Source organism: Perca fluviatilis, chromosome 12 (assembly GCF_010015445.1).
Source record: "Perca fluviatilis chromosome 12, GENO_Pfluv_1.0, whole genome shotgun sequence".
In the NCBI taxonomy this organism is placed as follows: domain Eukaryota; kingdom Metazoa; phylum Chordata; class Actinopteri; order Perciformes; family Percidae; genus Perca; species Perca fluviatilis.
Genome location: NC_053123.1, coordinates 23,873,088 through 23,979,217, shown reverse-complemented (window position 1 = coordinate 23,979,217; position 106,130 = coordinate 23,873,088). Strand labels below are relative to the sequence as shown.

Here is a 106,130-nt window from a genome sequence, read left to right as displayed (position 1 = left end):
AATGCAGTGGTTTATCCGGGCAGAGGGTAGTGAACGTGCTTGTAAACTGGACAGAGGGCAATGGATCTTGTGTAATTAGGAAAATTATGTAGAGGGGAGAATTTATTTGTTTGTTTTTTCAGGAACAATAATATATAAACTGTGTTAGGGATTCGGGCGTCATCAATGACGTCATTGATCTAAAACGATACAAGCCTCGATATGCGCTTCATGTAAAACTTCCTCTCAAGCTCCGAAGCCACAGCACTTTTATATATGTCAATGGGCACAGCACGTAACATCACTATAAAAATACAGACAAGGGACAAACTTAATAGAACATCATGGCCAACTATTTAAAGTTATGCAACTAATTATGGAAAACAATTTGTACAGCTTTCACTTTCACTTTGGTAAGAGCATTGCCAGAATTAGGACAGGTTCACAATTTTTCAAGTCTGTCTGTCTTGAGTCTCGCATTCCATATCTTCACAGCACGGTGGAGTAGGCCTAAGGTCTTCTGGCTACAATATAGCCTACTGTCTACTAAAACCAGTTTCATAACCATAGTCAACTAAAAACAAAAGAAGAAAATCAGTAATGTGATTTAGCCTAGGCGAACGGAACGACCCTTTAAGTTCTAGTTAAGGAGAGAGCTTGTTAGCTCGAAGTGTGTTGTTCTCTCTCTAAAACTTGTCTGGAGGAGGAATTTAAATACAACTTCTGATGCACATACTTGAACACATCATCACTGTTCTATCCTGGAGTCATTGGGTGTTTTGGGACCTGCAATAGATACCCTGGTCCAGGCGACTCGACTGAGGGTTTTTTAAACCTTGGCCTTTGTCAAAGTAGGATTCTACTGGCCCCACTGGACACTCCTTTTCAGCCAGTGTCATCTAGGGTGAATAGTGGTAAAGTGGGATTCTTTCTGAAAATGTACCTTCTGTGTCAATTTGAATGATGATCCAAATGTCTTAGCCCCTCATATGATACTATTCTAAATAGCCTAAGAGCTCTACTATACTATACAGAAGAAAAAAGAAAGAAACTAAGAAATTAAACACAGTATGGATGACTCTTCCTCAAACTCATACTGATGAAGTATTGTTAACAACAAAAATAATAATAAAGATTTAATTTTTGGAAGTATGGGAGCAGATACAGCAGATTTTTTTCTTGGCCTTCTTGGGATCATTTTCATCGCCCTATCTGTTTTTTGCAAATATTGCAAATGTCACGGCCATCTGAGCTTGTACCCTCCTAAGATAAGCTTAACTGTCCCACTACCTATTGTCCCACTTTACCACTTTTCACCCTACTGTGGATGCTTTCTCTGCCGCTTCCACATTTTTGTTGATTGCTCTTCTCCTGCTTGGTCCCGCAATGCCCAGAGTTCCAGGCCTTGCTGAGGGAAACCCAACTGCCCACCTCCACTGGCATACATCTAATCCGCCACCCGTTCTTGCGTCAATTCTACACCTGGTACTTCATCCTCTTCCTCTCTTCCCCTCATCCATCCTCTCCTTCCAGGGCACAGCTCCAGCAAGATGAGCTGGGTTGTGGCCTTCAGAGACCAAGATGATGTCTGATCTTAACTAAGACTGGGTGATATTTGGTGTAATTTTTAGCTGCCTCTCCAGGTCAACTGTTATCACCCAGTCTTGTGCCTTGAACAACAGACCAACAGAGCAGTTCATGGATTGTTTCTTAGGCCGCTCTCCCTCCTTGACAAAAACAATCGTCTTAGCTGTATAGTGCTGTATACCCTTGCTCATTGCCTCAGCATGGATTTAAGGAGCGGATCGTGTCTCCAGCGATAGTGACTCTCCGATGCTAGTAATTTTCTGGGGAGCCTAGACTTGTCCACAGTTCTCAACCAGCCCTCCATGTAGGAATTGGTAACCTTGATGGAGTTTGTGTCCTTCAGGCAACAGCTGAAGACCTTCCTGAGTCTCTTCACTGGTTTTTCCCTGAAGGATAGGATATCGTCTTCTACCACCCTGAAGTGGAACTTGTTAAGAATTCTCCCACTATTCAGAACCAAGGACTGGCATTTTGCGTGTTTGAAACTCATGCATGTGTGTCTCTTATCTCTCTCTCCTCGATCAGCTTGTGGGGTATTGTGCCATAGGCGTTGATAAGATCTAGTACAGCCAAGTCCCCTTTGCCTTCTCTTGCCTCTCTCAAGGCACCCGGGAGTTTTAATGGGTAATATTACATTGTGTTGTTTATTATAGCATTTTCCATCCATCCTCTCCGAGCTCCTCACAGATGACTGAGCTTCTCACCCTATCTCTAAGGGAGACGCCAGCCACCCTGGATATCGTTTTTTCGGTCATGAAGGCTGGGTCATGACTGAAAGAACGATATCCAGGGTACAAGCGGCCAAAAGGGGATAGGTGAGAGTAGGAACGAAAACTGACAGATCTCTGACAGAGCTTTCTGGCTCAGCTCTCTTTTCGTCACAACGGTGTGATAAATTGAATGTAATACCGCCCCCGCTGCGCTGATTCTCTGACCAATCTCCCGCTCCATTGTCCCCTCACTCACGAACAAGACCCCAAGGTATTTGAACTCGTTCACTTGTGGTAGGACCCATTCCCTACCCAGAGCAATCCATCAGTTTCCTGCTGAGAACCATGGCCTCAGATTTAGAGGTGCTGATCCTCATCCCAGCTGCTTCACACTTGGCTGCTAACCGATCCAGTGAGTGCTGAAGGTCACAGGCCGATGATGCCATCAGGACCACATCATCTGCAAAGAGCAGCGATGAGATCCTCAGCCCACCGAAACACAACCCCTCTCCACCCCGACTACGCCTCGATATCCTGTCCATAAATGTTACAAACAGGATTGGTGACAAAGCGCAGCCCTGGCAGAGGCCAACCCTCACCTGAAACAAGTCTGACTTACTACAGAGAAGGGACCCCATACTCCCACAGCACCTCCCACAGTATCTCCCGGGGGACCCGGTCATATGCCTTCTCCAGATCCGCAAAACAAATGTAGACCAGATGGGCATACTCCCAGGCTCCCTCCAGGATCCTTGCGAGAGTGAAGATCTGGTCCGTTGTTCCACGACCAGGACGGAATCTGCATTTTTCCTCTTCAACCCGAGGTTTGACTATCGGCCGAACCCTCCTTTCCAGCACCTTGTAGTAGACTTTACCAGGGAGGCTGAAAAGTGTGATACCCCTATAATTGGCACACACCCTCTGGTCCCCCTTTTTGAACAGGGGAACCACCACCCTGGTCCGCCACTCCTTTGGCACTGTCCCAGACCTCCACGCAATGTTGAAGAGGCGTGTCATCCAAGACAGCCCCTCCACACCGGATCTCATCAATCCCAGGGGCTTTGCCACTGTGGAGTTGTTTGACTTCCTCAGTGACTTCCACCTGGGAAATTGACGACAATCCCCCATCATCCTCCAGCTCTGCCTCTAACATAGAGGGCGTATTAGTTGGATTTAGGAGTTCCTTAAAGAGATCCTTCCATCGCCCTATTACCTCCTCAGTTGAGATCAACAGTGTCCCATCCTTACTGTACACAGCTTGGGTGGTTCCCCGCTTCTCCCTCCTGAGGTGGCGAACGGTTTTCCAGAAGCACCTTGGTGCCAACCGAAAGTCCTTCTCCAAACTCCCACACCCACTGCTTTGCCTCTTTCACGGCAGAGGCTGCAGCCCTTCGGGCCCTATGGTACCCTGCAACTGCCTCCGGAGTCCTCTGGGATAACATATACCGGAAAGACTCCTTCTTCTTCTTCTTGAACATTGTCCACTCGGGTTCAATGCCCCCAGCCTCCACAGGGATGCACGAAAAGCTCTGCCGGAGGTGTGAGTTAAAAGTCCATCAGACAGGTACCTCCTCCAGACGTTCCCAATTTACCCGCACTACCTGTTTGGGCTTACCAGGTCTGTCCAGAGTGTTCCCCTACCCCCTGACCCAACTCACCACCAGATGGTGATCGGTTGACAGCTCCGCCCCTCTCTTCACCTGAGTGTCCAAAACATACGGCCTCAGATCAGATGAAACGATTATAAAAATCGATCATTGACCTTCGGCCTAGGGTGCTCTGGTACCAAGTACACTTATGAGCATCCCTATGTTCGAACATGGTGTTTGTTATAGACAATCCATGACTAGCACAGAAGTCCAACAATGAACAACCACTCGGGTTCAGATCAGGGAGGCCGTTCCTCCCAATCACGCCTCTGCATTTGTCTCCATCATTGCCCACGTTGAAGTCCCCCAGCAGAACTATGGAGTCCCCCACTGGAGCCCCATGCAGGACTCCATTCAAGGTCTCCAAGAAGGCAGAGCCCTTGTTTGGTGCATATGCACAAACAACAGTCAGAGTTTCCCCCCCCCACAACCCGTAGGTGTAGGGAGGCGACCCTCTTGTCCACTGGGGTAAACTCCAACTTAACGGTGCTCAGCCGGGGGCTTATGAGTATCCGCACACCCGCCTGGCGCCTCACACCCTGGGCAACTCTGGAGAAGAAAAGAGTCCGACCCCTATCCAGGAGTATGGTTCCAGAACCGAGACTGTGCGTAGAGGTAAGCCCCACCAGATCTAATTGGTAGCGCTCCAACTCCCACACAAGTTACGGCTCCTTCCCCCACAGAGAGGTGACATTCCATGTCCCCAGAGCCATTCTCTGCCACCCGGGTATAGTCCGTCGAGGCCCCTGACCCTCACTGCCACCTGTGTGGCAGTGCACCCGCCTCCAGCGGTTCCTCCCATAGGTGGTGGGACATGGGCTTCATATATTATAGCATTTTGTGATTAATTTTGTTATGGACCGTTTATTCGTTACATACTCATACTTAGTCATCTGCAGTTGTGGAAACTGACTAAGTACATTTACTGAAGTACTGTACAAGTTAGAGGGACTTTACTTGCGTAGTTCCATTTACACTACTTCTACTCCACTTCATTTCAGAGGGAAATGTTGTACATGTATTTGATACAGTTAGTTAGTTTACAGATTCAGATTTTGAATACAAAATATAACCAACAAATATATTTTTTTATTATAGATTAAGCTACACAGCAATATATATAGGTTAAAGTAATTAAAAATAGCCCCACCTTTACCAGCTGCAACATGAAAGTGATAGAATTGGCTACATCATCTATCAATGATTATAATCCCAAAATATAATAGCCCCTATTCTGAAATAGGTTCTTTTATTTTTGGTACTTTAATTATATTTTGATGCTAATACTTTTGTACTTTCATTCGAGCCGAGGCTACACTTAATTTGAGTATTCTTCCACCACTGGCCATCTGTTACCAGGGAAACAGATTAGAGAATGGGTTGATGAATAAATGATGGACTGATTGAAGCTATCAAGCTTAGCTAGCTAACTCTGTAAACACACAAGCACATCTCTGGCATTGTAAACCTGACATATAACAAATTATTTGGTAACTTAGCCCAGTCTGGAAACCAGTTACCTGGTGTAGAACACAATAATGAAGAGACATCACACTCATGACTCTCATTCCTCAGGGCTCTTGTCTGGGTTTTCTTTCCCACCGGACCTATTCCCGACAGCAAAGATGGCGGCTGAGCGGCGTTGAGCCTTCTCCGTAATGTGTTACCAAATTTGGTGCATTTATTGAGTTTTCTGCCGAACAAGAAAACCAAGTCCATGTCGAAAAACTCGTCCCGTGAAAGAAATGTTGTGAGACTGCGAAGAAAATCTTTCATAAGGAATTCGCTAATACAACTTGATAGTTTCCCGTTGTAGCGCTGGGTGTTCATCGCCGTAACGTTAGCTAACTAGCCCGTATCGTCATTGTAAAATGGCTCCGGTGCAGATTGGGTCAGATGGGCAGCTCGTCCCACTTGGGGGTCCGGTAGTTTCGGGTCCACAGCCACCACCACCCGGGGCACCGGCCACACAGGGGGTCCGACTGAGTCTGCTAATTGAATTTCTTCTCCAGAGGACCTACCATGAAATTACCCTGCTGGCAGAACTGTAAGTAGCGTTGTAGGCCTTAAAGCTAACTAACCGGCGGGCTAATCAGCTAACATAAGTAAACTCAGAGGATGCACTTCTTCCAGCCACAATAATAAAAAACAACGGGCTCATCAAATTGGTACCAATCGAGAAGTTAGGATAAGCTTTTCATGTTTTGAGCCCTAACAAAGTGGATAGCACAGATATGTGAGGGGGCGTAACGTTACCCGGTAAACATCACATCAGCATATGTCTGAAGATCCTTAAGTTATAGCCATTGTTTTGTTATTCAAGATAAGTGTTTGTGTGGGGCGGTACATATGTGGGTTTATGATTGATGACTTTAATCAGTCTGCTGTCCAAAAGCCAGTTTCTCCTTGTCTTGGTGCCCAACTGCTAACTGAAAAGACTAACATTTCGATGTGTTATCAAAGCAGACTCATACCAGGGATGCACAGAGTTTAGGCAGGTGATATTTTGAGCTGTTGCTCTACTTTCAGGATAAGGACAATAGCAATAATTAAAGTTTTAATGTTTTTTTTCCCTAGACTTCCCAGAAAAACGGACATGGAGAGGTATGTTTATTTGAATTTTATTCGCAACTTATTTATCTCTTCACTCCTTTAGTCATTCATTCTGTTAAGCTATTGTATTTAAAATTTTGTTTAAAAGTATATCCCCTGTTTGTTTGTTTTCAGGAAAATTGAGATTGTCCAGTTTGCCAGTCGTACCAGACAGCTATTTGTGCGTTTGCTAGCCCTGGTGAAGTGGGCAAGCAATGCAGGGAAAGTTGAGAAGTGTGCGGTATGTTGTGTGGAATTTGTGTTGTGGATTTTGATAATACACTGCAAATGTGTGCGTCTGCAAACTTGTGTCCATCGGAATACAAATCAACTTACTCTTACCTCTCTTTATGATATCAATGGTCACAGATGATTTCCAGCTTCTTGGATCAGCAGACCATCCTATTTGTGGATACAGCTGATAGGCTTGCATCGCTGGCCAGAGATGCCCTGGTACATGCTCGTTTGCCCAGCTTTGCCATCCCCTTTGCCATTGATGTTCTCACAACAGGGTCATACCCACGCTTGCCCACATGTATACGAGTAAGTCTTCTCTTCCTGCGTAATGAGTAACTTCCTTCTCTGCGTGCTAAAACTGCTAATCTATATGAAAAGATGTAAGGAGATCAAACTCGTGGTTTGGCATGTCATCATCACCAAATGTTTCTGTGTCCATTTCTGTAGGATAAGATCATTCCTCCAGACCCCATCACTAAGGTTGAGAAGCAGACCACCCTGAGCCAACTTAATCAGATTCTACGACACCGCCTTGTCACCACAGACTTGCCACCCCAGCTAGCAAACCTCACAGTCGGTAAGCAGCTTGTGTAAACCCACTATGGTATACTTTTAACTGATAGCCATTCCAACATATTTAGCCATTTGTTTTCAGCCATATTGGTTAAGAAAAAAAAATATATATTTGTGTGTGTGTGTATATTTGTGTAGCTAATGGGCGTGTAAAGTTTCGTGTGGAAGGAGAGTTTGAGGCCACTTTGACGGTGATGGGAGATGACCCTGATATTCCCTGGAGGCTGCTGAAGTTGGAGATTCTGGTAGAGGACAAAGAAACTGGAGGTAAGGCATACACTCCTCCAGCTATGCTGTGACACTTCATTGACATGCTGATTGACAATGTACATCATTGCTAATGTTTTTCATTTTCCCATTCACTCTCAACTGGTTTGTCTGTCCCCCCTTTTCCACGCTCCTCACCGTCCACATTGACAGATGGCCGAACCCTAGTCCACAGTTTGCAGGTGAACTTCATCCACGAGTTGGTCCAGGCACGCCTGTGTGCAGATGAAAAACCCCTACAGGACATGTACAACTGCTTGCGTATCCTTTCTTGGCCTTTGCGTTTTGTGTGTGGCCTGCACAAAACCACTTGGCTTAAGTCCCAGTCTGATGTGAACTACTGCAGTAGGGAGGGAGGGAGGGTGTGTCAGAGCATATAGAGTATTGACTGGTCAAGCAGACACTTGCAGCATTCCAATGAGAAGCACAACTGCAGAATTGCACCCTTTTTAACCCCTCTTTTTTTCATGAATTCTCTAACAACACAACCACCTTTATTACTGACAGGAAGAGGCAGCACTGTTCTCACTAAATGCTGTCACCCATTCAGGTCATGTGAGGTGTAATTAATTTCTTACTAACACCTGTTCATACTGTACTAAGAAACTGACACTTTTTATTTTTACACGCTTTTGTGAATTAAAGCTAAATTAGATTTTCTTCAAAAATGCATTTTTGTGTTGTATAGACAGGCAGTGATAAGTGTGCCATTCATAATGTAACCCATACATATAGGAAGGAGAGGATTTGTTCTGATCACACAGTCACAGGCCTAGTACACTTTAGTCTGTGGTAAAATATAGAGAGAAACAGTCATTTGTTAGCGTTCATGCTAATATCAAAGACCCTAATCAAGCATGCAAGATAAGCATGACTGTGCTAATCACAATGCTAATCAGTACAGCGCTGCCTTTCCCCCACCATCACCACCAAGTGCAGCTCACCGTGTCAAAGAGCAGTCTGTGTTGGGTACAAATACCCCTTTTACCAACAAAGTGTGTGTCTTGAGGATATCTTTGAGTGCGTTTTGAATGTTAATGGAGAAATGTGTAGTACGTTTTTTTTCACCTGGATTTGGTATTTTCCCACACTGTGTTCTCTTTAACTGCATTGTTTCCAGACTCCTTCTGTCTGTCACTGCAGCTAGAGGTGCTCCACTCTCAGACTCTGATGCTGATTAGAGAGCGATGGGGAGACCTGGTGCAGGAGGAGAGATATGTGCCTGCAAAATACCTCACACTCACTGTCTGGAAGTAAGACTCTTTTAAATTGCCCTCACATACTGTATTGTGATAATTTGTCTCTTTTGAAGCACTTTGTGACTTTGCCTGCAAAAGGTGCTATATTAAATAAACATTATTATTATTATTATTATTATTATTATTATTATTATTATTGACGATTATTTTTATTATTATTTTCATTCCTACTCTCTGTCTTCCCTTTTCTTTGTTTCTCCAGCCAACAGGTTTTGGGTAGGAAAACAGGTACAGCCTCAGTTCACAAAGTCACTATCAAGATTGACGAATCAGATGGATCTAAGCCATTGCAAATATCTCATGAGCCTCCTCTCCCTGCCTGTGACTCCAAATTAATGGAGAGAGCTATGAAGGTAAGGTGGACATTTGTTTTCAGTGTAATATAAAGAATGGGGATGTATGGCATACTGTACAAATATCTTGCTCTTCAATTTAATGTTTGTCTCATTCTTTAGATTGACCATCTGTCGGTGGAGAAACTTTTGATCGACAGTGTGCATGCCCGGTCGAATCAAAAGTTACAGGAACTGAAGGCCATTCTAAAGACCAGCAATCCCAGTGACAACTGTATGTATATACTCTATTTTCTTGTCATTTAAATACATTTTGTAAGTGTATATTAAGCAAATTAACAGAAACCAGTGTTTCCTACCCACAGCAGATGCAGTCATGTGCTAATCCTTCACAACACTTGATAAAAGAAGCATGGTTTAGGATGCAGAGTCCATCATTTTAGCCCTGGAAAAAATATTTTCTTCTTTTCTTGGTCTTAATTATGATGAATTGCATTTTCAAAATTGCCATTAGCTCACACATGCCTCATTCCCCTTCTGTCAATTGATGTACTGTAACTATGATTTTGAGTCCTCTGCAATTGAAATACTTAATCATGTTTGTTTATTTCAGCATTCATCGAGACTGCTTTACCTACACTAGTTATTCCGATACTTGAGCCCTGTGGTCGTTCAGAGTGCTTACACATTTTTGTAGACCTGCACTCTGGCATGTTCCAACCCATGCTGTATGGATTAGGTAAGTAATAGGCAAACATTAACTCATGACTATTTTCTGATTTATGTTTGTCCATTGTGTTGGTCCTAGGAAAGTGTTGAGTTTATATAAGGGTTTGGTTTTGTGTAACAATAAAGGAATCCACAATTTGTTTCTCTCTGATTCTACTTTGTTTTGTATGCTCAGCTCTGTGAAAATAAAACCCAGGTGTGTTCTCTCCCTAGATCAGTCCATGCTGGATGACATTGAAAAGACCATTAACGACGATATGAAGCGCATCATATCTTGGCTTCAACAACTGAAGTGAGTCCACCTTCTCAATTTTTAAATGGCTGTGGACATTAAATACTGTGTATTCACAGTTGGCAGTGTAAAGTATATTTTGGCACAGGCGAAAGATAGCAGAGTCAGTTCAGGGTAGGGCTGGGCGATAAATAGATTTTATCGATTAACTCGAATGTGTAGTTAACGTCGATTTGTTTAAATGAAAATCGGTTTTCTCCTTAACATTCGCCGACACTCCCTTCTGGGCTCCCGTAGTTCCAAACGGGCTCAGCCCTCCCCCCGCGTGTTTGCCATAGAGATGCACAAACAACATGGCAGCGACAGGGACTAACATTAGTTATTTTCTTACTAGTCGTTTCATTACTTACTTAAGCGTAAACTCCGAAATGACCAGCAGCTCGTGGTGCTCTGTACCCGGCTGACAGTCACCTATTCTCGGATAACTGAACCACCAATTACAGCTGACCTGACGCAGACACCGGAGCCGGTGTTGAGGAACTCTGTCGCGCCTCAACACATCTACTAAATGCTGTTGATACGACCGAGCTGTGATGGAGGTCTGTAGCGGCTTAAACAACTGGCAATCGCCGCTTTGTAGCACGGAGCTCCTCTTCAACGTTTTTTTACTGCTAGTTACTACAAAGGAGCTTGCTACAGGTATGCTGCATTCGTGAGACCATGGGATGTTAATGTATGTTACTCAGAGCTGTATAGTAACAAAGTAGAACTACTTCACTACTCTACTTAAGTACTAAAAGGCTGTATCTGTACTCTACTGGAGTATTATTTTTTTCTCCTACTTCCACTTTTACTTGAGTACATATTTTCGATGAATGAAATACTTTTACTCCGATAGATTTTTTTATGTGCTGCATCGTTACTGTTGTGAATTCCTCACGCTACGGAGACTGTGTAGGTTAGTTACGTACGCTAATTACGTAATTTAGGTAAGAAATCCCCGAGATCGCGTCATGTTTCTTTTCATTACGGTCGCCCGTTCAGAAGTCAGAGACGATGTGAGTTTGTACTCTTTCTATTTAGCTATTGTTGCAGCAGAGTAATCTATTCCTGAGTTGTTTCAGTCTGCAGTGAGTATTGAATGTTAACCGTTTGTCCCTGTGATGTGAAGCTGCTTGTTTATCTGTATGTTGCTAGCTTGCTAACTTTACTGTAGCTACATCACACATTTTACTAGTGTGTAGAGATGCACCGATGACAACTTTCTAGGCCGATTCCGATTTCCAATTTTCTTTGAGTTAGGCCAGCCGATACCGATTTTAGCTGATTCCGATTTCATTTTTTCGAACCACTTTACAGCACACACAAATATTTATTTTCTATCTTTTCTTTAATAGAACATTTTGCACAGAACATAGAAAAAATTTTAAACAGATAATGGATCACTATAAAATAGAACTATATAAATTACTCCTGGTGTGGGAAATTCACACACATATAAAGTGCAATGTTAGAACCATTTCCTTCTTTTCACATCCAATATCGCACTAAAAAAATGTGATTTTGGTTTTTGGTGTCGTCCCTCCACGCCCTACTTTTTCCTTGCAGGTGTTGCAAACTTGTTATCTTCTGCACACGCGCTGAAGAATTTCCAAACAGCTGACATGTTGCAGGTTAATTCCCGAGGTTCCCTACATGTGCGAGAATAGCGCGGACACGCGCTTCACACCGCGAGCGGATACGCGCGACACATGGCGGAAAAGTTGAGAGAAAGGAAAAAGAGATTGTGCTGTCGCGTCCGTGTGTCCTTGAGAACTGTAACTCGTATAACTTATGTTGTCAGTTAATTGTAGCGTTGACCGGCATGAAATCGGCATATGTCAGACTGACCTGCCAGTCGCCGGTCATGGCCTAGCACGTGAAAACCGGCTAATTCCGGTCACCAGTCGGTCTATCGGTGCATCTCTACTAGTGTGATACGTTTTTTGGGGCTTTAATCATTACTGTGCTGGAAAGGATGTTCATTTTACTTGCACAGTGTGATAATTGTACATTTAATTTCAGTATTTGTTAGTATTTGTGTGTGTATGAGTCAAAAAAATAAAGTTAAAACTTGTTTTGAACAATTACTTTGTCATCTGCAGATTAATTTTAAGTAGGGAGGAATCAATTTAAATCTTAAATTGGATTTTTTGTGAAGAAATCTGGGATTTTTTTTTTAAGCCATATCGCCCAGCCCTAGTTCAGAGTCAACCGTAGACACCAGAGTCTGATGCCTGCTTCTAGCTTGTCAAAATTGGCTAATTGCTGTCAGAAACAACACTTTGCTCAGCAGGTGGTGAGATGGGTGATGAGAAGGATTGCCACGGTTGTGTATTGAGTTGATTTTGAGTCTCCCACTAGTGAACCGTGGCAATGCCGTGAGTGACAGAATGAGCTGTGAATCTTGGACTTTTTGCAACTGAAATTTCATTGAGACACCAAATCTTTCTTTTCTCTGGCAAGGTTCTGGTTGGGGGAGCAGCGCTGTCGACAGTCTGTGAAACACCTTCCCACTGTGTGTACTGATGTCCTTCACCTGTCCAACTCGGCTTCTCACCCTGTTGGCAACCTGTCCAAACACAAGCTCTTCATTAAGCTCACACGTCTTCCGCAGTACTACATTGTAAGTTTCTCCATCAATATGTTGCTGAACAGTGCTAAACCAAAACGACTTAAAGGTGCCCTGCCACACCTATGTCATTACTTTGTGGTAATGTCTGAAGTTCTACCATGGACTCTGTAAAAAGGATTTGTGGAAAAAATGCCTTGGTTACCTTGTTTCAAGCTATTCTAGTGTGGTATAGAAAGCCTGCAGGAAGACTCAGCTCGATTTCTGCCAGTTCTCATTAATATTCAACGAGCTAAGCTGCTTGACTCTGATTAGCTAACAGCTAGCCAATGAGAGCCTGGCTATCAGCATCCTTTACCCAGCGCAAATGAGTGAGCTCATGAATAGTAATGAGCTCAGGCAACACCATGTCAGACTGACCAGCTTTTGTAATTGGCCTGATTTCTCAGCTTATTTCTTTTCAGTGGCTAGAGCTGTAGCAGTTCATTTTCACATTCATGACATAACACAAACACATGTGGACCTAACAACATATTTAAAAAAAATACAAGTAAAAACGGTTTTGTGTGGCAGGGCACCTTTTTTTTAAAGAAAATTCCTCCACAAAGTTAAAGTTATGATCTGCTTTCACTTTCATGTCCACCCTCTTGGTCTCTCTTTTTCCTTCTCCTTTTTGTAGGTGGTGGAAATGCTTGAAGTGCCTAGCAGTCCCACAGCATTGCAGTACAAGTACTCTTTCCTGTCAGTGTCTCAGTTGGAAGGAGATGATGGGCCCATGTGTGCACAGCTCCTGCAGCATTTTAAACCCAACCTAGAACATCTTGTCCAGGACACAACAGGCAGAGGGGCCCGACCTGGGACTAAGAGAAAGGTAGTCAGCGCTAGAGTAGTTATACACCAAATGTTCTTTTGTATATGATGAAACACACTCTTTTTCATCATACACAGATGAAAGTTTCTTTGAGTTTTGACAGATGTGGTGCTGGCCTAGAAGTTAGAACTAGGCAGTAACAGTAAATGCTCTGCCCACCATCAAAAACAGCTGACAAAGACATATCACACATAGATAATGTTCCATATGCATTTTATTTTGTCTCTGTTGCTTTTTAGATATCTGGGGACCAGGGGGACCCAGAGCCAAAGAAGCCTAAGCGGTCTGGAGAAATGTGTGCCTTCAACAAAGAGCTGGCTCACCTAGTAGCTATGTGCGACACCAACATGCCCTTCATTGGCCTCAGAACAGAGGTAAGTGACAGTGCTCAGACAGTTTGAATCTTTCCTGCCAGGCATAGATGTGTCAACATCAAGCATGGCAATCTCAGTGTTGTGTTTGCTGGCTAATGCTGCATGTCTGTCTGTCTGTCTGTCTTCGAGTAGCTGTCCAACATGGAGATTCCAAACCAGGGTGTCCAAGTTGAGGGAGATGGCAGCAGTCACGCGATACGTCTACTAAAGTAATACACACAGTCACAAGCACACATGCATGCATTTATGTACACACCAGGACAAAATGTAATTTTTCTTCAAGTATGATAAAACTTTGCCAAAACCATTGTGACTATACAGTGTAATTGTTTCATTTTGTAGGATTCCTCCTTGTAAAGGTGTAGGAGAGGAGACTAGGAAAGCTTTAGAGCGGTCTCTACTGGACTGCACCTTCCGACTGCAGGGCAGGAACAACCGAACCTGGATGGCTGAACTGATGCTGGCCAACTGCCCTCTCAACAGCACACACAGCAAGGAGCAAGGTGCACATCACATACAGAGTGTTCAAAGTTCATCACTACAAGTTTACAACATGGCCCAGTGTATAAACAAACCCATCTGTCCCCTGTATTAGCCTCCACGCGGCATATATATCTGACCTATGAAAACCCTCTGTCGGAGCCAGTGGGCGGGCGGAAGGTGGTTGAGATGTTCCTTAATGACTGGAACGCCATCAGTCAGCTCTACCAGTGTGTCCTCAACTTCTCTCGAGCACTGCCAGGTACGTGCATGGTCATCTGTAAAGCAAACATTGCACTTACCTGAATGACTGATAAAAGTGAGTTCATCTTAAATCAGTCAGTATTTTACTAGTCATTTTGTTGCTGGTGTATGGATTTGTAATGAAGGTGACCCATTCATTCTCAAAGTAAAACAAACATTGTTTTATTGGCCTGGTTTAACCAGAGTAATCAGATTTACTTTTGTAAGTTTGAGTCGTGTGTGTTGGTGTGTGAAAATCGGCACATAGTTAAAGTTACAGTTAGTTCAGGCTTGCATTCATCAGTGTTACCCACTCTGTTGAAATAATGCTTGGCAAAAGAAACACACAGATCTAATACAGCTGCACACTGTGACTGCTTCCCTCCAGAGATGCCATCTTACCTGAGCCTGTTTTCAGAGGTGCGGCTGTACAACTACCGTAAGCTGGTGCTGTGCTACGGTACCACCAAGGGCAGCTCGGTCACGATCCAGTGGAACTCCAACAGCCAGCGTTTCCACCTCGCCCTTGGCACTGTGGGGCCCAACTCTGGCTGCTCCAACTGCCACAATATCATCCTCCATCAGCTACAAGAGATGTTCAACAAGAGTCCAAACGTGATGCAGCTGCTGCAGGTACACCGAAGCACAGTTATGACAATGCATATGTATGTGTGCACTTGTTATATCTGTATCAAATAATAATTTCAAGGTACCTTTCAATGTCATTTCCTGGGTAACGTTACTATTTATCCTCTTTCTCAGGTGCTCTCTGACACACAGGCCCCTTTGAATGCAATCAACAAGCTACCAACAGTGCCCATGCTGGGCCTGACCCAGCGCACCAACACTGCCTACCAGTGCTTCTCCATCTTACCCCAGTCCCCCACACACATCCGCCTGGCATTTAGAAACATGTACTGCATCGACATCTACTGCCGCAGCCGTGGTGTGGTAGCCATCAGAGATGGAGCCTACAGTCTTTTTGACAACACTAAGATTGTAGAGGGCTTCTACCCTGCTCCTGGACTCAAGGTATACAAGACTTATTGGCATGGTAGTGGTGTCAGTAGACTTTATCTGAGAAAGGGAATACGTTTCTCTTAAAGTTTCTGTCTAAACTACCTAACAAAAAAAAACTGCCACATTAAGTTCTAATGGACATGCAGCCGAAAGTGTAAGTATACTAATCAGTGTCTGCCCAAACCAATAATTGTGACCTGTTATGATTTAAATGAATAATTGAAATTCATATTTTTTGCCAAGGGTTAGATGAGATGTGAAGTCACTGCGCCTGAACAAGAAATAGTCAGGCACATAACCCTCCATAAAATCATGAAGTGTTAATTAGTTAGCTTTAGAGGTGCTTTGGGTGGCAGATTCGGTTATCTTTGAACCACCAGGCCAGCTGTTTCCCCCCCCTGTATCCAGTGCTAAGCTAAGCTAATTGTTTATTTCCCTTGGCATCACTCCAGCTTGAAAAGCTTTTTGTTGAGAACTGGAAGGGTGGTTTTCTAATCGGCACAACCAAAGAATCCTACTTGATTCAAAAAGAAAATGTAATGGAGATATACAGTTTTATGATTAAAAACTTACACTTTTTTGGTCAACCTTTTTACATAAAATTCTGTCTTTCTCTTCTTGCCCCTGTCTAGACATTCCTAAATATGTTTGTAGACAGTAATCAAGATGCTCGCAGACGCTCTGTCAATGAAGATGATAATCCACCCTCGCCGGTGGGTGTAGATGTGATGGACAGTCTGATGAACCACTTGCAAGCTCAACAGCAGCCACAAACGATGAGAGGGGGTGCAGGAGGTGTCTATCCTCCTCTCACTTCACCACCACCAAATTACCACGCTAACGTAACTCCCTCACCATCCATGATGCCCACCCAGTCGCCAGGTAATAGCAAGCTTAGTGTTTGTATGTATGTGTACGTGTATGTAAGTATGTGTAAGTTAATGATATCCTTTATTGTTTGTGTCTGAGCTTTGTGTCAAGCTGCCATACAGGATTATGAGCCAAAATAAAAATCATTGTTTTTGAATATATCACATTGCTGTCATCAACCTGCCTGCTGAGTTATGTGTTTTGTTGCAAGAGCAAATTGTTTGAATGGGACGGAGAACGAGGAAAAGCAACCATGTGTGCCCATTTTGATTTTGTGAAACCATGAGATCAGTTGTTTCTCATGCAACATGCACATACCTCACAGCCGAGAGGGAACAAAGCATGCATTTAGTCCTGCTCCTTCCATTCCTCTCCATCTCAGCCTGCCAGCCAGATACTACAGCCCTTCGCCCTGCTTTAGCATGTGTGTACATGAGCGAGTGTGTGTGTGTGTGTGTGTGTGTGTGTGTGTGTGTGTGTGTGTGTGTGTGTGTGTGTGTGTGTGTGTGTGTGTGTGTGTGTGTGTGTGTGTGTGTGTGTGTGTGTAAGGAGAACTTGTCAACCTCAAAGTCTGACGAGTCCGTGTGTGTGTGTGTGTGTGTGTGTGTGTGTGTGTGTGTGTGTGTGTGTGTGTGTGTGTGTAGGGAACATCCATGCCTCTGGCTCCCCTAGTGGAGCTCTGAGGGCACCTTCTCCTTTCGGGCCCACCCCGTCTCCGTCTTCTCTGGGCATAGCCATGGGTCAGACCAGCTTTGCCAGTCCCCACGGTAAGCAGCAGGGTGGCCATAAATTCTGGTCTGCTGGACAAGGGCTGGAATGGGCTGAACTGAACATCTTAACTTGGCACTTCTAGGCTGCAGATGACAAATGGCCAGTAGTTAGTGGGCACACAGTGGGGTATTCATTTAACTGTTTATTGTTGAACATTAAGTGTTGTTTTGTTGCTGATGGCTGTCTCTCCTTCACCCTAGGTGCTCTGGATCCCAGCTCTCCATATGCCATGGTGTCTCCCAGCCATAGGGGCCAGTGGCCAGGTTCACCCCAGGTCTCAGGGCCTTCTCCTGGGGCACGGATCCATGGCATGTCTCCTGGTAACCCATCTCTGCACTCACCTATCCCCGACCCTCATTCTCCACGGGCCGGGACCAGTAAGTACTGCTTTCTCTGTGTTGTCTCACGTTGTTTTTTTACATAAATGCATAACATTAGCAAACAACCTTGCCACTGATACCTTAGATATGTTTTTTTTTTATATTTCTTTTTATACTAACTGGGACATTTTACAGTTGAAAAAGTTAACCTGTCGGTGCTCTCTGGTGCATAACACAAACTAGGTGACACTGTTTCTAAATAATCTCAAACCTAAGGACTCTGAAGATGTAACCTTACATCGAAATGTTAGTCACTGTTATGCACCTTAAGAAATAAAACCATCAAGTAAGAAGACATCTGTGTTGCACCGGCAATTTTTGCTATTTTATACTGTTGTGTCCTGCCTTGGTTGCAACGGATTGTTGTGGTCTGCAGAAGCGCAGAGAACTTCCCTTTTTTTCCTAGTTAGTTTATCGGCTGCCATACACCGATACCAATATATCTGCAATAAGTTAATGAGTAAGTTAATATATTCGCCGATATAGTAGTTATTAAATTAATTGATTGTTTCACTACAACCTCTCTCCCTCTCTGTCTTTGGTTTAGGTTCACAAGTCATGCCTACCAGTATGCCTCCACCCCGTAAGCTACCTCAACGCCCCTGGGCTGCCTCCATTCCTACCATCCTCACCCACAATGCCTTGCATGTGCTTTTGCTCCCCTCACCCACTCCCTGCCTGGTGCCAGGCCTGGCAGGAAGCTACCTCTGCTCGCCACTTGAGCGTTTTCTGGGTTCAGTTATCATGAGACGGCACCTACAGAGAATCATCCAGCAGGAGGCCAACGTAAGTGTTGCACAAATCATCCTGATTTAGGAGAGATAATTCTGTAAATAATGGAAATAAGTTCTGCTCTCCCCTAACTTCTCTAAATCTGTCAACTCTCCTCCAGTTATCTATTGTGAATTCTAATGAGCCGGGTGTGATCATGTTCAAGACGGAAGTACTCAAGTGCCGCGTGGCTCTCAACCCAAAGAACTACCAGACACTGCAGCTCAAAGTCACTCCAGAAAATACAGGTCCCTGGTCCCAGGAGGAGCTTCAGGTGCTGGAGAAGTTCTTTGAGACAAGGGTAAGTATAAGCAGAAGCCGCTTAAAGCCTAATTCATAAATCATTTAAACATATACATTTGAGGCATATTGTACATGCATCGTTTTTTGACCTATGCATGAAAGAAATGCATTTTGTGTTTGTCTCTACTGATCATAATTTCGAATATTGTATTTAAAACTTGGTTATAGTGTTGTGCTTCATTTAAAAGACTTGTCAATTCATTGAATAGGGATACACTTTAAGGCCACTCATAGGAACACATGAGTGCACTAATGTTATTATTCCATTGATCCATCTTCCATTTTCCTCTTTCTAGGTTGCTGGTCCTCCCTTCAAATACAACACTCTGAATGCCTTCACAAAGCTGCTTGGGGCCCCCACTAACATCCTGAGGGACTGTGTGCGCATCATGAAGCTGGAACTGGTGGGTAGCTGTTTCTTTTTTAAGAGGGTTTGTTTCCTGTATTCAACCATGATTGGGTATGAGCCCCGCTACCCAGAAAATGTAGGAATTTATGAATATGCAAACTGAATAAGACCTTTTGTTATACTAGCTGTCAAATAGTAGAAACATTGCAACAAGATACAGAACAAGTACACCATATGCCCTGATAAACCTGTCTATTTCACTGCAGTGTGACTTGTGTGAAAGTGTGCCCACATTACACACGTTCTAGTTGTGCAAGTGAAAAATGTATTGTTGTGTACTTAATGGCAGTTTAGACATCCTTCTAATATCTTGATGCATGTCTTTACCTTATATAAAGCACTTGGTATTGCCTCCGTGTTTTAAAGATATTATATATTGCCTTTCTCTAAAGTTCCCTGACCAGGCTGCACAGCTGAAGTGGAATGTCCAGTTCTGTCTCACCATCCCTCCCAGTGCTCCCCCCATAGCCCCTCCTGGAACCATCGCTGTGGTGCTCAAGTCCAAGATGCTCTTCTTTGTAAGTCTTAGCAGAGCCTCACCATTAGCTCTCGACAACCAGGACACAAGTCGTATACCTGTGTAGCATAATTTGAAGCAACCTGACCCTGTGTGTTTTGCCTCACAGTTGCAACTGACCCAGCGTATCCCGGTGCCCCAGGAGCCAGTGAGCATTATAGTGCCCATTGTGTACGACATGGCCACAGGCCTCACTCAGCAGGCCGACATCCCCAGACAGCACAGCTCCTCTGGGGCCGCAGCGCTCATGGTCTCTAATATCCTTAAGAGGTTCAATGAACTGCACCCCGCCAGACCGGGTAAGACTCACACACTGATGACCACTGAATAATTTACTAAACAGAAAAAGTGATATCAAATTTGCTAAACTGAAACGGGTATCAACTGAATGTGATATACTATACTATATAGTGTTGTTATCTATACTTGACGCAAAATGCCTTTGCTAACACTGGGTATATGCCATCTGTCTTTCAGGTGAGTGTACAATATTTGCTTCTGTTCACGAGCTGATGGCCAACCTCACTCTACCCCCCGGCACTCGTCAGTAGAAACAACAAATTCAGTCTGGAACTCAACCGGAATCCCTTTGAGACCGAGGATGGGTCTATCTCTGAGCTAAGAAGAAAAACGAGTGTAACAACTGTGGTCCCAAGATGTCAAGATGTCTTTTTTTGCGTCAGCCACTGGACAATTGACGTGATGTATAATTGCTGTTATGGAAGGGAGTTAAATATGTACAGTTGTGGACCACAGTCTTTATTCTTGATAGAAGCTCAGAAACTAGATTTGCTGTTGAGGTAGATCATGGGCGAGGGGGGCGTTTGATGCAAAAAGATATAAATGTTATTTTTTCCTCCAGGTGCACTTGTAAACAAGATTATCTATTGAAATTAAGGTTGTTTACGAAAATATGTATATTGTTGTATATTTGAGTATTGAAAAGAATCAGGTGAGTTAGAGTTTTGCTAGAGAATTGTATTCAGTTTCATTTTTTTTTTATAACGCCAGACTGATATTATAGTATCAGGAGATATATTCCTTAGCACACTATTTAAACGTTTTCTTGCCTTTACTTTGTCAAGACCTCTGCATTTTTATTTCAAACTTTCACTTTGGATACTGTAAAACTGTGACAAACTTTATAAGCCAGTTGTATTTTATTAAGATCCATTTGAGTCCTGATTGAAGGATTTGAGAATTCCTGTCTGAATTTGTTATTTAATAAACCAAGCCCAAAGTTGGTTTGTGTTCTGAGAATCTTCCACTGGCAGCACTAAAATAATCAGATCATTTACTAAAGTTAAAAATAGCAATAAAACAAAAGTCAATGTACTGCTTAAACATTTTTACTCAAGTAAACCTACAGTGTAGTGGCAAAAAATGTACATAAAGAATCAAAAGAAAACGGCCCTTTCCAGAGTGTTACACTACCGGTCAAGTCTGTCTACAATTTCCATTATAGACAGAACACCAGCTGAGATCAGTTGCATTTTTTTTTAACCAGGGCAGCAGTTTTCAGATTACATTATGTGTTTACATAGTTGCAGAAGGGTTCTCCAATGTTTTCTCAGTTAGCCTTTTCAAATGCTATCAGATTAGTAAACAGAATGTGAGTTTGGAACATTGGATGAATTGTTGCTGATAATGGGCAATGTAGATATTGCATTAAAGATCAGCCACTTCTTTCTACAATAGTCGAGAACCCTTTTGCAATTATGTAAGCACATAATGTAATCTGAAAACTGCTGCCCTGATTACAATGCAACTGATCTCAGCTGGTATTCTGTTTGTAATGGAGTGGAATGGAAATTTCTAAGTGACTCCAAACTTTTGACCGGTAGTGTATATATCATTATTTTTATACAGTGACATGCTGCTTTTTATATCCACTCCTTTCAGCTCTTTTACTTCAACTGATAAATCCAACTTCACTAATTGCACACAGCTATGGGATTTTAAACTCCATAACTTTGGGTTTTGCACTGTTGGTAAGACGTCACCTTGGGCTTAAGAAAACTGGGAAGGTTATTTTTGTTTTTATATAGACCAAACGATTAATCGAGCAAATCTATGGATCAATTAATAAGAAAACCATGTAAAACAAACTTACTTAAAAGAAAAGTACAAAATGTCCCTTTTAAATGCAGTGGGATAGCCTATTATAGAAGTATAAAGTAGAACAAAATGAAGATACAAGTACCGGAGTGAATGCACTTTGGTTCATTTTTACCACTTCAATCCGGTGTGTCTTTGTTAGTCCTGTATTAAACCTGCAGAAAACAGCTTTGCATCCTCATCAAGTGATGCTGTGATCCTCATCCCCTGAAACATGACATCATTCAGAAAGGCTGTATGTGGAGGGTTGAGGAGGCGTTCAAAACTGCAAATCCCAGACTGTGACTGCACGGCTGTTGTTGCAAAGGGCGTGGGCATTGTCTTTTGTATTATTACATAGCTACATGGCTCCTCCGGGTGTGAAGGATGTATTTGTCACCTCGCAGCTGCTTTTGAGCATCGACACCTGCAAGAAAACGACCAATTACGGATGAAGAAACACTGTCGGCTTCCATTCAACCTGACTGAACGTTTGACATTCGAACGCACCCTTTTGCGATACTTCCGACAAAATGCCAAAGGATAAATAAATAGACTGAACCTTGTCTAGTTTTCTCTATAGCCTCAACTAAGCTGCTGCCTCTGCTTCCATCAGTCTCTTATGGCTTTTATCAGTGCTGCCAATTTAGGAGAATAGTGCGATAATCACAGCCGGTTCAAGTCCGATATGGCAGTGAGCACATCTGAGCCGCTCTGTCAGCCGTGCGTTTACCATGAAGCGTTTAAAGGTAAGTCCCAGAATTACACACTCTGTTTTTATTTCGATACGTTGATATCATTATGGTGTTTGAATTGGATATCGGAGGAGTGCGTCCCGCAGAAACGGTCTCCATCTCATTTCAACACACTGACCACTCCCCTTCAGTCCTTTCATATCTCCATCCTTCCTGGGACTTGTAGGATAGATGACACATGCACGTTGTTTCATAGGCAGTGATGGTGCCCGCCTGTGAGTTTGTGTTTGTTATTAAGGGGGTGAAGAAGAAGAAAAAAGGGGGGAGATGTCAGACAGGCCTACTGATTTGGTTGCTGTGTGGTCAGTGGAGCTACAGGTGAAGAGACCTCTGATGCCTGTCCAGCTGAGTCCAGAGCAGGTGGGCCTGGAGATGTTGTGTCTTTGTGGGCAGCTGGACCTCCTCATCAGGGCGCAGATGCAGCAGGTAGGGTGACCTGAGCGCTAAGTGCATTACTTCCACCATTGCTGAGTCTGACAAAGAAAATATTTATCTCCTCCGCTTTCTCCATAGTTTTCGTCAGTTTGCCGAGAAACTGTCAAGTGAAATTTAAGCATTTCCATCAGCTGAACCAAAGCAATTAAACAATTTGGCCCAAGTAGGTGTTCAGTGTGTTAATCATACAGCTAATGTTGCATACATCAAGCATTTGACAAAGGGCTGATGTACAGATTATTTTCTATCGTCTTTATTTTTTTTCTTTAGTTTTAAACAAAATAAAGCTTATCTTCACATTTGTTACATGATTACATTAGTTTACATCATACATCTTGAATGGAAACCCATCAATAGAAAAGGCGCACTTCAACAAAACAAATAAAGGAATTGTCTCTACATTTAGGGTGCTAATAGCCAGGAGAAAAAATCCAGAAAATTCACATTAAGGCCAGGCCCTCACAAATTTTCTTATTACATTTTTCTTTTTATTAAAGCGTGAGCAACAGTCCTCTGCGCGTACACACACACACACACACACACACACACACACACACACACACACACACACACACACACACACACACACACACACTCTTTTGGGCTCTGTCAAATTCACATTTTTATGGATCTATTTACATCGTATGATCCTGTCCCATATTGTAATTTGGATTTTTTTTTTTTCTTTGATTTATACTACAACAGCACTCAAACGCATAGACTTGAGGAAGTTTAAACATGACTATGTTCCAATAGGGCTACATCCATGGTCCAAACCTGCCAACTGGTTTCAGGTCTATTGTTCAGTCTATACTGTTCACAAGCATTTCACATCATTCTGTATAGACGCTCCTCTTTATATCCAGTGACATTATTATTATTCATATTTTCTATGTTCCAGTTCCAGGAGCAGTTAGGACAAGGCTGTAGCCCAGAGGAGTCAGACACTTTCCAGGCTCAAGGATCAGAGATTCTTGACCAGATGCTGCAGTGCCTTGAACATCTACCAAAGCCTATGCCACAGCTGGAGGTATCACATCTTCTAATAATGTCCAAATAAAAAAAAGGACTTTTATGGCATACAGTGGAATACAAGAGAATTCACTTTGCATACTTCTCTTACATGCTGTACCAGAAATCAGTGGGTTAACGTGTTTCCTCAGGACTACCTGGACATGGTGGGTCTGTCAGTAATGTTTCCTCGTGTAGAGGTGTTCCTCATTCAAGGAAGCCCAGTGGACATGCTGGAGAGGCCGCCAATGGACGGTAAGACAATACACATTCATCCCCAGCCAGGAGGAAGAACCATATTTCAATCTGTTATTGTTTTTGAAGACAGATTATGCATGTTTTTATAGATTTAGAAAGACTTTTGAAAGATTTTTATTCCATCTGGAATTCATTTTAAGTAATGTTAAAAAAAAACAATTACAAAGTTGGCAAAAAGCAGCTTGTTTCTAATTAAAAATTAGCATATTGTACCAACCTGTTCGGTATTAATTTAAGCTTGGACATCCAGCACAGATACTTGTTATAGCCAGTGGTGTGAAGTACATTTACTCAAGTAGAAATGGTACTTTTCATTTTACTTCAAAAGCAAATATTTTAGAGTTTTCAGAGAAAATTTTACATACAAAACACAAGATTGGTTTATAGAATATGGTGCCTTGTTATAGATGAAACTACCCAATAGTTTTTAAAATATTTAACATTGGCTCCACCTTTCGAAATAATATGTATGTATGTAATAAAACACTCAGAGGGGCCATTATTCTGCATATATGTTTTGCTGATGATACTTTCTGTACTTGAACTTAATTAAGATTTTGAATTACTTTGACTTGTAATGGAGTATTTTTACACTGTGGTATTGCTATCTTTTACTCAAGTTAAGGAGCTAAATGTTCTTTCACCACTGGTTATAGCAAGGTGAAAACACATGTTCTCTCCACTCTTTTATATTCCCATAGATGCCTTGTAGTTCCAACAACACCGATGATTCATTCTAATCACACCACTCCATCTATACTGGATGTTCACACACGATTAAAACATCATCTCTAAATATCAAATACCACCATGCCTATCAGGTTATTTATGTATGGAGAATAAATCACAACTCATTTTTTAAGAGTTTTTTTTGTCTGATATGCATTCCACTTTAAGTTGTGTGCTTTTTAACATTGCTTTTTTTCAGCAAGTCATCAGCTCTTTCAGAGGAATTCAGGCTTTCTCTGAAGTGAAGAAAGACATTGAGGCCAACTTCAAACAGATGAAACAGTCTCTGGTGGTAGAGGAAGGCTCCAGGCATGAACCTCAGCTGGCTGCCCACTACATCAACTGGTTAGTTAAAATCCAAATGGGAATTTGATGATAATTAATATAGCAACAATCTGATTACAACCATATGCTGTTCTCTGTGTAGGATATTAGAAGTAACTCAAAGCTTAACTTCAGTGGTGTTGATGCTACCGGAGGAGCTGACAGAAGACCTTCACCCGGCCGTTACCTTCGTGTCACAGTTCCTGTCCTGACTCACCCACCCCAACCAACGCCTCTGTATCTATGAATCGTGACGCTCTGATGCATCAGATGTCTCCAGGAGCTTCTAAATGAACTGATGTTGTTATGACTGTGAAAAGGTGCTACACAATTTGATTCAACGGATTAATGGTGGGATTGGATAGCCTACTTTATTTACAAATCATGTAGGTTTTTATATTGTCCTCCATTGTGGCCCATACTAGTCCCTATGATGAGTCAGCTGTTTGGAAATGAATGTAAGCCTGTTGAATCCCGCCTTGCACTACTGTTAACATTTTTTCCTTCTTTTTTTTTTTTAAATTAAAGTGGAATAATAAAATTGAATGCAATAGGGAAATGTGTTTGCTTTCTCCCTGTCATGTGATCATAGGTGTAACTTCTAGCAAAGGCTCCTCTTCCCTTACTACTTGTGTGGGTGCACAGCCATGCAGTGAGACAAACACACTTCCAATAAAGGTTGATGGTATTGTAAAAGTGAATTGTTGAAGTAACAAGAAAACTGGATTTACAGATTAGCTGTTGGATCAGTTAATGCTACATTGTCCCTCATAAAAACATAGTATAATTAGTGAAAGATCACCAGCAACAGATGGAAACCTATTTTCTAATTCAGTTATGAGCGATGGGTTCCATACACAAGATTTTTGGCAACAATTTTGATCATTTGACATGAGAGATTTTCTGTATTTGTGTTTTTGTCTGAGCTCTTCTCACTGGTTTGAAGTGGGCGGGACTCTGTTGGAAAAAGGTGATGTCATGATGTCAGGGCTTCTGGGGTCCCTGGAGGAAGAAGATAATTGCTTGGTTGGTGATCAAACACAGCTAGTGGTGGAAAGAAGTACATCTACCAAAGGACTGAACTTAAGTACAAAAATACTGTACTTTTAACTTCACTACATTTATCTGACAGGTGGAGTTACTATAAGTATAAGTTTCTTTTAGATGAAGATTTTACAAAACATATAATCAGTTGAAAAAATATATGATGCCTTGTCATAGTTTAAACAACCCACAAGTATATGAAGCAGTTAAAAGTTATACCTCAACCAACAGCATTTATGTACTGCTTATGCATCAATAATAATGATCCAATATTATAATAATATAAATACTTTTTTTGAGGGGGAGGGGGGCATTTCTGCCTTTTTTGCATAGGAAAGCTGAGATTTAAAAGGGAAGACATGCAGGAAAACCATCACGGGTCAGACTCGACCCCTTAACCTTCTGCATCGAGGAATAAACCTCTGTATACGTGCGCCCACTCTACCAACTTGGCTAACCGGCCACGATAATAGTAATAAATAAATAAATAAATAAATAAATAGTTTTACCTTAAATACTTTAAGTATATTTTGTTGCTTTCATATGTGCACTTAATTACATTTTTGAATGCTGAACTTTTGAAATTTGAGCATATTTTTAGTGTAATATTTCTATGTATACTAATTTTTAAACAGTTGTATCCTACTATTTTGAGGGATTTGTACTTTGTATTTGTATTTTTTTTAGTATTAACCATCGCATATGATTAGTGCCCTATATAGGGCACTACTATGATGAGTAAATGGCGCCTCCTGCTGTTTAATAGGCTACCTGCAAAAGGTTAAATGATAAAATGCCACGACAGCTCCCTTCTGAATTAACAACTACTGGTGTGGTTAATTAAAATGAACGACACAGACGGGGCAACGTTAAGACATTGTGACACAATACGGTGTGCTGTAATGTTTTTATTAAAGCAATATATGACTCATGTCTGCAGAGTGCAGACTACCTCACGTCTCATGCGCCCTACAGAGGTTTACAGTGTTGAGGTATGCAGAAAGCAGAGACGGTTTGCAGAAAACCAAAACTAGACAGTCTGGCTGTCACAGCCGCCGGGGGAGGGACTAAAGTGTGAGTGACGGTTTAGAAAAACCAATCACGTATATTCGATTTGGTTCGCCAGCCAATCAGCAATGCCGTTAGGCTGTCCGTCAACTTGACTATGAGAGTTAGGTGAAAACAGGGACGATATTCGTGTCGGAAATGTTTTGTATTAATCCGACAGCCTTCGGATTTAAAATAGCACATCAACGGGCATCAAGGAAGGATGAATCAGTGTGACGAGAGTAAGTTTGAAAAGTTTAGGATAGGCGACCGACCTTTACCTGTCAGTCATCTTACAACGTTGCACACAACAGGGATAGCTAGCTACTTCAGGAAATTATAACTGACGTTTTAGTTTTTAGGAAGTGTAACTAGTGTTAACTAGCAGTGTCGCAGGATAGCAGAGTGCTGTCGCAATAATTTAAATCCCAGCCAGCTCCTCCCTGTGCAGTGGAGTGTGTGTGTGTGTGTGTGTGTGTGTGTGTGTGTGTGTGTGTGTGTGTGTGTGTGTGTGTGTGGGAAGGGGGGGTTTTCATGTATACGGAGTAGCCACCCTAGGTGCAACCCCCTTTCACTGGGGATAGGGTAATTATCGGCCAGATATTCATAAATATAGCAACCTCCTCTCTAGATGTTTAATATTGATCAAGTATCCATAGGTGTTGCTGCACAAACTGTCTGCAATATCTCTGTTTGTACCCTACTTTATCATACTGCATTTCCAGATGCACAGACACACACCTGAGCCCTGTGTAAAGATCTGAGGAGGAGATGATACCAGAGCCCACAGCTACAGCTGCATCCAGAGCCTCAGCGCAGACGTAAGTGTGTGTGTGTGTGTGTGTGTGTGTGTGTGTGTGTGTGTGTGTTTGACAGTGGTGAAAGAAGTACTGAGTTACTTTACTTAAGTAAAAATAACAATATCCTGCATTCAACATTCTACTTGAGTAGAAGTGCATGAGTATTACCTGCAGTGCCCTTGAGCAAGGCACCATTCCCTTAACTGCTCAGGGAGCCTGACCATGGGCATCACCCTAACATCTCTTCACAACAACTGCATGTCTATGGGTCCTGGAAATACACAGCACTTACTAATAATTAGGCAAGGGGGATTCATTCAATACATTTTTCTTCAAAATGTAAAAGTACTCACTGTGTACAATTCTCTTTTATAGTATTAAATCATGGAGCCTTCAAGGTCCCGAAAGATGTTAATGTTTTTTTAAATCTTTTTTCTGGGAGTAGGTGTAATAAGCAACATAACTAAAAAACACCTGAGGGTATGTGGGGCCCTTAAACTATAACAACGCATCATTATTGAAAGATAAATGGCTTAATAAAAATAGGGTGTACATAATAGTAATACGTACGTACTGGTCATTCTAATACATAAATTTGAAAATTTCTTTTTTCTATTCTTCTTTTTTGTAATTGTAAATTCCTTTTTTTTTTGACTTCCTAGTAGGAACTCTCATGATGAGGCAAACTCCTCCGGGGCTGTCAATCACTCAGAGGATGAGTCGGGGAATGAGAACAGACAAAAGAGTGTGGTAGGTGTTGTGTTATTCATCATTTAGCATGCATGGTCCAAGGCCTAGTAGTAGTAGTAGTAGTAGTAGTAGTAGAACAGCAGTATGATGATACGAGGAAAGTACACAATATTCGAAGCATACATGCACAACCATATGATTCCTTCTTGGTAATTTAAAAGCACAATAATGTAAATAATAAAATGAATGATGCCTGAATTCCATTTAGGCTGCTTCAGTTTCAGGGTCTTGATATTGTGCATGTTGGCTCACTGTGACCATGTTCATTTGTCAAAACGGGGCTAGCTGTCACACTGTCATGACTTACTGGGACACTTGGATAGAACAGAGCCATCCTTAATGTTATTAGTAACACCTGTGCTTTTCCAACTATTTTAAATCACTTTTTTTTTTCAAGCAAAAATGCCAAATGTGAGGATTTGTTGCTTTTCTTTGTCATACATGATAGTCTTTGGGTATTGGACATTTGGTCATTTGAAGATGTCATGTTGGACTCTGTGAAATTATAATGAGCTTTTTTTCACATTATTTGTGACATTTTTAATTAGTTGAAAAAATAATTGCTAGATTGATTTAATCATGAAAATAATCGTTTTTGGCCGCCCTTGATATTTTCATATTTATCAATACTGTTATTTTCTTAATTATAAAGCTAACACTTCCCTTTTAATCATTAATAATAGATACAAATAGATAAACCATGTGTTGAAAGTTATTCATTAGTAGTGTTACTGAAGTGTGATGAGGCTTGTTAGTGCCCAGCTGGAGGAGTGAAGCATCTGACTGACTCTTGAATTTGCACCTTGAATCATCAAGGTACTGTAATGGTAACACAGAGGAGTTTATCTGCTTATATAACAGAACACTGGTTATATAAACTCATATATTTTCTGTCTTATCTGCCACTTTTATAAAACCCACAGAGACGAAGAAAAAGATCGCACGAGGGCTCAGAGAATGTCAAGCGCAAAAGTGCCAAAGCCAGTCGCAGCAGTGTTAGCAGAGCAGGAGGCAGCCGCGGTAAACAGCGGCATGTGGAGGCCGTCACCCTGTTCGAAGTGGTCACCATGGGCAGGAGTGCCATGCAGGTAAGATTAGCTAAACCTCACCTGTGATATATTTGCTTCTGCTCTTGATTGTCTTATATTCTGTAATTTGAAGATCAAAACCTTGTTTTTCTCAGAAGTAGTGCGAGAGACGTGCACACATTAGGTCACCTTTTGATTTATAATAAAAGAATGATCATTCTGTTGGTAGGTTTACATACACATTAATATTCCAGGTATACTCAGGATATATTCAGCCAATGAGCAGCAACAGTCTTCATATCCTGATTATGAAAACACCTGAATATAATAACTGGGATGATGTCATTATCAAAACATTAATATACAGTAAACACTCAGGGGGTCTTCAGTGTTTTTTAGGCCAAGCACCCCTTGCACCTCTGTCTCTCTGAAAGAGCAGGACCCCCCCCCCCCCACACACACTACATATTTTATGAAATTAAGTTGCATATTAAACTGGGCATACAATATTGTGTAGGGTAGCCTTTCCGTGGTGCATAAACATAAACAACAAAGTGAATCCTTAAGCTTAACTGTATCTGTGGATGGCTACTTTAGTGGCTACCTTACATTACAGGGTGATAAGCCGGTCATCAATGTTGTGTATATGAAAAAAAAACACAAATAGGCCGATTTATCTTTGCTAATAATATGTTGGACTCATGTTTATGTATATTCTTAGACATATTCACTTTTGAACTGTTTTTAAATGATTAAATAATAACTTGGGCCCCCCCTGCAGTAACTCTGAGGACCCCCTGTTGAAGATCTCTGCTCTAATTGACTCTTGTGTGATGTCTGAGCAGGCGGTGATTGATGACTGGATCGAGGCTTATGTGACGGACAGAGACTCTTCTCTCCTCGATCTCATCAGCTTCTTCATCCAATGCTCTGGGTGTAAAGGCAAGCAGACACACACACACACACACACACACACACACACACACACACACACACACACACACACACACACACACACAGAATACACACAATCAGGTGTACGTGTCCCTCCTGTCTCTCCCAGGTGTGGTCACAGCAGAGATGTGTCAGAGTAAAGAGGACAGTGAAGTCATGAGTAAGATGGTGGAGGAGCTGGATGAGGTAAGACGTCGTTAATCTGTGTTTCTTTTTGTTTCATTATCGGTTTTTAACACTTACAAGTGAAACTCTTTGGCTGTGTGTGTTCCAGGTCTCTGGTCTGCAGTATAAGAAGTTTCTGGCCTTTCCGTGGATCCTCACCGTCACGTGGCCCATGGACACAGTCAGTAGTACCTCCCTGCTTCATTGATTTTGTCCTGACATTTACATCGTTCACCTTCCTGTATTAGAGGGTCTCTATTAAAGGTGCTGTAGGTAGGATCGTGAAGATCCAGGACTTAGCCAAAAAATGTGAACATCGACAACTTCTCAGTCCCTCCCCCCCTTTCTGCTAAAGCCTAAACGGTCTCCTAAGCCCCTCCCCCCTTCAAGGTTGAGCTGTGCACGACAGAGCGCGTGTGAAGAGGGGGGAAGGGGAGGAAACCTATCTGCAGCTCGTGCGCGGGGAAGGGGGAGGGAAGGACACAATGAAATGCGTGTGCCTGGGCAGTTATTGACACGCAGTTAGACACCCGGCCCTGATTGGTACATCTGAACAGGGAGCGGTGGATTTTTGCAAATCGCACTACAGGTGCCAGAGGAGCCGGATTATTTTTTTAAATGACCTGCTTCATGTAGTTCTACTGGAACATAGGGTCAGTTTCAGCAAATATGACAGAAAGTTAGTTTTATAAGACTTACCTACTGCACCTTTAAATCACCTTCCTTATCAACATGTCCGTTAAGTGCATTATTATATTCAACGAAAATTATTATGATATAATGATTATATTTGCACCACATTTACCTGTCTTAAATGACTCACAAACCACTACCTCATTAAAATATTTACTATTCCCTTTCCAATAAAGACTCAATAGGGAGCCTGATATGGAGTAGTAATTTGAGATATTAGACACCTTTTATTCCTAATTATTTTGGGTTGGTGTAATGTAGTGTGTAGTGGCTCATAACTGTAATTCATACACCTCTAGAGCAAAAAGATAGTATTTCACGGTGGGAGCAAAAAGTTGTGTCCATGCTTGGGATGCTAGATGTCTCATTCCATTGTAAATTTAGTTTGGAGTGCCATAAAGTGCATACATTTTATGCTTTGAATCCAAACCCTCTGTGACAGTAAAATGGCGGAAAGTAAACATAGGCAGCAACTTGGGAGTGACTTTTGGATTTGTTCCAATACCTTTTATTTGTCCAGCGTGACTCCTGTTTTGCAGGAACACCCTGTTAGATGTGTTCTCATTCACACCTGGAAGCTGTACATAGTCTGAATTAGTAATCAGAGTTGGGGGTTACCGTCATGAAATAAGGGCCCTTGACAATCTTAGCATGAGTCTACTGTGTTAATACTACTTAATACTGCTGTATTTTACTGTTCTCCGTACCTGTTTGTTTCTTTATTGTGTACGCCAGTTTCTCTCCCCTGTTCAGTACTTGACCTCACTTCACTGACCTTTGAGGGTGACCAACTTCTTTCTTTTTTTCCTTCTAACTGAACTGATATCCAATTGGTTTAAGCTCCAGAGTGATCCCTCACCCATCCAAACATACTCCTTCACATCAGGAAAGTAAAGATGCCAAATATTTGAACCTGTAAGTGACTTTCTTCTCTAACCTCCAAGTAATTGCTGCACCCTCAAAGTGTGTTCTCCCCCTTTCTTCTCCTCCCTCCTCTTCACTGTAGGATAGTGTGGAGTATCCTCTGATACAGTCTGGACCGTACGGACGCTGGTTCCACTCTGAGTTCTGCGACTTTGTGTCTGTGCTGGTGGCTCAGTGTCAGCACAGTGTCATATTTGACAGTTATCTGATGAACACCCTCATCTCACTGCTCACCGAGCTGTCGGACTCTTACGTACGGGCTTTCAGACACACCTGCACGCTAGCAGGTAAGGAATAGAAAACACACACACACACACACACACACACACACACACACACACACACAGATACAGATACATAAATACATTCAATAAACTAATCTGTGCTATTTGGTTTTGATCTGGACGTTTCTGTTAAGCGGTGAAGCTGCTGAGCTCTCTGGTGGCCGTGGCTCTGAGCCTGAGCGTCGGAATTGAAAACAGTCAGAAACTGCACGAGGTGCAGAAGACGAAGACGAGACAGAAAAGCACGCTGCAACAGGAGAGAATACAGAAGAAGATCACAGAGGTAAGACCAGTGTCACTTGGTATCTGGCTGAGGATTTTATCTTTGCGGAATAATGTCTGACTCACTGTCTGGCTACTGTATGCCTTTCCTCATGCTCTTCAAGCTGCAAGAGAAGAGGGCGGAGCTAGAGAGCATGATGGACATCATCTTCAAAGGAATTTTTTTAAAAAGATATCGGTAAGTGTTTCTCTGGCACTGTTGTGCATTAGACATTATCTCATTGAGTGTGGAGCTAATTTTGTGTGCGTGCTTGTGCAGCGATGTGCTTCCAGAAATCCGCTCTATCTGTATGGAGGAGTTGGGTTTGTGGATGAAGCTCTACAGTTCTGCATTTCTCACTGACAGCTACCTCAAATACATGGGCTGGATGATGCATGACAAGGTAAACAACAGCAAACATATCATTTAAGATAATGTGATGTAACGGAAAGATGGCACAAAAATAGTGTTGATATTTCTGTTCATAATAAATCTTTTAGGATGAAGACAGACTGCCATCTATTGTTATGAAACTGACATGCATTCCATGTTTCAGATGCCAGATGTGCGTCTGAAGTGTGTGTTAGGTCTGCAGGGTTTGTATGGAGATCCTCCACTCCTCCCTAAACTGGACCTGTTCACCAGCCGCTTCAAGGTAAACTGTTCTGCTCAAAGCTGCATCAATGGATGATAACCACTACGGGTCAGAACAATATAAAAACAAGCTGACAAGTCATTAAATGTCAGCGGTTTATAAAGTTGTATGGTGAATGTTAGCAAAAATGTGTATTTATTTACACATTCAGAAGACACAGTTGCTCATTTGAAGTTGTTTTTCTGGCCATGTGGCAAATGGAAGTCCGTGATTTACTCTCCAATAATTCCTGATAAAAAAATATCTGTCTCTTTAGCTGCTGGATTTTTGACTTTCTAAAAGTGTTTTAAGGCGGCTATAATCAATATATTTATAATAACAATAATGTATCAAATGACAATGTAAAAACACTGTGATGATGTGAAAAGGATCGGCTTTACGGAGCTTCATAGTGAGTTTCAGCTCATTGTTTAGCTGTCCGTCCTTAAAAGTTACTGTTTTGGTTCCCTCTCACCGCTTTGATTTTGTTTCTACCTGCTCAGCACCAAACCACAGTCAGACACAGTTATCGCCTAGCTGGATGAACATAGTGGAGCATTTAGCAGTAAAAGAGATATAAGAAGAACCTTTAGAAGTTGGTAGAGACCTAAAACAGAGCCAAAAGAGTAATATTGGACTTAACATTCATATCATCAGGGTTGAGCACTCATTTAAAGTTATTACAGTTAATGTCATTGGCATTGTACATGCAAATTTGCCCAGCTATACATCATGTGGCCTGATTTTTCAGGTAGACACAAACGACTTTAAATCAATGATAATGTTTTTCTGTGACTTCTGGATGTGTAAATATAACTGTTTGGTAACAGGATTGCCATATCAAAGTAAATGGTGATATGTCAACATTCACAACTTGTTTCCACGTTTGCTGCTTGAAATGAGGTTGATGAGAGCGGTGAGACTGAACCAAACAGTACATCCGCGGGTTATTTAACGTGAACAATGAGTTAAAAGAGGCTAAGAAGTTCTGTAGCGATGCAGAGTTTGGTGATGAATCTGTGTTCGGCCTCACAAATGATGCTACAACCAGCCTTTTCACATTCCGCAGTTTGGTTATCCAAAATATGAGTAATGCACATTTTGCTGTAGACCGACATGTTTGTATAAGCGTGTGCGCTAGTGCATGATGTCTACTGTTTGTGTTCCAGGACCGGATGATCTCCATGACTCTGGATAAGGACAATGAAGTGGCAGTGCAGACCATGAAACTGCTGCTTCTTATCTCCAAGTGAGTTTGTTGTTCTCATCATTTCCCTCAATGTTTTTCTACTATTTTTCTTTGTATCAAACTACTTCTGACTCCTCAGAACATCTGATGACGTGCTCAGTCCAAAGGACTACAAGCAGCTGCTCCAGTTTGTTTACTCTTCGCAGCGCCCTTTAGCGGCCACTGCAGGGGAGCTACTCTTCTCACGGTACGTTCACCGCCATCACTGGAAAAACAAAACAAAGCAACAATAAAACAAACAAAGAAACGTTCATTAACGTTTGCCTGGATGTTGTTGGTCTCCGTTAGGCTTCTCAACACTGTAGCCCCTGCATCTGACACTCAGGATGAAATAAATGAGGAGGAGGCACATAAACAACAAACATCTGCCAGACTGAAGGCTCTGCTGCAGTTCTACCAGGAGTCTGAGGTGAAAACACCCGGGCTGTTTCAAATCAAGGCTTGTGTTTTAGCTCAGGAAAATGACCAGGGATGGACTAACATGTCTGTCTGCGTACGCTTTCAGCTGCACAAGCATGTGGCGTACCTAGTGGACAGTCTGTGGGACTGTGGTGGAGCCCTGCTGAAGGACTGGCACACACTCACATCTATACTGCTGCAGGACTCTTCCTCACACGGTCCAGGTAACTGTGATGTGTGTGTGTGTGTGTTTGTGTATTTGCAGGCAGGAGTGTAGTGTAGTTGGAATTCTTAGACCACCAGAACATTAGTTTGACTAATAATTTTGTTGATGGGATTCAAAATAGTTTTCTTTTGTATTACTTATGAATATGGTCATAATAAGGACGAAAGCATACTTGTGAATATAATCGTGCTGCTCCAGATGTGTTTTACACCGTAGCAAGCCACCATTTTATGGAAAATGTCTTCGGCAGCCAACACCCTATATACTGATACTGATAATGTTGTATTTGTGTCTATTGGATGCTTAAATACATCAGTGTTTCAGTGAATTTGCAATTGACTGAAGTAATAAATACTTTTTTTGTATTACAAGTATTGTAGTTGTGTAATTTAATGTAATTGTAATCTTTTAAAGGGATGAAAACATCTACATTCATAAATTAGTTTTTTTATTTTATTTGATTGTTTATTAAAAGACATTTTGTAATACAGTATCTGCTTATTGTTAAGTTGGTTGGTCTCAGCCTCTTACAGCCAAATATGCTTCGTTTGCAGTAAAGTAGAGTGTGTGTGTGTGTGTGTGTGTGTGTGTGTGTGTGTGTGTGTGTGTGTGTGTGTGTGTGTGTGTGTGTGTGTGTGTGTGTGTGTGTGTGTGTGTGTGTGTGTGTGTGTGTGTGTGTGTGTGTGTGTGTGTGTGTGTGTGTAGGTCTTACTCAGGCAGAACAAGCAGTGCTTGTAGAGATCCTGGTAGCGTCGGTGCGTCAGGCTGCAGAGGGCCCGGCGCTGGCAGGAAGGAGTGGAGCCAAGAAGGTCAGTGCATGATTAATCCCCATTTTGGTTTGGGCTAGTCCCAGTATTGTAGTGGTGTCTGGAGAAGTGGATTGGCTATAATCTAACAGGTAACCCTCTAATTCTGGAGCAACAAAGTTAAAGCACCTTATATAAATCCCTGACATGACAAAGTGGATAACAGGTCATTCTTTCCTTGAGCAAGGAAGTTAACTAAGTTACCTAAATCCACCAGGTGTACTCATTATGGCAGCACCATGCACCTTCAAAGGGTTTGATCAAATACAAATGGCATTTCTCATCCCTTATGTTAATGGAATTTGTAAAACAACTAGCCGCTGGATTGAATAATAATGATGTCTATAAAGACTGTACCTACATTAGATGGTTTACTTTGTTTTAAAGTAGTCAATCTATAACCTGAACTAAAATCTTTAGGGACACGTTTAAAAAAAAAAAAAAAAAAAGTAAGATATTCTAACATGACTGAAAGCCATTAAAATGACAATAATCCAATAGTAACCACATTATTCAAAATCACTGACTGGACAATTAGGTTGTTATGCTAGCTTTGAATAACTAGTCTAACTGCTATATGTCTGCTGTTAGCTGGCAGATTATTTGGCTTCATACCTATGCTTCATACACATACAGCTAGCAAGAAATGTTGACAAACGCACTCTTCTAATCATTACGTTACACTGGGTATCTAAGTTAGTTAATGCAACTTTTGATATAGGAACACCAACTCCAAATATTTTACTATAATAAGTAATTATTATGGAGATATAAACATAATCGAAGCACTTACAGGATTTTCATTAGGGATTTCAGTCTTTGTGAGGCTTCGTTTTTGCCGCATTCAACAATAAACATACGTGTCTGCGCCATACACTGTACTGTATGCGCCGGAGGACCACAACAACAATCTGTGATGCTATTAGCGCTAGGAAATAAATTAATTATTGTTATAAATATAAAACGTCACTAAAGACCTATAATTTTCACAATCATTTTTAATGTTAAAAATATTTGTCAGGGACCCCCCAAAATCTAAAAATAAATTCTTATAGGGGGTCCCTAATGACTTATGGGGGGTCCGGGACCCCCCCAGACCCCCCTCATTTCGAACCCTGCCTTCTGCTTCACAAATTTTGTATTCTTCTTTTAGAATTTTCTCCAATCTTTGCTTTTTTTGTGAAATATTGGATGAAATACAAACCATAAAGTTTAGAAAACACTGGTTTAATCTCAATTGTATTGCATTTTCTAATCTTTTATGGTTTTTAATGTAAAATCTTAATCTGAAAAGTATTAACTAGTAACTAAAGCTGTTAAAAATGTAGTGGAATCAAAGTACTACATTTGTTTTGACATGTAGTGGAGTAGAAGCATAAAATGGAAAAACTACAAGTACCCCAAAATTGAACTTAAGTACAGTTCTTTAGTGAATTTACTTAGTTTTGTTCCACCGGTGTTTGTGAGACGGTTGGCATTGATAAATATAGCAATATACTATATATAAGTATATAAATGACTATATAATAACTATATAAATCTGATGTTATAGAATAACTGAAACATGTTGAACATATTTAAATATATTTTAATAAACAGGTCTGTTTGTTTTAATGTGTCAGGTAATGAATGCCAGAGAAAAGAAAATTCAGCTTGATGACTGTACTAAGCTCACTGATCATCTCCTCGTGGTGCTTCCTAAGTTACTGTCCAAGGTATTTATTCCTTTTATGTAACCGTCAATATATTAGTCAACATTCAGATCTCCGTGCTGCACAATTAGATTATGGGCTTTATGTTATGATAAGGTGTTGATGATGTTGTTGTTTCTGCAGTTTTCAGGTAGTTGTGACATTGTTGCCTCCCTGATGAAGATTCCTCAGTACTTCCTCTCGGAGTGTCCTGAGGCTGACAACACACAGGTCTGCATCCCAGCCTTTCAACCAACACAAACAGTGTCATGAATAATGAAATCTAACATGAATGGGGTGACAGTTTCTTCACCTTTTGATTGGATTGTTTTTGTTACTATTAAAGTGCTCATATTATGCTCATTTTCAGGTTCATAATTGTATTTAGAGGTTCTACCAGATTAGGTTTACATGGTGTCATTTTCAAAAAACACCATATTTTTGTTGTACTGCACATTGTTGCAGCTCCTCTTTTCACCCTGTGTGTTGAGCTCTCTGTTTTAGCTACAGAGTGAGGCATCTCACTTCTGTTCCATCTTTGTTGGGAGTCGCACATGCACAGTACCTAGGTAAGCACTGCTAGCTAATCAGAAGCAGAGTATGAGGGAGTGCCACGCTAGCAGCTAGGCGAGCATTATAACGTGTGTTACAAAGTGACGCACGGTCATCATGGAAGTAAAGGCTGGACTACAATAGAGCTGTTTTGGAGCAGTTTGTGAACAGTGTTTTCTGTTGGAGATGGTAAGTCTCTTTAGGGTGGACTTTGGGCTTTTTCACTTTGGAAGCCTATTACATGGACAAAAAAGATATATAACCTAATAAAGGAAAGGGAAAAGGCCAAAAAGCATAATATGAGCACTTTAACACAGTCGTGTTAACCAAAGTATTGGAGTTAGTCTGCGTTTTTCTTGTCCTCTTCCTCAGGCTGTATCCGGCCTGACGGCAGAGATGGGGGCTGTTTTGGACCGCCACTCGGGCCCCCCTGTTCTGGAGGCTGCAGCCCGTACGTTCCTCAGTCTGTGTGGGGAGGAGACGGCCTGGTGCTCCGTGGCCCGGGCCGCCAGAGACTCTCTGGTCCAGCGCTGGGTGGATCGACTGACCGCACTGCTGGGGGACACAGTATCACTTCAGGTGATAAAAGCATTAGTGCGTAACTATTTTATATTAATGAACATCCGTTACATCCAAGCCAATGCCAAATGAGTTGACACAAAGCTAATTAAGACTATCGGCTTCACAAAACTCTCTCTGTATTTCTCAGCATGGCTGTGTTTAGAAATTGGTGTCGTCCGGCGACTTTTGCGCGCAGAAACTCGAGTAAAGATAATTAATTACTCGAAGAAGTGCTTTTGGTCAGTCAGCGTTCTCTGTCACAGCATCTAAAGACTGGAATATGTTGCCAATGCAGATAAGAGAAGTAAATACTTATAGTTTTTTTTTTTGCTGGTCAGCTTGAAGAACTGGCTTATTGATAATCAGATATGTGCACATTAGACTGCTGACTGCCTTTTGACTTTTGCTGCCTGCCTGCAGATTTGTGTTGTTTTGCTGCTTGCTGTCTGATGTGTTGTGTCCGTTACTTGTTGTTGTGCATTGTGCCTGCTTGAATATTGGTCTGTGTATGTTACTTTTACGTGCTGACTGTATTAAGTCATTTTATGGTATTTTATTTTTTTAAGGATGCTATTTTAAAACTAGCCAGGGACAACAGATGAAAACTAGCCTGCTGAGCTAACTCTGGCTCATTTACAGTTAGTTTGCTGTTTTATTAATGAGCACTGTCCCTGTCAAATAAACAAAGAAATGAAATGTAGTTAGTTTATTTGTAAACCCTATTTTTCTATATGAAGTCCTGCATTCTTTCGCCTCTTCAGGCCTCTAAAAACCTTAAATCAAACAAAGAATAAAAGTCACTCATTGGTTGAACTGATGTCCACACTAAGGCCATAACCTGTAATAAGTGGTCACGAGTACTTCATTCTAAGGGGTGCCAAACACCCATGTTTGCAAAGAATAAAGAGCCTTGACAAGATGTCTCATTATTTCCTATTCCTCTGTTGTAGGGTGAGAGTCAAAGTTTCTCTGCTGACGAGGAGAAAACTGGAGAGATTTTAGCTGCGCTGAAGAAACTCAGAGCTTTCCACAAGTAAGATTTGAGAGCCGTTTGGGCCCACAATATTCTGCGAGTGATATGTATTTATTGGCTGTGCATATGTTTTCCTTCATGTTTTGTTAGCTGTCATGACCTCCTCAAGTGGAACGTGTTTGAGCTGTTGTCTCCTCTCCTGTCAGTGGAGAGCAGTGAGGGAGGAGCACCGCCTGAGGTACCCACACTGCTTCTTTCAAATCATTTTTTGTGCAAGGGTTTTGGACTTATTTATTCAGCGCCCTTTCTATTCTAAGTGTCCTCACATTTTCTCCTTCATTTTCGTCTGAAGGTGCTGCTGGAGGTGCTGCAGTGTCTGTGTTACTGCATGCTCTGGTCTCTCAACACAAGTACTGAAACGTTAACCTCCAGAGTGAGTTACATCTGCTTCACTTTTTCGGGTGTTAAGCTGGTGCTTTTAACTGGAATGATTATAAAGATTTAGAACTAAGACAATAAGAAATCTGGATGAACAGCAGAAGTAGTGGAAAGACTAATCAGCAACTATTTCGATAATAGATATATCCTTTAGGTGGTCTTTTAAAGCAAATTTCCACTGGTTTCAGATATTCAAATGTGATTTTTTTTTTTTTTTTTTCTTTCCTGGTCCTCTATGATAGTAAAATAAATATCTTTGGGTTTTAGACTCTTGGTCGGACAAAACAAGACATTTTAAAGGTCCCATGACATGCTGCTCTTTGGATGCCTTTATATAGGCCTTAGTGGTCTCCTAATACTGTATCTGAAGTCTCTTTTATATAGACCTTAGTGGTCCCCTAATACTGTATCTGAAGTCTCTTTTATATAGACCTTAGTGGTCTCCTAATACTGTATCTGAAGTCTCTTTTATATAGACCTTAGTGGTCCCCTAATACTGTATCTGAAGTCTCTTTTATATAGACCTTAGTGGTCCCCTAATACTGTATCTGAAGTCTCTTTTATATAGACCTTAGTGGTCCCCTAATACTGTATCTGAAGTCTCTTTCCCATAATTCAGCCTTGGTGCAGAATTACAGCCACTAGAGCCAGTCCCACAATGAGCTTTCCTTAATATGTGCCATTTCTGTGTCTGTAGCTATTGAGGAGGAGAGGGGGGGGGGGCAAGGTGGAGGGTGGGGGTGTGGCCTTGACCAACTGCCACTTTGCTCGTTTGAAAGTCATGATGCCTCTCTCTCATGGGTGGGCCAAATTCTCTGGGCGGGCAAAGCAGAGAAAGGGGAGGTAACCTCGCTTGTTATGACCTCATAAGGAGAAGATTCAAGAACGGCCCATCTGAGTTTTCATTTTCTCAAAGGCAGAGCAGGATACCCAGGGCTCGGTTTACACCTATCACCATTTCTAGCCACTGGGGGACCATAGGCAGACCATAACAGATGCAGACTTTTTAAATGGGACTGTACTTCTAGAGAGGCCCATATTAAGTGACTTTCTTTTTGAAGAATTCCTGCACAGTTTTAACATCTCTCTTCCAAATGTAAATATTTGCAGGTAAAATATACTGCACTATTTGTCACTTGTCAGTGTGCCTCGTTCTGAAAGTGTGTGTGTGTGTGTGTGTGTTTTAGGAGAAAGCTGTGGCCCAGAGACTCCAGCTGCGTCTCTTCTGTGAGAGGGGTAATCGATGTCTCTCCCACTCTGACCAGACCGTGCGGCAGCAGGTAAACTAATGTTTTATCAATAATGGCACCATTTATTTTTTCTTTTCACCTTTCTAACTTCCTCTCCGTCTTTCCCATATTAGGCTTTTCTGGGTGTCTGTGACGTTCTGACGGCTCATTCCTACCAGCTACAGGTGTGGGATCCCTCCTCCTTTGGTCCGCTGCTCTACACTCCCAGTCCCAAACTGCAGAGGGCGCTGTTGACCTTTGTGTGCATGCACGTCTTTGTTGGACCGGATTGCGACAGCCAGAGCAGCGGTGAGACGTCGGCCTGTTTACATGAAAATATGTTTTGCTTTTTGTTCCTCTACTTGGATGTTTGAGCTTCACTGTGCACAACGATTTAATGTGCAGAGTTTGACACCCACACATTTTTTTTGTCACATTCATCTGCTAACGTTTGTTTTTCTGTGCTCACCTTTAATCTGAGTTTAAATAAACAAGGTTATATGTTTGCATATCCATACATTCTGTACATTTGGTGATGAGGTAAAAAAAGAGTAGATGTAATTCAATAAGATTTCAACAAGCTAATTGAACTTTTTTTGTGGAAAAACCAATGGATAATTTGACCTCTTTTGGTTGTCGAACGGTTATTTAAATGAAACCATGTGAGTAGTTCAGAGGGAAAAGTCTCTTTGGTGGAGCTGCTAACAGGTCATAGACATCAAAAATGTGACGAGGTGCCCCAACTACACACCACTTTTTGTGTGGGCCACAAAGGTCAAAATGTTTGGAAACCACTGGTTTATTTCTTAATACATCGTATTTACATCACATACATCGTATAACCCTCGTACAAAACATGGTAGATTATTCTAATTTTTTTTCCATGCTACATCTCAATCTGAAAAGCAATCATAACTGCAGTTTTTAAACAAATATAGGAGTAAAAAAATATGATATTTCCCTCTGAAATGTAGAAGGGTAAAAGCATAGCAAAGTACAAGCGTAGCTCTGCTATGCAAGTAAGATGGTGAAGTGTTTTGTGACGTTTCTATTCTCACACAGCTGCCTCGCAGTGGTGTGTTTGACAAACATGTACCCAGACAGTGTGCGGGACACCCAGGAGTAAACACAGTGCATACTTTACACAGCAGATGGCACTCTCACCCTATCGGAGCTCAGCGACTTTTCTCGGGGCGTGCGGCGCTCTAAGTGAAGCATTGATTCAGTGAGCTGCTCGACGTGGTAAAAACATGCAGATATTAAATGCATGGCCACACATTTGGCTTAATAACTCACTGCAGAGCTGCCCGCTGACCGTAAATGGGGTCTGATTTCCAACCTGACCTGACAATTGACCCTCAATTACAAAGGAAGCCCTGTTAATATCCTCCGACTGAAAGTGGCTGCACTAATTTGCGTGAAAGGATGTTAGGCTTTGTTATGCAAAGCGATGCAGCCTGTAAATTGATGACGGCATTATGTTCCCGTCTGTTCTAAAATGAGAAAAACAAGATTGACATGATGGAAATACATAGGGTTTTCTTTGTGAAGTCCTGCAGGTAAACTTATGAATCCATTCATGGCGGACTGTAACTAAGACACTTTTATTATATTTACAATAGCTTCTACGTTCAGAAACATATTGCATCCAAATATGGAATAGTCCAGAGAAGTCAATAGCGGTCCTGGTGGGAATCTCTTAAATGTTCAACCAAATACAATACAGGATTATTGGTTTTTGAACATGTAATAAAAAGCTATTGTTTTATTGGATTTGCCTGGTAACAGTTTTTTTTTATAGTATAGACAGTGTTTTCTATTAGCTGCTGGATCACAGATCACTCGGAGGGCAAAGGCACTGAGTTAAATCATAAAATCAGGGCAATCTCTTTCCGTGAGAAAATTCCATTAACTCTGGCTCACCTCTGAGCCTATTTTATTAGCCTTGTGAAAGATTGAAGCCACATGGTGTCACAACCATAACTCTAGTCTTATGTTATCTTTGATTTCCACCTGCTAAAGCCATTGTCCTCAAACTAACTAAACCACTCTGCTTTGTTCTTTTCTTTTCTGTTATATGATTTCTCATGATTAATCACTCTCTTCCCCTTCATTCGCGCTCGACTTCACATCCAACCACACGCTTCAACTCCACCCGGCTCCCTCAGTCAGTGAAAACTCTGAAGTGGAGAAGCTGGAGGACCTTCACAAACGAAGAAATCTGCTGGCGGCCTTCTGCAAACTGATAGTGCATGGAGTGCTGGAGATGAGCATGGCAGCTGAGGTCTTCATGTACTATGTGAAGGTAAAGGTTCATTCCTCAAAGGCCCAGTTTGATCTTATGTTTATCAGCTTCCCTGCCAAAAGTTAGATGAGAAGATAGATACCACTCTTATGTCTGTACAGTAAAAGCAGTATAAAGCTACGAGCCAGAAGCCAGTTAGCTTAGCTCAGAATAAAGCCTGGAAGCAGGAAGAAACAGCTAGCCTGGCTCTGTCTAAAAGTAACAAATTCCCCCCCCCTCAGATATCTCAGTCGGTAGAGCGGGCGCCCATATATAGAGGTTTACTCCTCGACGCAGCGGGCCCGGGTTCGACTCCGACTTCGGCCCTTTGCTGCATGTCATCCCCCCCTCCCCTTTCATGTCTTCATCTGTCCTGTCAAAATAAAGGACAAAAATGCCCCCAAAAACAAAATCTCTCTGCCAGCAAAGAAATATGTCGCCATGAAACCCCAACTTGTCCTTTTTTACACTCTAGTTTTGAAGGGATTAAACAAACTGCCTGTTAATTGGAGAGCTTTAGAGGTGCTGGAAGGCAGATTTTGTTACAGAGCCAGGCTAGCTTGTTTCCAGTCCTTATGCTAAGCTAAGCTAACCGGCTGCTGGCTGTAGGTTCATATTAGACGGACAGACCGAGTGGTATCGATCTAATCCAGCTCTCGCGTATTTTCCTAAATTTCTACTCAACTTTCTTTAGTACATATACTACAGACATCTCACTGGAGCGTCCCATTTTGATTTCCCCATTTGTCCCCAGTACTATAACGACTTCGGAGACATCATCAAGGAGATGATGTACAGGACCAGACAGATGGATAGAATAGAGAGTGCTCGGACACTGGTGCTCTGTTTGCAGCAGGTATAGTTGCTTCATACACATCCTAATAAAAATGTGCCTCAGCTGCACACTGCAAAGCTGCTGATGTGTTTTTCTTCTCTTTCCTCAGCTGTTTGTCCGTCTGAAGCGAGAGCAGGAGAGCGGCGGTAGGGCTCACCCAGGGGTCCAGACCTTCACCTGCATCAAAGAGCTCGCCAGGCGGTTCGCCCTCACCTTCGGGGACCTCGTCAAGTTTCGCGAGTGTGTCGTCATGATCCACAGGTCAGCACGGGCTCTTGTTTCGCAAGACTTTTGCTAGATCAACAACGACAGGAGTTTTTTGGGGTTTTTTTTCGTTTTCTTTTTGGGTTTGAATTGGAAGCGATTGTAAAAACAACAGTCGATTAAACACAACACATTAATGATAGTGACTACAAAACTGGAAAATACGAGATCCCATGAACAGTAATTAGTCCAAAGGTATCATACAAATACAATATGATTTACAGTAACGGAAGTAGCGGTCATGGAAGGCTTGTATCATGTGGACGCGCCGACAGTTTTGTTGTCATTACTTAGAATTCCTCATGGGGGAGGGACAGAAACTACGCACTGTAGCTTTAAGTCTCAATAGTAAGTACAACACAGAATCTTTTTTTGTATTTATTTTTTTAGAATCAGAATCCGTTTTTGTGTGTGTGTGTAAACGTGTGTGTGTGTGTGTGTGTGTGTGTGTGTGTGTGTACCTGCAGGAACGGCATAGAGTTTGTGTTCCAAGAGTTTAGTCAGACCCCAGAAACACCTACGCCGCCGTACCTCTCCTACCTGACCATCCTCAGTGAGTTCTCCGGCAAACTCCTCAAACCGGACAAGAAAACAGTGTAAGTGCTGCATGAAACATACAGGTAGTAGAGATGCACCGATAGACCGGCCGGTGACCGGAATTAGCCGGTTTTCACGTGCTCGGCCACGACCGGCAGGTCAGTCTGACATATGCCGATTTCATGCCGGTCAACGCTACAATTAACTGACAACATAAGTTATACGAGTTACAGTTCTCAAGGACACACGGACGCGACAGCACAATCTCTTTTTCCTTTCTCTCAACTTTTCCGCCGTGGCGTCGCGCGTACCCGCTCGCGGTGTGAAGCGCGTGTCCGCGCTATTCTCGCACATGTAGGGAACCTCGGGAATTAACCTGCAACATGTCAGCTGTTTGGAAATTCTTCAGCGCGTGTGCAGAAGATAACAAGTTTGCCACACCTGCAAGGAAAAAAGTAGGGCGTGGAGGGACGACACCAAAAACCCAAATCACATTTTTTTTTTTTTGTTGGATACTGGATGTGAAAAGAAGGAAATGGTTCTAACATTGCACTTTAGATGTGTGTGAATTTCCCACACCAGGAGTAATTTATATAGTTCTATTTTATAGTGATCCATTGGTTAGAAAAAATGAAATCGGAATCGGCTGGCCTAGAAAGTTGTAATCGGTGCATCTCTAACAGGTTTTCTTTGCGATGCCGTCAGCTTGGCCTTCTGAAGGTCTTGTTCTCGTCTGTGCAGGTTCTCCTACCTGCAGAAGCACACCGCAGAGCACATCATTGACCTCAGGGAGGAGAGCTGGCAGCCACTCCTCTACTACCGGGCTTCCCTGTTGGCTGCGGCTGAAGGAGAAGACGCCGTGTCCTACGTTAGCTCCGACAGAAAGCTGTACCTGCCCAACCGCTCTCCCTTCTCCAAACAAAAACTAGAAGGTGCTACACCTGAACATCGAAATCAAGCACTGAAGTTGTATGTCCTTATTGTCACCAGCTGCATCATGTATTTATCTTTCTGTCATATTATTTTTTTTGTTTTTTTTTTAGGAAGCAAGTCCCCCTGCGCGTTCAGCCCTGTCGACTCCAAAGCTAGTAAAGTTCACAGGTCCAGCTTCAGTCCAAGGTGAACGGTTCTTTTTACATTTCATAAACCAGTTACACAGCAAATCTTCTCCACCTCGGTCATACTAATAACCAGGGCTTTAAACTCACTTTTTTGATCACCAGCCAACATTGCTAGTCGATGTTGTTTTTTTTTTAAAGTTACCAGCCAATCAGACTTTCCACTAGCCACGTGTGTTTTAGTTTTTCTCCTAACTAACTTTACTACCTCATTTCATTTCAGCTCCTCTGGTTTGTAGCGTAGCTCGTAGTCGATACCGCACACACGCTAGGCACGTAGCCAACGGTTCTATGACACGTCTTCCCACGTCACATAGTGTTTGTGGGAAATGTAGGATTAGCACTACAAGCAGTGTTGCCAGATAAAGATTACGGTTCCAAACCAAACACACACAAAACCGCCCTAATCTTTTGGCGGAAAACAGACCAAATCTGTCAACACTGACTTGTTATTTTTACAGCCTACCTATTTAAAGTGCTCGTATTATGCTTTTTGGCTTTTTCCCCTTTCCTTTATTGTGTTCTATATCCTTTTTGTGCATATTATAGGTTTATAAAGTGAAAAAGTCCAAAGTCCACCCCAAAGGGACTTACCATCTCCAACAGAAAACACTGTTCACAAACTGCTCCAAACAGCTCTATTGTAGTCCAGCCTTTACTTCTGTAATGATCGTGCATCACTTTGTGACACACGTTATAATGCTCGCCTAGCTGCTAGCGTGGCACGCCCTCATACTCTGCAACTGACAAGCTAGCAGTGCTTACCTAGCTACTGCGCATGTGCGACTCCCAACAAAGATGGAACAGAAGTGAGATGCCTCACTCTGTAGCTAAAACAGAGAGCTCAACACACAGGGTGAAAAGAGGAGCTGCAGCAATGTGCTGTACAATAAAAATATGGTGTTTTTTGAAAATGACACCATGTAAACCTAATCTGGTAGAACCTCTAAATACAATTTATGAACCTGAAAATGAGCATAATATGAGCACTTTAAACAGACGCAGTGTTGTTTGCTTGATTCATCACTAGCCAAATTGGCTATTAACTTTTACAGTGTTACCAGCCAAAGTGAATTTTTAACCGCATTTGGTGGGTTGGCGGGTGTCAATTTAAAGTCCTGCTAACGACTGTAACCTCGTCTAACTCCTCAGCAATCAGGAAAGGACGGCTGACGTGGATCCCTTTTCTGTCCCGGCTGAACCTCCTGCAAAGAGCCTGAACATCGAGGGATCTGTCCTCAGCGCCGGAAACGAGGCGGATGATGACACCAGTACACTTAACAATTAGGTAAGTTGATATAGTAGATGTACTTCTGACTGGATTATTGACGCTTTTTTTCTCATTGTCAACAAATCCCATGAATTTATCGTACTATTACAGCTAAAGCCTGATACATCTTATTCGTCTGTGCCATAAACTTCAATTGTTGCCCAAAAAGTTAAAAACACATCAAAGATCCACACTGTTGCACTAAATCAGCTGTTCTCAATCTTTTGGTACCCCGTCATGTATGTCCCGTGGAATAATTTGACGTTGCCTATTTTTTTTATACTTCTATGTCTTAGTTATGTGAAAGAACACGAGAAATGTATTAGAAAGATATTAGCCATGTATTAATAATATCATAATAATAACATACAGATTGAGTTATATATTTGTTAGATTAGAATGTAATCTATAAACTATTATAGATTTACAAATCAAAACATTTGTTGACCTATGAAGCTTTTAGTGACAAAAAGTAATACAAATTTATATATCGTGATCATTTCAATGAATGGAATCTGAAAGCTTTTCACAGACCCCTGGGGGTGCCCGTACCTCACGGCACTGAATGATGTTATCCTACGTTACAAAGAACATGGGAACTGTAGTTTACTAGAGCACCAAATTATGTATTAATCCACCGATAAAAAGAGTGCCCAACCTTTTACTCCCAAATAAGACTCCGGAGTAACACAAAACTAAAGTTCCCAGCTGTTTAAGTAAATTACTGAGCCGATTTAAAACAAAACAAACTATTTAGTTGTGATCAGTTTTTAAAGATTGAACATTTTCAGTAGAAACCAATGGAGATTTGGGTCTTTTCATGGGATTTGTTAAAAGGGAGAAATATATAGAATAACACTGGTCTTACTCTTTAAACAATGTCTAAGCTCAAGTATATTTTATTCACAGACCACCAAGTAAATCAGTATGTGTAAAGCTTTTTCCCTCTGTACACTACAATATACTTGAATGTTACAAGTAACACTAAATGATCTCTTTAAATTTCACATTTGGATTACACTCTGGTCCAAGATTTGTATGTACATTGAGAATTTTGCTTAATTGTCCTGCCTGCCACTTTAGTATTGCTCCTTATAGGAAATTGTTAAGTTTAAGTTTGCCAAAAACTACTCATGTATTGCTGTAAATCAATTTAAATTAATAAATAAGCCATCATTTTTCCAAGCTGTAATATATTTTTTTAACATGTTCATTTCTAAAAATGCCTTTGTGTTTCACTTAATACCCATAAAGACATTTTACAAGTAATTCACTGCATTTAATATCTGTATTTATGTTTGTGTGCAGCAGCAGCAGCAGCAGCTGTATGGTAATGGGTAAATATTGTGTTCCTTTGGTATTAAGCTGACAGACATCTATAGGATGCAAAATCTAACGGTGAGCATATCAAAAACAGTTTTGACATGAATCAAATTAAACTGCACAGACGGATTCTTAACTCTTACATTAACCAAGGCTTTATTCATTTAAAGAAAAGCAAAACATTTTAAAATTGGTTCCTTTTGTTCTGTCAAAGTACAATACAATTAAGTACTTGATAACATAGAAAAAAGAATTTGTCTAAAACACTTTCCCCAAATCATTTACAACACAGCAAGCACCAAATAAATATGTACAGTTATATATAAATCCATCTCTAATAATTTAATAACAACCCCATCTCACACACAGTCAATCTACGTCATAATGAGTACAGACCTGTACAATATACAGTGTTTGTGGCAGTGTGAACTGTGTGTACAGCAGGCTCAATGGTGTCTTGTTTGGCATTTACGGTATCTTCTCATTTAACAACCATTAATGAATTTACAGTCCTGTAGAAAACTTTCCGTTATGATCACTGGAATGTAACATTAGCCAATGACTTCAGATGATAATTAGTTCAAACCCTGAATCAAATCAACAGAGTTTTTGTCCAATAATCCAGGGAGCTCCCGTGTGTAAAGAATGATGATTTAGCTCATGTGAATGTGATCACAGTACTGAGATGTACCGTACTTCAGTAGAAATAAATAATACAATGCATTACGCGCACAAACACAACCGCTCCTGTGTAACCATGTGGAAATGGAGCAAAGGCCTGAACGTGCTGCTCGTGACATCATGAAGTCAGCTGTGGTGACTTCTTTAAGCGTGACAGGTGAAAATATTAAAACAGCTGGCATAGTAAAGTATTAAAGAACCACTTTCTGATGCTGTGTCCATTTCTCCAGCACACCTGACCCCACCAGTGCTCGGACAGCGCGTTGTGTTTATTAAAGCGTGTCCTGTTACTGGGAACCGGGCCGGAACCTGGGAATCTCGGGCTTGATGTGATTCATCGACGAACACTGCTGGTTAAGCTCGGTTTGTGGGAGCGCACAGCGCTCAGCAGGCGTGTGAGAAAACGCTACATGATCGAGGGGTCATTCAAAGTCATCTTCATATTCATATTCATCCAGGTCCAGGTTGCAGTGTGGACTGGGGATCTCAAAGAAGTGTCTCTTCGTCAGACCCAGCTCACTGGAGATGTGCTGCCCTAAAGGGCTCAAAGGATTATCATACCTAAACAGACACATGGAGGGAAATATCAGTAATATGGTCATTCAGAACCACGATAAAGAAATAGTTTGACATTCAGAACATATACTTATTCACTTTTTTTCCCCGAGAGTTAGAGAAAACCAGTACAACAATGAAACCTCCAGAAGCCGCTTCGCTTAGCTTAGCTTAGCTTAGCACAAAGACTGGAAACGGGGGTAAACAGCTAGCCTGACTCTGTTCAAAAGGTAACACAATGCACCTACTGTACTAGCACCTTTAAAGCTCGCTGGTTAACACGTAATATATCTTGTTTGTTCAGTTGTAACAAAAACCTAAATGTAAAAACATGCCTCAGCTTGTTGCTTGGCAACCTCCCTGTAAAAACAAGACTCCAAGATGTTACTAGCCGGACGTGGTCCTACTCAGATTCTAGTCAGAATTCCCAACCTCGAATTTTGTGGGCGGGGCTAAGTTCGGCTGGCATCCAGGCTAGGATGTTACTGTACCCGGCCAAGAAATAGTCCACAACTTGTCGTGTTTACACTTTGGTTTTTGTACGGATTAAACAAACAATACATAATGTGTTAATTAGTGAGCTTAAGAGGTGCTGATAGGCAGTTTTTGTTGCCTTCGGACTGAGCCAGGCTAGCTGTTTTCCCATTTCCAGACTTTATGCTAAGCTAACTGGCTGCTGGCGGTAGCTTTGATTTTTATCATACAGGTATGAGAGTGGTGCTGATCTTTTCTTCTGACTCTTGACAAGAAAGTCAATAAGTGTAGTTGCCAAAAAACAGACAGGGGGTTTTCAACTGGAGAGGACAAAGGAGCAACACGTAAAGGCATGGACAGAGATGGTGCAGGTGTAGACCTTTTTTTTTTCTTCTTTTTTCTTAAAAGGAAGAAGGATAAAAACAGAAACTGTCTGGTTCAAAAACAGACTCCCAGCTCTAAGACATGGCCACATACACATGACACTGTGCTGTCTGACAAAACAACTATCTGCTGTCAACAGTATGCTCACATTGGTGGGGTGAGGGTAGATGCTAGGAGTGGGTTTGGAACTAGACTCACCCAGAGAAGGAGAAGGAGAATACTTAAGTCCCTGCTGGTACCCTGAGTGTCTTACCTGCTCTGGTTAGAAGCCTGTCTTTAGAAGTCGGTGGTGTTCCTAAAACCGCCACACAACATACCTGTCAACAGCCTCATCTATCACTGGCTCACTCTCAGAGGGGCTCTGCTGCTGGACAGAATACATAAACTCTACTAAACCATCACTGTCTGACCGCACAATACTCTCCTTAAAAAGGTGATCAATTACAACTGGGCTTTTCCTGCCATGACGTGTCGAAAAGTCCGCCACAAAAATTGTCAATTTATGTTTCCACATTTGATAACCACACAATGTTGGAAACAGCACTCATAAGCATGATACATATTTGTAATTACATTAACTAACAATCAGAGCCCGTATTAATCAAACACCTAAAAATGACTGAGGAATGCTGTTTAGAGCCAATTTAGGGGTAAAAAGTTCTTAGCTGTAACTGAAGTATAGGACACATTAAAGCAAGCAACAATCTCCTTTTAACAACAATAACCTTTTAAAGCGATCACACTGGGGGGCCTCGGTAGCTCACCTGGTTGAGCTTGCGCCCAATGTACAGAGGCTCAGTCCTTGCCGCAAGCGGCCGCAGGTTTGATTCCGACATGCGGCCCTTTGCTGCATGTGTAATTACTGCTGTCATCAAGCTCTCTTTTAAGAAAGTCTTGTAATGGTCTTTAAATTTAAGTGCAATTTTAGGTGGTAAGAAATATAATGAATAGTAAAGTAAGAGTCAAAGTGAAGGATTTTTGCTTAAGGCCAAAATGATAGTTTTAGCAGTTTGATAGATTGTAACTGCAGCTACATCCAACAGACCAAAGATTAAAGTCAGACTTACACGCCATTGCACTGATCGTTGGCGGCCTCCTCAGCCACGAGGATGTCGTATTCCTCTGCAGCATATTTCTCCCAGTCCGAGACCTCCTGACCGTCTGGCTCCATCTCCTTAAAAACACGACAAGTAACGTGATCCGCTTGACCTCGGACAGGAAAACAAATCATGATGCCATCTCACATCTGGTGATATCCTATCGGAGTTTAACCTTACCTTTATCACCGAGAATGGGTCTCGCTGCTCGTGGTCCAGGTACTTCTCGATGTTGAAGAAGGTGTCGAAGAAGATGTGGGACAACTTGCACCTTTTAAGGTCCCTCAGAGTTATTTTACCTGGACAGGATTAAATAGGCACTTTAGAAAGTGATAGATGATTATTAAATTATGATTAAATTATTTAAGGAGGTCTTACTACAAGGTTTTCAACCAGACTTTGCCATCCAATCTAGATTTCAAAATTGGCCTGAGACTTAGCTGACTCAGTAAATGTTGAGTTTTCAGCACAGACAGCCTAGTGTGTCAGGAGTTATGGAGGTAATATTTTGTCTACTAATCAAACTACGGCTATGGCTGGGCCACAATATCTCAAACTAGGTCAATTAACTGACTCATCTAGTAACGCGTTATCCGAGTCCACGGTCAAGTTCTCAAATAGTTTTGGTTAAAAACCAAAGACATTCTATTAATAAAAGATATGAAGAAAGAAAAGCAGCACATTTACAGATTAAAAACAAGCAAATGTTTTGATTTTTTTTTTTTACTGGATCAATGATCTTAAATGATTGACTGCAAATCCCCCAAATTTCTGCATGTCATCTCCCCCCCCCTTCCCCTTTACTGTCTTCAGCTGTCCTATCTAATAAAAAAAAAATATCTTAAAAGTGATCACATTAATATAAATATAAAACAAATACTGAACTGGAACAGGAAAGAAATTCTGTTGCTGTTAGACAGAAAGTGTCATTAAGCAAATCCCCCAAAAATGATCACTATTTCCGAAACTGTGTCAAATGTGGATAAACTGAGCTGATTTTAAACATCTTACAGATTTTGCCAGCCTAAGCTTCTCATACAGCTGTTTTTAAGGCTTAGGGGGTACCGTTAGCAAAAGCCCAATTATCTTCAGTTTAAGCTATTAAATGGAACTAGCTCATACAATGTTTAAGGTGTCTGATTTGCCATACGATAAGACATAAATGTGCTCTTAAAGTGATGCACAAAATTATAAAATCAACATTCAACCCAACAGATAACTTGTTCTATGTGATGCCTGGAATGAAGTGATGTGATTTTTTATATCTTAGTAGCACTCAAGTCATTGTTTCTACTTTTGAAAGAGGAGAAAAGAGACATTTGGTTGATGAGAAAATAAAGTGGCATTTTAGACATTCTCTGGGTTGTTTATGAAAACTTCACTAGACTCATCTGATATACATACTATGTTATCATCAAATGTAACATCTCTATCTACAGCAAGTTCATATGCCTGTACCGCAGACCAGAGATCTCTGAAAGAATATAACATTTAATGGGACATTTTAAATCCCTTAAACCTGTAAAAGTTGGGGCGACCTCTAGCTCACCCAGTAAGAGCGTGCGCCCCATGTAGGCTGAATCCTTTGCAGCGGCCCGGGTTTGAGTCCGACCGGTGGCCCTTTGATGCGTGTCGTCCCCCATCTCTCTCCCACCTTTCCTGTCTATCCAATGTCACTATCAAATAAAAGGGAAAAAGCCCCCAAAAATAATCCCTGTCGGGAGGGATCAGATCAGTCAGTCAGTCTCTAATCTATAACTGTTCCCTCAGCTAACGATCAATGAGCCGGCCTGAAAATGTGTACGTGCGCCTGCGACATTCACTGTTAGAAAAAATGGAAACCTGTTATGCACCTTATTTAATAAAAAAAAAACTAAAGAAGACATCTGTGCTGCACCGGCGATCATTTTTTTCCTCAAAAAAATGGAAACCGTTAGACTTCCTGGTGTGTGTGAACTTCTGAGTGTGTGTAAATGTAAAAGGGCTCTGACCTTCGACCTCAGGCTTCACAAGGTCAAGCATTTGGCAGAGGCAGTCCTCAAAGGGAAGGGGCTCAATAGCCATGGTCTCCAGCTTTTGGCACTGATCCTCGTAGAAGTACTCCAGCTCGTACATGCTGAGCACCCCATCCCCATCCAGGTCCATACAGCGGAACCAGTACTCTATACTGGACACAGGTACAGAGAATGCAGCGAGCAGAGGTGCATGTGAGAAAAGAAAAAGTATTTAAAGAAGCAGAAGATGCAATCAGCGTGGCGGTGAGTCTACATACCTGGTGGCAGGCTTCCCGACTTCTTTCCTCCTCAAAAAAAGAAAAAAAAAAAAATTTTTTTTTTTTGAAAAAAAAAAAAAAAACTTTAAAATTTTTCTCTTTTTTCTCAAAACAATTAATTGCTCGCTACGTATGATAAGCATTCTTAAACTCCATTACATTCTTCACTTACCTTGTTACTGTTCCTGAGAATATTCTCTCAATCATCTTATGGGAGATGGCTGGAAAATACAGCAAAGAGATACCTTATAATTCAGGCTGTTGGAACTAAAAAGTTTTCTCTCATACAACAGCTCTCTCGGTTAATGGACAACTTATTCACAACACATGTAATCCATTCTCACAGACTGTAAATCCAGACTGGCTAGAATAAGCCCTTTTTATCTTAACAGTGCTATAAATCCTCTGGTCATCATTTTGACCATATATTGGAAGAAATTGCCCCAGACATGGCGTCATTCGAGCAGAGTATATATGCTGCTCCCTTATTGATCTTGTGTCTCATTTCCCCTGCCTCACTCACAGACCATCAACCAAGAACATGTGGTGCAAAGTGTGCGGGGAGGAAGCGCCAAAGACAAGTCTTTTTCTGGAGTATGTGTGAGCAGCAGACTTAAGACTTTTTTTTTTTTATTGATATGTAGTTTCAGCCTACTAAGGTTAAAGGAAAGTTGTGTTCTGACAAGGTATCAGCACTTGTCCTTTGTCATTTGAACTGCGTGTGTGATTATAAGATATACAGTTTATCCAAATACAACAAATTCTGAAGCTTCTAGTCTTGCATGTTTTTTGTTGAAGAAAGGTGAGGTGTGCTTGTGCACCTTGGTCATTGTGCTGTGCCAGGTCCTTCTGGTCTATGTAGAGGTCATGGTCAGTGTCCAACTCCCAGAACTTGCAGTAGATTACATAGAAATGTTCATAGGAGAAAAACTCTGTCAGCTGGTTCACGTCCTCCTCCTGCTCCAGCAACGCCAAATTCTGGGACAGAAGAAAAAAAGGTTTAATTAGCCAAACTGTCCATTATAGTTTACAGACTTCCTTGTTCATTTTTGACCTACTATACTCGTTTTATGTACTAAGCAGTTTTCCAGCGCAATAAGGAGTTATACCAACATTATGGGTGCCCTCACTCTTAGTTTTACCTCAAAATTAAGTGGTTTAAATGATACTAATAAAGTAATAAAATAGGAAATAAAATTCTGTTATTACTTTAGGGATAACCAAACTGATAGAAATGATGGCCACAGATATAAAAATGAGACCTATGTTGGTATAAAATTGAATATTTCTTTAGTAAACCTTACACTATTAACACAGGGTTTCTTTCGGGGGAAAAAGGAGTGATTTGTGTAAACATATCAAGTGTAAGTACATTAGGTTCAGCATTTAGCATTAATATTGAGGTTAAACTCTGTGTGTTTGTGCATGTTGCTTTAATGCTTTAATGTGACTTGCACCTACGGTACCACAACACATCCCTTGTGTGTGTAAACATACTTGGCAATAAAGCTTTTCTGATTCTGATTCTGAAAACCTGTGAATGTGCAACTGAAGATAAATGTTTGTATTAAAGACATTTTAGGACAGTTTAATGACTTTAAAAGTCTGCTGTATTTAAAATAGTTAACTAGTTTTAGATGTTTAAAGGACCAACATACAACATTAGAACAGGAAAATAGATTTTGGTACCAGAGCAAAATATTTTGATGTAGTCCTATACCTGTAGAAAGTTACTTTTCCTGAGCTCAGAACACGTTATTTTCCCAGTCCATGAACGGTTCACATTGTAGAATATTCTCTGAATCACCTGAAAAACAGTCAACACTGTTAATATCAAGTAATTAATAAGTGAGCTAAACGTAATCGATGCAGTGCATTTTAATGTGTCTGATTGTGCGGTTACTTGTGTTACGGTAGCATACCGTGGTGATGTATCGTGAGTGAAAGTCCGGTGCCTCCTTTAGGAAGGCCAGGCCTGCGTGTGAGTTCACCACATCCTGAAAAAAAAAATACAGTCACCTCACTATGTCTCTACTGCATGTCTGTCTCATTTCCATAACAAACCCCTCAAAACTAACAAACGCAAAAGAACAACTCAATGACATGCTGTGCCTACAACAATAACAAATAAATATGTTTCGTCAAATTCTGCAGTTACTTTCACAGACGGCAAAGAATGTCTTTTTTTGCGGTAGACCCATGATTCAGAGTAGGCATATAATATAGTATAGTGCATGCTTATTCAACATTAAAAGTTGTCAATGTCTATCTACATCACTCTGTCATGCCATATGCTTTATAAATTGTGCTATGTAAAGAAAGGCTCCAGGCCTTGGTGGGAGAGGCCATGAAATTTAAATGTTTCTTTGAAGTCAGAAAACACTGGGTCAACTGGTTTTGGGATGAGCTTAAGTCTTTCTGATTTGGCAGCAAAGTGGTAAGAGGGCCAGAGAAAGGACGTTTTGCTAGTCTTAACCTTTTCTCCTTCCTCATGCTATAAAGTCACAGGGGGTGTGCTGCATTTCAAATTAACTGTAGCTATATTCTTGCCATGAAACTCCCCCGTATCTTTCCTTTATTCTACCCCCTTCTCTTTCTGCTGGGGGAAAGAATTGTTGACATAAATGCGAAGGCGGCAATTAAATTAAAAGGCCTTATTTCAGGGCAGCCGTCGTGCCTCTTTGACTCTTAGTGTGAGAAATTAAATCATAGAGAAACACATAAATCACAGAGCACAGGAAACAGGCGGGGACAGTCAAATCTACTCCACTGCAATCCACCTTTCATTTATCAAAACAGTCAAAGGCCATTTGCTGAGCAGAACAATACAAATTAAACGGCGTGTGCCACAAGCCATCTCTGTTTGCATGCTAACGGCTGTTCAGTATAGCCCAGCTGCTTCTGCCAGCATGAAAATGAATCAGGTGTAGGGTGGGGCCAGTGTGGAGCACCAACAGCTTGTCAGGGGGAATAAGAACACAAACAGCCAGCACAGCAGGTCCACATGGTAAGGTTGACCAAACAGTCAATTAGACTATTCTTACGAAACAATTTGATAAATCTGTGTTCATACTTTCTAAGATTATTTTAGTGCTATAATGTGTGTATCACATGAACGCAATCTCTCCTTGGTCAATTTCTGCTGAGTTTGAGTCCAGCACCTATGGAACCTCCTTTCAGTATACTCCCCTCCACTATATTACTGGTTTACAGTAACGTCCCTGAATTAGTCCTCCGCCACATGAAAAAGCATGCTTCAGCAGGGAATGCCTAAAATTAAGTCCAGTTCGCACCACCCAAGTCAATGTAAATTTTGCCACCCTGCATTGCCAAGTCCAGCCCTCTCCCTGGGTGTGCTGCAGCCAGTACCTGCAGGAATGGAATAAAGTCGTCTTGTTCCAGGTAATTACAGCCAGGCTTGGCCAAGAGGTGCACAAATTTAGAAGCGTCGTCGTGACAGGTCTGCAGAGTTCTGGAGAAGAAAAGAGAGAACAGATGGTTGCAAAGTTACTCCCTCTTTCGCTCTAATGTTCTCTCCATTCTTTTTTTTTTTTTTTATAATTTTTTCAAAAGCACAAGTTTGAAATTGTTACCCTCAAATGTGCAAGTGCAGGTATAATACATTCTGAAATTAGGATTCTGAATCGCTGCCTGGTGATTATAAGCGTTGAGTGTTATGGTTGCGACAGGGAAATAATGCAAGCCTCTGTTGTGGCCTCTCATCTAAGAATGGCTCAGTCATGAGTTCAAGTCAAAGGCCAGGTCTTTCCAGTTCTCTGGAGGCTCACACATTAATACAAGAGCATGACTATTGCATACAACAGCATTCAGCACACAGCTAAGAGCACAGCCGCCATTACAAAAGCCCTATGGTATTCCTTTCAATTTCATGCAGAAAGACACTGAATAGATGTTTTCATTCAAATACTGTATATGCCCAGCAGCTATTCTCTTGTGAGCATTTGTGATCAATAATATCGGTTTAGAAATGACAAAGAAAATGTCATGATAGCTGAGAGCTGCACGCAGCGTCTGTAATCTCAGCAAGCGGTCATTATTTTTTAAAAGGAGATTGTATGAGCCATTTGGCTGAGAGTATACCAGTGGTTCAGTGAGAATGAGAAGGGCCATTGTCTTACTTTCTCCACATAGCCACAAACTTGTGAACGGACATGAAGCCGGTCCTGTCGCCTCCAGCCAAGCAGAACAATGGCATTTTCCAGTAGAGAGGACACTCACAGGCCTAGGGAGACAAGTAAGCAGAAGAGATAGGGCAGTGTGTGGTGTGGATATAGAGAAGAGAGATTGGGAAAAACTTTAACTCCCTAGAAACACATAAACGTAGATCTTGAATGCAGAAAAGAACAGCACAATGACAACGTTGGGTTGGCGAGCAGTGCTGCATCACCTAGACCCTGAGGAAACCTTGCTGTCATTTCTCTCTTCACTCAGGTTCCCCTTGGGCCATTGCTAACATTCCTCAGGGAGACAGAGATAATATTTTCCGAAGAGGTTTAAAATCAGCAAACATTCGTAAAAGTCAGGAGCTAAATGGCACTAGTGAAAATAATTTGCTTGGTGGCAGCTAAACCTCCATGCTACAAATCACATTCTCACCTTGGCGACCTGCCCCATGTCCTCAATGGTGGCCCTTTCATTTGGGAATTGGGAAAATACTTTCTCAATTTTGGAAATGAGGCTGTCGATGTTGACGTTGGCTTGGGGCTGGCCCTGTGGGAAGTAAAACTTTGGAATGCTTTCACTCAGGGCTGTGGTGACGGGCTCCTCCGTCCTCACCTGGGCCTGAGGTAAACACACAGAAATAAACTGTTAGCCACTGATGCTAGCAAACGCTAACACCTCACAGCTCAAGCATTCCAGAATGTGCTAAGGCTCAACACAAACTCTACATTGCTAGCACTATAGCCACATCTCTCAACAGCCCTCAGGCCCATCAGGGAAGAGTTGTGACTATGCAGCTGGTAGTTAGTTATTTTCCAGTAATTGACTTTCACTTTTAATAGATTGTCACTCTGTAATAGACTTAAATTAAGATGTGTCAAGTGATATCATTATGTGTGGAATGGTTGTATTGACAACCATTTTAATCCGTTGCTGAAAACTATGATTGACCTTGCAATGTTTGCAACTTGCTAATTTAATTTGTTAATCGAATAAAGCCTAAAGTATGAGGGAATTTAAAGGGATATATAGAGCAAGATAATACTAGATAAGGCTAAGGACATCATTTATAAATAAAATCTATATATGGTAATCTACTGACAGATGTACAACTCTATTAATATGTGGCTAACAAGCATTTGAACATACAGTGCCTTGCGAAAGTATTCGGCCCCCTTGAACGTTTCGACCTTTTGCCACATTTCAGGCCTCAAACATAAAGATATAAAACTGTAATTTTTTGTGAAGAATCAACAACAAGTGGGTCCCAATTATGAAGTGGAACGAAATTCATTGGCTATTTCAAACTTTTTAACAAATAAAAAACTGAAAAAGTGGGCGTGCTAAATTATTCAGCCCTTTTACTTTCAGTGCAGCAAACTCTCTCAGAAAGTTCAGTGAGGATCTCTGAATGATCCAATGTTGACCTAAATGACTAATGATGATAAATAGAATCCAGCTGTGTGTAATCAAGTCTCCGTATAAATGCACCTGCTCTGTGATAGTCTCAGAGGTCCGTGTAAAGCGCAGAGAGCATCATGAAGAACAAGGAACACACCAGGCAGGTCCGAGATACTGTTGTTGGAGAAGTTTAAAGCCCGGTTTGGATACAAAAAGATTTCCCAAGCTTTAAACATCCCAAGGAGCACTGTTCCAGCGATAATATTGAAATGGAAGGAGTATCAGACCACTACAAAATCTACGAAGACCCGGCCGTCCCTCTAAACTTTCAGCTCATACAATGAGAAGACTGATCAGAGATGCAGCCAAGAGGCCCATGATCACTCTGGATGAACTGCAGAGATCTACAGCTGAGGTGGGAGACTCTGTCCATAGGACAACAATCAGTCGTATACTGCACAAATCTGGCCTTTATGGAAGAGTGGCAAGAAGAAAGCCATTTCTTAAAGATATCCATAAAAATTGTCCGTTTAAAGTTTGCCAAAAGCCACCTGGGAGACACACCAAACATGTGGAAGAAGGTGCTGTGGTCAGATGAAACCAAAATCGAACTTTTTGGCAACAATGCAAAACGTTATGTTTGCTGGCGCAAAGCAACACAGCCATCACCCTGAACACACCATCCCCACTGTCAAACATGGTGGTGGCAGCATCATGGTTTGGGCCTGCTTTTCTTCAGCAGGGACAGGGAGGATGGTTAAAATTGATGGGAAGATGGATGGAGCCAAATACAGGACCATTCTGGAAGAAAACCTGATGGAGTCTGCAAAAGACCTGAGACTGGGATGGAGATTTGTCTTCCAACAAGACAATGATCCAAAACATAAAGCAAAATCTACAATGGAATGGTTCACAAATAAACATATCCAGGTGTTAGAATGGCCAAGTCAAAGTCCAGACCTGAATCCAATCGAGAATCTGTGGAAAGAACTGAAAACTGCTGTTCACAAACGCTCTCCATCCAACCTCACTGAGCTCGAGCTGTTTTGCAAGGAGGAATGGGCAAAAATGTCAGTCTCTCGATTGTACAAAACTGATAGAGACATACCCCAAGCCACTTACAGCTGTAATCGCAGCAAAAGGTGGCGCTACATAGTATTAATTAAAGGGGGCTGAATAATTTTGCACGCCCAATATTTCAGTTTTTTATTTGTTTAAAAGGTTTGAAATATCAAATAAATTTCGTTCCACTTCATGATTGTGTCCCACTTGTTGTTGATTCTTCACAAAAAATTACAGTTTTATATCTTTATGTTTGAGGCCTGAAATGTGGCAAAAGGTCAAAAAGTTCAAGGGGGCCGAATACTTTCGCAAGGCACTGTACACACATGACAGGGATAACCCATCTTAGTGGAGTCAACTAATTGGTGTAAAGGGTCTTTTATTTTAGTATCTGTGGCAACAATGTTTAAGAAGTTTATTTTGGTCTTTACAAGCATAATCTGATCTAACTTTAAACAACATGATATATGTTACCACAAGACAACCACATTATTTGACTCATGTTTACCGATGCTATTAAAAGTTTTTATAAGTAATGTTTAAAAACAGACCAATATTTGCAATCATCAGTTGAGGAAAACACAGAATGCTTAGATTTAAGTTATAAGTTATACTCTTCATGTTGTGATCCATGTAAAAGGTCCCATATTATGCTAATTTAAGGTTCATACTTGGGTTTCTCCTAGAACATATTTACATGATTTAATGCTAAAAAAAACTAAATTTTTCTCATACTGTCTGTTTAAATATAACCATTTACACCCTCTGTCTAAACGCTCAGTTTTAGCACATGTCTCCTTAAGGCCCCTCAAGAAAAAGCCCAGTCTGCTCTGATTGGTCAGTGTTTCAGGGTCTTTTGCATCCGCGCTTTGGGAGTGTCTGCACCGTCATTGCAGCCGGGGTTTCACTTAAACGGCACTATAGCGGCACTCTACCTATATATAATATAGTTCTGACATCACAACCATACGGAAGTCCTGACAGCTCATTTAAAGGCAACATTTCTGAATACAGGCTGTGTGTGTGTGTATTTCTTGTACTTTCACAGTATTTATATAGCACCTTGACCTGCTTTATAATAAAAAAAAGACATGGAAATTTCACTTTTTACAATATGGGACCTTTTATATATTTGTAAATGTTATGCTCAAAAAAAATTCTGGAGAGGACAACACTATCAAATAAATCAATAAACTGGCCTTTTCACAGCATACATTTTGACAACATAGAAGAAAATGCACATTGCAAATTATAAATAACATAACTGATGACTCATTCAAGTGTTCCAGTGAGCCATGACTGTGAGTCAGCATGCACAATACCATGATCTTAGAAGTGACACACCTGAATTGAACACTGGTCTTATTTATGATATTAATTACATCTCAGTTTTGCTTTTATATGCTATGAAAAGGCCTATTAGTTAAAAAAAACCTAAGATTTTCTTTAATGGACAGCCTCAATAAAAGGACTAGATGGCAATGTCATGATGCATCAATGTGTTCCCTTCAAAAGAAAGATTGAGAGAGCCACCTTTGGCTAGGCAAACAGTGGTTATGAATGACAGCCCTGGAGATAAAAGTAAGGATGTGATACGTGTGTTTGGTTTGAACTGCAGAGGTATAGCATGGGTTTAGGGTCTGTTAGTATTGAATCATTACACAATGTAAATCTGAGCTTGATTTTTTTTTTAATCTTTAAAACTAATATGTCAAAGCTTGGACACATCTCGGTTTGTCATTTTAAAGCGCCCATATTATGCTCATTTTCAGGTTCATAACTGTATTTTAAGGTTGTACCAGAATAGGTTTACATGGTTTAATTTTCAAAAAACACCATATTTTTGTTGTACTGCACAGCTCTCTCTCACTGCTGCAGATCCTCTTTTCACCTGGTTTCTGTTTTAGCTACAGAGTGAGACCTCTTTTCTTCTTCTTCTTCACTACTATCTTTGATGGCACTCGCACATGCTCAGTAGCTCAGATGTAGAGCATGTCAGCTAGCTAACTCTAGAGACAGTAAAAGAAAGCCTGTTTCTCCAACTTTGGTCAGTTACAAGGCAGGATTAGCTGGGAGACTAAATGAGGGCACACATGTAAGTAGTTCTTTTGTAGATTATGGTGAACTTGTGTGTTGTAGCAGTGCTTTGCTATTGAGAACGACGTAGCATGCTACCGTTAGCATGCTAACGCTAACGCTACGAGCTAACGGTTGTGGTTAGCCAGCTCATTTCGGACTGTGACGTCACAGCATGGATGGATTTTTTTTCAAAGTTTGTATGTGTGTGGAAGCACCAGAGACACAAAAGAACACCCCAAATCCCAGAAAAAGTGATTTTTTCATAATATGGGCACTTTAACTACTTCTGCCTAGGACCCAACATAATAGCTTTGTGTGGGAGGGCTTTGCAGCATATGCTATTAAGCTCTACAATCATGATGGAAACCAGTGTATCCTTCTAAGTCTAATGACAATGACATAATGCAACATTGGGCCCATGTCTTTATGTAATGATACATTTGATTTTAAACCATTATGATTTACACAAACTGAGCCCAGCTGATATACTGTGAGGAGATCATATTCATTGATAAAATCTCCAGTTTTGCTAAGAGCAATGCTGTAGAGGACATGAATCAGTGGAGCCATACACATGAAAAGCCAGAATGCATTAGGATCAAAATGTGTTATGTAACACATATTAGCCACTTACTAAAAACATCTAGTTTTTTTTTTTTTTTTTGGGGGGGGGGGTGGATCTAACACATTCTACTCATTGTTCTCACCTCTAATTAGATTTGACATGGCCTATGTTGTCTGCAACAATAACACTTAAGAATATGATCAAAACCATTAAAATTGTGGAAGAGAACCCAAGGGGGCTAAATGTAACCATATCCATTTCTACATGATACATGTAACTAAAATGAAATTGTTTTGCTGTATTCGGTCAGTGGTAATCAGCTCATTTTAACATGATAAATCATAAATGCCGCTGGTCCTTTGCTTTTCTCTGTGCTGTGTGTTGGTGTCAGCCATGGCTATAAAAGGACATAAACATCTCCTGTTGCCATGCCCAGCAAGCACGAGCACACACGCACACGCTCTCACTCTCTCTCTCTCTCTCTCTCTCTCTCTCTCTCTCTCTCTCTCTCTCTCTCTCTCTCTCTCTCTCTCTCTCTCTCTCTCTCTCTCTCTCTCTCTCTCTCTCTCTCTCTCTCTCTCTCTCTCTCTCTCTCTCTCTCTCTCTCTCTCTCTCTCTCTCTCTCTCTCTCTCTCTCTCGCTCTGCCGCACAGCGCGCTCGGCGGCACCCGCTAAGACCCATTATTTTTCACACATTCACAATGATGTGGTCTGAAAAAGGGCAGTAAAGCAGCTGAGCACAACATACCACACAAGATAAAACACCATCCAAAAACCACGGCTCCCATCTCATATTTCTCTGTACTAATAAAGAATACATTGCCCACAAATAAAAACAAACCACAAAAGTGGATATGATTGCACAACAGTCACATTTCATATGAAGTAGTGTGTGTAATCTATTTAATGAAAGTTGCCTAGAGGAAGTGCTGTAACTCATTTGTCCTAACTCGTCCGAGGTGTAGCTGGCTCCAACAACACCTATAGTTCCACTTTGTAAAGAATAATTGGCAACAGTGAGGAATAGACACAATCACTGTAATTTAACAGTGTAATACAGCAGATTCGTACTAACGCAAGCTGAAAACCAAGACATGAAGCCCACAAATACCTGTCCACATCAATAGACATTCTCACTGGCTGACAGGCCGGAAAAGCCTGTGTGGTACAGGGTACACTCATACAAACACCTGCCTGTCCTTGTTGGAAGGCTCTGAGCCTCTTCTTGAACCGAGAGGGTAGAACAAAGTCACAGCCACGTGCCAGCAGAGCCAACTCCTTCCTCAGGTCAGGGTCCTGACGCAGAGACACTTCCCTCATCCTCATCCTTGCTCCGGACAGGACGGGGAAGACATATACACAAACACAACACTCAATCCAGCGTTATCCTCTTGCCTGTACAAATCACTCAGTACCAGTCAGCACTGTGAGCAGAAGGCAGTGGCAGTAGTGGAAGTCCTCTGTGTCTGTGTCCCTGTGATTGTCCTCTGTCAGAGTGAGAGCCTCTTAATGCAAGGGAGCAGCTGCTACCGTGACTCTCTCTCCCATTCCAGATCTGGTCGCACAATCTCAGCTCTGCCTGCTGCTCTGTCCCAGTCTCTACATAACATGCACATACGCACACACATACACTTCACAGGGTCAGAGAGCCCTCGCATCAAAGCTGGTGTGGATATAAGAAGTGGCGGGTTGTTTGTGTGTGGAAGTCACTTAGTGTATGTGTGGGATGGGAGGGGTGTGTGCAATGGATCTGCCCTTTCCAGTTTGCATTCCTCAGTGCTCATGGAAGGTTATGTAAAGAGATAGACCTGTTGTTGCATCGTGCAGCAGCCTCACAGCTAATTGAAGGATGCACCTCAATATCACGATGACACACTGCTTATGTTCACTGGCTTTCCTTATGAAAAGCTCTCACACAAGCCACATTACTCCTGCTATATCTACCTACATCTGATCTACAATATGCCTGAAAGAATAAATCACAGACAAAATAAACTTAATGAGGCATTAGCAAATAAAGAACACAACCATGGTATGACTACTTAATACTAGGTAACAAGAGTGTATGTCCAACCACCAGATGATACATACATAACTATAAGACACAAATATTCAACTATTCTCCATCGTATCTAATTGTGGTCTTTGTTTTGCCTTCCCCTTGCAAGCTTGGGCTGCCAGCCATTCCACGTCTTATTATAGTTGATGGGCTATAGAGGGGGGAGAGACATGTCAAATTCAAAGAATGATGACCGAACCAATTTGCGCCTATTAAAAGCACCAGTAAGCACAGTTTGGCCAATCCAAGAAACTAGATCTGGAAAACAAGGGTGTATCTTTAGTCCTCAAACAAGCATCTGCTTCCGGTTGCCGATGCCGTGGAGTGATGGCAATTACATCAATTCTCCACAAATATGCTGATCTAACAGCTCTGGGATTGCCTTCACTGCACTGACTGTACACAGGGAAAGCCCAACACCTACCTGTATATGCCTGCTGATGTAAATGTTAATTAAACATAAATGTTACAGAGATGTCCACATCCGTAGACTATTTAAATAAACCTATATTTGTTAATGCTATTGTTATTTTACACAGAAAGTGAAAGCACACCCATCTTATTTATAGATGACAGGATCACAAAGTCCACAGTTTTCCATTGGTTTCTGCTCAAACCCAGTTCCTGTTATCGTCCACGCAGGACACTGCACATGCTTGATAAGCTGTTTGTATGATGGCTTTTTCACACTGGCTGCCTTTCGTTCATGCTCATCAATTCAAACCAAATATGGAAAGGAAAGCCCCGAGGCCATAATAAAACCCGGTAGATCACATAAAAACTGTCAACTCACATTTAATACTGTCCATTTTTGTGTTTGCACAAACAAAAAGAAGTGCGTTTCATAAACAGAGGTTTCACAACACAGGAGGGATAATGATGTGTTGGTATACATACGAGGCAACAGCCCTGTTGGTGTTTTAAAATCAAGGCACACATGGTGTGAACCGTGTGGACTGAGGAACCAACAAAGACACAAAAGCAAACACAGGGTCTGAACATAAGCTTCCTACGGATGGTATGAAGCGTGAGCCTTTTAAATAACTAAAATGGACAAGCTCCAGCAAGCATCATCACTAACCAAATCATCTTAGGGCCATTGCAGGCAGGTTGTCCAAACAACATTCCCCTCTGAGGCAACTAACAGTCAGACAGTCTGCAAAAGTACTCTAATGGGTCACTTTGACAAATAGAAAAACACGAGAAATCTGACTGACCCCACAATATGGCTTATCTGTAAACTGTTAAATCTGATTTGTACAGAAACATGTGTTTAGTCATGTTCACTTCATTACATACAGAGAAGATTATAAAACAGTGTCTGGAATTAGTGACTATTGGCAGGTCTAGATGTCAGAACGTCCAGGAGTCAGATGACTATTCACAGGGTGTTGATGTTGTATTTTAGTTGAGCTTCAATCAAAATGGTATGCAACGCGGTTGTTTAAAAACTGTGATATTCAAGAGACAACATGCAGCTCAGACAGGCAACCAGAGTGGAGAGAAATATTACGCAAGGGTGGGGAAAACCGATTAAAACTCCCCAGAGGGCTTTCCCAAACTGTCAATACAAGCATAAACAATGTCCCACAAATACTATGTTCAGCTGGCTTCAGCATCTGCATTACTAACATGATTGAACCAGTGACATGTACCACAGTACATCCACACAGAGCGACTCAAACCATCTCACTGGTTCACAGCGCGAGTACAGAACTGATGCTGCTGTGAAATCCAGAAAGCTCCAGCTCAATCCACCACAATCGGATGTCTGAGACAGGGATTTGGGATACATGTGAATGTGGGCCAAAAATAGGCCTGATTGACTGACAACATGGTGGGCTCAGGGAAGGCCAACAAGTAGAACATGATGAGAGAAGATCAGCTGGCTTGCATAAGAGTAATATTGCAAAAGCACAGTCGACATTATCATGGAGGTTTGTTGGGAAATCTGTGAAGTCTACATGGCACCAGAAGTGGTGCAAAGAGGTCAGAACACTAAATAAAGAAGCTGCAGATAAGGTGTGACAGCACATAGCCAGCCCCCACTACTGTGAGAGTCCAAATGATGTGGCAGTATACTCAAGAAGCCAAGATAAGATATTTGAGTTTACACATATTTACTTAAAGAGATATTTGGCTAATTTCAATCCAGCTCTGTGTCAGGGCAGTGTGGACAGTGTATTTAGATGAATGGTGTGTAATCGGTAAAGTATCCCTTTAACTTAATTATACGTTTATAAACAACAGGTCAATTTAGATTAATGACAAAGGGGTAAGAAAATTATAATCTAAAATATTACATCACTTTTCATAAAGTTAAAATCAGTTAAAAAGCCATGTGCTCAATGAATATTGTATACAAATGCATAGGTTGACAGACACCTCATAGTTCTTTGTGCTAACTCACTCAGGCCTGGACCAGCTAAGTCCTCCTAGCCAAAACCCAAAGTTTGAAATCACAAACACATGGACTCCAAAATAAAAGGACTTGTGGGAAACAGTTTAACACCTGGTTCTCCCTGACAGGTCAGGCAACTGATAACGTGACCCTAGACCCCCTGCTTCAAATAGCTTCAATGTTGCTAAGCCCAACCAAGCATGTTATAAAAATACATCTTACAAATAACCTGTGATCCTAAATGCAGACACTGAGAACAGAAACCCTCAAAGTAAATGTATTTCTACTGTTCTATATTATTAAAGCTACTGAGTGTCTGTGTCATATTGCACTCATAACAGAGAGGAAACTGTAGGTATTAAGCTACACAGCAGAGCAGAAAGCCAAGCCTTCATAGGAAGCTGAAATGTACTGTACATAGTGTAAATAAATAATAAGGACCACATATTTTGACAATGAGCAGCATCTAATAGAAGTTGTTTCGAGGAAATTACAGAGAGGATGAATGTGCTGCCACACCTCATCTCACTGGCAGAGTTCTGAGTATATAACGCCAACACAAGGGAACCAAGGCTATCTATATCAGTGTCTGATGTCAAAGTCAGACCAGCTGTTCCAGGCTGCATCAGTGTGACATAAATTGAATTTTTGAGTAATCCTTTGAAGAATGCATCTGTATGCTGGAATTAATTGTTTTGTCTTAAAATAGAAGTATTACTTTATACAACCTCACAATCCCCTTAATATTGAGAGACAAAGTGTGGCCACTTGCCATGACACATCACAGATAAACTGGCCAGCAGTTGCTTTTTATTAATCTGGGGTGAGAGGGTGGCCTCAGGGGCCAAAGGTCACTGGCAGGAAAGAGACAAAGTTCAGATCTATCTGTCATACCTACATTTACCATTATACGGGCTCATGTTAAACAGTCAAGACAGAAAGAGAGGAAAAAGTAAAAGATTCTTCTTGGTAAAGATTCAAAGTCAATTGATCACTCTTGTGAAAAACAATCAAATCTGAAACCCACAAAAGGAGACCAGCATGCTGCTGCAATGCTTTTTGTCTTTTACATCCTATTCTGCCTGTGTTCTGACCGTTTTATCAATGAATAATTTCTTCACAATTTGGGGTCACAAAAATGCCTTGGTAAGAAAGACTATGTATATTTAGCTAGACCTGAGATATTCCAGGGAACAGAATATAAAAAAACTGTAATGAATGTTTAATTTTGATGCACTTTAGTTAGCTACATATGTCTGAAACTTCCATTTTAGTTTCTTTTCTAGTTGATTAACATAATATACCGTATGCTTTATGAGAATTCTATGAAATTTACTGGAACATGAAGCTCTGAAAATGTGATTACGTGAGTTATGCAAACTGGTATTCTTTATGTTTGGACCCCTGGTAGAAGTAGCGTTTGAAAATGTATTGTGGATTTGTTTTATATGTATTTGTGGTGACGTGTAAACCTATGAGGGCTGGGTGTAGTTATATGCATTACACAATAGAAGAAAATACCTTCATCATCTTCAAGAAATAATGTCATTGCTCCGAGTCTAACAATGGGTCTAGCTCTCCAGCCTTAGTGTTTCAGTCAGAGAGAGAACACATGTCTCACCAGCGACCACTTGAACGCCTCCTTATGCCTGTCTTTAGCATGTCAACAGCATGTAGAAGGCGGAGTTTCTAAAAGCACGTGCCTCCAGCTGTCACCACACTCACCATCACAACTTTTCATTTTGACAGAGTCCTTGAACAGACATACAAAACATTTTAAGCCTTTAAACGGCTTTTTGTGGGTTGATTTCTTTTATAATAGAAACAGCCCAAAGAAAAAAATTCCTGTTTACCTCTAGAGACATAATAAGATCTGCAAAACACAGACTAAAAGGAGTAACCAGAATGCCAGGGATAGGCTAGGTTCAGACACTCCCACCTCTCATACCACACTAATTCGTGGGCGAGGCCAGAACATTTGGAAAGTATTTGACTAATAATCACTACATATGCCTACAGACATCGAGGCTCCAGTATGATAGTGCAGAGTGGACAGCACTTCAATGCCTTTGATCCTTTAGGCTACCCAGCAGCCTCTTGTGGCAAGCCTGGGAAAATAAAGACCCCAGAGGATACATCAAGGCCAAGTTTGAGAAACTAGAAATTGACAAAAAAAAAAAGTCAGGATGGATTAAATAAAATGATAACATCCCTAAATGAAGGATTCGAAAAAGATTACCAACTTTGAGGGGTGTTAGTGTAAGGAAAGACAGTGCAGCAGACAGCATGCTACCAACATGAAAGATGCTATAATCACATGGAAAAAAAGATCAACCATTAACTCAGTAACTCAGACCATAACTGGATAGTTATGCAATGTTTGATGAGGGGCAACTTTTATACTGCAACTGGCTATACTGCACGTGCACTTGTTAGCAAATCCATGAAAGCAAAACGTAAAACAGCGGTTACGTTTTAGGCCTTTCACAGCAGACATTTTGAGTTGTCATAATAGGAAAAGCACAGGACAGGTGTTTTTAATAACATTAATGAAACTTGAAAATAAAATTAATGTTCCATTTTATTTAACTATCCCAGTAAGCCATGACAGTGTGCCAACATGCACAATACCAGGACTAGGGTAGAATAATTTTGAAAAAAATCTCTAATTGCGGTTATTATAACTGATATTGCAATTGCAATACAATAGGGAATGATAATTTTTAGATCATTATTCTCATTTAATTGAGGGGGGTGGGGGGAAGAAAGAAATAATCTGTACCAAACAAAGATGTATTTTTACGCCTGTAGAATATGATGGGTGGGCCATAACATATCTGCAGCATGACACTATTGAATTTAAAAGGGTATTTTGGCACACATTTCAAAGTAAACTAATATTGCTCCTCCTGGGATTTGAAAATTGCAACAGGACATACTGCGATTTCGCTAACATTTCAAATAACTAGGACCCTGAAAGAGCAGTTAAATGGAATTCAGTCATCATTAAATGTATTATTTAGACTGGTGTTTTTTATACTGTAACATGTTAAAATGTCTTCTGTGAGGAAGGCCTATTGGCAAGGTTATAAGGAAAGCCTAGAGCAGAAACGGGCCAGTTTACTTTGCTGTTGTACATTATTAAAAACATTAGTTAGTTTGTATGATTAGCTAGTTGACTTTTGAGTCTGCATCCACTAGACCAGGGGTGTCAAACTCAATTTCGCTAAGGGCCAGACTGGAAAATAAGAATCATATTAAGGGCCAGACATGTACAGTTTATTGACGGCTTTTATTGAAGAGAAAACGTTAAATATTATGACATTATGATATTATTGCATGTCTCATATAGCTTTCTATATATATATATATATTCACTTAGAGTTTGGGCCACATAAAGCCCCCCAAAAGTCAGAAAAAAAGTTTCTTAACCATCATAGAAAAAAGTGCCAATATTGTCTAAAAAAGCGCCACAAATGTCGGAAAAAGGGGCAAAAACATTGAAAAATTGTATTTATTGTGAATCTATATTGAAATGGGGGCCGGATCAAAATCTGCAAGGGGACGGATTTGGCCCTCGGGCCTTGAGTTTGACACGTGCACTAGACTATTGAGTTGAGCATGACTTTAAGGTTCTTTTGTTCAAAGTTTTTGTGCTTCCTTGTGTGTATGTAATGTAGATATAGTTTTTTATGGTTAACAGTTATGGTTAAACCTAACCTTCAGCAAACCTCTAAACAATGACACAACTCCTTTTTGCATGTGTAACAAGTCCTCATCTCCTTAGTCTTAGTGAAGTTAACAACCAAGTTAACATGTTTGTTGTTAAGGCTTACTATTATTATACATATTATTAACTTAGCTTAAGAAACATGGAATTTATTCCAGGTGATTGTATTGGAATGCATCAAATTGTACAAGTGTAACAAATAATTATAATTAATTATAATAATTAAAAACCTAAACCACAATGTAACCGCTTGAATCACAGATGGTATTTTTTTTTAAAGTCCTGTGGCATGATCTCAAAAGTTTGGATAAGAGTTTTAAATTATGATTATGAGCTGCATGCTTACAGAAATCTAATGAAAATAGTTGATTTACTGTTTCAGTCGATAACTTGCCTTTTTTGTGCTGACAGACCTCCGTAGTACTCTGCCATTGGGTCCTGTCACTCTGGTATTGCTGCTGCTGCCGGAGGGTAGTGTACTGGCAGACGGGGGGCTGGAGGGAGTACCGAGGGGAGCGGGCTTCTTCTCGGCCAGGTTCCTTTGGGATGCCACATTGTTGTTCTCATTGAAGGTCAACAACCTTTTATCCTGGGCGTCCCCACTGCTCAAATCAATGGGTTGTCCACTTTTGATTAGGTCAAGATACTCTTTGAGTAGTGACTGGGTTGCAGTATCACTCAACCAGTTGAGAAATAGCTCGTCCACCTTCATCTTAAGAACTGGCTGGAGGACTTGTGGTGACGGCATTTTGCAGGATATTATTTATTTGCTCTGACAAACGTATCTGTGTAGAAATAAAGAGTCCCGTTAACACCACTCTGGTTCTGTATTTCCAGCACAAACTCAATGATTTCACTGTATGACCGTAGAAATTATAAATGCAGTGTTTGATATTTTGCTTTGAGTAACGTTACACACAAAAACACTCACTGACGTTATTGAATTTTAGCGCGAACCGTCAATGGATTTAGCCCACAGGCAAAAGTGAACGTGATCTCATATTGACCCCCGTGTAACATTAGCTATTTTTAATCTCTATTGAAATACAGCTGCTTAAAGCCAGCATATACTTAGCTAACGCGACTTAGAGCTACCACCCTAGGCAAGAGAAGCCAGGGTCGACAGAGTTAGTAAAGTTGGTGTTAGCTAATTCTAGGAGACTCAGACAACAACAATTTATCAACGTTAGCTAAGATAGCTTTAGCAAGCTAACGTTTACCCTGGCTAACTAGCTAGCTAAGGTACCAACCTTGGAGTGAATGCTAGACCGTTGATATGACCCTGCATTACTTCCTTCATAAGTGAAGCTGTTGCACGCGTGTCTGTTTACCTGTGAATTAGAAATGTAACGCTGTATCTCCGGTGTTCATTTCGTTGAGCAAAAGCAAGAGACCTCAAGTCAAGCGCTACTTCTCAGGCTCTCGTTCCCCTGGTAACCACAAAGTGTTAACGCGAGATCTTCCGCAGGGTGAGAGTTCATCCCACCTCAACCATGGATGTATTAAGAGACCTCAACAGTTTCTGATCCTGGAAAACGTACTTTTGCCGCCCACCTGTTAAAATTCTGCTTAATTGCTCGTTATGGTGTACTACTAATATATTTCTCCACTCGATCAGTATTATTAATGCTACATTTTTCCTCGTTATAAGCCCCAGTGCTCAGTGGTGGAAACATTATTCAGAGCGTTTGTAAAAGTAGCAATAATACGGTTTAATAGCCTAACGTTACTCCATTTCAAGTCCTGCATCCGAAATCTTAAGTAAAAGTAGGTAAGTATTATCAGCAAAATGTTATCAAGTACATCAAATAAAGTTCTCATTTTGCTGCAGAATGGCCCCTGACAGTGTTACATTAGGCTACTACTACTACTACTACTACTACTATTACTACTAGCCCACGACTGTTGTTAGTACTTTTAATGTTGTAGCTGGTCGAGGAGAGAAGTGTTACAACTTCAAAGACTTTTTAATCTTTTAATCTGTAACAATCTGTTATATTTTACATGTGTATTTTATGTCAAATCTTAATCTGCAAAGTAGTTAACCATAGTTTTAAATGAATGTAGGGGAATAAAAAGTACCATATTTCAAGAAGTAGTAGGTGACCTCAGAATTGTACTCAAATACTGTACATCACACTAAGTGTACTTGCATTCCACCTCTGCATCATGCATGCACCCTGTCCATAAGGCACCGATATAAAATGTATGCCATTCTTGATTTTTGCAAGTTGAGACCAGTTGAGACATACAGTACTTACCTTGTTTAACACAATTATATTCATGCAGTGTTCATCATATTTATAATTATTATGTACATTATTTTTGTCCATTTATGATTGTTTGTTTTCTGCAATGCACAATCTAAATATAACTCATTTCCAGGAAACTAGTTCTATGTGTTCAATTTAGCCTTTTAAGAACTTGATCCTGACTCTTTTTGCATGAATAACAACTATACATCTGTGCCTGATTCCACTCTCTTTTCTCTCCTCGTACCCTTACCCCTTCGAAGCAGCTGGGCCGAGCACCTGGTGTGTATGGAGCTGGACATCCTCATTGATTACTTTAGGGAGGTGTGGTCCCAGACATTATGGCTCCCTTGCTGCATCCCAGCGTAGAAAGCAAGCAACACAAGGAAAGGTCAGTTTAAATAATGGGCACCATATTTGACACCTGGGGGTGAAAATTGATTAGATTGTTTCTCAGCAGGACGGGACTTTCCAACCCTGTATCTCATACCGAATCCACCACCAACAAATGAATGAATGCATATTTAAAAGATAAAGACACACATTTTGGTTGCACTTGAGTGTCTAACATGTAACATGAAAATACTGAAAAGGATTTCGTGATCACGGGGTCAGGATTAATGGTACAATAGCAATTTCACTTGGAATTATTTTCACTTGCCCAAGCATTGCAACCAAAAACAACAACTTGATTAATCTATGTATTTGGGAATAGTGTTGCTGGGTAATTACTTATCGTGCAGGCAACATAACAAATTTGGTCTAGACTAATCTGTCCCTTTTGGCAATGACAAATTATAGCCCCAAACAAAACATTTCACATATTTCTTTTTCCAATCAAGTTTTTTGTGTGTTATTATGTAATTATTTGCTGCAAATGCTTCTATTTTGTTTTACATGAGCATTATTACGGACATAAAAGAATGAAAATATTAACTATTAATGAAGATGATCACACAGTTGTATGTTGACTTACCAAAAATGACCTGACATGGACTTTAGTGATATGTTATATTTGTCGGTATTTTCAGCATGAAGGGCATTAGGGACATCTTGCATCCAAAACCTCTATCTCGTTAATAACCACATTCAAAGTGCCTGTAGCCTTTTGGTTAAAAGCAAATTAATGGTGGTTGCATGGTTGTAAAAAATATTGACAGAATTCTCCTGATTGCGCCCCTTGATAATGCCAGTAAATCAAATCTGAAACATTCAAAGTTGTCTGAGTCGAAGCACGTAATGAGAAACCTCTTTTGTTCTTTAGAACAGCGAGCCTTACATGTGTTTTAGAGCCTAATCAATATCAGAAATGAGAAGAGAAAAATTTAAGGTCCTGAAACTTTAAACTTTGCAACTTTTCAAAGAATAATTACAGTGTACAAATAGGATTTTACCCAAAGCAGTGTGCATGTTGTTTTTTCACGCCTTGAAGGACATTTCAAAGGTTTGGCCGAAGCGGAAACCACAGGGGGACAGCTGGTTAGTGTAGGAAAGTGTTAGTGAGGATTTCATGTGTGCAGCTCTCCCTTACTGCTGTCAGCTATGTTATATGGGCACTCTGTGAAGTAGGCAATAAACAATCTGCTCTAATAAGGAGAGTGAATAAAGTTGAAAGTGTTAGGTTGTTGCTTTGCTCTGTAGAGAGTTATTTGGACCATATTATAGTCTATGCACATAATAAAATAGGCAGTGGGCCATGGTTATATTTTAAAGGTTTGTTTCACATTGTGTAAGTTTTGATACACCTTTGGTCTCTTTGTTTCTTGAAAACATTTATTACCAGATTCAGATTTTTAATCAACTAAATGATGGTGGATTTTAGAAATGGTACTTTGGAGATGTATTTAAACTTAATTTTAACTGTTAACATTCAAACTATCCCCACAGCAATGTTCTCTTCACCAACCTCACAAATCAAATGTCCTTCCTAATACAAGATCAGTAGTGTTTTGCAGAAAAAAGTGAAACCTACATCAGCAAATTACATTAACTGTTGTTTTTAAGATTGTATGTATTGGACCTCATAATATCTGAGGAAACTGTAAATGTACAAGTAATATTGGTGTAGAACAGCTCACAGTCATGAGTGAGCATTTAGGCCCGCATGCATGTTTTCATCTTTCCCAGTCCAATCGTTCTCTTATCCAGACTGCAGAAAACAATCTCTGAAGCTTCTTTGTATGAAAAAAGAAAGCCCTGTGAGAGACACACAACTCCAGTATTGGGGCCAGAAAACAATTTTAAACATAGCTGTTTATCTGTTTGAATTTTCTTATTTTCATGCTGTTAACAAGCAGAGCACTTTTGAGTTTTTAAATAGTTTATTGCATTTAACTTTAAACATTGTGATACAATTTTTTACCAGGAAATGATATTGACGTGTAGACCTCTAATAGACTTTCTCATTAAATGTTATCAACAAAAATGGTGCATTTATATTTATTATATATTATATATTATAATTACTATTTTGTAAAGCCTGACTCTTAAAAGAAAAAGTTTCATAGTTTCTGAAAGATGAAAATAGAAACTTATTAGACAAAGAAACTACTTACCCACTTTATATTTAATGCACTTTTTTCACAATTTGTAAAATGCATTATACATAATGAAAAATGTCCCAAAAGCAAAATTTGAATATTTTTCTACCTTACATAGGTGGTATACACTATGTAAAACTGATATAAAAACACATTTTCAATAACTTTCAAACTTCCCAAGCCCTTAAAATATTATTTCTAAGGATGTTTCTGCTTGGCTGTTACAGAAGGCCGTGACCTTTGAGTCAGTTGCATGTTGCACCTGAGTTACCTGTCATGAGCCACCACAATGGTCCAAAAAGTCACATTAGTTTTTGCCGCTTCCAATCTCAATGCCGGTGCACACCACTACTCCAAAGTTAAGAGGCACAATAGATTTGTAGATATTTCTCTGTCTGTTTGATTTCCAATAATAGCCAGACGTTGTTGAAATAACTGCTCACATAAAGTAAGAATTTTACAAGAATGTAGCTGGTCTAGTGATATTTTGGACCAGAAAATGCTTTGATCTTGGTCTTAAACATTCTCTGTTTGATATGGCTTTCAAATGAACTCTGGTATGAACCTCACTTTCCGCCTCCCAAAATGGCATCGGGTAGTGATGAGCCTTCTCATAGCTCTTTCATGGCTACACTGTAAACACGCTACACTGTTTTTATTCCTTAAGAAAATCAGAGACGGAGAATCAAACTGTCTTCAGTCAACATTTAGATTCCTAATACGCTGTGCGAAATGGAGCCGCAGAGGAGGAGACTTCTTTCATTAGACGCTTCACTAACGCTCTGAAGTTTGCTCCTTCCATCTGAGATGACTTGAAAAGAGAAACAATGCCTCTGCCTATTGGTCTTTGGAGATTTTCTCTCTCATCACAAATTAATGAAAGAGGTGGCATGTATAGAGTTGGAGAGCTTAAGCAGGAAAACCTGGTCGTAAGCAGCTGCCTTCATGTACACTGATTTATGACAGAATCACATGTTGTGTATATGTGACGTGGTGTATGTTGTTTCTCAAGAAGTCTTTACTTCAACTTTGCAAAATCTGGAGAAACATTTTCCTCACACTGGTATATACACATAGAGTACATATACAATGATGTATAACATCTGCCTGTAGAGGGCACACTTCACCTGGGATGCTTCAGGGCTACACCTTTCCCAATCTCTCTCTCTTTTTTCCACACACACATAAACAATATTCATTTGAGTATAACCATCTTATATCGGGCACAGAGACAGTGAATTAGAGGTGAGTTCATGCCAGTTATTCTGATGAGTGTACCGTATCACTTTCCCACGTTGGCCTCCATTTCTCCTTTTATGAGACAGGCCCATCAAAATGGAGCGGGAGCTTTTTGATATCCTAAGAGGGGCATGTCGCGCAGAAACATTAACGCTCATAATTCATAGCAAATCAAGAAAGATTTTGTTGGAACAGAGGATCACACCAATTACCAGTTGTTTATTGTTTGCTATTGTTGTGTTTACTGCAGTCTAATCACATTTGGAGGTCGGCCACAGTACTACATCAGCTCCAAGTGGAAAAGCTCTTTTGAAGCCTTTCATTTCATTGTGCCATATTAGCTGCTCTGAGCAGCCCTAGACAACATGCTGCCTTTGCTTTCAAGATAAAAAGAAACAAGCATTACATCACTTTCTAAATAACTTCACGAATTGAGGAAATTGCACATAAATTGGTCACCTAAAAAAAAAACGGACCAGCCCGTTAAGAAAAATGTGTTTCATCTATTAATTTGTCTCAAGATCATAATCGTTTACATAATGACTTGAACATGGGAACAAGACTTTGTGTTCGATTCTGATCAAATGTTGTTGGCTGCTAATGTTTGGCCAGACAAAGCTCTCCCTCTTTTTCCTTCTTGCCCCTCCTATGGAATAGCAGATTTGTGGCATGAAAGCAAGAAAATCATGGAAATCAGCGAGGCCTTCATTATACCAAGGTCATTACAGCTGGCTTTTATCCTCCTCTGTACTTATAGGAGGTAAGGGAATCCTATTCTCCATCACCCAAGGCCTCACCTTTGAACACACACACAGACACAAGCTCACACCAGGGCCAGAATTTACACACACACACACACACACACACACACACACACACACACACACACACACACACACACACACATGCACACACACGCACACACACATGCACACACATGCACACACATGCACACAAACACACATCGATGCTCTTTCATTTGGCCTCCTTGAATTTCATCATTCATTTTTACATCACATTAGTGTGTCGTGTTAGTGGTCGGCGTGCCTGCATATAGAGGACTGCTGTTACTTCAGGAAAAGACTGAATAATGCACGGGAAAAGGCAGGGAAGGCTTGAAGGGAGTCGGCAACAGCACTGATGATCATCTCCTCATACTCTATATATGAAACAGTTAGAGTATACATGAAGTGGGATACATAGATCATAGAGCTTCTTGGAATTTCCATTGCTAGACTACAAGGTAGACTAGAATGTGGGTGAGCTGTTTTTCGGCCATACTGTAGGGTAACAGTTCCAAGATTCAGTTTTATACGGTAAACACATTGAAATGATTGAATAGTCATAACAACTTTGATTTCTATAGTCATGTTCTGTTTCCTTTACTTCCATAGCAAAACAATTTATTGTTCAAAAAAATACAGACCAAATGTGAGCAAAATGAGTGGATTGCCTATGAATACTATTTTGTAAAGTTAATCTTGGAACAATCTTTTTGTAAAACACCATTTTACATGTATCCATATAAAGCTTTGTAAAATAATGCATTAAGTTACTGTAATTAGCCCATTTCTTTTAAAGTAACCCATTCTCACAGTTTTTGAGCAAAAAAAAGAAAAGAAATCTCTCCATGTTAATATTTTTAATGAGCCTCACAAGACAGTTGAGTCTTACTCAATGGCTCTATCAAAAAATGTATAACTGTGATCTTGAGAGTAAGGAAAATGTTCTCTTAATATACGCCAAAGATGGTCTCTTCTGTCTGTCTCAGCGGCTGTGTCTGATTTGAAACTTTCCATTGATCTGATACCACCAAGAACTGGCCTGCATATTAAAACCAACGCTGCGATATAGCTCCTTAGAGACATGATTGTGCGTGTGTGCGTGTGTGTGTGTGCGTGTGCGCTCGCTCTGATGGCTGTAGTCCAGGTTCAGGGTAAAAAAAATGTATTCAGAGTTCTGTGCTGTCCATTGATAGTCATACAAACTGTAATATCCCTCAGAAGTCCAGCTCAGCGCCTGCCAACACACATTGGCCTTCACTTCTGATGCTGACATCATTTAATCTTCAGGAGAAGCTTAGGGGTTTCTGTCCCAAATCCTTGATCTGGTTCACCTTACAGGATGAGCCTTACTGCCTGTCCTCCAAAATAAACAGGCTCATTATTGTACTCCCTTTTGTCGAATGCACAGAGACTGTCCTCCTGTCTTTAGGTAATGAAGCCTCTCACTGTTGCAACCCGTCCACAATGCATTACAAATATTTAAACACAAATATCCTCATCTGGTCTGCATTGGAACTGACAACAGGCCAGGAGATATATTGTTGCATGCATGTGATCAATAAACACACAAGCAAAGTTCTTTTTTTTTCTCTCAATGGAACCTTTTTACACAGTATGAAAACAATCCTCTGCTGTATCGCTCTTCTTGTGTCCGTTTTTTTTATATGCAACGAAAAGGACACACTTCTCTGATTAGGACTGGCAGAAGTGCTCGGGAGACAGCGTCGGAAATGGATGAACATTAAGCACCTGATCGGACAGGATCAATGAAAAGCTATTAGATGATAAGTCTGTGGGAGCAGTGTACAACTACAGAGGCCGAGACCTTTACAGCAGCCGGGAGAACGAGGGGATGTACTGCAAAAAATGTGTCCGATATTTTTAGATCTTAAACAGGGTAGAAATTGATCTTCACACATGAGGTGAAGGAATTTATGAAACCGTGATGATATCCATGGTGTACAGTATTTATGTGTGTTTGTCTGCGCATGCTTCTCTCTCGTGTGATTTGCGCGTGGCTTATGTGTTTTGCCTAACATCTATTGTCATAATGATGTGTGATTATTAAGCGAGCAGGTTTTTCACAGCGGGGAAAAAAGGGGCTGAGCCGACAACAGGTTGGGCCTCCCTTTGTGTCTTTGTTTGAACACTCAGCAAATACATATTCATGCTCCCAATATGCACACAATAGCACACATTTGTTTATAATCTTTGTTTATTTGGGTTGCATACATTAACGAAAACACTTCTTTTTTTTTTGCGGTTGTGATGCAAACAGAGGCACAAGGTAATAGCAAAGAAAGGTTTCTCGTAAAAGAGGTGGACACAGTCTCCAGGAGCCGATGCCTTGTTATATCGCTAGGAGAGGTTAAGCTCTCGCAGCAGGCTACCTATTAGGCTAAACCAGGGTGCGCTATGTTCTGTGTGGGCTAAAATGACATGTTCTGACCATTAGCGTACCTTCTGTGCCTGGTTCCAAAGTACAAAAGCGCATGAGAGTTTTCCTTCCAATTTGTTTGTGGAATGATGACACACAACAAATAACTTGGTGCTTAGTCCAGGCTTTGTTAGTTTATTATAATGTCTTTTTTTATCTGGTACAACTAAAATCCCTCATTTGTGGCCCTTAAAACCAAATGAAGGTATAAACACAGTGCACAGGCTACAATGAAGTGTCTTTCTCCTGTACTGGATTAATGCATCTGCTCCTTTCCAACACTAGATGGCTGTCTGTGCTGTGTATGCTTTGTATCTACACCAGAGCCGCCTCTGCTGTTGTTGGCCCTGAAAATGCAAGGCTGAGCAAAAGATTTTTGTTAATAATGCTTTGAGACACTTGGGTTATGAAAACACACATCTACAAAGACATAGCACCCAACTTAATGTCTTGATGTTTGAATTTGCCAACCCTTCATTTTTTTATGAAGTCATGAACAATGGATTAAATATACTGTCATCACAAAAGTCAGGTACAGATGCACACTCATGAGGTGAAAGTGCATTTGAGTAGATTTAAAAATAAACTCTATGCAATGCCAATTTTAATATATATTCCACAAATCTAGATTTTCTTTTTGTGGATCAGGAAAGACTTCAATTAAACTGACAGATTTCAAAACAAGTCAAGGGTGCTATTAGTGTCAAAAGAAACCACTGAACACATTATTTATCATTCCAGTTATCGTGTAATTATTCTGACTACAGCTCCATTTCCATGACTTTCTTTTATATTAGTGTATCCGCTGTGTGTGTTTTGTGTGTGAGGCTATTTGTAGTTTCATTATGTGCAGTAAATGTGACCACATAGAGAACTTGGTTGCAGTATTGACTTTGAAGATTGCCTTTTCTTCTTCTTCTCCTTTAGAGGCCGTCCGTCTCTTTAGCCTGGAGCTCCCAAACCGCACAGCCGGCCAGTTCGCGGTGGCCTTTTATTATGATGTCAGCACTTCACTTAAAGAGCATTCAATATCTCCAGGACGGCCGTTGGTGGAACATCAATAGAAATATACAGACACAAACTGGATGGCTATTCCTCATAGCCGGTCAGTTCATTTGCTCATTGATTTATTGGTAGCTGACAGAGTAATGGAATTAAGTAGCAGTGATTATCACGACTGAACAGGTTGTTTGTTTGTTTTATCCTGCATCTGTTGAGAGTTTCAAAGCTGGCAATGTAGAGGTAGACAAATACACATACATAGGCCTGGGCGATATGCATAAAATCAAATATCACAATATTTTTTACCAAATACCTCGATATCGATAACGCAACGATATTGTAGACCACTGGTGCTTTCATAAAATATTTACACAATGAGATTTGTGATAAATAATCATCAGTAATGTGGATATAATGACTAAGGCAAATAATAGAACAGTTACAACAGTCTGGTAAGTTCAGAAAATGACATCACTTTACTGTAATGCAGCCTTTAAAACCAGGAAAAGACAACACTTATGCCATATCACGATATTACGATATCCAAAATATAATATCGATATATTGCCCAGCTCTACACATACATACACATGAATTCAAATCGGCATCACACAAGCACATGAAATAAGTTCTTCTGTAATATTTGAAGAAAACGAGAAGCTCCCAAACTGCGTGTGGTGTGTTATGTGATTTCTCAATTGACCCTCAACTGAAGACAGAAGGTCCCGAGGCTAAAACTAGGTTTACAAAGGAAGTAGGAGAATAGGAGCAGGAAAAACGAATGAGTAAAGCAATGGAGTAGAGTAGAAGGCTATTAGGCCTGGTCTGATTTGCAGGCCTTTTAAAACATGGTGATCTAGTAAACAAGCAAAGCTTTGTTAGACAGTTGTACCAAAATCACCCACATAAATCAGGGTGTGATTACCTCGGGAGCCGTAGTTATTGGGTGCTAACATTGGTACGCACACTCTTTAACGTTATTAACACTCTTAACAGTGAGCGGCAGCTTGTAACAGAAGCCTTGCATAACCCCAATCTCTCTTTAACAATCCCACCAGCTGGGACAACATGGACCTGGTGTTCAACCGGTGTCGGCCTGTATATTCTTGATATTGTCACCATGATGCTGAAATCAAAATCCTCCGAGATTCATAGAAGTTTGATGATTCAGGGCTGAACACTTTGTCTGGTGTTTATTGTGCACATGTGCACAACTCCACATCTCGTCGCTCTACTGCTGCATCTCTGGCTCTGTAATTCATGCAAAATGAAATGAAAACCTTCTTAGCAATATGCAGATTTCTTTATGCAAAGCAGCATTACCTATGGTGCACGGACGGCAGCTAATGCCTTTGATCAGTCTCTCTGACATTCTCTAACTACTGAGAAGAAAAGAACTTAAAAATTGTAAAGGCTCTTAATTGAAGTGAACATAAAAGAAGATACATGGTGTTAATTGGTATACGCTAAGAATAATCTAGACCTTGGAGACCACTGTCCCTTACCGGCCCCCCTGCCAAAGTGTCAGGATTTACATCTTTAATTCAAGATTTCCCCACATTAATTACCTCGCAGGCAGCAATATGCGGATCACTTCATTTTAAAGTATAATAAACATCCAAATAGTTTCTTCCCCCCATCCCCATCCATGAATATCAATTTTTGTTAGTGTGCAAAAGCCTGGCTCTGCTGTTTTCTTTTTTTTTCTCAGGAGGTTGTGTACAAAGTAACGGGTTATAAATGTGGTCCAGTAAGACTTTTACAGTCACATTGAGATATAGTAAGAGTATAATTGAAGTGAACATTGGACAAAAACTTTAATCAAAATGTTTTAGATAAAAGCTATAAGAAAACACATGAAGATGACGAATTAAAGATAAAGAAATTATTCTGAGGTCACTGAAAGATGCTGTGTTTGCTATTTTTTCGTGCAGGTGTTACAGCACATTGTTATGGGAAATACACCATCTGTTTAAAGACTAAACTAAAGCAGGTTTAGACTGATACCTGTTTCAAAACAGCATATTTGGCATGGCATAATTTTGGCACGAAATATAATTGTTATGTGTGTGCATCTGTGTGTGTGTGTGTGTTTGCGTGTACTTTGCAGTGAAGTAAAGCAATTTGAACACTGAGCCCCAGTATGACCTTTGATTATGAGAGGGATACAGCGGTGCTCATATCCCAGGCCTCTCGGTTCCCTCTCAACATGATGAATGGGACACCGTCAGCTGCAGGACAAAACAACCATTCGAGGATCCAGGGTGTCACACACACACACACACACACACACAAGCAGATACATGTACATGTACGTGCACACACACAGAAATGCTGACAGACAAATGACACTCTGATGGAAAGTGAAGCACTTTTTAGTCCTTAAATGCCACTAGCCACACACACACACACACACACACACACACACACACACACACACACACACACACACACACACACACACGCACGCATGCACATAAATGTCTGTAATATTACACCTAAACTTATCTTCTTGTGTTTAAAGCACATTTAACACTGTGCTGCCCTGGAAAATAACCAGCTAAGCTGAGGCTTTTATCTTATGAGCAGGTTCATAAACTAGAAAAATCCATTATGGCTCATTGAAACTGTTTCAAATGTACCCAAATGTGGTTGAAATTATGCAGTTTATTAAGCAACAATAAGCAATTTATGTAAACATAGTTCAAACTAGCGCTGCTCCTGTACACCTTAAAATCCTCCTTTTTTGAAGTGGTTTTATTTTGGGGTTTCATTGTAATTTATTGGCTCAAAGTGCACGATACAGTGTTAAAACTGATTTGATATGGAAACCTGCAGGGACATATTAATTAAAATAGCAATTTAATTAGCATTCCACTGTGACCTAAAAGTTGAATATTATTAGAGCTGCAACCGTCGGCTGTGATGAAAAGAGCTTACATGACAGTGAAATTGAAATTCAAAGAGCTGGAGATAATGTACACACAGATCAAAAGAACAAACGGTGGGGAGAAAAATAACACACCAAGGAGTTTTACATTTCCTCACAAGGGGGAAAACCAGTGTGTGCACACTCCTGCACCCTCCCACACACAGGCACACATGCACATGAGAACACAGACTCACCCTCAAATTAGGTAGTATGGTGTAATTTAATCCCAAAAATTTGCCAGATACAAATATCGCTGCTATGACAATAAGTTAACACAGTGGATGTATTAGAGGGTGTACTCACTTTACTGTCTGCTTTTTATTTGCAGAAAAGAGTTTGGCCTAAATTATGGGCTCATATGAATCTTTCTTCATGATGTAAATTGATTGTAAATGTCGTTCTGAGTAGTAGGCTACTAAAGTCATATGAAGACAGAATGCTAAAACGTTTTAAATGTATTAACACCATGAAATGAATTAAGTATTTTTATGCATATACTGTATAAACATTCTGCACATAATCACTTATTGAAACAGTAATTTGAACCTGTACTTAGTATAGTGATCTGCTGCAACTATGGCAACGTTCAAGAACTTGAACTGTTGATATGATCGGCGGTTTTGTGCACTAATACACAGTGTTGGGAAGGATACTTTCAAAAAACATATTCCGTTACAGAATACAGAATACATGTCCAAAAATGTTACATTACTCAATCTGAGTAACGTATTCTGAATACTTGGATTACTTCCACATTGAAGTGTAGGAATGTGGCCATCAAATCCTGCTTACTAAACAGGCCTATTCTATTACAACTGGCTGAATGTGTACCTGAACAAGCAGATAGATTTTTGTATTTGTAGCCCTGAACTGCATACTACAAAAATCTAACCGCAGTCTAAGCTACCATGAGCTAAAGTTAGCTAGCATGTCAAACGGGGCTAGTCAGTCTTTCAATGGCTCTGGAAATCAGCACATAGGAGAATGTAAAGTCGCACGTCAACTAAGCAGGTAGCTACCTGATACAACTATAAAATAGCAAGGTGACCAGTAAAACTACAGCAGACGACTACCCCTGGCTAATTAAAAAAAAGAAATTCTACTCTCTACCTCTAGCTCCTGCTGCTCCTCCATTTTGACTGATCACGCAAATAGCTCATTTTACTGTTTTCATATTGGAGCTTCTGGGAAATGCATGGAGTTGCCTTAATTTATTTAGAGAGTGAATAAACTCGTGAAACAGAGAAGTATTGTCATGTAATCCATTGATTTCCACAATGTAACTGTATTCTAAATACCAACTATTTAAATTGTAACTGTAACGGAATACAGTTACTCATAATTTGTATTCTGAATACGTAACGCTGGTACATGTATTCTGTTACTCCCCAACACTGCTGATACATAACTCAGGACCAATGGTAGAAGATCTCTGATTAGCAAGCACTACCAGGTGTATTATTATAATAATATTATGATAATTGATGTATTCATGTCTGAGCAGCATTTAAATGTTTCAACTGGCCGAGGCTTGGGCTAATTTGAACTACTTTATATACTGTTGTGTATTTTTATCTATAACAGTGCAAAATAGAGATCATATGTTGTGTATGAACCATCTGACTGTGCAATGTAACTTTTAACTAACTCTCTCAAATAAATGCAAAAGATGTAAAGTCATACAATGTTTCCCTCTAAAATGTAGAGTAGAAGTATAAAGGATCATGAAAATGGAAATGTTCGAGTAAAGTCCCTCAAAATCCGTACAATGCTTAAAGGAGTAAAAACAATTTGAGTTTTCCTCCATTGCTCAGGGAAGCTGGAGCGATGCCACATCATAAATCTACAAGATATACAAGTTGTCTGTTGAATGCATACACTATTTTCAAATGAAATATTAATGTCAATATTTGTTGACACTTTTGTTCACATTTATCAATTGCTGTAAATGATCTTATCATCCACTGTAAAAAAATTTCAAAAATTTTTTTTCACACAAGATGTTCTAATGTTTTATAATTATCGTTGACTTGAGGTCATAGGTTGCCACCTTTGTATTAACCACTTTGCCCCTGGTTGAAATCCAATAAGCTCCACAGTCATATTGAAGTATAGCTTTCCTACAGTGCTCCAATCATTGGCACTACACTTGAGCTGACATGTTTCATCATAGCTGCTGCTAACAGTCTCTGGGCGTCAGGTTAACCTATATCAACCGCCACAGCATGTCCCGATATACATTAAGCCTTATACAGGTCATGACACTCCAGTCTGCTCACTGTTACTTTTTTTTAAAAATTTGTTTTAACCTTGAGGGCTTCTGTGCTTCCTCTGCATCCCTTCAGGGAGAGTTGCATATTCCTGCATAGCCTTGTACATGGGCATGTTGGTAAGGGCCTCCACACCTCTCAATAGCACTCTACAAGTGTGTGTGTTAACATGTGTCCCTGCAGTGGGCCAGCAAGCCATTCATTAGTATTCATTAGCGTGAGGTGCTGGCCGGTGCGGGGCTCATGTTGAATCAGTGTTTTGACGAGGCCTCGGCCCGGCGCAGGTCAGCGAAGAGCCAGTAATTAGGCCCACCAGTCAGGAGGCATTTTCCTAAGCACAACACGTGAGGTTGAGAGAGAGAAGATGTAACCACCAGGAGAGGGGCTGCAGAGAGAGAGAGAGGAGGGAGGTTGAGAGAGGGTGTGTGTTTTTCAAAAGAGAGCCGACCTTGGCCTCCTTGCTTCCCTATCTGGGTGCCATTGAGTACCTTAACCTCTCTCCATCACTCACTCCTTCAGAGGGAAAATGCGTGATAACCTTGGTTGTCCGCTTTGTTTGTCTTGTGCCCTTTCTGTTATTCTGTTTCCCCTACTCTTCTTTGAAGCTTTTTTGTTGGAATTCAGAATTAATCTCCTCTCGTCTCCTTTTCTTGACTTGTTTTTGATTTTTGTGATTGTGATTCTACTCTGAAAATGGTCCAATAAAGGGACTTCGAACTTTTTCCTCTCCTCTCCTCTCCTCTCCTCTCTTCTCCTCTCCTCTCTTCTCCTCTCCTCTCCTCTCCTCTCTCTCTCTCTCTCTCTCCTCTCCATTATGCATATATGTGCTTGTTTATTTCATTCTAATGTGTCTGCCTTTTGTTGCATGTTTATTTATGGGTCTTTGCATGTCGCATTGGTTGATAATAACAGCAGTTATTATCACTTACAGACATAATTGTGTAATGGTTAACATGACAGAGTGGTCGCCTCCGAGGAATGCTGTTAGTATTGTAAATGCGACTGAGGCCTAACTGAATTAATCTAATCGGAAGATAATAACACTGGCTGGTACAAAACTGGACCAGATTTATCAAACCGTTTCCTGGCCCCGTGAGCCATTAAAGGAAGAGATCTGTAAACCTATTGAGGTTAAAGGCGTCCGGCGTACCTCGAAGCTGGCTGTGCTACAGCTGTCAGTACATACCTGACACAGAAAAGGGACTTTGACTGACAGCAATTGAGAAAACAAGAGGTCAAGTGTTGAGTTGTTGTGAGACAGGAGACAGGGAAAGTCTGAACCCCCCAGATCCAGATCCAGATCCCTGTGGGCGGCAGAATCCAAGGATATGATAGCTTGTCCTGTCAACACATAGTTTACCTTGAATTAAAACTTCAGTTTACCTTGAGTTATCTCTGCATCTCCCTCTATTTCTTTCTATCTCATTTTCTTTCTTCCTGTCGTTCACTCATGTACAAGCATGGATACATTGCGGGGAGGGAGTGCATTGCATAGTCTCGCTGTATCCTGACATGATTCCAGATTAGACAAATTCCCTTAACTACAAGTGCATGGCATGACACCCTCCTTTTCCCCAACACCCCCCCTCCTCCCTTCTTTCGCTACTCCCCTCCTCTACCTCCTCTCTCCCCTTGGTCTCCGGCGTGCACATTTTTCTCCTTCAGATTTATGACATCGGCATATAGGTGCACTTGACAGCTTTCAGATTGGCGTTGTAGAAGAGGGAAATCCCAAAGTGAGTCGGGTTAGCTGGGTAAATCTATCAGGGGTCCGTCTGGGAGGAGGAGGAGGAGGAGGAGAAGGGGGAGAAGGGAGAGAAGGATGAAGAGGGTGTGTGTGTTGTGGGGAGCCAAGGGATCGGTGGAGAAGGGGAGAGGAGAGTAAGGGAGAGAGGCTTGGTGGGGCCCCGCTGAGCACATAAGCTTCCATGCTGAGCACAACCATGGCTGGCTGACAGTTGTGCTCAGCCTTCACTGTAATAATGAATAAAAGGAAACTCCCTGCAGATTACACATCTTCCGTGTTTTGACATTGACCTTAATACATAATTTAACCACAAAGCCTGAAGAGTGTGTAACGAGATAAGAGAGGACCAGAGGATAGGAAAAAGATGCCCGGGCTAAAACATACAGGCCCAAAAAAAAAGGAAAAAACGCCTCAGCCATAATGGCTCTAATATGAGCAAGCCTGAGAGGACCCACTAGTAATCTTTTTCTTAGCAGGATGGGGGGAATTTTGGTGAGAAGACTGGAAGATGGCCAAAGAGTAAATCATGTGTGTGGGTGAAAAATGTAGTGATTTTATAGCTTATTGAATTCCCAGTGGGAGGAAAAGGGAGTGCTGCTAAACATCAATAGAATAGTAATGTGTTTGTGTGTGTGTGTGTTTGTGTGTGTGTGTGTGTGTCTCTGTGTGTGTGTGTGTGTGTGTCACTTTCACCCTGTTTGTGTACTTCCTCCTGTGTGTATGTGAGTCTAAGTGCAGACCAGCTGAGTGTCATACCTGAAAGAGGTATTTGTCACTGTCAGTGTCACTTCCTAGTTTGTGAATGTGTGTCTGTGTGGTTTTCCTCGGGGCGTGTGAGTGGTGTTATGTTTTGTGTGACTGTTTAGAGTGATGTTTGCTGAGCCAGCTCTCTCTCTCTCTCTCTCTCTCTCTCTCTCTCTCTCTCTCTCTCTCTCTCTCTCTCTCCACAGGTTATGTCACTCCAGCTGAGGTCACAGTGTCACACACTGTCAGGAAATGCTTTCTGTAGTCAAATTCCTCAAGAAGAAAAGCAAACTCTATAGCAGACTCACAGAGCTTAGTGTCCACTGCATAATAAATAATACATAAACAATACAGAATTTGTATTATTATTATTATTATTATTATTATTATTATTATCTAGTTTGTGCATTTGGTGCATCCACTTGTGCTTTTCTTTCTAATGGGAAATGTTGCTGCACATGATTCATGCATTAACAATCTACTACCCAATTAAGGAGGTGATTACGTCACCAGTGGCCTGTTAGGTGCTGTGAAACACAGATGCAGATATTAAATATGAATTACAGAGGCCGTATCTGCCCCCCTTGCTCTCTCATCCTCATAACTCCTCTCAAACCCTTTCGTCTTTGGGCACTACAAAGACAGACTGTTCTGTAATTGAAGCACTGTGTCAAAGCCGTCTTCCTGTCCGCGTGTAACCCTCTGATTCACGCTCTTCTCATTAGTGTCATAATTACCGCTGGTTGAAATGCGAGGGCCTGAGCGAGCCCCTTGGCGAGCGCTAAGGTGAGAGTGCGGGCCCGTGGTACTCTCAGTAGGGGGTGGAGGATCACCTCTAACCCAGTTGGGCCAGTGAAGATGTACTGAATCTAGCCTGCATGGTGTCCACAGCTCTGCACATGAGGTCTTTTTAAGGGCTGCATGCTGACTTGCATGGTAACAAGCTGTTGTAAAGGGAAAACTGGTTGATGAATGAAACATGAAGAATTGCTGGATGGAATTGATGAGCTCTGTGGTTTTTTTCTCACATTTTCTACTTCCTCTATCATTCATCTATCCATGCATGTGCCTCCTGTCACACCTGTCAGTCTGTCCCGAGGCCTTGGCCTCAGCCTGTGTCTCTGAGTTCTTGGAGCTCTTCAGGGGATTTGCTTGGCTGTGGCCTAACTGGCCCTGAACAGCCTCCAGACTGGTCCAGCTGGGTTGGAAATGTGTGTGTGTGTGTGTGTGTGTGTGTGTGTGTGTGTGTGTGTGTGTGTGTGTGTGTGTGTGTGTGTGTGTGTGTGTGTGTGTGTGTGTGTGTGTGTGGAGTTGTGCCATCATGGCTCAGCTACCACAGAGAGCCACAGCTATGACTGTGGTGGCAGTAGTGCTTTGGTGCTTTGCCATCAGGCTTCCCTCCAAGGGCCATGTCAAGACAGAGAGAGTCTTGGTCCGGGTGTGCATACATGCGTTTGTGTGTTGGGCGATGCAGGGCGGTGCTCTACTTCTGCAGCAGTAATCTAATGAGCCTGTAAACACACTCATTTGACATCATTAATTGGAGAGAGATCAGAGATCCAAGAGGGGTGTGTGTACAGTGTGTGTGTGTGTGTGTGTGTGTGTGTGTGTGTGTGTGTGTGTGTGTGTGTGTGGTAGCAGTTGGAGGGTTCTCCCATCAGAGAGGGTTCTCTCAGATCAAAGATTTAGAGTGTAAAATCCTTGATTATGCGACAGAGAGACACATTAGAGGCAGTTTTCTGCCAAGCTGAGAGAGCAGCAGTGTTTGGTCAGTGCCAGCAGGCCTTGATTTCACCAATGAAAAGCACTAAAGCAACACACACACAAAGCCACCCTCTGTTTTGTCAATTTTAACGATGAGTGGACAAATCCAAGTTGGAAGACAGGGAGTTTGTCTGGTCTCAGTTTATTGATTTTCAAGTATTGTAGCAATTGTAAACACATTAAGCTATATTTTAGACCTGTAGTAAGCATCTGATGGTGCTTTTGAAAAAAAGTTTGAGTCCTCTTTGTAACTGTCACAGAGTGTGATCCATTAGCTCTAATTGTGCTGCCATACTGGTTGAGTCACATTTGTCAGCTGGATCTAAGCTGGGGGGAAACAGAGGTGCAGTGCTGGAGTTGCCAGCTAGTAGTCCTCTGCTCTGACTGTAACCCAGTCCGGTCCTTAATGATCTATCTGTCTACCACCCGCACAATGGCCCACACCGCTGTTCGCTTTCATTTACATAGTGCCAGTCTCTGAACTCCCCTCATCAACCCTTTGTTCCTGGCTGTTTCATGTTTTTTTGGGGGGGAGTTGAATGGCATAGCTGTGTATGGGATACTTTTGAGCGAATGGTTGAGAGAGACAGCTAGAGCAGGAATTTTCGAGTGCAATACATTATGAAGATTTCACTTGCTGCCTTTGATTCTGCGCTGACAGTTGTCCTTCAGCCCTCCTTTAAAGTCCCACTTTCAATCCCTAATGGCTGTCATGTCGCTGCGCTCTCTGGACTCTTACTCAAAGTGTCATTGGCATAATGGTCGCCAGCCGTTGGCCTCTTTTGATCATCCATGCTGTGTGCGAAAGAAACTGGAGCCGAAACAGTGAGGTGTATGAGGGGTGTGTGTATGTGTGTGTGTATGTGTGTGCACTGCTTGCACCTCTGCTCGGTTGCCACTCCTAGGCAAAGCTCCACAACCGGAAATCTAAAATTCACTTTCAAATAGTTTTCCTCCTGTTCTTGGTGCCTAATAACCAAGCGGTGGAAAGTGTGTGTGTGTGTGTACTCATTAAAGGGATACAGGTTTCTACTGTATCAGCATCTTAGGCTCAGCCCAGTTTGGCACTCCCTCAATGGTTATGCATATTCCACTAAAGGGATGAAAGGCCGCGAGGGAGCAAGAGAAAGACCAGGAGAGAGAAAGTGAGTGTGTGTGTGTGTGTATGTATGAGAGAGAGAGAGATCTTTGTGTGTGTGTGTGTGTGTGTGTGTGTGTGAGAGAGAGAGATCTATGTGTGTGTGTGTGTGTGTGTGTGTGTGTGTGAAAGAGAGATCTATGTGTGTGTGTGTGTGTGTGTGTGTGTGAGAGAGAGAGATCTATGTGTGTGTGTGTATGTGTGTGTATGAGAGATGTGTGTGTGTTTGTGTGTGTGTGTGTGTGTCTCACGATAATGATAATACTTACGATAAACAAACAGCATACTCAGTTCTGCATTTCTGCTGCTTTCAGTATTCTGCTGAAATACAACAAATCTTGTGTTGAATTTAAAACCGATAAAAGGAAATCATTTCCAAAATTCTTTTATTTCACAAATTCAGTTGAATTGAATATAAAAGACACCACTAAAAAAAGAATGACAGTTACATTTTAAAGCTCATATTTTCTTTCAACTAACACAAAAAATCTCTTGAGTGTCTATTGTGATATATCGCAGCCTTTTGTGATGTGTATATTGCGCCAGTTGATATTGCGATAACGATTTAAAAAAACAATATATTGTGCTGTGTGTGTGTGTGTGTGTGTGTGTGTGTGTGTGTTCGTGAGCTGAGACCTTGGACAGACAAAGCCAAACTGCACTCAAGTTCAAACACCCCGGCCTGCGTTGAAATGTAGCCAGTCCAGGATAAATTCACACTCACCAGGCCAGAAAGAACACATCTAAGCAAGATGATCAGGGCCAGAAAACATCCAGAAGACCCAGATGACACATTCCAACAGAGACATGCTTGTAATATAAGCCAGTGTGCGTTTACTGAATGACATTATGTTCAAACATCCCAGGATGAAACCCTGTGTGTGGATCCAAGTTTAGTGTCACTCTTCCAGGAACAAGCATCCTCTCATTTCCTGCCTGGTTTACCTGCCTGCCCCACAGCAGTTCAGGCCCTGGTCCAGGTGTTAGCCAGGCTGGTTCCAGAGCCCAGGGCGCTAACGCCATCGATGTCCAAAGAACGAGACCAGAGAGTGGCCTCAGGGCTTTTGCACATCAGGATGTGTAGGTTTTGGTTGTTCTGCTTTGATAACATTCATTCAGAATATGGTTGTTGAATGTGACAAAAACACTATATATTATATACATATAGGAGTGGAGAAACATCTTTTTAGGCATTGCTTGTTATTACACTGAATCCACCATTCCCTTTATGCTGCTCATGCTTAATTTTCTCTCAGTCCTTGCTTGCATGCTTTGTTCCTGCAAATCTTTTTATTACATAAGATAATATTGAATTATCCAAACTCATCACTGCCTCCTACAGTTTAAACTTTAAACTCAGTATATTTGATGCATACAGCAGTAGTGTGTACAGTCACAGTCCTACATTTAATATTGTTTTGTATTGTGCTAGTTCTATAGAACTTTTTCTTTTTTCCTGTCTAGTTTCCCCAGAAAACTTCTACACATCTGTGTTAATCGATTTGTCTTTGGACATATTTATTTAATACACACACTTGCACACATACATGTGATGCCCTGCCCTCCCCTTTATCCACTAAGGGATACAGATCAGAGCGCTTGGCCAAGATCGTGTGTGATGTAAAGTTCTGGAGAATAAAAGATGTCTCTTCCAATAACATATTTCCTGCATGTATTGAAAGACGTGTCAATTTCAGTTACGCCTGGCGCAGCAGTTGGAAAACAGAGAGTTCTTCGCTTCTAAAAGACAATGCCATACCAGTCACTCCCCACCTGAATGACTGATACATTAAACATGCACAAAGCAGCGGGAGGACACTAGGGAAGGAGCGTTCAAAGACAAAAACAACGCATCCAAAAACAAAAAAAGAAAAGAAAGAAAAATATGTTGCACGCTACAGTACAGTACAATGCTGCTGTCTGGTGCTGTAAACTAGTCTTTCCAGGAACAGGAAGAGCAGTTTACTGTACAAAATTAATGAAAAAATCTGCCTAAAACACGCTCAACGGCCTCAGTTAAATGACCATTTAAGTTGTCTATGAATTCCCAGATAGTCTGTTATTTTCTGGCTGCCTCATGAATCTATTTCTGTATCTCTGTAATATACTGGCAATGGTTGACATTGCAAAAGTGAGCTTTTCCTCGCATTTCCATGCTCTGAAAGCTATTCCAGAGAGGCAGCTGATCACACAGACTTTTGTAAGAGGAGCTGAGGAGCATCTCTGCCTTCTAGTCCCCTGACAGGACTGTCAGAGTACATGCGGGCCTATAGACCAGACGTGCTAAAATCCGCAGTCCTTACCATGCTCATGAAATGCTGACACAGCTGCCCTAGGCCTGGCTGTGTTGTAGAAAATTAATTCAGGCACGTCAGAGGACACCTCAGTCAGTGAGACAGACAGACAGAAGGGGTCCTGTAAGGCAGGCAGTGTGAAGAGGAGTCTCGAGTCTTTGTTCGCTGCTGGACATGTTAAGACTCCATTAAAGAAGCCTGACACACAAGGCGACGGCTGTCTCTGTTCTGACTGAGCAAGCAACTTACCAGAAGACTGGGAATTCTGCTCTTCTTTTACTCTCTCTCACTCACACAGAAACTCTCAAACGAAAAGTCAAACTAAAATAAAAATTCATTTTTAGTAGGAAATCAGTTTAACCCATTAGTGTTTATTTTGAATTGTGTATTAATTTGGTCAAAATTAATACACAAGTTTTATTAGTTTTTCTTCAGTGACAGTGCCTCCTACAATAGTGTTCTCAAAGGTGGTTGCATTTTAGGTTTCATCTGGCACTGTCCGTAGCCTACTACTTTGACTGGTGCAGGGAAGGAACTACAAGGACCTTAAATAGTTTGTGATATATCACTTCAATTCCAACAGCTGGTAGTCGTTACTCTCAGACTCCATACTTTAGTCATTAGTGTCAGCATTTGAATCACGGTGATGTAGTTACAAGACTATCTCCTTGCTGTGTGCATTGATAACATTAACAAGATAGGCTAACTAGCTAACTGCTAAAATGTTAAATGCTATGTGGGCTTGTTGAAAAAGGGAAAAAAATCTGTCTTGTATCAACGTTTGTAGGCTATACAGGCTTATGACACGCTCCAGCCCACCCTAGACGGTTTAATCTTAGATGCTGCTTCCACAAATGTCCAAAAAGGTTTTTATCCTAAAAAATATGCATGATGGCTGCTGTATCATTTATATTTTAATACACATAAAGTAAGCACATTTCAAATTTCAGTTCGACCTCCAGAATAAGACAATCAGTCATTTATTTGTACCTTTATGTGACTGAACAGCCACCGTTTGCTTGCCAAATTATTCAAACTGACTTTTGATCAATACAAATAATAGTGTCTTGCTGGCAGTAATTTTTTTATCTGAAGATAAAGATGAATATGTGATTTTTTTTGTTTTTAATCAGCTAGTGGATTCAATTGCTAGACCTACATTCAGATTGGAGTCCTAATCTTTGGTCTTTAGTTAGGCCTTGGGGAATCCTTGTTAATGGATCCTTTTGCTTTGGGCCTCTGGCTTAATCCTCCATTTACCACTTCCTATACTAGTTTGCTAAATACTCTCAATTAGGTGGCTGGCGGGGCATTTTCTATCCCTCCACGTTCTGACCTCTCCTCCTTTTTTTTCCTGGTACTTTTTTGGCATGACTTGGTTCTCATAGATATGGCCATGATAGGACCTTGACACTTCATCTTCATCATCTCGCTGGATATACTACTAACTTCATAGTGAAATCATAATTAACTCCCAGCATCAATTAGCATTCAGCATGTAGAAGGGTAATGAGGAGCCAATTACAAGAAAATATACATAATCAATTATTTATTCACTCTTAATTACAGTGAGTTTTACCCTGTTACAGCAGCGGCAGTTCAATTAATGACCTTCAGCTATCTTCATGTGAAATTACTGTAGAGCGGAGGAATTTACACATACCCCATAGTAAAACAAAGCAGTAGAAACGCACACACACACACACACACACACATAAACACACACACTTGCACAAAATTTAGAAAAAGAAACTGAACAAGGGAAAGCGAGAAGGAAAGGTGAATGGAAGAGCAAAAAAGTGATGTAGCGAGAGAGAAAGAAAAGAGACAGAGGAGGGATGGGACTGGCACTGTCTGTCAGTCAGATGCCCAGAGCTGCGGTGTACACGGTGTCACCCACACGACCGAGCCGTCTGTCGAGGCCACCTGCCTCATTATGGGAAATGTATGCATCTGGGGCAGGCTCTGGCTGGCTCATTCTCAGCATGGGCAGGGAAAATGGCACACTGGCAACTATTACTGCATTATGTTAGCAAGCTGTACACACTGCATGCATACATACTGCACTGAGAGAGAGAGTTTTATTGAATTGGTTAGAACATTTTGGAAGTGACTTGGTGTATGTGTGGATTTCTCACATGAGTTCAGACTGGGATAAGTCTGGTGCCATTCTTGGACAGGTGGTTTATTGCATATGGCACCATGATACATAAAAAATACGATACATGATGAGGTAGAATTTAGAGTAAAAGGTGCACCATCTTTGAGTAAGTTTGACAGATAATACAAGAGTTGTGTATGTGACAGACAGACAGCATTTCAGTAAGTGGACAGCTGAATGTAGGGGCTGCTTGGACCCTATGTAAATGTTCACCTCTCTGGCCACAGGGTCCTAAAGAAACCAACACGCACAAATGGAACAAACTGATCACAACAGAAAACTTTCTCCCTGTCCATCTCTGCTCCCCCCCCTTCTGCCGCCTTCCGCCCATACCTGGCCTGAATACCATTAGACCTAATGGAGCGCGGTGTGAGGGACAGCCAATCATGATGGCGTCCCGTCAGTGACACCGACATGTATCTTGGTGCTCATTATCATCCTTGAACAGCGCCAATTTACATCTGATGCTCTGACTAATTCTGCTCCAGTGTTGTCAAGAGGCATAGGAAGTGGCCTGGCCGTGATGACAGCGTGGCTGTCAGGAGCCTGTGGATGGAGGATTCCTCGGGGCATGATTTAATGCCCATGTCAAGCCCCGCTGTCAGCCTCTCTCTCTCCCCCCGCTCCCTGCACTCCTTCTCTCCATCCAGCCATTAGGATTCAGCCAGCGGAGAGATGGAGCGATAGAGCTGGCGATTGGCCTGCTTAGGATTCACACTCTGGGCAAGAAAATAACACGCCCTGTTTCACAAGTGATTACCTTTTCCCTGTAAACTGCAATTAAGGCTAAAAAAGAAAAGCGGCAAAGAGGTGATGGAGAAACAAAACGTGTATGACCGCCAAGTGAAGAGGAAAACCTTGAGCCTTTTCCCTTGCTGGTTTATGGCTGCTTGTTTGTCTAATTTCCATAGTCAACTTGTCCGTGGTTATTTGCTGACTTGTTTTGGTTGTGTGGTTGTATAACACGCGCAGATTTTGTGGCCCCTCGCCCTCCCTCTTGTAGAGTGATATTGCATGATGTCTCTGGATAGTTCCCGAGCACTATGCAATTCGTTAATTCTCTCTGTTTACTTTGGTCAGGATAGAGCAGACTTTTAACAGTTGTCAATTTTTTGTGGAGAATAGACCAACCGTCTTGTAAAAAGTTTATTCAGTGTGGATTTCTAGACATGTTGTGGATTTGAGGATAAAGCCCTGCATTTGTCTGAGTTTTTGATAATGAGACAGACGCTGTCTTTTCTGAAACAATAGCCAAACCTGAGATGCCTGACCTCTGTAGACCTCTGCTAAGGGTCAAAGGTGAGAGGGGCCACAGATGGCTGGAGACAGCTAGCCAGGACGGAGAGGACAGAGGGACATGGTGCAGATATTTCACAATCTCACAATAGGAGAGACTGGAGGTCATATGAATCTGAAACATAGATCTGCAAAAATATACATTTGCCCTCAGTCTATATGTTGTTACAATATGTTGCTGCAATATGTTGCTCAACCCCGGTTTCTCTCCTCTTTAACAAGGCAGTGATGGATGACCACAGATTTTGCTGCCTAATGTGCAGAGTGACATATGGCTCAGTTTGGTCTGTCCTTGCCCTTGCTCACTTTAAACATGAGCACAGTACTGCACGCAGCAGAACACGGCAACCGCCTCAAAACAGAGGCCGACGTGATTGTGTGTGAGTCATCAGGCTTTCAGATCACGGTAGCAGAAATTAACCTGGCCGTTTCCCCTGCTTTAACTTTCAATGAACATTAATTAGATTCGGTCTGCCTTGTGCATGTTTTGGCTCAGCTTCATATCCTCTTTGGCCACATTAGGCTGTGCTTGCAGCCACTGATTGCAGCTCTCACAAAGCTTCAGCTGTAAGAGAAAAAACACATCCAGTTCTCAGCATTAGCACTGGCAACCAGTCAATAAACAAGACATGTTTGTGTGTGATTTAGGTGATAGATGATAGGCATTTTATGAAGTGTTTCTTTGGTGTACCTTTTAGCTACGGCTCAGCAGTTGGCAGACTGGAGAAGTGGGCTGGACTGGTTTGGGGCTTGGTCCAGTTGGTTCTGGCTGGTAAAGGTCTGGTGTAAGCCTGTATGCCTACATTTCTCAGTGTACATTCACCCCAAAACTGTAAGAAACAGAAATTCACAGATGGTTATAACATGTATTCATAATTGGGATATTTAATAAGAGAAAGGCAAAGAAATAAAAGAAACTGTAAATCATTGCGACAATGCAGCTTTAAAAAGGGACATTCCTTAACTTTGTTATAGGGTTCATAAGACTTTAAAAGTTAAGTAATAAATAAATGAAATTACCATTTTGACATAAATTTGCATTTTAATTTAATATATAATTTTGTTCCCGGTTTACTTTTGCCAACTCTATTATCGTGTACGTGGCCTTGTTGAACCCTCATTGGTGATAATCAGAACTTGCTAGCACCATATTCCCATTAAGTCAACCATCCCAATCTCTTCTCATGACTAGGAAATTAGTGTAGATATTCAGCAAGGTACAAAACAGGGTGCAGAAAAAAGGATCCCAAAAAATAAATAAACGATAAAGACTTATGCATCAATATTGCAGTTTCTGGTAAAGGTTCGGTGATACATTTGACCAGTGATCTGTGATTGTTGAACTAATCTAAAGAAAGCAACATGTGTCTCTGAACAGAACATTTTCTGCATTTGCACATACCCGGTAATCACTCTAAGGCTTCTGCTTGTCTTCCACTGCCAGGCTATTTTAGGATTTTCCACAACCCATGTGTGTCAAACATAAAGGTTGATATAAAGACATATGCTGAGTAGTGAAAACTGTACCAAGAATGAAACTAAAAATTCCTGACAAAGTACACATATATTAAAATAAATGAAATTGGGTAAATTTAACTCCCTCCTGACACCCGACACATGCAGAAGCTTCTTCACAACTTGTGCTTCATAATTTGGCTCTAAATTAAAAACCCTGATGAACTCAGTTGGAGGCTGCGCAATAACGCTCAGCCATCACCGGAAAAGTGCTTCTAATATCCTTCACTGGTCTCCGTGGAAATCTACGGCATCACATTGTCCATGTATTTAACTGTCTATGTGGAAAAGAAGACCGCTAGCTAGGAAGCAAGTAGGCTAAGTACACACTTGCCAATCATTTAAAAGGAAGGAACTGCATTCAACATATTAGTCAGACCTCGAGGATACAGACAATACATTACTAAAGGTAAACAGAAACTTTACTTGTTTACAGGAAAACTCCACTTGGCACCTTTAAAATAGAGAAATAACAAATCACAAAATTCCACAGAAATACACTAACACACAGGTTTCACAAATGTATTATTATTCAGTTTATTATTCTGGTTCTGTTTCCCTGGTCTCTCAGTGAATGTATGTGTGAGTGGATGCATGTCCTTAAAGTGTCAGTTCACCCAAATCACAATTTTTTTTTCCAGTTACCCCAAACGGTATCTAGTCATTTGGATAGTTTTAGTAGTGCCATCACACCAGTATAATGAGGATCAATGACATTTAGTTTGTGAAGCTTAACACATTGCAAAATTACTTTAAAAAGCAATCTCTCTTCCCAGAAACAATGTCCCAGTTATCCCTTGTTAAAGCTACATTGTGTAAGAATTTCTCCCATCTAGCGGTGAAATTGTATATGCCAACCAACTGAATATTACTTTCTAGCCCCTCCCATTCCGAGCGCATTCTAACTCCTACGGAGGCCGTATTATTCCAAGAAGTACGACTTCGTCCTTGAGTGTTCCATCCAGTGTAATAATAGTTTTACGTTATTTTGGTACCATTTCATTGCTAACATCAGCTATCAGGTTCCCAAACATATCCAAGCTAATGTTAGTAAAGTATCAGTGCTATAGTTATTCTGTATATTGTACGAGATTAATAGTGTAAGGCAATGTTTACAGCGTAGGAGAGAAGCAGCGGAGGTTTGTGTTTTTAATATATTTCTCTGAGCAGTATGAACAATGTCAATGAAACCGAAATTAGCTCTTATTATCTCCATCATTACACGCAGCTGTTCTAGCTGTAGCTAGTCTGTGTTACACCTGCACATGACGCGAGTTGCCAGGGAAATCACGACACATGATTACGTTTATGTTACAAGGTAGACAATCCTTTTTCATCATTGACGCGAGGAAAAGTATCATAGACGTCGTTCTAGTGTTATGCACAACCATGTTATAGTTAGCCAAGCAAGTAGCAACTATAAAACTTTGAATTTACACAAATAGGCAGAATTACCTGTCGAGAAGAAAGCAGGCAACTTCAACTTCAAAAAATCCTTGCTCCAGTATTAACTTTGGTCTTGTTGCTTTGCCTGTCGCGTTGTCGTTTTAATTCTCTTTTTAACTTCCTTGGCGACTTCGTTACATGTCCTCGAGAATAGGCGTGATCCTCCATCTTCAACAGGCTTTCAAATCTGCCGGCAGTCGCGAGTCATCTCCCCCTTGCATTTGTCACAGTGCCACTGAGTGTAAAAGCGCGAAAGGCGGAGGTATGTCCCTCTTTGGCTAATGTATTTTAAAGATGGAGGTGCAACATGGCGGCCATCATTCAAGCGACTCACTCATATATATTCTGAATGATTCTGAATGGCAGATTCTATGCTTACGAGAATACTTAGTTGGTGGAAGTAATTACACATGAATGAGCACATATTTGTGAAAGAACAAAGGTTTTTTTGCTAAGAATCAACTCAAAACATTACACAATGGAGCTTTAAAAAAAGAAAGCACCAGGGTTATTTGAATTTTTCAATTTTTTGTAATTTGGTTAAACTGACCCTTTAATGTATTATTTTTTTCTGTGTTAACAATGCCTCTACAGTAGAGTAAATAAGCATTTGGGACAGATAAAACATGCACAGTGTCACCAGGAATAGTTGTTGTGGCAACAAGGCATCAACTAACCCATGCAGTTATTATTTCCAGTTTGTGGTTAACTTCCTGTCTGAGGGTTAAGATTGATGGATACCCAGAGTGCTCCTGTGTGTCTTGAAGGGAACTATTGATCGCTGTTGCCGTTGGTTTCAGCCTCCATTTGTTGATCTGCCCATGAAAGCCCAACTGCATGGATCATAGAAATGACCTCGGCTCTTTTTAATGATGTTTGAGCCTCAGAGAAAAAACCTGCTTCACCCACTAACAGTCAGGCCAGCCACGCTGCTTTTTCTCTCCAGATGAACGTGTTATGTTTGTTTTCTATGAGTTTCAGTGGACGCTGGTGGGCAGTAATGCAATGAAATTGGAAGATACTTATGTATTCACAGAATTATGAGTGCACAACAATTGTAGCAATTTTGATAATGATGCTCTCTGAATTATGACACTTCAGGTCTACGTTCTTATGCTAAATTGTGTTTAGTGTCGTTATTATTGCAATTTTCACCAGTTTTTTTTCTCCGCTTTAAGAAGAGAAGGGATCATTAGCCCAGGACTGTTCAACCATGCACAGAGGAAAAATGCCATCAAAGTTGACACAGAAAATGTCCTTGTTCTCTAATTTATAAACAAAAAACACAGATTTTCCCTTTCATGTGGCTTCTTGGAGATAATTATGACAAGATGAAAGCAGTTAAATTCCTCCCTCTGTTCTCTGCTCTTCAGATGGTTCCCCCATTGTCAAAAATGGAGATGAGATTTCATGTGGCTGTCATTGCCTGTGTCCCTGTCTCTCTCCGTCTCCCTCTCTTGTTCTCGTGTCTCTTATCCTCCTTCTTTCTGTCTCTCTTTCTCTCTCCCTCTTTCTGTCTGTCTTGCTGTTTCACTCTTCTTTGTCAGTTTTTTATTGAACTCTGATATCCCAATCTGTAATGTTTTCAGAGCTGTCTATCAATCAGTCACTATCTGTCTCAGAGGTTGCTGTCCCCAAATGGAAGAGAATGATGAGCTTTTATCAGCTCACTGATTTATATGGTTTAAAGCTCCTGCACATATTCAAAAGGTGGGATAACTCTTCTTCTTGCACGCATATGTTTCTCACACACAACACACACACACACACACACACACACACACACACACACATACGCACGCACACATGCACGCAGACACACAGGCACACACACAAACATGTCTATAGACCCCTCCCTCACACTCTGAGGTGACGGGCTGGTGCACTGCAAGTGTGTCGTGCCACTCTGTGGTGTCTGCTAGTGTTTGTGTGTGTGTGTGTGTGTGTGTGTGTGTGTGTGTGCGCCCTCCTGGGAGGTAATTACCAGAATAAATACAGTAGAGGCCACGGCAGCTAATTTATGCCTGATTGTTGACAGTCAGAGTATTGTTTAACATGCACAGAGAGGGCCCTTGGTGTTGTGTTTCATGATCCTTTGTGTGTTTGTGTGTGTGTGTGTCTGTGTCTGTGTGTGTATGTGTGTGTCTGTGTGTGCAGTGTATCCTTGTGTTCTCTGATTGTCCTCTTACTCCTCACTGTCTGTGACCCTGCTGGTTAAGTTAGCAAATATACAGTTATACGGATTCTGTCTGAAGTGCAGCTGCTGGCTTTTCATACTGATAACCTTTGGTCATTCATAGAACCTACTGTTTGTAAATTCTGTTGTACCAATTTGAGTTTCAGGCCTTGTTACATGTATGCCGTACCTGTTACATGACACCTGACACTTGGTTTTAGGGTTATGGTTAAACTTAGCTTTAACTTGAGGAGGTTAGAGTAAGGGTTGAATTTGTCATTTTTCAGTTGTGATGGTTCAGGCTGTGTTCAGGCAGACTTCAGCACTGTGTTAAAGAAATGCAGGGTCGTCCGCCAAAAACAGTTGAACCTGGCTCATTTTTTGTGGTAACTCAATGTGTTGGCTAATCAAATACATGCAAGGGCATCATTTGAATTTAAACTGGGTAATTCTGGTTTTTACATCACAGTCCTTGCCACTGAGTATAAAATGATGCCATGATAACTTCCCAGAGTAGTGAAATCCTGTCTTACAGTATTATAAACCACCACTTGGCGTCTGATAAACCGTCAGACTCATGGATTTATTACCCTTATAGCCTTCTTGGATCATATTTATACACTACCTAAAGCAATACAGCCTCGCCATAGCCCAGTGTTTCAGGATAAAGCAGGCATTGTTCCATACTTTTCTTATGGTCAAAAGACCAGATCCAACAATGCAATAATCCATTGCTCAATACTTTCAGACTTCCCAAATCTGTCTGTGGCGCTCAGCCTCAAGCCTATATTGAATATTACTCAAGACATAAATTATTAAGAACGGGTCACAATTTTTCAACTCTGTCTTAAAAGAATAGTCAGGTGCCCATATGAACATTGAAACAGATTTTGTATGCTGTAATCATTCCTCCTATCCATACTGGCCATTAAACAGTCCATTCCTAAGGTGCTTCCAATATTAGCTGTAAGAAGTTAACATATATATACATATTAACATATATTCCACATATATATACGGGCACCTTGTTTTAAGACAGAATCCAGAAATGGTGAAGCTACCCTTTAAGACTTTTAAGAAGTCTATGTAGCTGTCTAAAACAGCTTTGTGCAGTAATTTCTAGCACATTTTACTCAAACAGAAGGAAATAGTGCAAATAGTGAGTATTTAGCAGCAGGGTGGTATTTGTGGGATTGACTCTAAATAAACAACCCCAGCCATGTTCATCATAATGAAGGAACACGTCACCCATTGAAACACTATGGCTCAATTTTATGTTTTTGTTTAATAGTTTTTGTTAACAATGGAGGACAGGGGAATGAACTGTATCAGGGTTTGGGTTCTTATTAGTAGTTCATTTTCATGGAATTTTTTCACAATGAGCATAATAACAGCCTTATCCTTTATATTATTGGCCATTAATTAAGTAATCAACAGAATAATAGTTAGTGAATAGAACATTTATTATTTACTATCATTAAAACCGTTCAATCAGTGGAATATTATTAAACCTACTGACTTCATTGGGCTACAGCTTGTGTGTAAATTAGTTTACATCTTGTGTGACTGTGGTCACACAAAAATCCTCTTCAACTCACTGTTCCACCCAGCATTTCCCTTAATCCCCCACAACCACTTTCTGTTGACTTTTTCTCTGTTCCTGAACCACACAGTTGTTATCAGATAGGACAGATGTGGCTGTGTGGTTGATGGGCTTTAAACGCCTCATAGACACCTCAAGAGTTTTATGAGCATGAGAGGATTGAGAGTTCAC

At 41.0% G+C, this 106,130-nt stretch overlaps 4 protein-coding genes across 6 annotated transcripts; 3 read left to right on the top strand and 1 right to left on the bottom strand.

Moving 5' to 3' along the window:
- The first annotated feature begins 5,527 nt into the window (after window positions 1-5,527).
- med14 (mediator complex subunit 14) lies at window positions 5,528-20,971 on the top strand. 3 transcript variants are annotated; one of them, XM_039818366.1, is made up of 29 exons: window positions 5,528-5,972; window positions 6,503-6,529; window positions 6,653-6,758; window positions 6,887-7,060; window positions 7,202-7,331; window positions 7,466-7,594; window positions 7,748-7,855; window positions 8,715-8,847; window positions 9,056-9,206; window positions 9,309-9,420; window positions 9,760-9,885; window positions 10,089-10,167; window positions 12,613-12,772; window positions 13,398-13,589; window positions 13,829-13,963; window positions 14,096-14,172; window positions 14,306-14,466; window positions 14,559-14,705; window positions 15,105-15,319; window positions 15,449-15,718; window positions 16,339-16,588; window positions 17,221-17,343; window positions 17,548-17,724; window positions 18,275-18,513; window positions 18,620-18,799; window positions 19,098-19,205; window positions 19,603-19,728; window positions 19,837-20,026; window positions 20,205-20,971. In XM_039818366.1, the coding sequence occupies exons 1-29, from the start codon at window positions 5,797-5,799 to the stop codon at window positions 20,276-20,278; spliced, it is 4,275 nt and encodes a 1,424-aa protein (XP_039674300.1). In that variant the 5' UTR covers window positions 5,528-5,796; the 3' UTR covers window positions 20,279-20,971. The 3 variants fall into 3 exon arrangements, with proteins under 3 accessions (XP_039674300.1, XP_039674299.1, XP_039674301.1); XM_039818365.1 differs by having other exon boundaries at window positions 15,075-15,319; XM_039818367.1 differs by lacking the exon at window positions 17,221-17,343 and having other exon boundaries at window positions 15,075-15,319.
- A 1,040-nt stretch (window positions 20,972-22,011) lies between these two features.
- Window positions 22,012-24,372, top strand: si:ch211-218d20.15. The gene is made up of 4 exons (XM_039818311.1): window positions 22,012-22,573; window positions 22,818-23,005; window positions 23,916-24,044; window positions 24,178-24,372. The coding sequence occupies exons 1-4, from the start codon at window positions 22,513-22,515 to the stop codon at window positions 24,370-24,372; spliced, it is 573 nt and encodes a 190-aa protein (XP_039674245.1). The 5' UTR covers window positions 22,012-22,512.
- A 3,154-nt stretch (window positions 24,373-27,526) lies between these two features.
- si:ch211-269e2.1 (cohesin subunit SA-2) lies at window positions 27,527-50,685 on the top strand. The gene is made up of 33 exons (XM_039818310.1): window positions 27,527-27,669; window positions 28,153-28,248; window positions 28,890-28,977; window positions 29,901-30,065; window positions 30,851-30,947; window positions 31,069-31,145; window positions 31,234-31,305; window positions 32,824-33,028; window positions 33,160-33,308; window positions 33,412-33,485; window positions 33,567-33,690; window positions 33,844-33,942; window positions 35,091-35,170; window positions 35,250-35,357; window positions 35,459-35,579; window positions 35,676-35,793; window positions 36,501-36,604; window positions 38,224-38,316; window positions 38,437-38,523; window positions 39,217-39,423; window positions 40,356-40,438; window positions 40,529-40,616; window positions 40,731-40,811; window positions 42,004-42,096; window positions 42,180-42,354; window positions 44,214-44,350; window positions 45,084-45,185; window positions 45,274-45,425; window positions 45,896-46,024; window positions 46,707-46,897; window positions 47,009-47,084; window positions 48,236-48,354; window positions 50,588-50,685. Exons 2-33 carry the CDS (start codon window positions 28,199-28,201, stop codon window positions 50,683-50,685), a joined length of 3,642 nt encoding a protein of 1,213 aa, XP_039674244.1. The 5' UTR covers window positions 27,527-27,669; window positions 28,153-28,198.
- ppp2r3b (protein phosphatase 2, regulatory subunit B'', beta) lies at window positions 49,809-74,082 on the bottom strand. Its single transcript, XM_039818309.1, has 14 exons — window positions 73,950-74,082; window positions 73,013-73,403; window positions 65,623-65,811; window positions 59,757-59,942; window positions 59,279-59,382; window positions 58,509-58,611; window positions 57,062-57,136; window positions 56,860-56,946; window positions 55,961-56,117; window positions 55,312-55,360; window positions 54,859-55,091; window positions 53,048-53,166; window positions 52,838-52,944; window positions 49,809-50,918 (listed from the first exon to the last, which is right to left on the bottom strand). The coding sequence occupies exons 2-14, from the start codon at window positions 73,364-73,366 to the stop codon at window positions 50,780-50,782; spliced, it is 1,902 nt and encodes a 633-aa protein (XP_039674243.1). The 5' UTR covers window positions 73,367-73,403; window positions 73,950-74,082; the 3' UTR covers window positions 49,809-50,779.
- Between the last annotated feature and the right edge of the window lie 32,048 nt (window positions 74,083-106,130).

What these genes read in the sequence shown, in the direction of transcription:
- si:ch211-269e2.1 (XM_039818310.1), top strand. Translation starts at nt 28,199, where the DNA reads ATGATACCAGAGCCCACAGCTACAGCTGCATCCAGAGCCTCAGCGCAG. An exon ending in CTGCTGCTTCTTATCTCCAA is followed by an intron (nt 35,171 to 35,249) that starts GTGAGTTTGTTG and finishes CTGACTCCTCAG; the next exon opens with AACATCTGATGACGTGCTCA. An exon ending in CTGAGGCTGACAACACACAG is followed by an intron (nt 38,524 to 39,216) that starts GTCTGCATCCCA and finishes CCTCTTCCTCAG; the next exon opens with GCTGTATCCGGCCTGACGGC.
- med14 (XM_039818365.1), top strand. Translation starts at nt 5,797, where the DNA reads ATGGCTCCGGTGCAGATTGGGTCAGATGGGCAGCTCGTCCCACTTGGG. An exon ending in GCTTGCCCACATGTATACGA is followed by an intron (nt 7,061 to 7,201) that starts GTAAGTCTTCTC and finishes CCATTTCTGTAG; the next exon opens with GATAAGATCATTCCTCCAGA. An exon ending in CAGCTTTGCCAGTCCCCACG is followed by an intron (nt 17,344 to 17,547) that starts GTAAGCAGCAGG and finishes CCTTCACCCTAG; the next exon opens with GTGCTCTGGATCCCAGCTCT.
- ppp2r3b (XM_039818309.1), bottom strand. Translation starts at nt 73,366, where the DNA reads ATGCCGTCACCACAAGTCCTCCAGCCAGTTCTTAAGATGAAGGTGGAC. An exon ending in GGTCTGTCAGCACAAAAAAG is followed by an intron (nt 65,812 to 73,012) that starts GCAAGTTATCGA and finishes GCAAGAGGATAA; the next exon opens with CGCTGGATTGAGTGTTGTGT. An exon ending in TTTGTGGCTATGTGGAGAAA is followed by an intron (nt 58,612 to 59,278) that starts GTAAGACAATGG and finishes TTTCTTCTCCAG; the next exon opens with AACTCTGCAGACCTGTCACG.
- si:ch211-218d20.15 (XM_039818311.1), top strand. Translation starts at nt 22,513, where the DNA reads ATGGCAGTGAGCACATCTGAGCCGCTCTGTCAGCCGTGCGTTTACCAT. An exon ending in TCAGGGCGCAGATGCAGCAG is followed by an intron (nt 23,006 to 23,915) that starts GTAGGGTGACCT and finishes TCTATGTTCCAG; the next exon opens with TTCCAGGAGCAGTTAGGACA. An exon ending in AGCCTATGCCACAGCTGGAG is followed by an intron (nt 24,045 to 24,177) that starts GTATCACATCTT and finishes GTGTTTCCTCAG; the next exon opens with GACTACCTGGACATGGTGGG.